The sequence below is a fragment of the Chaetodon trifascialis genome, chromosome 2 (genome assembly GCF_039877785.1).
Source record: "Chaetodon trifascialis isolate fChaTrf1 chromosome 2, fChaTrf1.hap1, whole genome shotgun sequence".
NCBI classification, from domain to species: domain Eukaryota; kingdom Metazoa; phylum Chordata; class Actinopteri; order Chaetodontiformes; family Chaetodontidae; genus Chaetodon; species Chaetodon trifascialis.
Genome location: NC_092057.1, coordinates 2363786 through 2503646, shown reverse-complemented (window position 1 = coordinate 2503646; position 139861 = coordinate 2363786). Strand labels below are relative to the sequence as shown.

General features: G+C 44.8%; 11 protein-coding genes across 13 annotated transcripts in view; 5 read left to right on the top strand and 6 right to left on the bottom strand.

Annotated features, from left to right (window-relative positions):
* The window catches only part of grin2ab (glutamate receptor, ionotropic, N-methyl D-aspartate 2A, b), an 87873-nt gene extending 72994 nt beyond the window's left edge, over positions 1 to 14879 (bottom strand). Inside the window, exons 1-2 of the mRNA XM_070973079.1 lie at positions 14116 to 14879; positions 12960 to 13166 (exon numbers count right to left, since the gene is read on the bottom strand). Of these exons, the coding sequence (XP_070829180.1) occupies positions 12960 to 13166; positions 14116 to 14133 (225 nt within the window). The 5' untranslated portion in view covers positions 14134 to 14879. The remainder of the gene's footprint in view (positions 1 to 12959; positions 13167 to 14115) is intronic.
* A 19280-nt stretch (positions 14880 to 34159) lies between these two features.
* LOC139349524 (unconventional myosin-XV-like) lies at positions 34160 to 38623 on the top strand. Its single transcript, XM_070990417.1, has 4 exons — positions 34160 to 34297; positions 34406 to 37021; positions 37404 to 38542; positions 38596 to 38623. The coding sequence occupies exons 2-4, from the start codon at positions 34463 to 34465 to the stop codon at positions 38621 to 38623; spliced, it is 3726 nt and encodes a 1241-aa protein (XP_070846518.1). The 5' UTR covers positions 34160 to 34297; positions 34406 to 34462.
* A 109-nt stretch (positions 38624 to 38732) lies between these two features.
* Positions 38733 to 77529, top strand: LOC139341238 (unconventional myosin-XV-like). The gene is made up of 73 exons (XM_070977649.1): positions 38733 to 39650; positions 39777 to 39896; positions 40039 to 40356; positions 40630 to 40827; positions 41028 to 41269; positions 42293 to 42686; positions 43023 to 43105; positions 43649 to 43712; positions 43832 to 43941; positions 44592 to 44666; positions 44931 to 45021; positions 45137 to 45142; positions 45238 to 45341; positions 46308 to 46371; positions 46702 to 46815; positions 48086 to 48247; positions 48451 to 48564; positions 48685 to 48743; positions 49082 to 49205; positions 49319 to 49414; positions 50045 to 50176; positions 50806 to 50931; positions 51514 to 51591; positions 51950 to 52101; positions 52833 to 52878; positions 52998 to 53122; positions 53686 to 53803; positions 53905 to 54080; positions 54914 to 54998; positions 55128 to 55160; positions 55285 to 55366; positions 55626 to 55756; positions 56177 to 56272; positions 56367 to 56495; positions 56600 to 56706; positions 56862 to 57040; positions 58088 to 58160; positions 58273 to 58464; positions 58913 to 58986; positions 59068 to 59141; positions 61461 to 61569; positions 61961 to 62029; positions 62117 to 62181; positions 62266 to 62664; positions 63671 to 63752; positions 63881 to 63976; positions 64176 to 64236; positions 64542 to 64635; positions 64802 to 64919; positions 66299 to 66414; positions 66497 to 66556; positions 67331 to 67406; positions 67514 to 67629; positions 67724 to 67842; positions 68879 to 69020; positions 69297 to 69408; positions 69506 to 69580; positions 70574 to 70779; positions 70889 to 71007; positions 71242 to 71311; positions 71437 to 71509; positions 71768 to 71841; positions 71995 to 72077; positions 72266 to 72396; positions 72497 to 72591; positions 73080 to 73157; positions 73252 to 73348; positions 74102 to 74262; positions 74351 to 74484; positions 75402 to 75535; positions 76422 to 76555; positions 76679 to 76819; positions 76911 to 77529. Exons 1-73 carry the CDS (start codon positions 38748 to 38750, stop codon positions 77010 to 77012), a joined length of 9390 nt encoding a protein of 3129 aa, XP_070833750.1. The 5' UTR covers positions 38733 to 38747; the 3' UTR covers positions 77013 to 77529.
* A 619-nt stretch (positions 77530 to 78148) lies between these two features.
* On the top strand, positions 78149 to 82791 carry alkbh5 (alkB homolog 5, RNA demethylase). The gene is made up of 4 exons (XM_070985731.1): positions 78149 to 79532; positions 79633 to 79713; positions 79811 to 79933; positions 81029 to 82791. The coding sequence occupies exons 1-4, from the start codon at positions 78814 to 78816 to the stop codon at positions 81186 to 81188; spliced, it is 1083 nt and encodes a 360-aa protein (XP_070841832.1). The 5' UTR covers positions 78149 to 78813; the 3' UTR covers positions 81189 to 82791.
* Positions 82792 to 83281: 490 nt separating this feature from the next.
* Positions 83282 to 90870, top strand: mief2 (mitochondrial elongation factor 2). The gene is made up of 8 exons (XM_070982930.1): positions 83282 to 83460; positions 85632 to 85791; positions 86499 to 86664; positions 86800 to 86897; positions 88176 to 88352; positions 88685 to 88848; positions 89072 to 89224; positions 89454 to 90870. The coding sequence occupies exons 2-8, from the start codon at positions 85654 to 85656 to the stop codon at positions 89962 to 89964; spliced, it is 1407 nt and encodes a 468-aa protein (XP_070839031.1). The 5' UTR covers positions 83282 to 83460; positions 85632 to 85653; the 3' UTR covers positions 89965 to 90870.
* Positions 90871 to 92872: 2002 nt separating this feature from the next.
* On the top strand, positions 92873 to 100690 carry smcr8b (Smith-Magenis syndrome chromosome region, candidate 8b). 2 transcript variants are annotated; one of them, XM_070982918.1, is made up of 6 exons: positions 92873 to 93107; positions 94367 to 94779; positions 96503 to 97248; positions 97596 to 98033; positions 98427 to 98910; positions 99323 to 100690. In XM_070982918.1, exons 1-6 carry the CDS (start codon positions 92922 to 92924, stop codon positions 99741 to 99743), a joined length of 2688 nt encoding a protein of 895 aa, XP_070839019.1. In that variant the 5' UTR covers positions 92873 to 92921; the 3' UTR covers positions 99744 to 100690. The 2 variants fall into 2 exon arrangements, with proteins under 2 accessions (XP_070839019.1, XP_070839010.1); XM_070982909.1 differs by having other exon boundaries at positions 97572 to 98033.
* Positions 100691 to 101587: 897 nt separating this feature from the next.
* On the bottom strand, positions 101588 to 107898 carry LOC139344591 (uncharacterized). 2 transcript variants are annotated; one of them, XM_070982889.1, is made up of 19 exons: positions 107838 to 107898; positions 107439 to 107545; positions 107246 to 107354; positions 107059 to 107152; positions 106627 to 106777; positions 106442 to 106532; positions 106099 to 106224; positions 105828 to 105890; positions 105332 to 105454; positions 104870 to 105025; positions 104702 to 104755; positions 103972 to 104198; positions 103811 to 103890; positions 103452 to 103541; positions 103261 to 103338; positions 103081 to 103185; positions 102823 to 102928; positions 101886 to 101958; positions 101588 to 101640 (listed from the first exon to the last, which is right to left on the bottom strand). In XM_070982889.1, the coding sequence occupies exons 1-19, from the start codon at positions 107891 to 107893 to the stop codon at positions 101622 to 101624; spliced, it is 1908 nt and encodes a 635-aa protein (XP_070838990.1). In that variant the 5' UTR covers positions 107894 to 107898; the 3' UTR covers positions 101588 to 101621. The 2 variants fall into 2 exon arrangements, with proteins under 2 accessions (XP_070838990.1, XP_070838997.1); XM_070982896.1 differs by lacking the exon at positions 104702 to 104755 and having other exon boundaries at positions 107838 to 107884.
* A 729-nt stretch (positions 107899 to 108627) lies between these two features.
* Positions 108628 to 112682, bottom strand: ptcd1 (pentatricopeptide repeat domain 1). The gene is made up of 8 exons (XM_070980622.1): positions 112062 to 112682; positions 111839 to 111979; positions 111329 to 111547; positions 111139 to 111240; positions 109937 to 110608; positions 109440 to 109556; positions 109172 to 109354; positions 108628 to 109063 (listed from the first exon to the last, which is right to left on the bottom strand). Exons 1-8 carry the CDS (start codon positions 112542 to 112544, stop codon positions 108821 to 108823), a joined length of 2160 nt encoding a protein of 719 aa, XP_070836723.1. The 5' UTR covers positions 112545 to 112682; the 3' UTR covers positions 108628 to 108820.
* Positions 112683 to 113678: 996 nt separating this feature from the next.
* Positions 113679 to 119016, bottom strand: fbxl18 (F-box and leucine-rich repeat protein 18). The gene is made up of 7 exons (XM_070982986.1): positions 118850 to 119016; positions 117821 to 118018; positions 117352 to 117701; positions 116162 to 116297; positions 114982 to 116060; positions 114230 to 114448; positions 113679 to 114148 (listed from the first exon to the last, which is right to left on the bottom strand). Exons 1-7 carry the CDS (start codon positions 118901 to 118903, stop codon positions 113992 to 113994), a joined length of 2193 nt encoding a protein of 730 aa, XP_070839087.1. The 5' UTR covers positions 118904 to 119016; the 3' UTR covers positions 113679 to 113991.
* A 1710-nt stretch (positions 119017 to 120726) lies between these two features.
* Positions 120727 to 124657, bottom strand: actb1 (actin, beta 1). Its single transcript, XM_070988816.1, has 7 exons — positions 124562 to 124657; positions 123398 to 123523; positions 123044 to 123283; positions 122252 to 122498; positions 121956 to 122147; positions 121636 to 121817; positions 120727 to 121407 (listed from the first exon to the last, which is right to left on the bottom strand). The coding sequence occupies exons 2-7, from the start codon at positions 123518 to 123520 to the stop codon at positions 121264 to 121266; spliced, it is 1128 nt and encodes a 375-aa protein (XP_070844917.1). The 5' UTR covers positions 123521 to 123523; positions 124562 to 124657; the 3' UTR covers positions 120727 to 121263.
* Positions 124658 to 127934: 3277 nt separating this feature from the next.
* LOC139337269 (mucin-3A) lies at positions 127935 to 138283 on the bottom strand. Its single transcript, XM_070971792.1, has 11 exons — positions 138143 to 138283; positions 137367 to 137750; positions 134962 to 136980; positions 134780 to 134868; positions 134603 to 134661; positions 133675 to 133838; positions 133001 to 133166; positions 132715 to 132906; positions 130649 to 130870; positions 128411 to 128570; positions 127935 to 128324 (listed from the first exon to the last, which is right to left on the bottom strand). The coding sequence occupies exons 1-11, from the start codon at positions 138183 to 138185 to the stop codon at positions 128250 to 128252; spliced, it is 3573 nt and encodes a 1190-aa protein (XP_070827893.1). The 5' UTR covers positions 138186 to 138283; the 3' UTR covers positions 127935 to 128249.
* Between the last annotated feature and the right edge of the window lie 1578 nt (positions 138284 to 139861).

The following is a 139861-nucleotide window of genomic DNA, read 5'->3' as shown; positions in this document are numbered from 1 at the left end:
GTAAAGAAACTCGAACACGTTGCAGATGGCGGTGTGACGTCTTGGAGGACATATTGGATAATGTTTTTAAAGGTGTGGAATATTTGGAAAAAACATTTTGCCATCTTTTTGTGTGGTTTTCCTCTTTGAAACTGGCAGCAGTTTGATTGGCATCCTTCAACAAACCATTTCAACAAAATCTGCTGACATCCTGTCAACTGTCAGAACAAACCGTGCTTTGCCTCCATTAGTGCGTGTTTCTAATACTTCTGCAGCGTGGAGTCTGGACACAGTGCGAGCCCAACCTGCAACATGCACGCAGACGGCGGCGAGACCATAAACGTTAATGTGTGACTGATGAGGAAACAGGCGGACCATGACATCTCCCCTCATCAAGGTGAGAAGACATGCATTCAGCGTCAGATGAGGAGGAGGAGGATTTTTCTTCATTACAGAAACTGAATTCTGGGATTTTATTAAGCATCCGTCCATGTTTATGATTTGTGATTGACTCCAAGACAACTGAATGTAACTCTGAGACTACGATGTTCACACTGAGTATGCTTGTTTGTATGTTTAGGGTTCATGATATGTACATTAAGCTTGGAACAATATTCAGTTTAGAGACAGAGGTTTTAGAGGGAAGGTCGAAAAGGCTATCAGACACACACGCACACACACCCTCACACAACATCTACATTTAATGGGTTTAAATAACGTCTCTGGTACTGACAGCCTAACATCCATCCCACTGTCATTTAGCATTTAATCACTTTTAACTGATAAAGATATGAAAAAAGTCACTATGAATATTGCACTTGCAGCTGACATGTTCATATTCTACAGCACTGAGCAGTTATGGCTCTGACACTGGGATTATTAGCATCGGTTAGAATTATCTTGTAACAATATGCATCAAGTGATTATTACGTTGTCCTTCTGGAAAATGTTGCTGTATCAATAGATACCTCTAACATCAATGTACCCACGTTATTTGAGACCACAACTGCAACTGTGTATTAGCTGTCTATGTACTGTGTATAAGAGCTGTAGTGTATGTAGAGGAATTCTAGCGTCCTTTGTATATTATTCCAGATTCATTTTACATTTTAACAAGTTTTACTACGTGTTTGAAAGCTTCATTAAGCAACATATTCTTTCCAAGCTAAAGGCACTTGACATGATGACACGACCCTGAGGTAGGTGGCTTCCTGTCTGTCCGGGGGGGACCAGCAGTAGCACACTGAGCCTCCGGCCATCACTGATGGAGCGCCACTGTCCGGGGCCTCTCATCATTTCTATTTAATACAGTATTAATGATGTGAAATCGGCCTGCTCAGCTTCTGTGTTCTTACATACAAATGAATGTCCTGGAGTTTAATAGAAAACAGAGTCAGACTCTGGATGCTGGACAATCAGGCCTTCTCTGTCCTGTCTGGATGGAACATTAGGCTCAGGGAGGACTTTGACTTGGACATCATGAAAAGAAGAGAACTTGTACTTTGCCTGTTAATTAACTACTGCATTTTCAACAACAGTGGTAGCAGCTACTGGGTTGTTTAGGTCTTCAAAAAGGTCTGTTTGTCTTCACTGACAGCTGTTCCTCTTTTTGAATTACACTGTTAACAACATGTTTGCAGTCAGGATTAAGAATGAGGCCGTCATCTTCCTCCTAAATACTCTCATGAAAAGTAATGAGAGAGATTTTTAATCAGTTACTCATTGAACGTTACTCATCTGAAAGTAACTACATTACTTGTTGTCTGGCGGTAAAAATAAAGTTATTTTACTTGTTACTTTACTTTGGTAACTCGGCACAGATCTGCTTTTAAACAGCTCCAGATCCTCCACCCGTACACATCTCATCCTCTGTTTTAACATGCTGTGGTTCAACACGCAGGCAGCGCTGCAGTTTGGAAGGATTTACTGATCCATTGTAATTTCGACTGCTGTTAATCCATGTCCTGGGCCCTTACAGAAACCTTAAAACAACAACACAGAGCAGCACAAAACAGGCTGCTTAAGTCACCCTCAGGCTTGGAGCTTGGAGTCATGCTGCCAGGTGTCAGTTGTTCCAACCTCACAGGCCCCCGCTGGAGGACCGAGCTCGTCATATTCAATGAAATATACAGCAGGAGTTTCCACGATAGTGCTCACAGCTGCTTTTACAAAGACTAGATAGTACGCCCTGATTCAATTTGGACACATTTGACTTTTATACTCACTGATATTTGAATCTTAGACACACAACTGTTGTTTTTTACATGATTTCATTTATGGATGTCTATTGGACTTTTTACCAAGTGTAACTCCTCATGCAATACGCTGATTGTTTCTTCATGTGATTCGAATTTCTATGTTTTTTTTATATTGCTCAATATCAGATATTAAACATCTGTCTGCATCTGAAGGCTGATGAACTGTGGACGCACAGGGGACAATGTCCAGGGCTTCTGTCCCCACAGTCTGATATGTTGTATTTTCTAAACGTTTGAGAGGTTTTTTTTACACCAAACCAAACCTAAAATATCTGACAGAGTCAAATGACTGCCTGCACTTTAGCAAACATTCTGCGATATCACACTAGAACAAGGTACCAATTTAGTTTAATTTGGAGGCACAACAACAGTACACTTAGACATGGTCACATGTTCACAGAAATAAATCCAACATAGTCCATGATTATTCAGAAGGCTTTTACCTCAACTTCAACTACTGACATCAAATCAAAAGAAGGTTTCAATTAATGCAATTTAAGGCGCGTCCCCTCTGAATAATATTAATACAGGTGCACTTTCATATCATATACTTAAATATGCTTTCCCCGACCTGGGAGGACCACGGTTTATATTTTCCAGTGATTGCTCTGCATTTGCTAAAGCACAGTGTGCATCATTATCCACCCACCCAGACACTGAATTGCAAAACACAAATGTTTGTTGTCTTGATTCGACAGCAGAATATGGTGGAAAGGTCTTGTTTGAAATATCACATTTTTATTTGTTTAACATTGATGCAAGTTCCCAGAGCCTTCCCAGTCGTCCTCGATAAAACCGCCCGCCTGCTGGAGACGGTCTTTCAACAGCCCAACAGCCTTTTTCCACATCAAAATTTCAGCAGTGCAGAGAAATGTGTGTATGTACATGTGTTAGGGGGACACACTTTTGGCCAATATCATCTTTTTTTGCATGCTTGGGGTATTTGTGGAACCAGGGGAACAGAAAATGTCCGCGAGAGTTCTGTCATTCATATTTCATTGGTAATAAATATGAATAAACAAGGACAATGCCAAACACCAGAAAGGACACACTCCTCGTGTGTTTTTGAAAGTGTGCTGGTGTGTGTGTCTACGTCTCTGTGTCTGTTTCACTTTGAGGGGATTTGTGTTTTTTGTGCGGCAGGATGTGAAGCGAGGGAAAGACACAACCCCTGTGGAGGAGACTAAGAGGCAAAAGGTGTGGGGGGGGCAAGAAAGGGGGAGAAAAGTCATGAAAATAAAGTTATTATGAGAACTGTGCCAAGGTGAGAAGGTGCATCGTCTTTCAGGCACGATAGTTTTGACCTTGGACAGATGGAGAGAGGCCATATTGTGAAAGAGCTGATAAATCCAATATGTTTTACATTAGAGCTTCACCTCGCTGTGTTCAGGATGTGAAGCAGGATTAATTATCAAGCATAAGGTGTGAATGTTTGAATAATAATGACATAACCTAACAACCACGTTTTAAACAAAGATCAGTTCAAATTATACTAAAATGGAAAATCACAGAATTCTTTGCACAAGTTTTGAAGATTTGTTGTCTACATGAGAAACTTCTGCAGTATTAATTAAAAACTGTACATTTAAGTGCAGTTAACTCCAACGCCGGGGTTACAAAAACACAGTAAGCTGAGCCGAGGCCAGCCTTATGAATACACAATGTGCTTTCCCTCGCTTTCAATTATTGAACGGACCTGAAACATTAAAATGACACAGGATGGTTGTAGACAATCATCAGTAAGCCTTGTTGGACAATCTGATGTAAAGATGGAAAAATCTTTCCTTTGAATTTTTAACCAAAAACGGAGTTTGCACTCATTTTAATGCATGACAAGTCTCTTGAACAATCTATTATTCATGAAACTAAAGACATTTATTAGTCCACCAAATTCCTTCCATTGCTGTTGATTAGTGAAGGAAAAAGTACTGATGTGATATTTTTCAAGCCGGACACACGTGGAATGACAAACAGCCAACACAAGCCTGATGTTGGGACGCTGTGCAACATAGAAATAAGAACAGAACGCAATCATTTACAACTGAACCGTGGCTGTATTTAGAGACGATCAGGGTGTACGTCACTTTGAACCATGATGTTAATATATGATGTAACATAGTAACATTTCAGGAAAACCAATGGAAAACTTTCTAATGGTTAAAATAGCAGACTAATGTTGCGAATTAAACTCTGACAAATATTTCAACACGCTGATGTGAAAATCAAGCAGAAGTCCAATAATGCTATAAACCAGTTCATTGATTTTCATTATTGTCCAGAAAGCCTGACACAACTCCAGATATTAAAGGAACAGATCTCATAGGGTGAATCATGATGGACACATCATTCATATATTCCACAGGCAGATATTCACTCCTACCTCACAGACAGCGGTAAAAGAAAAACTCAGAATAACCATCAGAGCAGCTGTCTCCCTGCCGAACTTTTCCACTTCAGTTCTGTGTCTAATACACTGTGAGACTGATGTGAAAACATATTAGGGGATTTACTGCTGAGTAGTGGGGGGGCAAGCTTCCCTCATGCTCACGATGGCCATTAATTACGACTTCAACAAGTTTTAAAATCCTTTGCTGATGAAGCCTGTGAGAGACCTGAAAACACTCGATCATCATCTCTTTTCTCTTGCTGTGGCGGCGCATCGTGTCTCTTTCCAAACTGGTCCCATCACGTTTAAATAAAATCACTGCGTAAAGGTAAAGGATCCACCGTGCTGTATATTTTAAAGAAAAAAAATCAGCAATTTTACACATTCAGATTGTGAAATATCAGAATAATTCAGATTGGCAGACCTGAAGCCTCCGACATGGGATCTATCCTCGTTCATACATCTCTGGTCAACATATGTTTTTTGATGTGTTGCTCATTGCTGCTAAAAACTGCACTTGGCAGGAGGCTTCGAATGTTCCCACATCACCAGATGCCCTGTCTGGATGAGACAGCACCTGTCGCGAGCGTGGAGGGGAGCATTATACCTGTGGTAATATATTTTGGATGATTTGGGGATGTTTTGGGGATATTTTTGGCCACTGCATCTTGCTGCCTGGCAGAGTTCTCAACAGGATCATGTAGAAAAAATGAATGTAAACTGACTACGCGCTGACACACTAAATCATGGAGTGATACAGGTCCTATTCATGTGGAAATCAAGTATAATTTTATTTGATGATGCCTTAAAAACTTGACTGCATTGATGGCAGGATACATCGTGGTTGCTTCGCTATGGGTTTGTTTTTAATATACCAAAGAATCAGAAGCACAGAATCGACTGCGCCGTGTTATTTGATGTTTTCATGTTTGTCATACTTCACAATCATTTCTGATCATGTTATACTTCATGGACAGTTATTGATATGCAAATATTGCAAAATATTGCAGGTTTCTTTTTTTGTTTACATATTTATCAAATCAGTGTGTGAGTCTCAAAGGTACGCAGCATAGCCTCAAAAAACTGGTGCACTAGGGTACGAGTACAACAATCTACTTAAGTTCCATTGTGCACCAATTAGACCAAGGCCTGAGCTTCATAAAACATGCAGCTGCTGTTGTACAGATGTACTGCTTGATCTACAATTACATAATTAAAGTACTAATAATCTTTATATAGTCCTTTTTAAATCACAACACACTGTGCTTCACAAACGGATAAATAACACACAAAAATCAACAGCAGAATCAATAAAAGCAGAGTCGGTGCTGCAGGAAGTCTCCCAGGTGCTGTGTTTGTACAGAAAACAGACCTTTGACTGAGGCACAAACACAGAGTCAAGCAGTCTAAGTGAGAAGAGATAAATGCACGGACAACTTTTACCAAATCACAAATGGATAAAAGCTTAATTATGATAATGTTCCTTTCTCTGTGGCAGCAATCTCAATCAAAATATCTCCTCTCAAAGTCATTTTCTCATGTCTGTGTGTGTAGAAATGTCCTTCTCTATCTATGTCGGTGGATAACTTATTTGCATTTTCCCCAATAAAACATTTTATTTTAAACCATATTTGCATTAAGCAGTAACATTACTCTCACTGCAGCGGCGTGACAGTGACAGCGAGTGACAGGCTGACAGCAGGCTACGACACTGACAGAGAACACACTGATCTGTGGCAGCAAAGCAAACCTTAGCGTGCTAGCCAGTGTGTACGAGCACGAATACGAATATTGTCTTTTATTGTCAACGTGAGTTTAAAGGGTTTACAAAGGTGTGCATGGCGCACAGCTGCACCTGACATCTGTATCTAGATGCAGTCTTGCAAAGTGTAAATGCACAAAAACACAAAGTCGGAAAACCGTTGGATTGGCTAGGCCACCTCTTCATCGCAAGTAACCATAGACGACCTCTTCCTCGGTAAAGTGAAATTAGCAGAAGCCATACAGTAACCTCGATCCCTGGAACACACCACGTTTGTGGACGAATCCGCCTGCTCCTCCTACCTGATATGCGTGATCACTGAATTCATACAACACAACATGTAAAGACTCCTAAGACACACTGCCTCAAAACACATTTTCCAAATACGCAATCATCAAGAAAGGAGCAGCAGTGCAGTCTATTTTTGATTCAAGCTGCACAGATCAAGCAGATCAAGCCAAGCAGGAAGTCTGACACAGGAAGGACATAGAATATTCGGTCATATTACAAAATAAAAGACACTGTGCAGAGTGTAAAAACAGACAGAAATCGTTTAACTGCGTGACCTACTTACCCACGGTAGAAGCACAAAAATCAAGAAAAAAATTATCAACAACAAACAACAAAATCTGACCAAGTCAACAAAATCAGGCAGGCAAAAGGCTCGGCTTCTGAAAAGCTTGAGGTACGAAGACGCAACATCATGGAGCCATGCCCGATAACCCGCAAAGCAGGCTGCAAAGACTTCATGGGAGGCAGCTTTCATGGGAACCGATGGGCTGCCATGGTGGAAAACTGCATTCAGTTTGTCCGGCTTCACAGGAAGGAAGTGGACCACGCAGCTTTGGCCAAAATTCTACACCCCTGCAGAGACTGACCTTGTTTTTAGGTGTTTATATCAACACTCGTTCAAAAAGTTTAAGAAGACTGTTTTTGAAAAATGTAATTCATGAAATGTGAGTTGGAGGAAAAACAGATCGGGTAACATAATAAAGTCATTTGACTTGTTTTAAGGCTGATTAAATTCCTTCTGGACTTAACATCATTAGCACAGTTAGTACTGAGTTTCTTTTTTGTAATGTAGCTGCTGTCTTATCAAGAGAATTACAATAACTATTCTTTTACACCCTCTGAAAACAGAACAATGGTCCTACAACAGAATGAAGCCATGCAGCTCCACAGTACCATTGTTTAAAAGAGTCCTCCTGTGCATCATCTGCTCTGCCACCATAACGTCTGATTCATTGTAAAAACACATGAACCATCGAGGAACACACTGATGTAATTGTGTCCTAACATGAAATTGAGCGGCAACCATTTTTCATGGACTCAATGAGACCTCGTCCACTCTCTGTGATCCCTGTTGGAGACAACGTGGTGAAACAGCAGTGATACATTTATGTGAATGATCTGTTCCTTATAGCCGCAGAAAACGGACTCAAATTGGATTTAAAAAGCTAAAGAATGTCGTAACTAGGACGGTGTTATATCAGTCTGAACCAAAGTCTGGTGTCTGTAAAAGCATAAAATTGGGATCTGGGTTTTAGGTGTTAAGTTGGCCATAATGACAGGGCCGAGCTGGCCCCACTCAGGCACCTCCTAAGCCTCTTTTGGAGCTTGGAAAAACCCTCAGACTGACAAAGTGTAAAAGGCATGACTTAAGGTAACCTCCCATGAACCTGCAAATGTTCTCATTCTCAAAGCCACGTGTTGAGTTTAAAGCTAATCAAGCTAATTCAAAAGCACACTATTCAAACAGGCACAGTGGGGGTTACAATCCAAAATGAAATATCCATCATCTGGAAAGCCTTAAGCTTTCAACTGACAGATGAACGCTGACATCAAAGGAGAGCACATCTGTGTGCACCTTTTTTTAACAATGTCCACTGACTATCAGCATCGAGGCCGATTATCCACTTTGGAAAGGGAACACAGAAGTTTTAAAGAAGCACTGATACATTTTTTCTGTCAGTAATGGATGAAATCGTTCGTGTATATGTGATGTTAAAGGTGATGCAGCCACAGAGAAACATCAGCCAACGCTGCAGTCCCTCTGCTCGATGGAGTGTTTTAGTGTGTGTTCCGGTTCGGTGTCTCCACTCTCATCAATATTGTTTCCAGCCACAGGCAGCTGTTTTAAGTGAGAAATATTGGGACTTACACTCATTTAGTAGCCAGGGGCACATCACGAGGTACCATGCTGCTGTTCAGACGGCCCATTATTCTGTGAAGACCTGCCCTACTCTGTCTCTGATTGACTCTGAGCCTGACATCTTTTCTAATCTGAACCATCTAACCAACCGTCTGCCCCCTTACCAAGCAGCAAACACCAGCCACGCAGAGGGACGCTGGGCAGTTCAGAATAATGGGCCATCGGTAAAATAAACAGGCAGTCCCGTCTCAAAATAAATGCTAATGTCGCTGCACGTCTGCTGAATGTGTAAATATGTTCACCTCAGCTTTATATCAATGATGTGTTTACAGCTTGCTATGCTGTCATCAAGTGGCCAAAAAATTCAATGAAGCAGCTTACAGAACACTTTATTTCCCATGATCCCTAACCTTAACCTTAACGTTTTAGTTGTCATCAATAAAGAGAACTTAATGAAGGTGTTTTATGCCTGTGTATTATGTTGCTTAGAGAACACATTTGGCTCTCCAGTCAATAATGGAAATGACCCTTCTTAATCTTTCACCTCCTCACAGATGTTCCTGTTCGATCTGTCCTCATGTTAGTTAGTTTTCACTTTTTACTGACATTTCGGTCAATCATAGATCTACCTGCCAATACCAGCCAATAAAGTCCACGTCTCTTTAACCTTTGTCACGCGTCTGTGACACCAAACAATGTTATCAATCACAGCATTCTGCTCAGGCAAAACAGCTTCGTGCGGACAAATCAAATACAACATAATAAGTTTATGACAACAGTAATTCAATGGCAATTATAAAGAATAAAAGTTCAAAAAGCCTTTTCCACCAACCATCCAGCTGGTCCATCCATCTGCACCAGAGCCGTCTGGGGTGTGTGACTGTTTGGCAGATTAAAATAGAAACATGAAATGCTGCGTTTAATTCATACTCGAGACGTAGAGTATAGGTGGCAATTTCTTGGTTACAGCTATCTTCTGCTTGTCAAGCCTCTAAATCCACCCTGAAACCACCTCTCAACTAGGATCAAGATTATCCTGATTTTCAGCATCAGGACGATCTGCCTTTGAGTCATGAAAAACACAGATACAAGTTTTTAAGATTGATAAAAAGTAGGATTTGATTTCCAATACTAAATCCTAGCCTGAGCAATGACAATTGTTATTTTCAGGTTTGAAAAACCCAATTTTTAGATTTATTCCAATCCGATTACTTAAATCCTATCAGTGAAGACTTGAAAAACTGGGCTGGAACTGGATAAGACTTATCTGGAATCTCGAGCAGACGGAAACACTTAAACACCATTAAAGACACTCTAATGCAGGTGTGTATTAGCTGTAAACATTTAGTCATAAGCCCCCTGAATGTGAAACATCTAACCAAGGCAGTGTTAGCTGTGAGCTGCAGGACTGTGAGGCTGAAACTGACATTTTTTTTAAACCTCGGTTATGAATTTGAAACCAGCATCATTAGTTTTTTTCTGCTATTTGAAAAGGTGGGAAGTTCGCTGGTGATTACAGAACAACTACGGGTTCATCTGAAGAATTGTAGCTGTAAGTACAGAACGAGACAACTTTTCAATAATCAAATTATGTGAAACAGTGAATACATGTGGTCTGAAATGGTCACATTTACAGATGTAGAGCTTCATCATCAAACATCAACGACTGCCATCTTCACTCTAAAGATATAAGTTCAAAAACCTATATTAGTCAAATCCCACTTAATCTCACTATGGCTCACTAACTCATTAAATGAGACCACCAACTGTGTTTTGATTCAATGATTAAACAGTGAACGCTCTTAAGAGGCTTTTGGGTTATTAACTTGTGTCTGAGACCGCACTATCACACATCAATATACAGAAGAGCAGCGGGGGTCAAATGACTCGTTATCATATGTCACTCAGTCCTTTTCACTGGTAATTGCTAGGAACAGGAAAATGAAAACGCTCATTTTCATCCTCTGGAGCTTCATGTGCGAGGCGTTTGACCTGTGATTGTATGTACAAAGACAGCAGCCGTGAAGGCAGGCCATCCATTTCTACATTCTTCTAACGGCAGAGAAGTGAAAGTGTTTGATTTGTTAGCCGCTGAGAGTCCGACGTAACCAAATTTTGGTGGCGGATGATGTCAGGACCAGATTATCTGATGCAACACAGTACAGGCGCAGCAGCAGGTCAAAACGACTTTAAGGAAAGCACTCAGTCAGCACTCAGATGACGGCTGAAGCAACGCCAGGCTCGGTGGCTGCACATGGTTTGGCTGTTCATGTTCCAGGCAGAACCACACCACCATGAACCTTATTTGCAAACATGCAGTTTGTCAACTTCAGTGGATTGTGGAGCTCCAGCCAAAAACACTGTGCAGATAAGGGGATTATTTGCTGTAGCTCTTATCTCAGGATATGTCAATAACTCCTTCAGGACAAATGCAGCTACAATGCAGGGCAGGAAGGTGCACACTCCACCCACAGGTTCTTTGGCTTTTCTCTTTTTTAAGCTTCTTTATAATTATTCTTCATAAGCACAAGCAATCTTGTGTGTATACTCCTACCTAAAATCCTCTGTATGCTCGTGGAAAAGGAGGAGAGGAAAAGCAGAGGATATGAGGATTCTTCGTTGGTTTTATTCTAGTGACTCAGATGTCTTTAACTGAGCTACACAACTTATGTAGCACCATAAAACAACCTGAAAGATGCCAGGGCAATTTTCTTATGGCCCAGTAATCATAGGCTATGATCAAACAGCCGATACAGCTGTATTGGTGATAAGCTATTCTTTGAGCCTTGTCACAGTAAATGCACAGTAAGAACTGCAGTACTCTCAGCAAAACTAATGGTTCAACAGAGGTAAAAATTCTATCTATCTTTCATGAAAAGAAAGAGACTTCTGCACGAATGCTCTCTGAACCTTTCCCCACTTGCAGGCATATGTAGATTTTGGACTAATTTTGTGCTCCAGCTCAAAAAAAAATGCCTGTACTAAAAACCAAAACACTGAGGCCAAGATGACACAAAGGATTGTCACCTTTTGCAGCCTTTCATCTGGAAGAAAAGTCTCTAAATGCCTTCTCTTAAAGCGCATTTTTACAAGAAAAATGCATTGAGCAGAACCACGTTTGGATCTGTGTTAGCAGCACAGGTACCAGAGCTGTTTGTGTGAATATCACCAGCTTCATTTAGGTGCCATGAAAATAATCTCAAGAGGGCCATCTAGTTAAAGGCAGCACAATAACATGTTGAGAGCAGCACGTTTAATGTGAGGGATTAAACAGCTTTAACTGCAGAGAAACAGAACAACGGTCTCACTTCTGGCTACATGGACAAGCTGCTTGGAGACAATGAATTCTGAACTACAGTACCTGCTTTGCCAACAATAGAGATGGTTCAGTGAACAGCTCAGTGAGATGCATCTTGACACATCATTTCAACACTATGTCATGCTGGAACCAAAATGGGACTCAGAATATCGCATCACTGAGGATTTTTCATTTTTATGCTCTTCCTGTTTGGCGTTGTTTCAGTAGCTGGTTAATAGCAGACTGTGAGAGATTAAACTACAACGCCCAGCTGAGCAGGAAACAACCTCTGGAGTGATGACAACACAAAGAAAGTGAAGAGAAAAGTAGGCCTATTATAAAATACAGTTAAGGTTTTAAAGGTGTTATGACATCACACCCAGAATTCATTGCAGCTTTGCACAAGATATTTATATTAATGAAGATAGCAACAGCCCTCGACATTCACTGCTCCCCACTCTATTGCGTTTATGCCCTACAGAGTTGATCTCCTTTTGTGTCATCCCACTATTCAAGAAAATAGGCTACTGCTGAGCACATCCTCAGTCTCTCTCCCCAGTGCTCTGCAACACCACCATGGATCTGCTGTGGCACGAATGATAATTTGCCCAAAATGATCGTGATAAATTCACACACATATGCATAAAATTAGGGGCACTGCTTTGCCACCAGGAGTGATTAGTCTGGTGGAGAATTATGGGATTAGGGCCTTATAGTCTGTCATGTCACACTTCTATACTCAGCCATGTCAGACTCTCATATCACCCCCCATGAAACATCTGTGTGTGTGTGTGTGTGTGTGTGTGTGTGTGTGTGTGTGTGTGTGTGTGTGTGTGTGTGTGTGTGTGTGATGGCTTCCATGTCCCTGAGAGGAGGAGAAGACACTTCGTGTGTCAGACTTGGCACGGGAAGCGGGAGGAAAACGGAAGAAAATGTGTTTCTACAACGTGACTGCATTCAAAGCCTGAAAACTGTAATTTGAGATATGAATTCATTACACGGCCTCTCATCAGTAGCCTGGGATAATGTGATGCAACAGCGCCGCTTAGCGTCGCACAGCGCCCTGTCCGAGCCGCTCTGACAGCGCTGCCCCCCCCGATCGCCGCTGCCCGCCCGGTCCTTACCTTCGGTGTCACAACGCGTGCCAGCTGCAGGTTTGCGGTCGCGGAGGTTTTGCGCCTTCTTCTTCTGAGACCGTGCGATGAATGATGACTTTTACTGCCGTGGTGTGAGGGCCCGTGCAGGCAGCCACCATGACCTGTCCGTTTACTGGCATTTTGCTTCCTTCTCACAGCGTCAGTCAATCCAGAGGAAAAGTGTTCAAACTTGATCTGAGGAAGGAGAAAATAGAAAAATAATGCTGTTGCTTGTTGCAGTGCACCCCTCAAAAGCGCAGACTTGTTGAATTTGACTCCGATCTATAAAAGGCACGCGCGCCTCCCGGCTGCTGCCTATATGAGCTATAAACATTATTACCCAGTGTCATTATACTCCTCATAAGCATCTGAGCAGTTTGAATTTAATTAAATACCAGCCCATTCCAAGCGCCCGCCTGCCCGCGTGCGTCTGCGTTTTGGCGCGTGTGAATGTGCGCGCCCGCGCGTGTGTGTGTTACGTTAGCACTGTGTCTGTGCGGGTCGGAGCACGAGGGCGCGCGTGCGTGTGCCTCCTTTGGACATGCTGAGACTCGGGCTTATTGGATGAAAAAGCTCGCGTGACGAAAACACAAGTTAAACGCAAAGGTGGAATGGTGCGCGGCGAGGAAGGCAGAGCAGCACTCTTTCTCCGTGTGTGTGTGTGTGTGTGAGAGAGAGAGAGAGAGAGAGAGAGAGAGAGAGGGAGAGAGAGAGTGAGAGTGTGTGTGTGTGTGTGTGTGTGTGTGTGTGTGTGTGTGTGTGTGTGTGTGTGTGTGTGTGTGTGTGTGTCAGAGGAGAGAGGGGGTGGGAGGGAGGGAGCGTTAAAACAGCCTGTGGCTCCTTAGCGAATATTCCCCTCACGCTCCGCTCTCCGGTTTCGGGCTCCTCTATGTAGGGCATGCAGCAGGTTGTGTGTCGGGGACTCTGCTCGGACGAACGAAGGAGCGGAGAGAGGAACACAAACCAGCCACTTCGCCACCCCGCCTCTGCTCCACTTTGAGAGGCAGAGTGAGTGTGCGGCAGATACTGAAGCACTGAAACCCAACAACTGCTGCTCAATTTCCGCGTCACCCCCATCGAGAGGAGAGTTGGTTCTAAGCTAAGAGAGAGAGCGAGAGAAAACACACTAATTAAGCTAACTCACCCCATTCCCGTGACACATCTCTCTAGGCGGCCAGGTGGAGATGACATTGCAGCCTGTTACTCCATTCGGGTGCCCTCGGCTGGAGTGGGAATCACATACGACTCTCCTCCGTCAAATTAATCCATCAATTTCTCCTCCATCCAGTCTCCCCAAAAATACACCACACGGGTAAATCCACCTGTCTGCCTCTGAAGACCTCCCCCCTCCACCACCACCTCTCCCCCGATGCACAAGGTAGCCTAGTATTCCTCTTGGTGAAGATGTCAATCACCGTCCGTTCAGCGGCGGAGACGCACTGGGAAAAGGGGGAAGAAGAGGGAAAAAGCCGTTGATGCGCGGGGATGAGTGAGACTCCAGAATCCAAAATAACCGTTGGTTTGGAATCTCCAGCGGCAGCCCCGCGCGTTCCGCAGTGAGGGCTCGTGGACAGGTCCGCGCGCCTCCTCCTCCTCCTCCTCCTCTTCCTCCTCTCCTGTCCTCCTCCTCCTCCTCGCACCGCTCGCGGATTCTTGGAGACTGAAGGGGGGATTCCGTCACAAATAACATCAAACACACGCATATATTCACACACGCATTCTCTCCCTCGCTCTTTTCTCACTCACCCTCTCCTTCTGCTTCTCCCTCACGCGCTCTCCGAACGAGCACCGCACTCCCCCCCACCCCCTCAAAAAAAACACCCTGAACAATTCGGAACAAGTTTAAGCGGGTCGAGTTATTTTTGTAGCTTTCTACGCCGCACGACAGAGGTGATGCTCCGGCAGCCGGCCGAGCGCCCGAGCGGAGAGAAATAAGGAAATATTCTCCGGCAGTCTTCTTACCCCGCAGCCCGCCCGCCCACGCTTCGCTGGCTGAAGGTACTTACACATCAGCCTAGTTAATTAAACATATGGGCAACGGGCCTGAATGAGAGAGGGATGGTGTGGTGGAGGGGAGAGGGGGGTAGTAGTGGCGGGGGGTGACTTGGGTGACTTCATCTTCCCGATATAAAATATCAAAAAGATGTGTGGCGAGTTAAGAGGGCGCGCGCTGGGGAAATGTCGCCGTGTCTATCCCTCCAAAAAAAGCGACTCCAACTTCGCAGCTCGTTAAAATTAATACGTCTCTGCCTTGTTTGTCTCTCTCGGGCTTTTCTGTCTCTCTGCGTGTCGCCTTTCCTGACACGTCTTCTCCAAAAAATGCAGACGCAACAGAGGTATGGCGCACGCCATCGGTCGTCGTTTATGGCATCACCTGGTGCCACCTCGCCAAACGAAACCGCGTGCGCAAGCACCTCTCTCCGTCTGTGTGTGTGTGTGTGTGTGTGTGTGTGTGTGTGTGTGTGTGTGTGTGCGCTGTGACGACTGTCGGCGTCAAACAAGTCGCCGCGTCGCGCCTCCGCTCCTCAGAGCATCCACTGCGCACAGATAAAACATCTCAATATCCGCTGAACTGTCGAAGGCCTGACACCATCCAGTGGTCCCCGTGCAGACAATCCGCTTTCTTCAAAATTAAAATACCGATCCCATCAAAATTAATGCACCGAAGGGTTTTCTTTTCTTTCTTTTTTTTGTCTTTGCTGATGATGTGTCATGCGCTAGAGTTTGTTAAAAAGCGACGGCTGAGATAAAGGAAAACACAGCCAATGATAGTGAATTACACAGTCTCAATTAAACATAATTAGCAGATCAAAACTGCAGCACAGGGGGTCCTCTGGGAGTGCTGACACCCCCCCCCCCCCCCCCACTCCCCCTCTCCCTCCATCCCTCTCTCTGCATCTCCCTCTGAGTGTTGCCTTGGAGTCCCATTGCAGACAGATGGTGTAGATACTGCATGGGGTCATGTTAGCAGGCCAGGGATCTACTAGGACTGGCTGTTATAAGCTGAGTAACACAAAAACAGCACAGCTTAACCAGAACCAGAGGGCTTATTATTAAGGAACGTTTCTCTACCCTCCTCTTCCTCCTCCTCCACCTCCTCCTCCTCTATCCCTAGAATAAAATTCTCCACCTGTTGAGGTCCTCTATCCTCCTCCATCAGAGCCCAAGCCTCCGAGGCTTGGAATAAAAGAAACAGACGATTGCATAACGTGGACATAAAAGAGAGGGAGACAGACCACAGGAAGAGTGGATGATGGTCTTTTCTTTTGAGGGAAAATTCCTGGGGTTCCAAATATAATAGCTCTGCCTTTCTTTCATGCCATCCCTCTTCTGGCCATCTCCTCCTGCTATTTACCCATTAGAGGCATCCTGTTGGGACAGGCCAGATCCAGGACACCCCCTTAGAAAGTGCAGAGGATGCTGTGTGATGCCATTTTCAGTGCCTTCCTTTCTTAGTTTGTTAACCCAAACTTAGTCCCAGTGGAGTATGGTTAAGCTCGTCTGATTCTATATTTAAACATTAAGCTGTTGCCAAGGAAATAAAATCATACATTCTTCCGGGCCACCATAAATAAGCCTTTAAAAGCTGTCCTTCTCTTCAGTATTATCTCATTGAAGAGTATGCATGCCTGCAGACCTCCTTATAGTAATTTTTTGGGACATGACCTTTTGCAGGATTCTGCATGCGCACAGACGCAGGATCCCTCTCTCTCTCATTTAGTATGCATTCATCCGGTGCACACCAGCACAACACTTGGACAACATAGTGAGTCAGCTCTGGCCTGTCTGTAGACAGCTGTAGGTATTTAGGCAGAAGGGGAGGAGTCCGCAGTGTTGCAATTCTCCGAACATGCGTCCCTGTTATTATAACTGATTTATAACCACAGGGCTCAGCCGTCATGCATCTTTCATAGGCCAACAGCACGGTGAGCAGAAGTTACCCAGTTACCTGCAGTCACCGTGCTGCAGAGACTGCAACAGACACACTCTCTCTCACACACACACACACACACACACACACACACACACACACACACACACACACACACACACACACACACACACACACACAGCTCAGGTTCAAATGTGGTTTTCAGCATCCAAATGCCTCAATGAGCCGGCTACCATCACCCCTTCATTTCTGCTGTCTGAGGCTTATGCTAATAGCCCATACCAGTGTGTGATTGTAAAATATTTGAAAAACAAGGGAGACCCATTATCACAGTGTAGTTCGTCAACATTGCGCTAACTGTTTTGTTATTACTCCATAATTATTCAAGTCAAAAGCTCATTCCGCTAATGTTGTTTGGCTAATAGTCAAAGCCCAGTACTCCAATATTCCTGGAATGAATCAGAGGAGAGGGAAAGAAGTCCAATTAAAGCTGCTCCGACAATGAAACCAGCAGGCATGCTCAAAAACAAACTGACAAAAAAAATAATGAAATAAATAGATGAATCAATAGATAAATAAATTACTGGGAAGAGAGAAATGATTACACAAGGCCTCTGACAAAAATGATGTGGGCAATTTTTGTATCCATGGTAACTGACTTTTCAGAGTGTCACCACTTTTGTTTTGGCAGAGCCGGAGCCCAGATACATACGGTGTATGGCTACAGAAGTCCCCATTCATAAACAACTGGCCACGCTAAGCGCTGCAGAACGCCAGCCACTCATTCACAAACTGACGTACACCAGCCCCACTGATCACACCTACCCAGCACAGGCAGCCCTCCCACAGCTCGCTCAGCGCTGATGCAACCAATATGGAAATCCTTTAAAGCGCACACTGATAATTAGCTGCATAGCGAACGGAAACCCAGGCCATAAAAGCCTGTAACTGTCAACTTTGCTTAAAAACCTTTTTAGTGAGATACGCATTGTTTCCATGACAACAAGACCTGATGGCACACTTCGGGTTGTATTTCTACTTTGTTTGTGTGCGTTTTTAAGAACAGCATGGTGATTTTTATGCTTTTTACATTTTGAGGCAGTTACACTAAGTTCTGAAAGCTGATGACCTGCTTACACGGCTCACACGGTCAGCTGTCTTGCCGCAGTTCCTGTAGCAACACGTACTCCCAAGGTTTTCAAATGGATTGGCATCTTCATACCAGCACACGCTAGGTCTTATCTGACAATCACCAAGGCTTTGATTGACAGGAAAACACAATAGAAATCCACAAAAGTATGATTCACTCTAACGTTCCTATGCAACTGGAAGTAAGCTGGTTGGTGAAGAAAGTAGGTGGGCTGCGTTCCGCCTAATGACGATGTATGATGCGCCTGCAAGACAAATTTCTGTCTTCTATGCAGCGATCTTGATTCTTCTTCATTTTTGTCTTAGACTGAGGCACTGCCATGGCAAAGACATCGCATTGTAGCTACAGTACATGGCTTTATATAGACTCAGGAAATGAATCACTACGTCAATAAATGGCAACAAAATAAACAGAAATGTATTCAAGGCTCTCTATCTGGAACAGAACGGCGTGATAGCTGGCATTTATCGAGTTATAGATATGCTCTCGCTCTAGTCTGTCTTTCTACTTCGTCTCCCTCCCTCTCTTGCACTCTCCACCCTCTCTCGCTCTCTCGCCCACAGAGAGTGGGTGACCTGGAATAAGCTCTCCTACAGACGGCACTGCTTCCTACAGCCAGACAGGGGCAGTGTGCAGCGCGTGGATCTCAGGCAGGCTTCGGTCGACTCTCAGGGGTCTATCTCGACGGTATCTTCATCACCCAATGCAAATTCATGGGCACCTTTGAGAACTACTCATCTCAAAATTTGATAGGTGATTACTTCCTGTCACAGCGCTGATCACAGTGAAAAGTTCACGAGTGCAGCAGCCAGATCAATTAGCTGGGAGTGATGCACTGCTGTGTCTTTTTCACTTGGCCACACCAGCAATTATCTCTTAGCTTGAAAAGGTCAGTCAATAATTTTATAATTAATTGCAAATAAGGATTTAGAAAGTTGTGTAGCTTTAGTGAGAACTCTCTTCATGGAACATTGTCTGTCCTCACTTTCACAACAAAGATCATTTGGGGCTGAAACAGGTGAACTAAATATGAATAAATATGAAAATGTCTTTGTTATTTTGATAAAGTGAGTGCACTTTAAATTAATGAGCACAGGTGTAGTTGAGGTATCTGAATAATGCGTATTTTGAATAGGGCCTAATGTGACAGGGTCTATATTACATGGACTGAGCTCCGCTCTCGCTGGGTGGAACTCCTCCAGCTCATGTGTTGAGCTGCAGCATTTTTAAAGCAGGTGTTCAACAAGTCATGTCTTGAAGATTCTGAATATACGTCTTCAAACAGGCGTCTTCACTGACGCCCTCTTACTAAAGAAACCAAAACCTAGATTGTATCGTTCAATCATCGGTAAGATATCGGAAAAGATTAACTCCTTTCTTAGAGAAAATGTTAGTCTGAAGGAATTTCAGTCAGGCTTCTGGCAACCTAAGACTAAATTCTGCTGAAAATACACCAAAGGGAGAAAGTTTGACATCAGTCTCACGTGTTTGAGAAGCATGACATCAGCTTTGGGGTCCATTATTATTCTCACTATACATGCTGCTACTTGGTGACATCATTAGAGAGCACAATGTGAGTTTCCATGGTTATGTGGATGACACACAACTGTACATCCCTGCTGATCCAAATGATGCTGCAGCTATAGAGTCCATTACTAACTGTCTTTTGGGCAATAAATAAATGGAAGCCTAAGCAATAATTTTAATGTGAATAAACCTGATATTACAAAAAATGTCCATGAACTGATTCATGTCTATACTTCAAGCTGACTTAGATTTAGTGTAACATGTTATTTACTGACGTCCCGCAAAAAAACAGAGACTTCAGTTCATTCAAAACTCGGCTATTAACAGCCGAACAGCAATTAACCAGAACCAAGAGGAGAGAGCACATTGGTCCCATTTTAGCTGCTCGGCACTGGCTTCCTGTAACAATTAGAATAGATGTTAAGGTCTTCCTCCTCCTTGTATACAAAGCTCTTAATGGGCGAGGACATTGCTACATTGCTAAATCCCTTGTTGACTGTTGCCTTCAAGGACGCTGCGATCTTCTGCTGCTGGTTTATTGAAGGTTATCAGCAACAGCTGAAACAAAAACGATGATGCAGCCTTTGTCAATTACGCCCAAAGCTCTGCAACACATTAACTATAGATATAAAGGAAGCCAGCTCAGTAATTATTTTTAAAAGACAGCTGAAAACGTATCGTATCCTTTAACTCGCTCTGACTTTCCTGATACAGGCCTGAATCCTTTGCGCTTTGTCTCGCCCTAATGCACAACTGCACTTCTTTTAAAATGTTGTTTATCCATTCTGTGTATTCTATCTTAACTTTATTTAATATTATAATTCAGTGGGATTTATTCTCCATCACATTTAACATTGATTTTCTATCCCTGCTCTTATTTTCATTCTGTCTTTTTTGCATTTGGTGCATGTGATTTCTTTGCTATGAAGAACTTAGAGCTGCATTTCTTGTATAAATGTGCTATACAAATGAAGTTCACTATTATTCTTATCATTAATAATAATACTTATTACAGCAACTAAACTTAGTTAACTTGACTTTACAAATGGCTACAACTTCCATGCAAAATGTCCATCCATGCAAAGGATGCAGATTCAGGTGGTTAACACAAAACTGATGAGAAATGTATTCATAAAAAGATAGTCGCAGCTGATCACGCTCATATTAAAGAAATTATCCTAAATTATGGGTAATATGTTGAGTTGCAAAAGCAAACCAACATACTTTACAAATAGTCAGGCCACAGACACTCAAGAACTGACCTGCGGGATTCATGAAGACTCAGGTCCAACAACAGTGCTGTGGAGGTCACAGACTTTGAAACGCTGCAGCATGGCATCAGGACTGTACCTGAGAAACACTGAGAAGCAGAGAGCAGAGACTCCTTAGTATGACCCACCACAAGTGGCAACATGAAACACACCAGAAATATGCACTGAGTTGATTTCGGGAGGACACATTAGACTGTGTTGGTTAATTTGCACTAAAGCACCAGGGCACACTCTGGTACCCAATTTGACAGCTCGGTAATTCACAACGCTACAGGAAATCCCATTTGTACATTCAGTGTTAAGTTCTTGGGGTGGAGTTCTACATTGGGTACTTGTGGCTAAGCGGTTGGTGCAGTAGATCATTGACATGTTGGAGGATCGAGGCAAATAAAACTAATTGGTCCAGTCCACAGAACAAATTAAAATAGCTCATCTTTCAGCTGTAACTTTTTATTTACTTCAGGCCTTTCTATTATCAGCATCGCCAGAGAGTGCATTCATTTTCTCACTGGCAATAACAGAAGCCTGACTGTGCAATGGAAGCATTGTTCCTTTTCACATTAACTGAGATCTCTTGATAAAGGGACGGACAGTATGGCCTCTAAATACAAGACTTTGGTTAAGTGTTGGTGAGGCAGCTTGTCGGTTAGCACACAGAATCATCATCAGACGCTAAGCTGGATGAACACGTAAACCTACCGCTGAAATCTGTCACTGCAACGATGTGTTTTTGGTCCTTTTTGAGCTTCTAAAAGCTATAAGTACACTTGTTTTTCGATTAACAGTAACAACTAAAAAAAGAAACACATGTAATGATTTCAATCAGCAGAGTAGTTAAAAAATGTTCTGCTGTTGATTAAACACAGATTAGATTTGCACAGACTTTATCTGGGGATAATGCCTGATTATGGGGATGAATCCAATAATCAGACAATAGTGTAAACTCCCATTTTGGCCATCAGCCAACTGCTGATCAGGTCTTTATCCTGATGGTGGTGGGGTACGCTGTGGTGGATGCCGGCATCAGCATATTGGGTTGATAAACAGCACAAAGATCACTTTCTGGCTCCTCTGTGGGTGAGAAAGGTTGTTGCTTATTCGTTTGGATGACGGGAGCCTGAGGGACTAGCCTCCTGCATTCTGAGAATCTTAGAGGGAGTAATTATTGGAAGAGAGAAGAATTAATTGAGAATTGAGTAGTCTACTGGATTGAACTTGAGGCAAGGATAGAGGGATGGATTGTACATTCAGTTGACTCTGAAATATTGTCAGTATAGTTTTCCATTCATTGAGACGTCATTAAAAAATCACCTTAGTTGATACACTGTGGGGCATATATGCTGCTTAATTATCAATGAATCAGTTAATAAGTTGATGTTTGCATGTGCACACACAGATACTGTAAATATGGCTGCATTGGTGCATGTGCATCCAAATGCATGCATGAATACAGATATCGTAAGTTTGATACATGATAACAAGATAACATGTCTGCGTTTTACTTTTTCACCCATCAGCTGAAAGGCAGAAATGATCTGCAGCTGCGTTTACAGCATGTGAGATATTCATTCAAAATATGCTTTAAGTGGCATATTCAAGTTATTTATGCATCTAACTATAAATACATTCAGGGTAAAACTGAATAAAAAAATAAGTATTTGATCATTAAAATGTTATACCGCAGGAATTGATGCTAATTATTTTTTTTAAATAAATGTTCAGTATTTATAAGGTCAGTGTGGTTTATAAAATTAGGATTATTATTCGCAACCATAACATTTTAATAATAATAACAATAATAATTTTTATTTGTGACGCACCTTATATCCAGGCAATCTCAAGGTGCTACAGAGCAAAATTTAGCATGTTTAAAATCAAGGTAGGAAGTAGGTAGGTGGTAAAAAATAAATAAATAAATATTAGTAAAACGCTTTTTAAAAAAGATATGTTTTTTAACAATGTTTAAAAAACATATCTTTGTTTTTTAACTTATGTTTTTTGATTGATATACTTTGGTTAGTTGTTTTATCCATTGATTTGCACGTCTTACTTGTTTAATTAATTATTGATTCGTCAATGAATTTCTTTGTATTGATTTGCCCATACTGAATGTGCTGGTGTGCATCTGTTTGTGTACTAGTATGTTTTATCCCAAGTGTCTGTTTGGTCATTTCGTAATCTCATGCAGTCTGGTTTTTGGGACATTTTTCTCCTGAATGGGAAACTTGTCCATCTGCTGCATCTCCTAAAGGACCATCGAGGGAGCGAGTTGGGTGGCTACATACTGCTGTCTTACACACAGACACACACAGACACAGACACACACACACAGACACACACAAACACACACACACACACACACCTTTAAAAGGTGTCGCTGTGGCATTTTTTTGGCACATATGGTCTGGTCAATGTGATCAGTGAAGGCCACATTTACATGGTTGCAGTGGGACTATTTGTCTCTCATGGAAAGCAGCATGTTTCCACATGCTGTGTAATCTTCTGTGACACTTTGTACTCCGATACCCACTAGCCAATATTATCCTCGTTACACCAGACCCACGAGAACAGCACAAACAGGCTGTTATAGACTGTCACAGTGTTAGCGTCATTATGGCTGCAATATCTCAGACGATAATGTCAGTGTGGGGATTTCACTGGTTATGATTGATAACAGTAGAGAACGAAAACCAAATTAGATGAAAAAATGCCTGTGCAGATGGTTTGTTTTTGAAAGCATGTGTCTGTATATTTAGATCATAAGCAATATCTTTGGATTAATAAACTAGATCTGTGTCCAAAATCACTCCCTTGTTCACTCATTGACAACTCCCTGTGCTGTGTGTATAATGGATACTTACTCAATAGTGAGCATTACATTGAGATTTTGGAGACTAGAGGAAATGTAGAGAACTATATAGTAAATAAGGAGTGATTTTAGACACAGTCTTGATGTCTGTCATTAAGATTAGGGCAACAGTTAATGGAGCAGTGGTCCTTGTTAAATCTCTAACAGTAATACATCTGTAGACATTCAAAAGCAGGCACTGGGAATTGAACACTTTTGTTTTAATTCCTCAAATGTGCAGTCTGTCCTTACTGTATCGATAAATAATCTTAGTAAGTGCCCTTTCAGCACATTCTTTTAAATCCAGGCATTAAAGTGCCAGGTTTAAAATAGGCATCCCCCCAAAACTGGAGAGAACTGCTACAGTTGTAATGTAATTCCTTGTCCATATACGTGTATATATATGAGAGTGTGTGTGTGTGTGTGTGTGTGTGTGTGTGTGTGTGTGTGTGTGTGTGTGTGTGTGTGTGTGTGTGTGTGTGTGTGTGTGTATAAACAGGTGTGTACAACAGTGGTTTTCAGTGTGAAAATGCTACATCTGTCCCTGAAGTCCTGCTGTCACTGCTGGTAAACATGCTGATGTACACGTACACAATATACACAGCAATTAAGTAATTAGCTGGGCTGAAAAAGCAGCACGTATGCAGCAATGTGCGTTTGTGAGTGAGTGAACAAGTGTCATGCATAAATGAGGTGAACTCACTCCAGCTGTGTCTTGACTTTATCTCTGACTTTCTCCAGCTGCTCCCGGCAACACCTAATCATTTACTCATCCCACAGAAGGGAGGGGGGGGTGCAAGAGAGGGAGGAAGAAGTGAAAGTGTAAACAGCTTTCACAAAATGTTTATGCTAATTAATCATGTGCACAGTCAGGGTTGGGTGTGAGTGGAGGGTATGCGAAATGTGCTGAAGAAATCTCTCCTCTGTACACTGATTGTGATTGTTGCTGCCTGTATATTTCTGCCAGTGGCAACAACACTCAGAGGCGTAGGTGGACTGACCATCACGAGTGGCCAACTGGGATCTGCAGGCCAGCAGTGTGCTGAGAGACCCAGGCTTTGCCCACAGAGAGAGAGAGAGAGAGAGAGATTCTTTGCTTCTCCCCTGCCAACTATTGTTTAGTTGCTGTAAATAGAAAAGAATACTGTATATGACTAATGAATATGAAACAGTTTAGAAATTCAAAGGCAGTGTGTGCAGATCAGAGGAAAAGGCCATTTCAAGCAGAAGTAAGAACAACTGCCACTAAGTGATGGATCAAATCAGCAGGTGTCATTTTGCTGAGCTGTAGCAGCCTCATTTTAAAAGGCCAGCGTGTAGAATTTGGTGGCATCTAGCAGTGAGGGCTGCACATCCAGCTCAATAACCCTCACCCCACCCCTCCCTCTGCAAACGTGTAGGAGAACGCTGGCTGTGAAATGTGCAAAAAAACTCAGTGAGGCCAGCAAGCACAACACCAGGACAGTGAAACTGAAGCAGCTCATTAATTTTATCATTCACACCTGCACGTTTCCTGTTGTGATGTCAAAATGTCTTCCATGGGAAAAAAACAAAAACAAAAAAACATGCACTAACCTCACTGTCATCAGATTCATAATTCGATAAAATGACTTTTCTTCAGTTGCAACCAAAACTAACCCAATTTTGTGTGGAACTTCAGACTTCAGTGACTTCAACCCCAGCTAGTTCTTGGACTTTTGGCTGCCTGCCTGGTCCCTTGGTTTCGTCTGCCTCAGCTGACTGCCTACCTGTTTTCGACCTACATCCTGCCTTCTTTTCTGTTCCCACTTCTACAGACTGATTCTGCTTCTGGCTTTCAGTTGTTACAGTGATGCCTGATTGTTTAGGATGCAATATTTGTTGAAATAGCGAGAGTAATGTAGTTTAGTCTAAGAATGAATTGTATATTGATTTTCATCTCAGATCTTAGACAGTGCCATTCCTCCTCCACCCTGTCCAGCAGTGGCCCACGGTGTGTTCCAGCCTTTTCCAGCCACCTGACCCTCTACCTGTCTGCATACCTTTGTACCTCACTACAACATCTGACCCACACAACAAGACAAATTTCGCCTGCACAGTAATTCTTGCCATTTTCCAGGTTTCCTCCTGCAGCCTTGTTTCCTGAATCTGATGGCTGCCTGTGTTAGTGACTTTGAACCCAGCTAGTTTTTTGGACTTCTGGCTTCCTGCCTGATCCCCTCTGGTCTTGTTTGCCTCTGTTGACTGCCTACCTGTTGTTGACCTGTATTCTGCCTTTTGACTATTCAAACCTGCTTTTGTACTACAACTCCTACCTACTGATTCTTGGTCTCACTCCAGAATTGTTACAGTGATAACCTACATTTTCAGCCTCCAAAATTCCAAAATGTGGGGGCAGAGAGCATGGAAACCATGCCAACATTATACTGATTTCCATCTATCCATTCACTGCATATCCGGGTCCAAGTCTAGGTGACAGCAGGTTCAGGTAACCCAGCCATCTGTCTCCCCTGATGTCCAGTTCCTCCGGGGAACTGATTGATTGAAACATAATTTAACCTTTTGTTGTTATACGCCTCATATGGACTACAGTATCTTTGGGCTAATACATTATTTAGTACAGTATGTCATGCATGACACCATGAAGCAAACTCTGACAAAGGATTCATTTTTGTTTGAGGTATTTTTCCACCCCAAGTTTTTCAGCTACGTGTGGTATTTGCAGCTTCTACACACTGAACAATCCTATAAAGAGCACTGGAGGATAATATTATATCCTTGCTGTTTTACTGCAGGCTGTTAAGGTTAAACACAAAATAATCCAAACTTGCCCAAATGTTACATTTCACATTAAAATTCACCACCCATTAGGGTTATTAAAATGCCAAGTTTATTTCTAGCATTCTATTTAAACATAGATTATGCGATGTCTTTGTGGACCACATGAATACTTATTTCCACAGCGTGAGCGGCAGCGTGTGGAGTTACTGCAGCTCTGTCGAAGTCAGCTCCTCTGAATGTAAATTTGTAGAACTTTCCTGCTCACAATGCATCAGTATGCAGAGAGCAAGACTGCAATTAGATACCTTACAGCCGTACATCTTCCACATATTATGTATATTATGAATAAATGTCTCAAATTGCAGCACAATTAGTCAAACAGCCAATTCTGCCAAGTCCGAGGCCACAGGTGTCCCCTCTGCTTTGTGTCTAAATATGAAAATATCAACTATGGGTAGAATGCCCACTTTCCTCTATTCAAAAAGATCTTAAATTATAATTTGGCTTAATCTAATACGGTTATGAAATGCTTTAGTTTTCATATATTTTCCATTTCTGTGGTTTTGAGTGCCAAGACAGGTGTTATCTCCATTCCACAGCACCATCGCAACATGAAAGCACGATCTCAGAACCAAGTGGTTCCCGATGATCAAATAATCACCTGCTGTGCAGAAAACAACATGATAATTTCGTCTCTGTTGCACCTTTGCTCTCACATACTCGAGAGTGGAGTAGATCTAAAGCAGCGCTAAATGAAATCCTCGGTCTGTTATGTTTTCAAAACACCCAGGAGGAAGAGAGACGATCCTTAAGCTGTGTCATTATGTTTAACAGCCATTTAGAGAAATGCTCGCACATCTTGGTAGATCTGCTCTGATGAATGTTTTGAATGTGGATAAATACCACAGATTTGTTTTACGTAAAATCCCATTTCTGAAACCTGGAGAGAAGGCAAACGTTGCCACTTAGCATTACTTGCATTTCTGTATGTTTATATTTGTACACTATGATCAATCAATCAAATATCATCCAGTAATAGGAGGTTGTCATTCCATAAAAAACAAGGCCGAGTTGTTACAGAAATATAAATTAATGTCGCTGTAAAGCTACTGGACCTTTCCCACGTCTACTGTATTCTCGCCTTGCCTCTGAGGGTTCCTGATGCTCAATGTCAAAACAAAATGACTCAGAATTTCATTTGTTCCCCGGAGCCTACTGCACTTTAATAAGCGACTGGTGTGAACTAAAAGCCTGATAGAGTGTGCACGGATTTTTAAAAAGTACATTTAGTATGAGCTGATAATGGTGATGATTGCATCTTGCTTTGTTTTAAACAATCTGCTCATGTGTATTGCACAATAGGAGATGTGCATTATTATTATTATTATTTACTCAATTCACAGCGACTGGCGCAGAGTATACAGATATCTTCCACTGATCCATGTGTGGTGATCATGTTTCTTTTTTTCAATTAGTCATGTAACAGAAGTTGGTTTTGCTTTCTTAGTATTTGGATTAATGCACCGTGTTGCTCTTGACAGCACTTTGAGGTTTTGTGCGACTTTCCATGACACTAATATTTTTCTGTCCTGTATGGCTCCAACAATTCATCATGCAAGTCCATAAATACAATCTGCTGCTATACATTCCTCTCCACAAATGCAGCTTCTTATCCTATTTAAGACTATTTGTCATTGTCAGCTCAACCTTACCTCCTCACACATGCAAGCACAAAACAAAGAAACAAACAGTGACACACACCTTTACTGCATCCATCCCTGTGTGGGAAAGGTGGCTGTGGATTCTGCAGGTTGGGGCCTTGCTCGTTGCTGAACTGTCTGGTTGACATAATCTGGACTGTGGATAAAAGACATGAGCGCAAAATGAGCACGTTTGTGAGAAACAGGAACAAATTGACTGTAGTTTAGAGTGCAACAGCAGTCAGGTGTGTCTCTGTACAGGCAGGGCTTCAACATGTGACTCAAGGACACTTCAGCAGCAGCAGGGATTATCTGAAACTGATGGACACACAGCAGGATCCTCGCTGCTCCAGCAGCTTCGCTATATCGGCCTATGTAGGTGGAGCCTCCATGAAGGGGATGTGGATGGATGGACCCTGCTGCTTTTTGTCTCTCCCTAAATATCTACCCACCTATCTTGCATGCATCTGTATATTTTCTCTCTCGCTTTCTGAAACACAGAGACGCAGTCATGCATGCACGGGTCTCTGTGTCCCGGCGGGAGCTTTCTACAGTCACCCTCCGACCCGCCGCAGAGGCCGTGCGTCTCCGAGCAGCTGCTCCAGCTCCAGACTCAGCCGACTCCTCCAGGAGGAAAACTAATGTTGTTGATCCGCTCGCTGATCTGTTGCCTGTGGTCCGACCAGCAGAGCCTGTTAGAGGGAAAGCTCACGGCTGCATCATTTCAAAATCACAAGAAACGAGATGGAGATGCTTTTCATCTGTTTTCACCTCATTAGCATTTGCATTTTTGCTTTTCATCCATTTAATTTAAAATTTAAAAATTTAGGATACTTACATTCTTACATGTTGAACTCTTCCCTCTTACAGTATATATATATGCACACACACACACACACACACACACACACACACACACACATATATATCTTACATTACATTCACTCTCTGATATTTCTTTTCTCTAGCTTGACTTTTTTCTTAGCAACATTTCATTTTTCCTGCAGAAACTTCACCACAACCCTGAAACAAGGTTTCACTGTGTTATTCAAGAAAAAGTAGCTTGTGCCTTGTGCCTGCAGGATGAAGCCATTACTTTCGTTGAATGATTCACAGAGCTCAGAGCGAGACAGGGGCCCTGGAACATGCCAAGGATTATAGATATTTCCTCTTTCAGGGCCCTAAGCGAGCTGTTTTGAGGGAGTAGCAACTTCCAGCAGCAACTCTTGGTTGCAAGTGCAACACTGCCTTCAAAATAATGTAAATCATAAAAGGTAAGATTTGCTTCCACAAAGAATAAAAGAAGAAGCTGCGTAAAAGCACAGCAGAACCACACAGAAAGACAGAGTGCGATTCCCTCTCAAGCTCTTAAAATGACGCCTTGCTGCCGCTAATCAAAGGTTGCTTATCTACCAGCTGTGACCAGTTCAACCATTAAAGGGAGATTTTTTTCATTTTTTTGATTAAATATTTTTACAGGGCAGAAGCAAAATGATTATCAGGTTGAAGTAAAAAATATTCAAGGTAAAATCATTCATTTACAAGAGATAAAAAAAAAAAATAATTGGAAGAAAATAGGTGTCTGAGCGGAAACATGTTCTTCCTGCTTTGCTGGAAGTCTTGACTCCCAGACTGGGAACCACTTCTCACTTATAGCAGGGCTATAATTAGTCTCATTGTCGATTGATCAATTAATTGTTTATTATAAAATCTATAAAATTTCATAAAGTGGTGAAAAATGTCAATCAGTGTTTGCCAAAGCCTGAGATGACGTCCTCAAATGTCTCATTTTGTCCACAACTCAAGGTATTCAGTTAGAAAATATCCACATTTAAGACACTTGATTCAAAGAATTTTACTGATTAATTGATTTTATCAGAATCATTGGGGATTTCATTTACACTGACAGCTTACATGCATATTAGTAATTGCATTTTCCAAACATTGGTTTAAGTAGACCAGTAATTGATTACATTGCCGTTAGTGGGCGAGAAATAATAGTGATGGCCTGGTTTGGGTTGGAGAAGCAGCGGGCAGGCTGGAGAGATGCCCGCACTGACCGAGATGTTGGCTGCCAGCTGCAGAACATCAACAGTGTCTGAAATGTTTTACCTAAAAACGACGCAAATTGGCCCATTGGTTTCAGTTTGTGGAAACCAGTTGTCAGTTTCAGGAGCAGCTCTAAAAATAGCTCAAACGTGCCAAAAGGCTTGCTTTCCTGAAATAAAAAAAGAAGGAAAACAGCGAGGTCTTGCATCGTGTCTCTCCACAGTTGGTTCAATATCAAAGCCAAAAGCTGTTTTGATGCGGGCGGCCAGCCGGTCATGTGGGGGAGACGGCAAGGTCGTCTGGGTTATGGAGTGAATCCAGCGGAGATGCAGCAGTTTGCGGCTCTGTGCTGTTTGTTTGCTGTCGGGCGGGTCCATCTGGCGGGCGACAGAAGGATTGCTCGTGCGGAGACGTTGACTGTACATTTTCTTGCTGGAGCTCTCACCTTCATCTGTTATGCTCCATTTACCCCGTGAGCCATCTCATGACACACTTTCCCACCGTGTTCAGTCCGGGTGAGAGGAAATGTTAAACACCCAAAGCCCTGTACGCCAAACCTCCGGATAACAGCCAGGAAATGGAGGGAAAACCAACTTTTCTCCCCACTTCACGCTAAATAACACTCTCTCCTCTAACTTTGCTAGCTAACAAATTAAGCTAGGCTATATCACATAACCGTTAGGCAAAAAATGGCACTTTAAAGGCAAATTAAGATGCTAATATTTACATTTAAATAATAATTTAATTTGACTGAGGCTTACCCACCTTGTTTATTTACCGCTGCGAGTGTGTATCACCGTGTGAGACCGACACTGCCGACTCGCGGTGCTCATCAGTTCTCGCCGGACTGTGTGGAACTCAAGCCCGGCAGGTCACCGGAGAGTAGCGGTCGTTAAAATTTAATCCTCCGGTCCCGGTGGCACACTTCCTCTCCACTGACTGACCCCTGGTTCTCCGCCAGAGCACCAGTTCATGCGAGGAAGTGTGTGAGTGGTTAAGTTTAAGGAAATGTAAACGGGATTTGTTGTAGTTTTTGTTGTTTTTATTTATTTTTTTCTTTAGTTTTTTTTTTTGGACCGGTTAGAGGATGGGGAAACGTGGCTACGGAGCTCCAGTGACGTGAGCAGCCCCGGTGCAGGGTGTGTCGGAGGAAAGGTAGGTTTTTGGGTGTACCTACACCTCCTCCATCCTCTGTAGTCCTGCATACGTGGACTGTGCAGTCTTTTCGTTTGCCTGCACACTTTGGTTGATCTAATTCGCTGTCATCCTGGAGTTAGACTTCTTCATTTACCACTCATGATTAGATTTTTTAATTCATGGAAAACAATGCATAATGATGAGGTGTTTGCTCTGTATCAGGCAAACCTTACACTTGCTGAAGGCCTGTAAACTTACCTGATCCAACCAACTTCAGTCTAGTACAAGTGCTGCAGGTGTAATGCTGGTCCACTAGATAGCAGCAGATTACTGTGTGTGTGTGTGTGTGTGTGTGTGTGTGTGTGTGTGTGTGTGTGTGTGTGTGTGTGTGTGTGTGTGTGTGTGTGTGTGTGACAAAGATGATCTGCTGCTCCCCTCAGGACCTGAATGCTTTTGATGAGCCTCATCAAGTCCACCTCTGTCTGCTTTTCTCTCCCGGGCATGCATCCCAGTTTCTGTGTTTTGTCTCTTCTCTACAAATTCTATCAAAAGATGGAGGACCACCTGCCAGCAGCGATTGCTTTGGGAAGAGGGAGACTGGCTGCAACTCAGAGCTTTTCACGTTTGATAGGGTCTTTTCATTCTGCATCAAAGGCAGATGTGCTGTTAGAGACAAACCGTGGGAAATCCAGGAAAAAATACTCTTTCATCACGCTTTCCGTCTTTTTAATGCACATGTGCACCCACTCAAAGACGTAACTCTGAATAAACGCACTGTGCGCACATGCACTCACACACACACACACACACACACACACACACTGCATGTCCTCGTTGCTGGTTGGTAATGATCAGATAGACTTACACACCAAGACCCAAAGATCAGGATCTGGCAACCCAATACCTATACTCTGTAAAAGGACAGATCTGGCAATCCGACCCCTTCCCTCTGCAAGAGGAATAATTTGGTTGATGGCACTAATAATCACAGCCCTGTTACCGATCCTTTACTGACTCTGTGTGTGTGTGCATGTGTGTGTGTGTGTGTGTTTGAGAGAGTCATTCCTCTTGTTATTGATACCTAGAGTGAAGACGTCACATATCTAGCAGGTGGGTGTTTCTCTTCCCTCTGCTCCTTCTCCTGCTGTTACGTATGTGGAAGTAGGCTGGTGGCTGCCTGCGTGTCTCATACTGATGCTGCTTAAATTTAATGTTTCTCAGATGATCCATCACTTGCCTTCACTCTCACACACACACAGACACACACCTGACAGTATATGATACTCTGGGAAAAGATGAGGTGTTTAAGGTGAGTTTGTCTATGTGACTTCTCACGTTCATAAGTGCACATACAACACATTAATGACACAGAAAGTAGAGGTTGTTAATTATTGGATATTTGTGGATTTGATGACATCTTACTGCCAATCAGGCTTATCTTCTGCATCCCATGTCTGTCTCTCTTTCTCTCTCTCTCTCTCTCTCTCTCTCTCTCTCTCTCTCTCTCTCTCTCTTTCTCTCTCTCTCTCTCGACCTTTTGTATTATTTATGCCCCGCCCCCTCAGTCGCCTGGAGCTCTCAAGTTTCACCTGTAGAGCCAGATGACAAATTAAGACTCCTACGACCCGCCACAAGGAACTCCTCAAATGCACGCAAACACATACACATTCAGTATACGCACTTGCAAACGCACACACATACACACAAACAGGCAACCCATCTTCCCTTCTCTCTTTCTCCCTCACACACACACACTCACTCACTCACACACACACACACTGGCTGTCACACACTCTGAGGAGGGCAATGTGAGCAGTGTGCTGTGTTGAGTGAGGGAATGTGTTGTAGTGAGCAACAGAGGACGGAGTAGGTCAAAGGAAGAAGCTGAGGGTGACCTAAAGACGTTGTCCTGGAGTTTTTGGATTTTTCTCTTTTTAAGCGCTACAGAAGAGCCCCCCCCACCCCCTGCAAGGACACAGCAAAACTGAAGACTGCCAAGACTCTGGCGACCACCACGCTTCCTCTGTGCTGTCTGTCATTGAATGTTGAGGTGATAATGATGAAGCGCTGTCTTCATGACTTTGTGTGGTGACACTGCCACAAGAGTTTGTCTTTTACTACGACTCTACGAGGGTGGAGTTTGAGTAACAGCTGCATGCTTTGTTTGTGTGTTTTTAATGTTTGTATGCAGTTTGACAGGATGCAAATGCCGCAGGGATCACACTGTGTGGAAATTAGTAAAACCAACGCAGTTGAAATCTCTTTTGTAAGAGTTTGCAGTGAGTTTAAGGCTATACATACTAAAGCAGAATTAGATTTAAAGAAGGTGTCTAAGAGAAACAAAGGCTGTGACACATTGAACCCTTTGACCTTAAGGCCTACAGCAAAGCTGGAAGTTGATGAGTAGAGATAGATAGAAATTTTGTACCTCTATGTTGGGGTCTGAGCTCTCTCAGATTAGTGATTTCTATGTTGAAATTGGACATATTGTACACAAATGGAAGACAGAGAATAAAGGGTTTACAGTTGAGGAACTCCAAATCACTATCCAGAGTGGGGGTTTGGTCAGGGTTGGAGATTCCTGGAAAGGCCATGTAGATCGTTTGGCAGCAAGATGAGAAGGAGTTTGCGACATCACTCAAGTGTATAAAACAGTTTGTGGTGCTAAGAAATTAGAACTGACTTAATTATCTTGGTAAGTGAATTTTAACACAGTTCCTGAATGGGGCAGTGATATGATGATCACATTTTACTTAACTACTTTGTTTCATTGTGTGTATGCTAGTGTTTGTCTATTTATATATGTGCCTGTGTGTAGAGAGGGGCTGTAATTTAGGTATGTATGTTTGGACAGGAGCCTTCATGGGGACCAGGTTTGGGCGGTGTACAGCTGCTTTGGCCAGATGGACCTGTCCTCACACAGATACTGAACCTGCATATAGTGCTGGCACAACGTCCACTAGGCATATCTAAACCAAGGAATCTTTTAAAGGTCAGACTCCAGGTCATGTTTTCTCAAATGATTACTTCATATTTTTTCACGTTGAGCTTAAAATACAATACTAACTTTCCCACATTGTGCATGTGCATGTGCATGAAGGTTTACAGCATTGCTTCGTGAAGAGAGGGCATGGTGTGCACCTAGCTACTTGTCAAAATGCCTGGCAAGAAAGACCCCAAGAAGGACACGAAGAAGGGTGGAAAACCTGAACCAGAGAAAAAGAAAGAAGAGGAAAAGAAAGGGAAGGATGACAAAAAGGGAGGAAAAGATGATAAGAAACAGAGCAAGGATGATAAGAAAGGTGGAAAGGATGATAAGAAAGGGGGCAAGGATGACAAGAAAGGGGGCAAGAAGGGAAAGGAGGTGCAACCTAAGGGGAAAGATGACGGAAAGAAAGGAAAAGACAAAGGGAAAGGTAAGAAAGTTGAGTCCGAAGAGGAAGAGGAGGAGCTCCTTAGTGATGAAGAAGAGGATGAAGAACTAAGTGAAGAGGAGTATGATGAGGAGGAAGATTCAGAGGATGACAGGAGAGGTAAGGGACGAAGAGGTAAAGGGGCTAAGGGAAAGAGAGGGGGGAAGTCTAGACATGGGGAATACTCAGAAGAAGATGACGAGGAGGATGAAGACCTAGAAGAGGAGGATGAGGAGTATGACGAGGATTATGGCAAATCCAAAAAGAAATCTAAAGATGACCGCCACCACAAAGGTGGGAAATCTGATGCTGATGCAAGGAAGAAGAAAGGCAAAAAGAAAGAGGAGGCTCCGCAGCTTCCAATAAAGGAAATCCCAAAGAAAGGTCTAAAGAACATGTCCCGAATGTTCATGAAGTTTTCTGGCTTCAAGAGGCGCAGGAACAGCAGGAAGAAGCTGAAAAGTACATCACGTTTGTTCCTGGGTTTGGGGAAGAGAAAGTTCCGCCTTGCTAAGAAGAAACGCCGCAAGTCCATGCTCAAGAACACCTCTCGTTTCATGATGAGGTTTAAGGCCAGCAAAAAGAGGAAAAAGGAGAAAGAGGCTAAAGAGAAGGCGGCAGCAAATGGCGGGAAGAAGCCAACCTATATGCTGCTTCGTCTGGGAGGAGGGAAAGAATCAATTGAAAAGAAGGGGGGCTTCTTCAAGGGCTTATTTAGAAAAAAGGATGGTGATGAGCCTGGTGACGACTTCAAGAACAGAAGTATGTTGCTGGGTAAGGTTGCAGCAGCAACTAACTGGCTAACCAAACGCTTCCTGTCCACTAAAATGCGCGGAAATGCAGGAAAATATGGCTGGGGCAAACAGAGAGGGCATAGTAGACAAGCCAGCTCCAGAGGTTATCTCCGTGGTTACCATAATAATGGTTATGAGCATGAGGAGGAGGCTTATGGATACAACCAGCGACATTCAGTCCGCCACAAAGGTTATGGAGGCTATGATGATGGTTATGAGGGTTATGAAGATGAGGTAGCTGCAGCATATGGAAACCAGGGTCAGTTTGGTTACTATGACAATGGAGCAGGGGCAGCAGACTATCAAGACCTCGGTTACTATGAGGAAGAAGGACTCTATGACCCAAATGCTGAATATTATGAAGGTGGTCTTTATGATGAGGGCATGGGGGACTACTATAACCCTTATTCCTCTGCCCAAGGCTACTATAACAACCAGGAAGCTGATTACTATGGGTACCAGGAACAACAGGCAATATATAATGATGAGGATCTGGACTACTATGCACTAATGGGTGAAGGCTATATGTATGGAGGTGATATAGATGGATTCCTTGACCCTCAGTCTCAGGGTTATTATGATGAAAATGGTCAAGGAGTTTACTACGGTGATGGACAAGGGACTTACTATGATAACGGACAGGCAGGTTTTTATGGGAACCCTTATGCAGCAGCTATGGAAATGCCAGGGGGGCTTCCACCAGAATTTCAACTTAGTTACAGTGATGCTGGCATGCCCTACCAAGACTACAGCTCTCAGCAGGCCATTGGATTTGCACCAGGAGGTGGGCAGGCCTTTGGCTTTGGAGGGCAAGGGATGCATCAGGTACGAGGCCTGTATGGGGACCAGTATACAGACCAGTTGGATCAACTTAGGGATGATACTGGTGGAGTTCAGGGAGGGGAGATGACATTTAGAGTTCCTAGACCTCAAGTGCGCCTATTTGGGAAAGAGCGTCTAGATGTGCCCCTGCCCCCTCCACCTACCTTGCCACCTGATCCAGAATTTGAAGACATGTCAGACATCCAGTATGAAGATCAGATTCCTCTTGCACCAGGTCCACTTGGTGACACGTCATTACAACAACAAATGATGATGTTGCCTCAAGAACAAATGTTTTCTCAACAACAAGCTGTGTTTCCCCCACAAGAACAAATGGTGATGCCCCCACAGGTAATGTCACCACAGCAACAGATGATGTCACCACAGCAGCAGATGATGTCACCACAGCAGCAGATGATGTCAGCACAGCAGCAGATGATGTTACAACAAGAACAGAGTATGTCTGCCCAAATGATGACATCACAGAGTCTGTCACCACAGCAACAAATGATATTACCACAGCAGCCGCTGATGCCCCAGCAAATGATGTCACCACAGCAGCAGATGATGCCACAACAAATGATGTCACCACAGCAGCAGATGATGCCACAACAAATGATGTCACCACAAGAGCAGATGATGTTGCCACAGCAGCAGATGATGTCTCCACAAGTGATTTCACCTCAGGTATTTCTAACTCTGTTGTGTCACTGATTTTAAATAATTAATATTGCTTGAGGGTCACAGATTTTTGTGAATTTCAACCTGATTCCGACTGTAATTTGGAGTGAACATGTGAAAACAATTCAACTGTATTCTAGAAAGCACCCCTACATTGCCCCTCCAAGCAAACATCAACACAGCCTGTAATTCCTTCATTTTACTAATCCCACCCCAGTGGGAGAGACAAAGCATCTTAAACGACCAAGAAAATGCTCCACCATATTGTTAGCTTTTGTTGTAAAAGCTGAAAATTTTGCTCAAGACAATTTCTGTAAAACATTTTCTCCTTTCTGTTTCTCATCCTCATTTTATTCTACACATATTTTTTGTTGTGTTTTTCCTGCAGCAGATGATGACAGACCCCATGATAATGTCACAGCAACAGGGTTATGGCCAAGTTTCAATCCCCACTCCAACTGCAATGATTATTAAGCAAGCAAGTATGTCCCCTCTTCCAGCACGGCACATTCAGCCCTCTCCGACTCCATCCCGCCGCTCTGTCATCATGCCCTCCCCACAGGTGCAACGCCATCCCTCTGCCATGGCTTCCCCAATACCTTCTCCTATGCTTCCACAGAGACGCATCCCATCCCCACAACCATCCATGAGGAGTGGGTTCATTAATGCTCAAAGACCCCCCTCTGCTATGTCAAGACGAATCTCGCCTCCTTCCTCCCCTATGGCATCCCCCTTTGCCCATCACAGGATGCAACCTCAGAGATCACCGTCTCCCCTGGCTCGAAGACCCTCACCCCCTCACTCTCCCCGTGCCTCCATGATCCGTCGAAGTCCTCCACCCTCACCAAGAGCATCAATGAGACAAGGTTCCCCACCTTCCTCACCTCGTGCTTCCATGAGGAGGCGAAGTCCCCCACCCTCTGTCACTCCAGCCCATAGCTTGTTTGGATCAAGAAAAATGCGAGGGCCAGCCTCCCCTCCCCTCTCCCCTGGTCATGCATCTCCCCTTCTTTCTCCACAGCTCAGTAGAAGACCATCACCGTCTCCCTCCCCATCTCATCGCAGCGTATCCCCTGCAGGGCCCCGGCCTGCCCCATCTTCTCCTACCCTTTCTCGCCGCTCAACTCGGCTGCTCAGGGACCCCACACCGTTGGCCCGGCCTAGGATGGGGGGAAATGTTCCATTAGGTGCTGTCAGACCCTCGCCTATGGGTCTCAGAGGGCGTCCAGTTCCCCCACCCACCCAGAATGTGCGTCCATTCCGTGCCTCCTCCATAAGAAGCAATAGATCTTCTGTTCTCACAGTAGACTCCCTCCACTCCTCCCCTTTTCATTCCCCTCACATGGTCCACCATGCTCCCTTAGGTAAGAGACAGTCTGGCCGATTTCCTCCTCGCCCTGTGGCTCGAGGACGTCCCCTCATGGCCCAACAGTCTATAAGAAGGATGCCTCCTGCCTCTCCACAGCCCTCCCTGAAACACATGTCACATCCTGCATCCCCACATTTCCCTCCTCGACTTTCTCATCAGTCTTCCCCACTCCTGCCCCCTCGAGCTGCCCGTTCGTCCACTTATGCACCAGAAACGTATGTGCCTGGCACCTATGCTGATCCTTATACTGAGCAGTCACATCAGTTTGTTGCTCCCTCTTCTCCCATGTTATCTGGTGCTTTGCAGAATCAAGCTATTCGACAGGCCTCTTTTGCTTCCCCCCTTGGCCCACAGCCAGCCCAGATGGTGGGCACAGGTGAGATGGCAACAGAATATATAGGGCCTTATGCCCCCTTATCCCCTTCAGTTTCTGGTGCAATACAAAACCAGGCCATTCGGAGTGCGTCCTACACTTCCCCCCTGCAGAGGCCAACATCCCCATATGAACAGCCCATGCCCCCTTCTTCTCCCATGCTGTCTGGCGCTCTGCAGAATCAAGCCATACGTGATGCATCTTATGATTCTCCTTTACAAAGGCCAATGTCCCCTTATGAACAGCCTGTGCCCCCTTCTTCCCCAATGCTGTCTGGAGCTCTGCAAAACCAGGCAGTGAGACAAGCCTCCTATTCATCTCCTCTTCAAAGGCCTCAGTCCCCATATGCTCCATCTGTACCTTCATCTCCAATGCTCTCTGGAGCCATGAGACATGGTCAGGCACTAAGAGGTGTGGCTTCTTATCAGATTCCACAGCTCCATTCGCCATATGGACCAACTGTTGTCACTCCATATGATTATATCTCTGAGCCTGGCCCAGCACCACTGCTTCATGATGCTCTACAGAACCGGTCTGGTCTGCAGAATGTCTCATCTTTGAGATCCCCTATGATGCAACGCCATAATCCTTATGCACCAGCCGGACCTCAGCTCCACAGTGCGCTTCACCAGAACCCAAACATCCGTCAAGCAACTTATCAGACACCTATGCAACTCAGACGGTCCCCATATGGACCCACACCAGCATCCTCACCAATGTTGGGAAGTGCCTTACAAAACCCGCAGCTAATGCAGGCATCGTACCAGCTGCCGGATGGAACCTTGGTGTCACCATATGCAGATTCACGTTCGTCCCCATTGCTAGGCCATGCCTTGCAAAATCAACAGCTCCGTGGAGCCTCATACACCTTGCCTGATGGCTCAATAATCAAGGTAGGTATAAAAGGAACATGTCAAAATAACTGTACAAACTGAAATGTGTTGTTTGTATACATATGGTCAACTATTGTTTTATTACATTTCTACTCTCCTATTTCACTCACCACCCCCACAACACAGGACCCACGTGTGCCCCAGAAGCCGATGTCCCCCAACCTTTCCAGAGCTCTTCAGAACCAGAGTGTCAAGACTGCCTCATATACTCTCCCTGATGGCACCATTATAGACCCCAGACAGCAAGTAACCCATGACTCATGAGTCTTTATGTGAATTTAGTTTAGTTTACTTCTTATTGTTATGTATTTTTTTCTCTCTCCCTGGTGTTGTTAACCATTTACTTAAAGTTAATAAATATTTTTCTCTGTTTTCTCTGTTCATTTAGCAACCAATTTCCCCAAACCTGGCTATGGCCCTCAATAACCCAGCTCTGCGGGAAGCCTCCTATTCTTTGCCTGATGGTACCATTGTGATTGATGGCAAGAAAGAAAAGTCCCCAAACCTTGCAGTGGCACTTCAGAACCCTTACCTGAAAAGTGCATCTTACACCCTGCCTGATGGCACTATCATCATTGATCCACGGAAACCTGCCTCTCCAAACCTCTCCAACGCCCTTCAAAATTCTGCCCTGCGGAATGCCTCCTTCACACTACCGGAGGGGGTTCATGACCCCAATACACCCATTTCACCAAACCTGGCAAAGGTTAGCTATGGATACAAGTTATTAGTTTTTTATGTATCCCCTTGCTTTCACGCCACCTGTAACTCTGTGTTTGTGTTCATCTCTTTCTTCCCTCCTCATCTGTATCATCTGTACTATAAGTTGACTTGTGTAAAAGGGCACAAGCGTATGGATTTGAAATTGGGTAATCAAATGTGCTAAGCTGCTGGTTTTACTCTACTGACACTTAATTGCTTTGTGCTCATTTAACCTCTCAGACTTACCTTAACTGAAAACAGCTGTTGTAATACTTAGGCCCTCAGTAACCCTGCTTTGAAAGGAGCATCATACACCCTCCCAGATGGAACTATTATTGTTGACCCAAGAAAACCAAAGAGCCCCAACCTGGCAGCCGCCCTGCAGAATCCCTATCTGAAGGGCGTGTCCTACACCTTGCCTGATGGAACCATCATCATCGATCCACGGAAACCAGTTGCCCCCGACCTGTTAAAAGTATGTACATTTACTTGCACTACCTGTTTGTTTTATTGGCTCTTTTTTCTCAAACCTCGTCCCTGTGTTTGTTTGAAAGTCAAACATAGCATTTTAGCCATTACAGACTTTTGAATTACATGGTTTGATAACGTGAATTTGCACAATTTAGTAAATTGTGAGTAAAGCCTTGATTAATGACCTGGTGTCTTGTGCTGCAGTCTCTTACGAATGAGAGCCTTCGTAACGCGTCATACCAGCTCCCTGATGGTTCCCTGATTATCCCTGGCCAGAAGCCCTCCACTCCCAACCTTGCAGCTGCTCTGAGGCAAAACCAGGCAATGCGGTCCACAGGTCTCTATCATCTGTCGGAGAACTCTGTACTGTCAGGCGCACCCAAACCCACCATTCCCAACCTTGCCTCTGTGCTGCAGAATGAGGAACTCCACGGTGTCCGTTACAGGTAGAGATCTAGACTATAAATGGAAACTGGGACAGAGAATGACCTGATAGGCTTATCCAGGTGTTGCACAGAATTGCCTGTTGAGAAATCAAGCTGCAAGCTAGGCATTAACTTTTTACCAATGGAGAATGAAACATTAGCATTGATTGCCCAAAGGGTTGCAGGGACTTTGGGACCAAAGGAATTAAAATCAGAAAGTAATCTTTGAATTAGAAGTCCCCCTTTGTCCCTTATATTTGTGTTGGTGTTTCTATTACCACGACTATTAAGGCAAATAAGATCAATGATGGATTAAAATCTCATTTTCACACCTAAAGAAACAACAACATAGAGTTGTCCTGTCGTTATTTACTGATGTAGACATGCAGAGGAGGAAAATGAGACCAAATCTCTCAGATCATCATAGTAGAAAATCTGCCGTGTGTTTGGTGGCTATTTATTTCTGCCATTGATCAGAACCACCATTAAACTGTCTGCAGTGCAAATAGATTTATTTCTTGTTCACTCCACCTCTCTCTCTCTCTCTCTCTCTCTCTCATTAATTCCCTACCTCTCTCTACCACAGCTCTGTCTCTCGTTCAGTTTTTCAGGCTTTAACTCTTTCTCTCTTTATCTCGCTCTTTTTTAAACTTATTGAAAAGGCAACAGCAAAGCCTAATATTGCTTTTAACATTATTAAACACTGCAGGTGTCTGATGTTCATCCTAATATTGATACTAGATGTTTGACAGGCCTTGTTCTGTCAATGAAACAGCACACAAGCTGCTGAGGAGTTTGTCAATCAGCAATATTTGGCCAGTAATTCCTCTGGTTGAAACACAGGTTTCGTCCCTGAGTTCCTTAAAAGTTCCTTAGCCCCCAGATAAAGTTCCTGTGGTGGAAACACCCTAAATGCAGAAAGCAGCATGAATTGCTAAGTGTATCATGATGACAGTTTTCCACAAAAACAATTTCAGCATTTGTCAGTGTTGCACAACCCTGTGTCACATGTTCTGAATTCAAGAACCATTCATTGTTCCACAGGCTGCCAGATAACTCTCTTCTCACACGTCGGTTCCACAACCCAAGCCTGTCTGAGGCCGTCCAAAACCAGCATCTTCGCTACGCCTCATACAGGGTGCCAACAGGCCTGCAGGGTGAGGATAATCGCTATGCTGTGGTTCCTCCCTATGGGCCACGCTCAGGACACTGGGCCAGGAACGCAAAAGGAGGAGGGGAAGCAGGGGAAGATGTCTGGGCAGCTGAGAGGGTTTTGCCACATGGGACAGTCCAGAATCTGTCGAAGTGGTCCATGTACAGAGAAGATGGGGTGTTAGGAGGATATTCACCCACTCCTCGGTTTGTGGACGGACAGCCTCAGGACACAGACTGGACTCCTGACAGAGACAGAGTCCCTGGCCAAAGCTGGTATGACAAGGTAGCTAAATTTATGAATTCATGTCTTTATTCATATGTGTCTCTCAAGGCAACATTTAGTCATTTTTAGGAGGATTCGTTTTTAGTTTCGTATGATCTCTAATAGTATGTGCAATAAGTAGGGATGGAAATGAATGAGGTAAACACATTATTCAAGAGCAAATCTCACAACATGTGACACAGCTGGAAGGCCCGCAAAAACATTTTGAAGAGAATATTTATCTTTCTGCATGTTTTATATCAGCTCTGCATGAAGTGACGTCAACGTCCCTTAAGCTTTGTCAGTGTTGTGTGACAAAATGATGCTAATTACAGACCACTATGTGTTTGTGTCCAGATCTACTGTATCCTAAGCATGCCCACAACAAGTAGCCGGGGGAAACGCTGGGCGGAGGGCATGGAGGACATGACACAGCTGCCGTAAGCAGAATCACAACTCATTCATTCTCGTCACACACTTACAAGCATTTTGTCGCTCCAGCGCAGAGCAGGACAGCTCATTTCTATGCATATCCTTTCAGTTTCTTTAAGCATCAATTTACAGTGTGTGTGCGTTTCCCAGTGTGCCTGTAGGCTTTGAAAATCCTTGAAAACGTGTACAGTTCAGAAAGAAATCCCTGGTATTAAGTGTGTTAAGTATATAAGTATTTATTAAAATGCAACAACCAAGTAGATCTCTGTCAAACGATCATCACTTCACATCCTGAGGAATCTCCTGCGTTAGATATTTGTGTTATTTCAGCAGCAGTTTGAAAGAAATTAATCCGCCGTCATTTCATGTGACAACTCTCTCTGATGTCTGATTTTGAAATCACATAATTCTTCCAGTTTTCACAGAGAGAGATCTTGAGTGTCTTTGAAATGTAATTAACGCTGGATGTCAGAGTGAGTGTGGGAATCCTGCTCCGGTGTGACAGTATGTGCTCTGCACATGTGTGTTCATTTTCCTCTGTTTGATTTCAGTGAGCTGAATGAGACCACAGTTCTGATGAACCTGAAGAAGCGCTTCGACCAGGAACTTGTATATGTATGCTTAATGTCTAATATGCAAACTGAATAACTCATATCATCAAATGTCACTGCCTACTCCATCCACTCATCCACTGTCCTCCCTGTCCTGTCGCTCTCTCTTTGTCTTCCACACAGACCTACATAGGCAGCATCCTTGTGTCTGTAAATCCCTACAAGCTGCTCAACATTTATGGAACAGACATGGTGCTTCAGTACGGGGGCTGCGGCCTGAGTGACAACCCTCCGTAAGACCTGGGAGAGTGTGTGTGTGTGTGTGTGTGTGTGTGTGTATGTGTGTGTGTTAGACCGGTGCAACTAGCTTTAAAATTTGTCTGCTCATTTCTATAAGACCTGATGGAAAGGTAGGCCATTGGCCAAAGAGTGAGTCATTAATTTTTGTTTTAGAGAGAGGACCCCTTCAAACGATTTCAACATCGCAATATATATCGCAATATATTGCTTAGCAAAATAACATTTAGGTGATTGTTGATTGTGCAGCCTGGATGGAGGTTTGATGGCGAGTCCTGTCCAGTTTTGAACAGAACACAGAAACAAAACTTTCCGACCTTTAGCTGGAACCTTTGCGTCGGTGTTTTCCTTCCTTGTGTCTGGTGTGTGTGACTGTCCTGTTGTACTACATCTGTCTACATGCGTCGTAAGCTGTGCTCTCCGATACAGTTTGGTGGTAAATAGAGGCGTAAATGCCAGCACTCTCAGGTGTTAGTAAGAGGCTCCTGTTACACTGCTGTTGGTTGGTTGCCAAGGGAGAGTTTGGTTATGGATTTCACTACCACTTCACATCAACACATGTAGTCACACACACAGACACACTCTGACACAACTAATGAACATACAGTTGTGCTTTGTTGTCTAAAAATGCTTTGTTGTGTTGCAGTCATCTATTTGCCATTGCTAATATCTCATATACCACCATGATGGATGCCAAAAAGGACCAGTGTATTGTGATCAGGTATGAAATTGTGCTTTGAGTAAAGCCTTGAATTTGCCTTGAACTACAACAAACCTCTTAAACCTAAAGCTTTTAAACACTACAAGAGTATTTGAGAATTTAAATACTAAAGGTCAATTTTTTTTTTTAAACACCCATTTTTGATCCGTTTTCATTACCGTGTCCAGAATATGTAACGTCCTCTTTATGATAATGATAATAATAAACAAACAAAGAAAAAGAAGTGCTGTGAAATAATCCTATTAACTGTTTTTGCTATCACAGCGGAGAGAGTGGATCAGGAAAGACTGAAGCTACTAAACTGATCCTGCGTTACCTGACAGCCATACATCACAAGTGCAACGTCACACAACAGGTAAACATACTTATATACATGCACACACACACAGCGTCCATTCTGTGGTCATTAAAACTAACACTGCTGTCGCTTTCCTTTCTCCTCTGATCTCGTCTCTGCCGTCTCCCATCAGATAGAGGTAAAGTATTCTTCGCGTTGTTTTTGCTCCCTTGACGACCGCCATCCCAGCTGAAGGTGGCCATAGTAACATTTGTGTCTGTGGTGATTGGTCAGATCCTAGAGGCCACACCCCTGCTGGAGTCTTTCGGGAATGCCAAAACAGTGCGCAATGACAACTCTTCACGCTTTGGCAAATACACGCAGATCTACATGGAGGAGTGAGTAATGACAACGTCTACCAATAGAGTTAAGAACTCAGTGAACATCAGCAGCAGCGTTCAGTTTTCAGCGTTTCTGAATCCAGAAAACCAAAGAAACTAGATTATCTACAAATAAGGAATTTCCCTAATTTCTACATAATTAGAATCACATATTTCACTAGTTTTAAAACCAAACAGAGTCAGAAGAAAGTCTCACTGACCTTGATCTTGCTGCCTGAAGGGGCTTATTGCAGCCAAGCACTGCTGCATTGTATTAATAAATTGATTTTCTGAAGAGACATTAGTCTGTGTGTTGCACCAATTCTGGGGCAATTGAGGATTTTCCTCCTACCAGCAGTGTTTTAAAACTTTTGGAGCTCATTACAGCTTTCATAATAAAAAAAAAATCAGCATAGACCTCAAAACTTTTATTTTGTTTTTTATTCAGAAAATGTGTGATGTAACTGCAAAGAAGATGTAATTGTATTTTCACGTTTTCTTAATCACGATCCGAGACTACAATTGATTGTTGCTATCGTAATGTGTTACCATAGTTCCTGTAAACCATGGCTCAGAATTACACTGTATTTCCATTCAGATCAGACATTCGTCTGCAAGTACAGGCTGGCTGTAGTTTCTATGGGGTAAAGCCCATAGAACAAGCAGCCTGTACGTTATCTTAACTACACTACACGTTATCATAACAATTCACACACACGTACACACACACATACACACACACACACACACACACACGTACACACATATTGGCATTAGTGGAGGATATGCCAACATGTCCCAGTAACACAGTTAGATGAGTCCCTGATCTTGTTCTAGAACTGTGACACAGACGAGCCGAGCACATTACACATGCATGACCTGTTACTTAACTCAGACTTACTGTGTGTGTCTGTGGGTGTGTGTGTGTGTGCCTGTGCATGCATGTGTGTGCGTGTGTGTACCTGCCCATGTGTCCATTACAAGGGGTGTAATCAGCGGTGCCATAACGTCTCAGTACCTGTTGGAGAAGTCCCGCATTGTCTTTCAGGTGAAAAACTCAAGCACACACACACACACACACGCAGCAGGTCAGGTTGGAGTCTTCTTACCACTGAGTCATGGTGAGAAAGAGGAGAGTGTAGAGGCAGACAGCATGAGAGGTGTCAAACATGCTGCGCTCTGTCTTTACACAGCCATCCGTCATCCATCCAGTTATCCTGTTTATCCATTACGCTGTCTTTTCTACACTTCTGTTTCCATTTCAGTAGACCCACCACCACAGATCTAAGTCACAGAGCGTTTTTAATTATCTATCCAAACGTGTGCATGTTCATTTATGTATGTCACGACGGCGTGCGTGTGCGTTTTTCATCCACAGGCCAAATCGGAGAGGAACTATCACATCTTCTACGAGATGCTGGCGGGTCTCCCTCCTAATGAGAAGCGCTCGCTCTATCTGCAGGAAGCTGAGACTTACTACTATCTGAATCAGGTGCCGCGAGGAATATGACATGCACTCCCCTCCACACACACACACACACACACGGAGAGAGAGCACGGATAAGGAGTGGTCACTGTAATCAATTTCATAGTCACATTAACAAATGAGATGTCAATTTTTTGAAAATGTGATATTTATTCACCAAAGTGATTAATGGCACAAACACAAAACTCATTGTGGTGCCCAGACACAGAGTAAAGGGCCTTTGCAGCCTGGAGCCTTTGTATCTGAGTGATATTGAGTGATTAATGTGATTTCCTGATGTCTTTCCAAAACTGATATTGATTGATTCATGAATATGAATTGATGATTGATCTTTGAATCGCCCTTCAGCGGTGCACGCAAACCATTTTGGCCGTCGTTGTATGCTGCGTTTGTCTCTGAGTTGTGTGTCGTTTAGCCAGAGAGATTTTGTCATTGTTTAATTTGAGTAATTTTCTGAGGGCTGAAGAGCTAAAACAGCATTTCACAAATAACAAAAGAATAGAATATTGTCAGGAAAAAACAGTTTTATGCTGCAGTGTGACTCCAAAGATGGCAGAGTTTTTTAGCCTGTTGTTTGGTTGGCGGGGCCAGACTGAAATGTCTCCACAGCCATTAAATTACCATGAAAGTTTGTACAGATGTTTATATCCAGCAGACTTTTGTAATCTCTGACTTTCTCTCTAGTTCCACCATGACTTTTGTTTTTTTTTTTTGCTTTTCACAGAAATGTCTGTACAGCTATTGAATGAATTTCCATGAAAATGCTCATTGTGAGCACGTTATCATGCTGATGTTACCATTTAAGGTGCAGTGCCACCACAGCCGCTCAGACTGATCGTGCATCGTCTTGCATTGAGGACCTCCGGGTGTGTTTGTTTCTTTGTACCACTTCAGGAAATGTAATGAAAGCATCAGCAGCATTGTTTCAGATCTTTGACTGTTTATGTTGTTACTGGTGCGTGAGTTTATGGGTACTGTTACGAGCACTCGTGCTAACCTTTTTAATAGTAATATAACACCTGTAACCACACCCAGCAGTGATGTCATAGTGTACTGACACGCCCTGACGCATGCGTCCACATCACTGCATCAAGGTGAGGAGTTGAACCCCTGGAGGTCATCAGAAACAAGACTTTGAGCCGCTGATAATTTGCTCTTTAATTACAGCTGTGATTAAACAGGCTGAGGGTAAGTGTGTCGTTGTTGATAACAGCGTATGTGTGTGTGTGTGTGTGTGTGTGTGTGTGTGTGATGTGTGTGATGTGTGTGAGTGCAGGGAGGGGATTGTACCATAGAGGGGAAGGACGATGGGGAGGACTTCAGGCGTCTGCTGAATGCCATGGACATTCTGTGTTTCACTCCAGAGGAGCAAGACGGCATCTACAGACTGCTGTCCTCTGTCCTTCATCTGGGAAACGTCTACTTCCAGCCACACCAGGTCTCCCTGTCTCACACACACACACACACACACACACACACAATACAAATAGGCTATAAAAATGCGTTTAGTTTCACGGCTGAATGGTAATGATGATGTTGATAGATGATGGTAATAACGAATGTCTTTGCCTGTGTGTGTGTGTGTGTGTGTGTGTGTGTGTGTGTGTGTGTGTGTATGTGTGTGGGCGCGCCTCCCTGCAGGCTGAGGGTCAGGAGGTTGCGTCGGTGGTGAGCACACAGGAGATCAGGGTGGTCGCTGAGCTGCTGCAGGTCTCACCTGACGGCCTGCAGAAGTCCGTCACCTTCAAAATGACAGTGAGCAGAACGCACTCTGCATGAATAATCACGGCCTCGCACACACAGCACAGGTCGAAGGACTTTTATCAGAACAGCTGAAGTGATGTTGTTAGATAACAGATGCGCTTTGCCCTCCAGGATACGGGAAGGGAGAAGATCTTCACTGCGCTCACGGTGGAGAGTGCTGTGGATGCCAGGTGAGCGAGTGAATAACAGTCTGACTGTGGTGTCTGTTAAATTAAATACTCTGCGCCTACTTTTGCTTGGAATAACCTGAAATAAAAACCTCTCTGACAGTCTTGTTTGAGGATTTTTTTTTTTAATGTCCTCATTTTTTTACCTCCTGTTTCTAAAATCATACCAGGAGACTACTGAGAGGGAGCGAAGACTCTTTGATATTCCCTTCCAATCTTTGGTAGAGGCATGTGAGGACAAAGGATGTCAGGGCTGGGGGAGAGATTTTTCAGAGGTCCTCTGTTTCCATAGGAACCGGGTTTTCTGTTTCCATAGAAACCTTATTGTGTGTTTTTCATAGAGATGCCGTTGCCAAGATCCTGTACTCGCTGCTGTTTAGTTGGCTGACAGAGCGCATCAACGGACGGGTCTACCCTCGCAGCGAAGCCCTTTCCATCTCCATACTGGACATATATGGATTTGAGGTCAAGCTAAAGCTAAAGCTAACGCTTAATAATTTTACAGCGCTGATGCGTCTGTCCTGACCTGTCTTCACTAACTCCCTCACTCTCCAATGTCTCCTGTCTTTACTGTCCAGGAGCTACAGGTGAACAGTTTTGAGCAGCTGTGCATCAACTACGCCAATGAAACTTTGCAGTTCTTCTTTAATAGGGTCATCTTCCAGGAGGAGCAGGTCAGGGACGCATGCTTCCTTTTCCCTGTGATAATGCGCGTCAAAAGTAGCAACGATTACTCAATTAATAAATTAATTGATCAAAAGAAAATTAATCGTCCACTATTTTGATAATTGTTTCAGTCATTTTTTAAGCAAAAATGTCCAATGTTTGCTGGTTCCAGCCTCTTAAATGTAAGGATTTGCTGCTTTTCTTGGTTATTTGTGGTAGTAAATGAAGAGTCTTTAGCTTTTTTTCTGTTGGTCAGACGAAAGAAGCAAGTTGAAGATGTCACTTTGGGCTCTGGGAAACTGTGACATATGGGTTAAAGCAGCTGAGATATAGCTCCTCAACTAAATTTAACATAATCTTACCAATTTGTCTGGATCTTTTGACTTGCACTGCACCAAATTATGGCTCATTGGGTTAGCACGTGTGGGACTGGACCTTCAAATCTGAGAGATCTGAACCCAACAGAAAGACTCAGTAGCATTAAAGATAAACAGCATTAGGATAAACAGCCCTGTTTGTAACCTGACTCTCATGCATTTTAGAGAACTACAGCAGACGCAGCAATGCTTCAGCAGTGGAGTTAGAAGAGTTTTACATGCACAAACCTGATGAGCCTTCGTGCTGTGCGGTGTGTGTAGGAGGAGTACATGCGGGAGCAGATCCAGTGGCAGCAGCAGCCCTTCAGCCACAACCAGGCCTGCCTTGATCTCATCGCCGCTAAGCCTCATGGGATACTGCGCATCCTGGACGACCAGTGTGGTTTCCCTCAGGTACATCCACACCTGTTGAACCAAACTCTTTATTTCCAAAGTTACGGGCACTAACTCAGACTTCATGATAAACACAGCTGATACTGAATGAACCAAAAATCAGATTGATGAATACAAACTGCTTTAAAGGAACAGTGTTAGTTCATCACTCCATCAAAGATCCAATCAAGAGAGACAGACTCCTGTGTTGAGGCTGCACACTTAATATGAACTTAGTTTAGATGACAAGAAACGTTCAAGTCTGATATTATTGTGTATACAGTGAAAAAAAGCAAAAGCTGACGATAACGGAGAATTCTAATATTTCGTCTCTCGGCTTTGAAATGTAGTTACAGAAAAGTCATCTCACTTATTGGATTCTTCATAAACCAGGATACTGAAGTGTATTATAGCCCGGTCTGATCAATACAAAGTTCTCCCACATGCTCACTCAATTGCCAACCTGCTGTGGTCATTATTCCCCGGCTCGTAACGTGAGAGGCCGGCCGAGCTCGTGTTGATATAAACGTATTATGAAGTGAAATATGAACACGGTGTTACACGAGGAACTGACTGAGGAAACGTGTTTGTGCTGTAGAGATTTAGTTTCCATGGCTCGCCAACCATTAACCGTCTCCAATCATTGCTAGGCAACAGACCACACCTTCCTTCAGAAGTGCCACTATCACCATGGAAACAACCCGTTATATGCCAGGCCAAAGATGCCCCTGCCAGAGTTCACCTTGAAGCACTACGCCGGGAAGGTCGCTTACCAGGTACCTTTCTTTCTTTCTTTCTTTCTTTCTTTCTTTCTTTCTTTCTTTCTTTCTTTCTTTCTTTCTTTCCTATTTGTTTTTTGTCTTTCTTGCTTTCTGTCTCTCTTTCTTTGTTTTATCATTCTCTCTCTCGTTTTTGTTTGTTTGCAGTTTCCTCTTTTCTTTCTTTTGTATTTGGTTATCTCCCTGTCTGTTTTTGTTTGTTTCCTCTCTTTTTTTCTGTTCCATGTCAGTATGTCGGTTTCTTTTGCTTTCATTCTCTCCTTCTTCCTTGTTTGTTTGTTGTTCCTTCTTTTCTTTTTTGTTTGTTGTTGCCTCCTTTCTGTTTTAGTTTGTTTTCTTTCTTTCTTGTCCAAAAGCTACACCGTATGTATAAAACTTTTCCTTTTGTCTTTTGCGAGTTAAGAAATATATTCTCCTAAAACTTGTTATTCTTCTCACATGAGTTCATTAATGCTCTCATATTTTCCACCTTGGATCAATGTGCTCAGAGCTGTTGTACTTGTATTTGTCCACTGTTGAATGTGAAATCTTGTTGAATCTAATGTTGTTCAAACTCCTTTCTAATAATTTGTGGTGCAGGTGCACAAATTCCTGGATAAGAACTTCGACATGGTCCGCCAGGATGTTTTAGACCTCTTCATCCAGAGCAAGAACAGAGTGAGACATGCAAATACACGCTTTTCTTTTGACTCTCATATCGTTCCAACATGTACAGTATTCCCCGCTCTTTATTCCCCATGTAAGCAGAAGCAATCTTCTTCACTTACATTTAAATATCATGGCTGTTAGTCATCAACTTGTTTTCTGGTGTTGTGGCACAATACGATCGTGTTTCTGTTGAGAAAAACACTAGTACCCATTTAGTAATTATTCTTTTGAGCCTGTTATCAGGGTTGACTTTTCACACGTTGGCTTACCTCTTTGTCTTCTGTGTTTTCTGTGTGTGTGTGTGTGTGTGTGTGTGTGTGTGTGTGTGTGTGTGTGTGTGTGTGTGTGTGTGTGTGTGTGTGTACAGATGGTATCCAGTCTCTTCTTAAAGCACTCAGAGTCTGCTTCTCAGCAGCGGTCTAATGTGCGCCGCAGCAGCGTGGCTCGTCGTTATCAGGCCAACACAGTCAGTGCAAAGTTCCAGAGCAGCCTGCAGGAGCTGCTGGAGAAGATGGAAAGGTCTGCGTAAAACAGCACTCATTTAACCCTCTGACACACCTTTAAACAGCAGCGAAGCGTTATGAAACTCATTTGAGTGTAAATTTTCTGCATTATGTGGTGTCCTTTTCCCACTAACTGTATGCTTTGCTCCTGACAAGACAGACATCTAAATAAAACTTATGTGACATTGAACCTGTCAGTGTTGACGCATCATAATGATGAGTCACTCTGTAATTTACTGTGTAGGTGTCCGAAATCTAATGTGAGATGCTGCAGGATATAGAGAGCGAGCACAATGTGAGGACTGAGGGATGAGTGAAAAGAGAGAGTGACACATACTGTATTATGGCCTTGTGCCTAAATAGACATTTAGTTCTGAACCGCTGGTTTTGTCTTGGTGTGCCATTAGTCTGAAGTGATTAGGGATCAGTTCTAACAACCCTATAAGCCTCAAATGTCAGCGTTCGAAGGAGCCATTCATCTTGGGGAGATGAATTTCATTTGCTTAATTTTTAGCTCAGTCATGTCTCTTACAGATGAAGACTGAGGCCTCTGGAGATCTTTCAGTAGAAAACCGTTAATGTGTAGCTTCGACTGTGAAACTACGCCGCGCTCTGCAGATTTCTACTCAGAGAGTTGTTTCTCCTTAGTTTCCTTTCAGTTGGAAAGTTGGCCTCCTTGAACAGGACGAATATACTTCATCAAATCATGCATTCATCCATCCATTCGTTCTCGTCTATCTGTGACAGGTGTAACCCTTATTTTGTGCGATGCATCAAGCCAAACCATCATAAGGTATATTTGCAAGTTGGGTGGCGTGTGAAGGCTTGCAGTGGGTTTTTTTATTTTATTTTAATTGATGTGTAATAAACTGATCGTGTGTATTATGCTGATTCATCTGTTTGCATGTGAAGGAGCCAGGAGTGTTTGACATGGAGCTGGTCAGCGCTCAGCTTCATTACTCTGGAATCATGGAGACCATCCATATCAGGAAGGAGGGTTATCCAATCAGGCTGCACTTTCACAGCTTCCTGTCGAGGTCGGTCACTTAACAATCCTCACTGAAGCGTATTTGAAGAGAAATGTAAGCTCTATTTGAACCATGCAAGCTAAAATATAGTACAGAGTATCTCATCCGCCCGTCATCTCCGCATTCAGCTTGTCAGAATTGCCGGAATTATTGGCTTTTCTGGCGAGAGTACAATTCACACACCAATTTCTTCATGCTGAAATAGCCATCTGGCACTTGCCAGCTCCTGCAGTTGGAAAGCTGCTGAAGCCAATTGATCTCACAGCACCTCTGACCACTGGCTGCCAAAGTAGTCTGACTTACAGAAAAAACAGTTTCAGAGTCATTCAGTCAATTAGATTCACACGAAAACCACTAAATACAAGCAAATGCTTAAGTAGCAAAACTGAATACTCCAATTAGCTTTGCACAAGGTCTCAGATTCACAGCCAAGACTCAGACTTTCATTCACACAGAGTTAAGACACGTGTTGCAGCTTTGGGTTTCACTGATCCTTTTCACATTTACTTCAGAACTCATGTTGGATTGTCATTTTAACTTTGTGTGTGGGCATGTAATGTGTGTGCGCGCAGGTATAAAGCCCTGCTGTGCCTGAGGGATCCTCCACCTGCTGACGGAGAGAACTGTGTCAGCATGCTGCACAAGCTCGGCCCGGTCAAGAGTGGCTCGTATCAGCTGGGAGTCAGTAAGGTGGGCTCTCTCAGCAGCACACACGTGGTCAAAGTCAAGTCAAATGAAAAGAAAAGAGTCACTTCAGCGTAGATGTGTGTGTTTTTGTGTGTGTGTGTCAGATTTTCCTGAAGGAAGAGCTGTATCAGGTGTTAGAGGGGAAGCGTGACCGTGTGCTGAACCTCGCTGCCCTGACACTGCAGAGATACACCCGCGTGTGTTTTGTCCGAAAGAACTTTACAAAGTTCAGGCGGCGTGTGATCCTGTTGGAGGCTCGCTGCAGAGGCTACCTGGCCAGGTAACGTTCAGCTGAGGTCAGCGACTTGGATTCATTTTTGGCCCTTGAATTTAATGGCTCATGACTTGTTTGAATAAAGCCAAATAAGATCGTGGGATGCTTCCACACGACATACAGAGAGATGAGCAGCTCAGCTGAAGGGTTTTTCTTATCAGGCTGTTCAATGTGATCATCACTGCACACTGAAAAACTGGAACTGATGTCTGTTTTTCCCCAAAACAGTCAGAAAATGTAGGAAAAAACTTTTTTTTTTCACTCTATAGTGTTTTAACTGTATTTAATGGGCAGGAAACTGTCTTGAGTCTGGAGCTTCAGTCCTCATCTTGGCAGTTTAGGCTTCAGTATTTGGTTTGACAGTCAAACGGGTCAAAGCTAATCACAGACAGTCTGCTCCTTTTGTCCTTGATGTGAGGAGACGAGGCCAGAGGACTCAGGCCGTGCTCATCCATCAAAGGTGAAAGATTTCTCACTCACAGCCAGCCTCACAGAACCTGCAGATGCAAATTTGCATTTTATTTGAACGTATTACTGGTTTAATGAGGACACTAGAAATGGCAATAAACTCAAGGTCAAACATTTTGAATCTGTAATGATATTTCACAGATCGTTGGTCTCTCTTTGATGAATTTAGGGAAATGAGCCATCATGTACTGAAACTACAATATAACTAACTCTATAAGTGTGATTAACACACATCTTGCTGCACCAAGCGTGCTGCCTGTTCTAATGGCAGCGATTGACATTTAAGTGTCTGCATCTCTCATGAGGAATGTTTCTTAATTTTTCTCTGCTCTCTGACTGTATGTGTGAACAATCCATCTTTTCCTGAGCAGAAAAAAGTTCGCTCTGAGGAGAAAGTACCTCATCAGGTTCCGCTCCGCCGTGCTGCTCATCATCAACCGCCAGCGCTACATGAGGGTATGCACGGTGTGTTTGTGTCTGTGTGAACGGGGGAAACTTCGGGGGACGTCTGCAGTGGTTGTGTTGGAAAAAATGAATAAAATATGAACAAATGTGTGAAGTGTGATACTGTTGTCTTTCTGTCAGACAGTGGTGGAGCCTGCAAGGAAGGCAGAGGAGGTGAGGGACGGATGGAATAAAGTCAGAGTGTCTGAGACGGAGGAGAGACTCATTTTGAGAAAGAGATGAAGATGTAGCATCAGTGTGTAATGTAAGCGTCTGTGTGTGTCTGAAATGTGTGTAGGATCGCATCAATAGAGAAGTGGTGAATGTGACAACACTGCCTATCCCTGCTGAGCTGGCAGCCTTGCTACAGGCGGCCTCAGGTGCGTGCGCGCGCGCACACACACACACACACACACACACACACACACACACACACGTATAAAGTACAACACACTGATCTGCAGTCAGTCAGTGCTATAAATACATTTCCATCATGGGATGTGTTCCACCTTGTTTGCAGGTTGCTTCAACAATATTTACTGTCATATGTCTGTGATGGCACGTGGTCTGCTGTGCTGTGTGTGTGTGTGTGTGTGTGTGTGTGTGTGTGTGTGTGTGTGTGTGTGTGTGTGTGTGCAGGTGGTGAAGAGCTGCATTCTGACTGCTTGGCTGTGGTCCAGGCTCCAAAGGTTCAGGTTGACCCCCAGCTGACCCTGCCCCTGGATATCAACAACTACCTCATGACACACTACGTCCAGGCCATGCTTAGGGTGAACACACACACACACATACACACACACACACACAGTGTTTACAGGTGACACACAACTTCATTGCATCCAGGACAGTGTTGTTGCAGTGCTCCAAATACATAAACAGTCACTGTGAATAATCAGTTGTGGGGACATAAATCTGTTTACAAAGTCACTTTGTGGGGACTCGCCTCCCTTATGGGGACAAAATATGAGTCCCCAGAGTGTAAATCATTAAATTTTAGAGTGAGGACTGAGCTTACTGTTCGGGTAAGGTTAGGTTTAGGTTATGTTTAGGTTAGGCTTAGAGTTAGTCTTGGGCAAGTGGTGGTTATGGTTGGGCTTATGGCAAGACACCAGGAAATTAACTTAAGTCTATGGAATGTCCCCGTGTGTGTGTGTGTGTGTGTGTGTGTGTGTGTGTGTGTGTGTGTGTAGGAGCCGTTGTTCGGGATGCTGACAGCCCCGTTGGAGAGTTCTCTGATTCGAATGGATGAGGAGCTAAAACAAGGAGCCGTGAACATATTCATCCTGGTACGTGTTGCATTTACAGACTGCTGGGAAACTCCAGCTGCAGGAAAGCTTGTGAAGTCACAGCATGTGTTGTAAATATCTTTGCTTTTAATAGATTCTGAGATTTATGGGTGATCCTAACCTGAATGGTGCTCAGGAGAATCTGTTTGGAAACTACATCATCCAGAGGGGACTTGCCAATCCCGACCTCCGAGACGAGATACTGGCTCAGGTAGCCAATCAGGTGAGCTCCTTTTTCTAGCCAGTGTGACAGAGATAAAAGCCTAAATCGTTCACTATTATTACACATAATCTCTTTACCTCCATCTTCTCCTCCTCCTCCATTAGGTGTGGAGAAACCCCAACATTTTGAATTCAGAGCGTGGTTGGCTCCTGCTGTCCTCCTGCCTCTCTACCTTCCTGCCCTCTCAAAGGCTGGCCAAGAACTTGCTGAAGTAAGAAACAGTGGAAAGTACTGTACATGGAAATAAAGACTAATGACAGCGTCTCTATATTTAATTGAACAGCATATTTCTTCCCTGCCTCTCCATGCATGCATGTGATCTGTGTGCAGGGTTTCGGTAGTTCACTCTTTGTGCTTTGGTCGCAGGTTTGTGTCTGACTATGGGCCAGAGGGCTATGACTGTGTGTGTCAGCACCGTCTGCTTCAAGCTCTGCAGAGGTTGAACGTCGGGCCGGAGTATGTCCGAACGTACCCACCCTGTCTGCTAGAGTGGACTGCCAATCGCAAGAGAGCTCACACTGTTCTGCACATACACTGCTTCGATGGTGAGAACACACACACACACAATACATGTATTTAAGAGGTGAAAGGGGGCATTTTAACTGATTTTCTGGATCAGAGAGAGGACTGTTTTTTAATTGCATTTGCTTTTGTATTGTATTTGTCTGAAGAAGTCTCTTTTTCTTGAGTACATTCGTGTTATGATTGATCTCACAAGCTTCAACTCTGAACAGTGCTGAAGTATTCAGAAAACATTATGAACACAGAAGAGCGATATGTGAAAGTAATGTGTGTAATAACTTAGCCCATTTATTTTGACCCTCTTTGAATTTCACTCGCTCTCACTGACTTGACTTCATCTTTCTGTTCATATAACTCTACAACAGCAACGATTCTGGCCGTAACTCAAGAATTCATAAAATAATTCAGACAAGATTTCACACATATGTCTAATAAGATAAAATGATGAAGGGATGGCAACTACGCTGTGACATCATAATGCTTTGCAAAGACACTTTATGGCCGTTTTTCAATGCCCTAACTGAGAAACAGAAGGCGAGATTATCACCATATTTCATTTATCAGATAATCTTTGGTGTCCACCTGGAAACTGTCTTCAGTAGATATAATATGAGTCTGGACACATATGGATGTAAACTGCGCCTTGACTGCTCGGTGGAGGTGTAAAACCAGGAGGTGCTAATTCTCATTTTTGTTTTTGTTTTTTTACCCTAGCACAGACAATGTGTGCACTTTTCAGCACTGAAGACTTATCAGTCTCTCTCTCATTTCCTCCTCTCATCCAGCTAATCTGTCCTCTGGCCTTTTGGCAAGTCTACTGAGGATTAGACACAACACCTGATACTCGCTCCGGTTCACTGCTTGTGCTTGTGTCTGTCTGTGGGTGCTGATGTCTGCGTAAATCCTCATAGACAGACAGTCGGGTCGCAAGGAACGATTTCATGACCTCATCGAAATGACTCTCAGCACATTATAGAAAACACAGCCGTCATTTACCGCTGAGTTCTTGTTGAGTAAATAATGAATGTGAGAAGCTATTTTCATGTCTACAGTGTGTCTTTTCTCTTCAGGTGTGTCCTTCCTGTGTCCTCTGCACTCCTGGACGACAGGAGAAGAAATGGCCAAAGATATCTTACAACACAGGTATCATCTCACTGGAAAGCATGAGCTCTAAAATATATGGACGGGATTACGAGGAAAATTTGAAAAAGGGGTAACCCTGGATTTGTGTGTGCGTGTGTGTGCATGTGCGTAGGGGTGTGGTGGAGGGCCGTCGAGGCTGGTCGGTGCTGCTGAAGGAGCCGGCTCAGTGGGTGGAGCTGGAGGGATCAGACTACGTTCTGGATCTGATGTCGGACTTGGAGCTTCCTGCTGACTTCCCCAAACACACCAGCTACTTCATCATCTCTGCACAGGAACCAACCAGAGTGCGGCCCAATGCCAGCATGTGAGACACACACACACACACACACACACACACACACACACACACACGCGCACACACACACACACACACTTACATCTCTGATATCTCATGAACCCGTCCAGCAGTCGGAAAGACGAGGCCGTCTGTCAGGGTTCAAGTGGTGGTGTTGTACCATCTAACTGTATTTAAACAGTTAAAAATAGCTCCACTTCCACCAGATACAACATTGTAAATGTTACTGAGGCATTAGTGCTTTAATATGAACAATTTAATAATGTAATACATGATCATGTCGGGGGGGCCAAGTACTTTTACTTTTCATTCTTTAATTACATTTTGCTGACATGCTCATGATATGATTTTCTTCTGCACATTTACTGAAGTACAGGCTTTGAATATTTTCTCCACCACTGCTAAATGTAAGCGATGATAACGAGGCTGTGATCGGTCTTTTCTTACTGTTTTGCAGAAGCCTTTTGGGTGGTGGGTTTGACATGACTAACGATGTCATATCTTCATCCATACCTGGCTCTGATGGACAAGGTAGACATTTAAGCACACGTGCGAACGCTCACACATAATGTTTCGGATCACAGTAGACAATGAAGTGCTGTCCTCTCGCAGACCTGGAGCCTCAGAGAGGGATGGATCGTTATCTCGACAGCCTGTTTGACCCTGTACTGTCTGACGGATCCGGAGTAAGTTACATAATTCACTCACACTGACACACCTGACCACCTGAGAAGGGACTCCTCTGTCAACCATTCACTGCTGGAAACTGTAAAGCTCGTTTTTCCTGGAGCCGCTTTAACACTCAGTGTACATTCATTGAATAGAATATGCAGCATATGCCTGGTTTGCTAGTCCCGCATGTAAACACAAATATAAACTATACAACAGCTTCTCTTTAGTTCAGGAGGTTCCTCACTGTATATGCAGCACAAGGCAGAGATGCAGTGTTTGTTGTGAGCGCTGCTTGACTTGCTGATAGTACAACCCCAATTCTAAAAAAGCTGGGACTCAGTGTTAAACATAAATAAAACAGCATGGATGGAGAGAGCCTCACTCCTTTGTGAGACACATGATTGTATGAAGGATATTACTACATGGGCTCAGGAAAACTCAGCAAAACCGATGTCAGTGCACACAGTTTGACTGCAAATGATTAAATTCTGTTTTTATTTTGGTTTTACACAGCGTCTCAACTTTTTTGCCATGGAAGTTGTACTTCGATCTCTGCCCTCTGCTGCTCTGTCAGCTCATTTATGATGCAACACCTCCACCACAAACGCTGTCCTTCACCACTGTTAGAAATTACAGTTGTAGAAAGCTGATGGCGATGGATTCGGTTAAATCTGTACGTATTAGTCAGCGCAATGGTGCACCGAGTGCTGGCCATGTTGGATCTATCAGTCTTCAGCTGGGACGGCCATGTGGTGAATGTTAGCCGTGCTATCGGATGCGGCTGACAGGAATTAGCATGTATCAGATGTGTTCTACAGACCTCTCCCGCCCAGCAACCTATTACGTTACCCTGTTACCGTAACTGTCACAGCCACTAGATCGCCACGGTGATTTCCCACCCAGGCAACGCGGGGATCTGCTTACGAGGAACTGACACTCTGGCAAATGAAGGGCTTACTATTTAATGAGACATGGCCCACAAACACACACACTCCTGCGGATTTATGGGTCAGTGGCTGATTTCTGATGGAACGGCTGCACATTATAGAGGGTTTCTTCTGATCCCACAGCCAAACTTTGCCCTGATTACTCAAATATCAGGATGTTCTTCATCTCTCTGTATGTCTCTTCAGCACTCCTCACACTCACAAATGCAGCGATTAAAAAAATCTATCTGAAATATGAATGAAATACTTCACCTGCTGACTCAAACAGCAGCTCTGGCAGCAGTTGGAGTCATCTTGGATTCCCACCAGTTACAGTGGATTACAATGGCGGACCAGAGTCAATGCACAAAGAACAGTCATGTCAAAATGCACCAAAATATCCAGCGAAACTTCTCAAACCACTTTTGATATGATACCTGTTTCAGTACTGATACCAAAATAATCCTTTTTTGATAGCTTGAAGAAAGATGCATGTTTTTCCTACAAAATCCCTTTTTTCATTTAACATAAAAAGATGTGCAGGCGGCACGGTGGCACAGCAGGTAGTGCGCATGCCAGCAAGAAGTTCGCCGGTTCGATCCCCAGGTCGGGCGAGGCCTTTCTGTATGAAGTTTGCATGTTCTTCCCGTGCATGCGTGGGTTCTCTCCGGCTTCCTCCCACAGACCAAAAACATGCTCATTAGGTTGATTGGTGACTCTAAATTGTGTGTGAGTGTGAGCGTGAATGGCTGTGTGTCTCTGTGTGTTGCCCTGCGATCGACTGGCAACCGGTTCAGGGTGTACCCCGCCTCTCGCCCGTTGACAGCTGGGATAGGCTCCAGCCCCCCCCCCCGCAACCCCAAAAGGGATAGCCGGGTATAAACAATGGATGGATGGATAAAAAGATGTACAATGAATTTTCATTTAAATCAGGATCTGATCAAACACACATCTGATCAAACAATATGGCCAGACACTTGCCAGCAACTGATACTGGACTTCTGAGGCTACTGATATTAATATGTGAGAGTTTCAAATTTCAGATAAAGATATATAATATTTTGAAACATGGCCAAGATACGTACTGAGCAGGATATCTTTTATATGTTAAAAAGTTTGTAATACCATCACTGTTTCACGTGTCTTTGGCATCTCTGTACTGCTCATATGAGCTAAAACTGACAGATCAGCCACATACTGATATATTGGATTGATATCATAATCTCCTTTCAAGCCTGCATGTAGTGAGTATTTGATACTCTAAAGATAGATTTTTGGTTGAGCGTCACTTTAGCTGCCTTTGTGTTTTCAAATGCACTGATGTTCAGTCTCCTAACGTCTGTCTGTCTGTCTGTCTGTCTGTCTGTCTGTCTGTCTGTCTGTCTGTCTGTCTGTCTGTCCTCACAGGACATAGAATCAGCTGCAGGGCTGTCCAGCAGGATGAAGGGGGCTGGGGGAGTTGGAGGGGGGAGGAAACAGGAGGGGCAGTCGACCGGCCCCCCACTTCCACCCGGAGGTCAGTCAAATCACTCCCTTCTTCACTCTTGCTATTTACTGTTGAATCAACACTCGATAGTTTACTGCTTAGTGAATTTAGTAAATCACATCATTTTGCTTTATAGCTGTCACTCATTTGATATTTCCATCATGAAAATCCAACACTGTGCTGTGGCACTGTTTGCAGAAAGTATTATACCTGCTTTTCTGTTCCGCTGTGTGAAACTTTGAGGTTTTCTACATACTGTACATTTTCCACTCAGTTCAGGTGCTATGCAGTCGCTGTGGACGGAGCCATAGACACTCACACACTGCAAGAACCTGAATGACTCCATACATTGTTAGCACAAACATAAATAAAACAAATGTACTTCAAATCTGACAGTTTTGACGTGTGTTTGTGTCCGCAGCTGTGAGGGTTCTTCCTGTGGGAGGCGTGATGTCGCCTCCCGTTGCTGCGGTGGCACCTGTAACACCTGGTTTGTATCGAGTGTGAAGAGAAACATGAGGGAAATATCATTCGTGTCCCTCCATCCTGTTTACTGTGTTGCTTCTCTCTCCTCCAGCTGCCCAGCAGACTGCTTTGGCCCAGCAGCAGCAGACGATTGTGAACCAGCAGGCCATCATCATGGTAACCCTGAGCCTGGCTTTACATCTGTTTACTGTTTACTGCGCTCTTGTTTGGGAATTATTGCGTCATCTTTTGTTTTCTCAGGCCCAGCAGATGACGATGCAGGCCATGGCCATGGTCAGCAGCCCGGTGACGAGTCCCCCCACCTCCCCGATCACAAGCCCTCCCATGAGCCCTCTGCTCCACCACCCTCCCAGCCCGTTCGCGCCCACTAGCCCCTACGCTGTCATACCCCCAAGTCCATACGCTAACATCCCTCCCAGCCCCTACGCTAACTTCAGTCCCACTCCCTACGCTACAGCGAACATCCCGCCCAGCCCCTACCCTCCGACTGCTCAACATGAACAAACTCCATCGCACCCTCAGGCCCAGCCTCCCTCTGAGCCCGCAGCTCAGCCTCGAGCCCCCCGCCCAGACCCCAACCCTCAGCCGAGCTCCATCAAAACTGAGCCCGGGCAGCCTAAAGCCGGCACTGCTGAACAGGTCAGTAACTCTGAGACGTGTGAGGTGGTAGTCCAGAATGACATGTTAGATAATGATTTAGTACTTTTTGATTCATGAAAGATGTTATAGTTGTAAACTCCTTTCTCTCGTCCTCCTCCTCCTCCTCCTCCTCCTCCTCCTCCAAACGGCTTTCCATTTCCTTTTATGGAAAGAGCGAGTGATGTGCTCACAGTAAAAATACAAACTGTTCTCAAGATGAGGACCAAAAGCTGGTTGAGCCAAACGCACGAAATTCTGTCACTCTGCAGAAAGCAAGTGCATGTTTAACCTTCATTTAATCAGGAAGTCTCACTGAGATCAAGATCAAGAGAGACCTGAGAAAAGAAGAAGAAAAGCAAACACAGTCAGACAACAAAACCACATCCAGCACCAGCGACACAAACAGTGAAAACAAATCAACTCATGGTTTTGAAGTTAAAAGCTCCAAACAGCCACAGACGTAAAGCAGGACTGAGGGGTGACGCAGACGCGGCGGCTGCTGCTGAGCCTGCTTCAGCTTGTCTTTGTCGAGGTGGTTCGTCAGTGTCTGCAGTCTGCAGTGATAGATGTCATCTGGTCTGGTGATGTAATTGCCCTTTTTAATTCAATGGTTTTCAGTCATATGATTCATGGTGTGATGTTGCAGTTTAGATGCACAATCAAGATTTTTTGATTCGGTGACGCAGGAGCACTTCATTCAAAGCATTTTTTATTTGAGCCACTTTAAGTTTTTCCAGTTTTGAGAAAACATTGCGATGCAGTTCAGTGCAACATGAAATGAATTTGTCTCCTGAACCTCACGGAAACATACAAAACACTGTAACAATACACTGTCTGCAATCTGTACCAGAAGAAATGAGCTGCAATCACAAAATACAGTACAATGTCCTTTTTCTTCCCTTTTCTTTGCCCTGACTTTGTCCTGAATACAACCAAATCACAAGAGACAAAATGTCTGCACAGCCAGGAGTGCAAACTCTCTGTCCTCTCTGTGTGGCTTTTTCAGGTTCAGTCAGGTAAGGACAGCCTCCCCCGGAGGAAGGCTCCAGGCGTCCCTGTAAACAAGGACACACCAGTCAGGAATTTTGGTAAGAGAGAGAGGAAACACGAGGGGCTGAGCAAGCAAGAACCAGAGAGAAACTCTTATTTACGAGAGCTTTACACACGAGAGCACAATCCCTGATGGCTGTGTTTTCATGTTTGTTGTGTGTTTTAGCTCCAGCGGCGACGTCTCTTCTGCCCCCTGCTGGAGAGGTGGTGAAGTACTCAGCCCGGTCCTCAGACCACATCGTCCCCAGTCAAGATGTCCAAGGTCTCTGAGTTCAAAAGCTGCAAAATGTTGATGTCATGATTCATTGAACAGGTTTATACACGACTGAATGATGATCGATCATGTCGTAGGTTAAGTTATTTATTTCTTGATTTCTAGCAGACACATTAGTTCACATTAGGATTTGAAACGCTGAAAATGTGCAATCTGCATAATTCTTACATGGTTCATATTTTCCAAGAAATCATCAGAAGATACAACTCCCCACCTCCACCACCAGACGTGCTGCCACCTGGCAAGAGGTGAGTCTCACACACACAAACACACAGACTGCCTGACAGGGGCTGAGGATCGAGCGCAGTAATCATAGTTTTAAATTGATGGATTTTTGCTTGTAAATAAGCACAGCACTCGGTGCTATCTTCAGAATTAACTGTGCATGCTGTAAAGCCTGGGCTGCAACAAACCAACCGTCAACAGATACAGACTGTACAGAGACATTGCACCAGAATGATTGTATTTCTGCACGATGAGCACAAACCTGCAGACTCTGTGGTTCACTGCATATGTGCTTGAAAAATCCTGCAAACTGTGTGGACGTATTTAGGAGACCGGAGGGGAAGTTTAAGAAGAAGCAAACCCCTCGTGATGAAGCTTTACAGATCCTCAAACCCCAGATGGACAATCCTCCTGCACCACAGGTACACACACGCACGCACACGCACGCACACACACACACACACACACACACACACACACACACACGAGCCTGCAAAATGCTAAGCTACACAGTCACATAATGCAAGCAGTACATAGAGACATGCATGTTAGGTAATACTCATGTGGAAGACTGTTGTGTCTGTGTAGCCCAAACGTCCTGTTGCCCCCTCACCATCTACGTCTGCGATGAAGGAGGCAGGATTTAAACCCACCAAGAGCACGAAGATGAGAGCACCTGATCGTCCTCCCCCCTTACCTCCTCCAGGTACTCACACCCACTTTATACACTCATCAACATGTTCTAATACAGACAAAACTCACTCTGCTTGTGCTTTGTTCATTAAGCTTTTTGCTTCATGAAGATATCAACAAGACCATTTCAAAATATCAAACTTGCTAGCTGCCTAACCTTCTACTGTGACAGGATGTGTTGTTAGCTTGCTAATGGACGTACAGCCAAACAAACACCTTGCTTTGATATGAAGGATGTTGCACGTGATTTGCACTATAGCACAGGGACCCAATACAGTATGATTATCCTTAAAGCAGCTATGAACACAATCTTCACCTCATACAGAATTACTGGGGCAGTAACTCAGGAGAAGTCCACTGCTGAATGAAGCAGTGAGTGTGAGCATAGAGGGAGACCTTTCACCTGTGTAAAGCTCAACTGCACTGTTTCATCCACCCATGTCTGCTTTCTCCCTGCAGTATGCCACTCGAAAATGATTATTTTCGGAATAAATAACAACTGAACATCAGTTTCACTGCCGACATCCTATTTAATGAATACACCATCAGGCTTCGCTATAAAACAAACAGCAACCAGTGCAGATTAGAGATAAGAAACAGGCTAATTTCCATCAAAAGAAACCTCTGTGCAACAAGAGGATTCTGTTAACATATCAGAATTAATCCAGTGATCATCTAACTCAGATGTTTATACAGTGTAGACTGAATCATTTTAATATGCCATTGATGGAAAGTGGAAGTGTTTCTGTGAAAGGGCGATGCTGTGTCGTGTGCACTTACTGGATTTTAGTGACATTAATCTCACAAAACTCTAAAATAGTCTGTCTGCCAAATCATTATCATGAAAACTACCACAATCTGTGTATCTCTGGCTGCTTCGGTATTGCAGATCCAGTGCACCTACGGCTGAGCGTCCGCTAGCTCAGGGTTTGCCAACACTGCAGGTTTCTATTTTAACCAAAAACTGCACTGACTGAGTGGCTTTCTGTCGAGCAGAGAGAGAACTGAGAGTGACGGTTCAGCTCGTTTACTCACTCAGATCAAATCACCACTGACAAAAATATCAACGTCTTTACCAACAATTAGCGTGTTCCAGACGATGTCCTGGATAGATAAGGGTTAAACGCACACAGCAGGTAGGTGGCGACGTGCCGTGTGAAAGCACATCTGTCCTGTCATCTTTTGGGCACTTGACCTCAAGGCATTTCTGGAAACAAGATTACAACCAATTAGAGCAATAAAACATGCTTCCTCTCTTTGGAGTAACAGTGGAGCAAAGCTGTGAAAGAGCACGGCAGCAGTCGCTCGTTAACGTGCTCAGTGAACGCAGTTTTATTAAGAAAAAATTAAATAAAGGTGAAACCAAAACGTCATGTGACCCGCCTGGTGCAGTTTCTCGAGAGCTTCCTGTGGAGAAGGAGACCATCCAGACGCAGCTTCATCAGAGCACCAATGAAGAGCACTACACCTACACCAACGTGCCCTGGAGACTGTACCTGAGGAAGGAGGTGCGCACACACACAACGCTCACACACACTGTGAGAAAGTGTGTATTCTACTCTACTGTGAGTGTTTTTACTTCTTTTACAGGTGTTTTATCCCAGAGACAGCTTCAACAATCCTCTGGTGCTGGACCTCATTTTCAAACAGGTAAAGTCAGTGGCTCCCAACCAAGATGTTCAATTAACCCAAACTGAATGCAGGAAGTACAGGATGTTTGTGTCAAACCAGCGAATTTTAATCCGATTATTTCCTGTGAATATGGCATCAGAGGTATTTTTTAGGTCTACAGTGTGTGACAGTCATACACGCTCCATCGGGCTCTTTTTGACAGATTGAGTGTTTCCTCCTCCGTGACGGTTGCCCTTTGTGCTTTTAGCTTTTTTCCTTTGGTTGTTTTTGCTGTTTTAACTTTTCCGCAGCAGGACGAGGCTGCTGAGCACAGAGTGACGGCTCTGTGAATCTGTCCTGTCTTCAGGTCTGACAATCAAAACTTTAAAAACAACAATTTGATTTAGCTGTCTTCACAGCAGTGAACGAAATGCTGACATATAGGTCTGCTGGAAATTCTTTCAAAAGTTTTCTCGCGCCCTTTGAAACCTCCCGAGCCCCCGTGACGCTTTGGCAACACCTAGTGGTGGTCGAGACCCACAGATTGGGAACGAGTGACTTCAGAGATAGTTGAAGTAATGCAGGATGAAAGGATGGATGGATAAAATGTCAGCAGATTAATGCACTGTGTTTAATATCCACGCAGTCGTTTTTTTAAATGAAATAATTAATTTAACAGAAATAATAAAAATGAAACTCATTCACCTTTTTTTACCTCTCACTAGTTGTATTTTTCCCGACAACAGAAAAATCACGGACGGATCAAACAAAATGATTTCTAACAGCAGCTCTCCTCTCTCTGCTCTCCTGCAGATCGTGAACGACACTCTGTCAGAGGCGTGCGTTCGCATCACCCGGGATGAAAGGCAGAGAATGAAGGCTCTTTTCGGTAGTCTGTCTGTTCTTCCTGCAGACACTTTTTTAGACCGTGTGCTCTAATGCAAACACGTCCCTTTGACATTCATGAGATCCTGTGCCTGTTTGTGTGAATGACAGCCAAACATGGGGTTGAACAGAACATGGATCCAGTGGAGGAGCACGTGAAGAAGACCGTCGTCACGGCAGCCAGAGAAACGTGGGAAATCTACTTCTCCCGTCTGTTCCCTGCATCGGTGAGGACGCTCAATCCTCAGAAGATATTCATCACTGTCTGCTATTTTTATTTTTCTTAAACCTCAGTCTTTCTATGTGTGTGTGTGTGTGTAGGGCAGCGTAGGAACAGGTGTGCAGGTGTTGTCAGTGTCCCACAGCGGTATTAAGCTGTTGAAGACCGTCAAAAGCAGCGCTGCAGCTCCAGACTACTTCAGAGTCCTGCGGCCCTACACGTATGTGCTGCTCTTTTCCAGGATGTCTTTTACTTTGCTTGGAGTTCCACGTGTGTGTATTTTGTGATTCGAAGTCGCTGTCGGGTGAGTTTTAAATCGCAGACAGATGAACCTAATTGTGTTTGATTGTCTTTGCTTTCCTCTCCTCATTTTTTGGATTATTCTGGAGGAGATTGATTTGTTTTGTTTCCTGACCAGAACCGCATTTTTAGGGCTAATAAGCTCTATTTCAAGATGTGCGTTTCTGTTTATAATATCAGCCGATTTGTTCTGTAGATCAAAACATAGGCAGTCAAAAAATCCCCGTCTGGACAACAGTCCTGCTGTTATGGTCAAACCACACGTTACTGTGACGTCTTTACAAACCAATCATCACCATTAAAGGAATTTAGTGTCAATTATTATATTATTTGCTTTCATGACAATTTGTTACATCAGAAATGTAGGACAACCCAGAAAAGTTGGTTTGCTGTGTAAAACATAAATAAAAACAGAATGCCAAAAAAAAAAAAAAACGTGTTTACAGCTTAAAAGTTCATGAGCTCATGTAGTATTTATCCAATCATGTGCTCACAAAGTGGTGAACTCGCTCTATGAACGACTGAGCCTTCCCAGGACGCTCCTTTCATACCCACTCGTGATCCTCTCACCTGTTTCCAATCAGCCTGTTTACCTGTGGAACGATCCAAACAGGTGTTTCTGGAGCGTTTCCACATCTTCAGTCTGTGAAACATGTTGCTGCATCAGATTCACAATAAGCAGATATTTACAAAGATCAATGAGGCTGATGAGGAGAAACATTAAATATATTGTCTTTGTGCTGTTTTCAGTTGAGTTCACGTCAAAAAGGATTTACAAGTTATCGCATTATTTTATTTATGTTTTACAGCGTGCCAACTTCTGTGGAATGGGGCTTGTATGTTTAGCATGTCGCTCGTATTTGTACTTGTATTCTCAGATTTTGTATTGTATTTGTACTGTTGACAGTACGTGTCACTCTGCAGAGTCATTCTCTGTGTGCTCTGTGTTTTTCCAGCTATGCAGACATCCTGTTTGTGACCGTCCCCTCTGAGAACATGCTGGAGTTCAATCTCACCAATGAGAAACTGATCCTGTTCTCAGCCAAGGCACAGCAAGTCAAACATCTCATCGACACCTTCATCAATGAGATCAAGAAGGTACAGACACGCGCACGCACACACGCACACACGCACACACACACACACACAAAGGGACAGTAGTCATCTCTGTACTGTAGCTGATGAGGTGATATTTTACTTATGGCTCTTCCTCTTACGCCTTTCATCTGCACACACTGAACGTAGCATTTCATCAGTTTTATGGCTGCTTAATAACTGAAGCAGCATCAGATGAGTCAAGTTGAGAGTAAACTTCAGTCCAAATACTACACATACAAACAGTGTGAAAGAAAGTTATTTCATTCTTCCTTGCAGGACTCAGATTATGTGATTGCAGAGCGAAACTTTGTGACGGACGACCGCGCGATGCTCAGCTTTCACAAAGGTGACATCATCAGGCTGCAGGTCATGGACGGGCTGGAGAAGGGTGAGACGCTGCGGCACGTTTAGTGGAAGTCCTCTTACCTTATGAATGAGGCTATGATCCAAGCGTGTGTGTGTGTGTTTGTGTGTTTGACCTCCAGGTCACAACTACGGCTGTGTGGTGAGGAAGAAGGTGGTGTTTTTGGAGGAGCTGAAAAGAGACACTCCTGACTTTGGTGGGTGTTGATTGAATCCCTTCATTTCAATCTGAAACTAAATCTATAAAGCACCTTTTTGCATGTGGTAACCAGATGTTAGCGTCATGGCCGAGGCCCAAAAATGAAGAAGGTCAATTCAAACTGGAAGCTTTGAGCGATTTGCTAACCTCACTGTGTCTGTGTATCCTGGAGGTGATAGAGAGATAGGTACCGTGATGTGGACAGAGCCCACAGCACTCTTTAAATACAACATGGCATCAGAAAATTATTTTTCAGATGGAAGACGGCGATGCAATTTGAAAAATATTGATTCATGTTATTTCTTGAGGACACAACAGATGAGAGGTCACGTCATTCCACAGATTCAGTGCGTGCTTCCACACACACTTCAGCAATTTACTGACGTGTTTATTTTTCTTTTAACTCACCTCTGAGCAGCTGTCATTGAATGCACCTCACATAACACACACACCGTGCTCAGGTTTTCAGGGACTCACCGCCTACTTTCCCACAGCCCGAGATGACGTCTTCAAATTTCTTGCTTTGTTTATAGCTAAAAAATATTCTTCTTACTGACACAGAGGAGTAAAGAACAAGAAAAAAATCACATTTAAGAAGCTGGAATAAGAGAATTTTTTCACTAATTAATTAATGTTGCAGCTCTACATGATTGGGTGAAGGTTAGGACAAAGGTCCCTGTGGTTTGGCTCAACGTTAGGGAAACCCTGCAGGCCAGAAATATGTGCATAGTATCTCTAATTAGACCAGAGGCGGTATTAAGGGCCAGGTTATCAGCATAGCTGCGGGGGAGAGTTACGTCTTGTAAATGAGAGAGAAAAGCGTGCAGATAAGATCCGACTCGTTTCAATGAAAAGCTGACCTGCCGTGAGAGGAAAGGCCGATAGGGATCAGGCCTTAGAGCAGAGGTGAGGCCCGTCAAAGCCACACAGAACTCAGGTGTGTTTGCTTTTGTCTGACTGGACGCTGTAATCCCCCTCGCATGTGTGCCAGGCTGGAAGTTTGGTGCTGTGTTCAGCCGCTCTGGTGCGTTCCCGGCCGAGTGCGTCCGTCCGATCGCCGCTCCTGACTTCCTGTCGCTGCCGCTGGACCGCAAGTCAGAGCCTCGAGGAGGAGCGGGACAGTTCGCCGTGTCATCAGCCGTCGCTGTCGCCGTGGCATCCACCATGGCTGCACATGAGATAGATCAAACAATCGAGGTGCGTGCACACACACACACACACACGCACACACCTACATGCAGTGTTTTCTTTTTCTGTCTGTCAAAGTGTGTCACATTGTTTTTCACTGTCCATCTTTGATTTTCAGCGCGTTTCCCTTGACGGCTTTCCGGATGGAGATCTGGATGAGAGGGCGCTGCTGGACAGTAAATATGACATGCTGGAGTTCGCCAAGAAGTTCTTCAGACAGGGAAGCAAAGGGAAAGGGTAAACAAAGAAATGTGCACGTTCAGAGAAAATCACTGCAACATTTAAAGTATTGTTTCCTTTAATAAAAGTAAAACACTGACAGACACCAATCTGCACTATGAGTATGTTTAAATGCATTTTATTGTTTTATTGAATTCAGTTTTGAATACAGTACTTTTACCTGTAATGGAGTATTTTTAGTGTGGTATTGCTACTTTTACTTAAGTAAATGAGCTGAATATTTCATCTCAGAGACTCCCTGAAGAGCAAAAGCAAGAACAGAGACTCCAGAGAGCCCGCCGACATGATCAAGTTCTCCAAGGTGCCTTTCCTCCAGCGATAACTCAACACATCTGAGCGCTCTTATCTTCTCATGTTTCTGTTTGGCTTTTGAACGTGTTGAATTGTTTGTCTTGTACTTTTCTGGGATGATTTTGGCCTTTGCAGACTCCTCTGACTGAATCTCTGATAGAGTTTACGGATCCAGCCATGAACAGAGTGGCAGCTGATCTCTTCCTGTGTAAGCTCTCACCTTCACTCGTCTGTGCTCTAATTACATCATCTTATTACATTACTCTCATTACACCTGAGCCCCGATTCATCCTCCATTAAAACGATACGTTCTCGTCTCAGATTTTAACTGCTCAAGTGCCAGATTTCTCCTCAAAATCTGATATTCAAGATTTAAATATTATTGACCTGTGTGTGTGTGTGTGTGTGTGTGTGTGTGTGTGTGTGTGTGTGTGTGTGTGTGTGTGTGTGTGTGTAATTTGCACAGCGGTGATGCGTTTCATGGGTGATTCTCCATCAAGAGGGTCGACAGAGCACGAAGTGGTCAGCATGTTTCTAAAGGTAAATACACAGTTTTTTTTCTTAGGCTACCGTTTGGTGTGACAGTTTACTAATCTGTGTGTGTGTGTGTGTGTGTGTGTGTGTGTGTGTGTGTGTGTGTGTGTGTGTGTGTGTGTGTGTGTGTGTGTGTGTGTGTGTGTGTCCTCCCCTCAGCTCATAGGAGAGTTCACCTTGATGAGGGATGAAGCTTACTGCCAACTCCTAAAACAGCTTACAGCTAACACCAGCTCCAAACCGTAAGTCTGCTTCAACACATTAACAAACGTACACACCACAAACCAACACACACTACACTCCTCTTTCTTCCCCGCACTTGTAATCCTGAGTGTGTGTGTGTGTGTGTGTGTGTGTGTGTGTGTGTGTGTGTGTGTGTGTGTGTGTGTGTGTGTGTGTGTGTGTGTGTGTACACTCTTGTGTTGTACAGAGATAGTTGCCAGCGTGGCTGGAGGCTGCTGTACATCCTGACTGCTTTCCACCGCTGCTCTGAGGTCCTCAAGCCCTTCCTGCTGAAATACCTGCAGCAGGCCTCTCGCAGCGCCGGGGCGCAGTATCAGGGTAAAAACACACACACACACACACACACACACACACCCCCCGTGTAAATCTGCTGTACACTTTACCAAAGCCACCAGCATTTCATGGTTTCTTTAAACAGGCATTGCTAAGGCGTGTGAGCAGAACCTGAAGAAGACCTTCCAGCATGGGGGTCGCATTGTTTCACCCAACAGCATGGAGCTGAAGGCTATAATGGTCAGTGCCTCGTTTTATTTACCTGCAGGGGTGGAAGAAGTGTTTAGGCGCATTGAGGCACTGGCTTCATTACAGTGAATATGAGCACGTCAGCCTGAAATAGTATCGTATAAAATATCCCCTGTTTGACAAAAATGACAAATCAGTTTTAGGAAACAGCTTAAAAATGAAAGTATAGACAAACGTCTTGAGGCTGAGACAGACAGGTGGAGAAAGAGGGAATGATAATGAGAGATAAACACTTTGTTGGTTGACCATAAGAAAACTGTAAGTCATCACCATGCTTATCCTCTAAGTAGTTTATATTTTTGTGTACTTAAATCTCTAACAATGAATCATCTTTTCTAAACTAATAATGTATTTTGTGTGGAAAGCAGCGAAGGACATCAGAGCTGTACTTAAATATTTGTACTCAGTTACTCTCCAGCACTACAAAGATCAGCCATAGACCAGCACGTTCACTGTAGTGTGTGCTTGTTCTTCCTCAGGCGGGACGTAGTTCAAAGCGTCAGCTGTTTCTCTTTCCTGGAGGCATTGAACGTCACGTGAAAATCAAAACGTGCTCTGTAAGTTCATCACCTCTGATGTCTACGAGGAGACAGCTGTGATCTATATGCTTATATGTGTGTGTGTGTGTGTGTGTGTGTGTGTGTGTTTCAGGTTGCCCTGGAGGTGATTGAGGAGCTGTGTTATGAGATGGGTTTGCACAGACTGGAGGCCATGGAGGAATACGCCATATTTTTAGTCACCAATAGAGGTGTGCTCACAGACGTCTGTTTCTTTATCTCTCACACTCAAACACACGTTAAATGATGTATTAGCGCATGAAGTCAATCTTCCTGTCGTCGTCAGCGGAGCAGATCCGCTCACAGATCACGTATCAGACCGCTCTCTGGTTTCTAGCTGTGGGAGAAAGTCACTCATGTTCGTGAGTCTGATACGGCTGTCAGGGCGAAATAATGAGAGATGGCTCGATATCGCTTTTTCATTTCCGATACTATGACAACACTGAGTGTCTGCCAGGAACGACCCAGCATGCATTATTCCTCTTTTTTATCTACAGAGATGTTCATGAGCCTGTCATTTGCACAGTGTATCTACAACATATATGGATGTATTTACATAACAAAATGATGCTCCACTTGTCAAACAGTTACATCCCATAAGTTCATAAATACGTAGTCATAACGTGACATGACAGGAAGTTGCTTGTTCGCCTTGATTTTTCTGATAAAATCTAGAGGGAGCTTTTGTTTTTGGTGCTTATTGTTTGTACAACTTTATTCTTTTCAAGTTTTCAAAGCTGAAAGCTCCAACGCTGATTTTGTCCCTTGAAGTACTCACACAGGACTCATGTTTCGGGGTATTTGTGTCATTTGTATTGGATTTTTGGAGGTCAGATACTGATACTGCGTATTGGATGAAGAGTCCTTCATAATAGAAAATATTAAGTATTGTAGTGGGTGTTTTGCAGTTTTGCATTGTTCTGCGTGTGTGTGTGTGCGTGCAGGTCAGAATGTGCGTCCGCTGAACAAGCACGAGTACATCCTGGATGTTGCAACAGAGGCCGAGTTAGTCGACACCAACTACAGCTTCTGGTTCAGACGAGTCATCTGGACTCAGCCCCTCAAGTTTGACAACGAGCTCTGTGTCGCTATGCACTACAACCAGGTACGACAGGTGACGCTCCACGCACACTCAGCGTGTGTGACCTACGTACAGCACGAGAACGCGTAACTGTGTTTGTGTGCATATTTAGATCCTGCCAGACTACCGTAAAGGCCTGCTAAACGTCCTCCCACATGGAAAAGTAAGCGACCAGCAGTTCCACCAGATCTCCAAACTGGCAGCGCTGCAGCACCGAGCCAAAGACGTCATCTTCATCCCCAGCATGTGAGAAAACAGTCCGTCCAAAGGGTCGAGACGCTCTTTGTTCTCAAAGAAAAACAGCCTCTGGTTTCACTGGTCAAATGATAATATATAAAGTGAATAAGTAAAGAAAAACTGTCCTTAATACAGAGAAGCACAGAGAGCATTTCCATGAAACAAGAAAAACAGGCTGCTTCAAATATGTGAAGCACACACACACACACACACACACACACACACACACACACACACACACACACATGTATATATACACACATATATTCAAACATCACCCACCAAACTTCATCCGTTCCCTCGAATATTTTAATTTACACAGCAGAGCCACTCAGCCCGTCACGCTTTAATACAGCCAACACTCCTCTCTCTGTCTTCTTTTGGCTCCCTTTGGTCTCCAGAGTCTGATAATAACATTTAAAGCTGTTCTTTGTTTGCTAAGTAAACATTCATACTTATTTCAGGATGCATTTGACCTTTACTGCTTCTGTATTAACACCTGTCACCCCTGAAACATCAGAGACTTTATGGGCCTGTGCTTTTGTTAAATGTTGTTTATTTTATTATTAATGTGTATGTTTTTATATATATATTTAAAACAGACAACATGTAGAGTTAATGCACAGCAGCACTGAAGCTACAGTGGATGCTCTTCTGGATTTTCCATTTATTCACTGATGCTCAACAACTGCACTGGAAGAAACTCTTTGCTGAAGAGACCAGAAAGCAGTTCTGTCAATAGTTTCTGTGTTTAGAGTGCGTGACCCTTCGTTTTTCTCAGCTGTAAAAACTCTTACTGGTGTTATCAGCGTCTCCTCTGCCCACACGGAGCCGACGGCAGACCGGAGCTCGCTGAGGAAAGTCATTCTGAGGAATCACTGAGGCAGGCTCGTGTTTATCTCCGTTTCTCGTCCTCTCTCCTCCAGACATGAATTATCGGAGTACATCGCCACACCTCTGTTCAAAAAGCAGCCACCCCAGCAGTGGGTTACCATGGTGACGCAGCACATGCAGCAAGTGCAGAGCCTGAACCCACACCAGGCCAGAGCTCAGTTTCTGGGTGAGATCCACATTCACGCTACAGGGAGGCACTGCAGGGAAAAACTGTGATACTGGCCAACTGGACAGTTTTTGGCCTGTGGTAGATAATTAGATCAGATAAAGAATGTGCATGTTGATAAATTCAAGACAGAAGACAGAAAGAAACAGCGGTGTGTAATTTCTAAATCATTCTGATGTGTGATTTCCTAAAACTCGTTCTTCACGAGGTCGTCGCCGAAGTTCTTGTTGTTCCCTTTAACAAAAGAAGTCCGTCTGTCCAAAGCAACACAAGCTGCACGTCCTTTTGTCCACGTTCCCATATAAGATGTGATATTATGAAGTTGAGAAAAAAATCACCTCTAAGTCCACTGATTTACTTGCTCTGGAGCTCTCCAGCACATTACATGGTCCTCATGTATTTAGATGTGGTCTATTAACAACAAGAAATCTGCTGAAAATGTGTAAATTTGCACTTTTTAAAGGATATTGTCAGAATGTGTTTGTGTCTTAAAGAGGAGATCCAGTTTCTTTGATGCTCTGCCATAATGTTAAGAGGCAGATTAAACACAGAACGGCCAAACCTGAAGCAGCAGAAGCCAAGATTTCTTGACCTTTAGTCTCTGGTGTCGGTCACACCTCCTACATTTCCCATTATGCAACTGGTCCGTGTGTTCATTTAGACCCTGTGCCCCCAGTTTTTAATGCAGGTTTTATATTTAAAACCTGCAAACCTCCTAGGACTCCTAATGATGACTAAACTGATCATGACGTACTGTATACAATCTGTGAGGTGCTCCTTTCATAAAGCCAGATTGTCCAGCTCCACTCCTGGTGCCTCCTCGAAGAATAAAAAACGTGACCATCTGTGCTCGCTCTTGTTAAATTTCATGTGTTTGTGCCTGCAGGGCTGGTCAGTGCGTTCCCCATGTTCGGCTCCTCGTTCTTCTACATCCACAGCAGCAGCTCCACCACCTTCTACGCCCCCTGTATTGTTGCTGTCAGTCAACACGGTCTCCACTTCCTGCACAAAAATACACATGTAAGGCAGCACACGCACATTCAGTGTCATCAGGCGCTCATATGATTCATCTCATCGTGACTGAAACATGAGCCCAGAAGCAGAGTGGAGTAGGTTCAGTAAGGTTTGCGCTCTGTGACGCAGGAGCTGATGGCAGCGGTCCCCCTGGTGGAGGTGCAGTCCAGCCGCACCCAGAGGCCCACTGCTGGAACGAGTTACCCATACGTAGACCTCACTCTGGGGGACGTGAACACACAGCGGGTCGTTCAGCTGCAGCTGGAGCAGGTATGACGCAAACAGGGAGAAGGACGCTGTTCAGAGGCCACACGTGTTCGTTGTCAGCGGAGTCGTCACGCTGCCGTCTCTTTGTCCGCAGGGCCTGGAGTTGTGTCGAGTCATCGCCATGCAGGTGGAAAACATGATGTCTGTGCGGGAGAAGAGACTCACCCTGCCACCCAGCGAAATCACCATGTTATAACACACGCTCAGGCTCCATTGTACGCACACACGCCCTTACATTACACAAAACCCTCATAAATAGCCTACCTCTTCTTGCCTTCAGGTGTTTTTTGTGTGTCACGCACACACATTAATATGATGTGTGAATGCATGATTGTACCCTGAAGTCAGTCTCACTTTTACTTGATGATTTTACTACATTAACTGAACAAAATGCATCTGGGAAACAGTGAAATTAGCTCACATTAGGTCACGTTTCTTTCAGGTCAACACCTTCAGAATTGCACTCACTACAGTAGCTTTAACTGATTAAACATGAAAGACGTTTTATCTGTACAGAATCTGTTCATGAACCCTGAGGAAGCGTCATTTTATAACTGATATGTAACATGTTTTTTATTTTTTTATTGATACCGTTTCCTGTAAAACTTGTTGTTCATGTAAACAGTTATTCAATCAATGATAATGCATCAACTTTCTTGTTTTGTAAAGAATATTTTATCAAAATAAAGTGATTGAAATGATTAAACAACGGTAAAAAAAAAACAAGTATTTGATATGAAGATGCATCAGTATAAAACAGCACAATTAAATGTTTTGATGTGTCAGCATCAAAATTAAAATGAACAAAGCCCCTAAAATATTTATTTTACTGAACAGTGTCCCAGGCAGGCCTGCGAGTAACTGTTTTCATTTTTGATCACTTTTTCATTTAACAACTAATCACTTGATCTATAAAATCGATTATTTGCTCAAAAAGAAACTAATTTGTTTTTTTTTCTGTCCTGTCACATCTAAATGTGAATAGTGATATGTAGTACATTATGTGTACAGATATGAAAAAACACAGTACAGCAGTTACTGGGTTGTTATGGACAGAAAACAGTGTAAATAATATTGACATGAGTTACTTCTATGCAACTATATTTTTTAATATTTATTATAGTTGCTATTATTATAAAATCAATAACAATATAATGAAGACAAATCAGAGACCTTTAAAAGAACAGATTGAACTTTCTGGAAGTAAATGAGGGGTCAGTGGGCCAAAATTAGAAGTGGTCTTAAGTGCCCCCTCAAAGCTCCCAAAATGGATTTATGTGTCTTCCGTTCAGCCCACGTGATCGTCCCTCCCCAAACTGGCAGGTGACGACTGAGCATGCGCGGACCTCGAGCAGGTTACACGAGTTTATTTTCAGCCTTTCTCTTGAAGACGCGTTGCGATGGTGTAAACTGACCGTGGTCAGGCATTGTGCGGATATAACAATGTTTTTCCTGGACGCCTGAGTTAAAACCTGAGCAGAACTTCTCCGGAGCACCAAGATTTGGAATTTAGCGGCGACATGTGAAATGTCGCTGCGTGGGTTGTCGGTATTTCCAGGCGGCAACGGACAGACCAAGCCAGGCTAGCTTAGCCGACTAGCAATGCACCTCGGCTAGCTATCGTTAGCCTCTCCGCTGGCTAACGTGTTGTAACGTCGACGCAGCGTTTATCGCAGCTCCGCTTGTTTGTAAGCGCCCAGAAAAATCATCTACAGAGAGCCAAGTTTTAAACCAGACTGCCGTTTCGATGCACAGACGGAGCGGCCCAGCAACTTAGCTAATGTTAGCTGCCTGTGTCCGCTGGACACCGCTGTGAGTGAGAGTGAGCGGTCAGTCCCGTAAGCTAGCGCTGTCCATCGTCAGAGACTGCTTTTGACATCTGCTCCGTTCAACTTAACCACAGGCAGTTAAATAGTGCTGAAATGCAGCGCTGATTAAAGCTATCTGTTTGCTAGGAGCTCACGTCGCACTACACCAGTCGTACTGTTTTGGCTGACATGGCAGCCAGCGGATACTCTGACCTGAGGGAGAAGCTGAAATCCATGACTCCGCACAGAGAGGAGGAAAAAAGTAAATACGTGGACGGGACGAGTAATGGCAGCGGAAAAGGTAGAAAACGCAAGTTCCGAGAGTCCGACGACGATGAATACGAGCACAGCGATGACAGCGCGGAGCTCCGGGAGCAGGAGGCCCGCCGGGTGAGGAGCAGCATCCTGCAGAAGAGAATCTTCACCCCGGAGGAATGCGCCCTCATCGAGGAGAAGATCGACGACGTGGTTGCCCAAGGAGAGGCTGGACTCTACCGTGAGCATACCGTGGACAGGGCACCGCTCCGCAACAAGTACTTCTTCGGGGAGGGGTACACGTATGGATCCCAGCTGGAGAAGCGTGGACCGGGCCAGGAGAGGCTGTACCGTAAAGGAGAAGTGGATGAGATCCCGAGCTGGGTGCACGAGCTGGTGATCAAGCGCCTGGTGTCCGGTGGAGTGATCCCGGAAGGCTTTGTCAACAGCGCAGTCATCAATGATTACCAGCCGGGTGGCTGCATTGTGTCGCATGTAGATCCTCTGCACATCTTTGCGCGGCCCATTGTCTCAGTGTCCTTCTTCAGCGACAGCGCGCTCTGCTTCGGCTGCCGCTTCCAGTTCAAGCCCATCCGGGTGTCGGAGCCTGTGTTTGTCCTGCCTGTGAGGAGAGGAAGTGTCACAGTACTCAGGTGATTATGGCTGTGTTTGCTGTCATGCACTGATTGAACTGCTGCCTTTGTGTGGCTGCCCAGGGCTGAAGTTGTCACTGAAAGCATTTTTCTTTCTCAGTGGTTACGCTGCTGATGACATCACCCACTGCATCAGACCCCAAGACATAAAGGAGCGGCGTGCTGTTATCATCCTCAGAAAGTGAGTCAACATGCTATCATTTAAAAAGTAATTATCATGCACAAACTGTTGCTCTGATCCCCGTGTTTCCTCTCATGCACCCTCCTCTGTTTGCCAGGACCAGACCTGATGCTCCTCGACTCGACTCCGACAGCCCTTTAAGGTCTTCTCCTGCAGAGAGACCCGCTCCTCTGAAAGCCAAACGCTCTCATCGCAAAGCAGACCCAGATGCTGCTCACAGGTATAACTCCACGCTTACAGACACAGTGCAGGTCTTCATGGGTCCAGTCGAAACAGACCTGTGGAGAACCTGCCGGGCTGGCGTAAATCTGAAAAACAGGCCTGAGAGTAGTTGATGCCTGATATAAAGAGCCAGTTCACTAACGTCAGAGGAATTTTTTACATTTTTACAAGGTGTAATTTTACCCTTATTATCCTTCAGGGAAACCTGGAAATAGAGACATAACACGCACCCACACTGCCATCAATATGATGCACAGCCGCTTAACAGGCAGTCGTGATCAAAAGGCTACCAATACATCTCAGCTTTTCTTGTGGAATTCACAGCCCACTCTCTCACCTCAAAAACACACGCCTCATGAGATGATGATGATGAAGTTGAGCTGACTTGGATCCACTTGGGTATTCAGCCGTGTTCAGACTGACTGGTGTGTCTCTATCTGCCCTATAATGGATTTATTTCAATCATCACCTCATATGCACACCATCATTTAACAAAATAGACTATGAAACATTGTGGAAAAGCCCGTCTTAAGTTATTGAGGAAATTGCTCTGCTCACATCAGATCATTTTAAAAGCAGCCTTTATTATAATCTGACCAGAACACTTTGCTTATTGTCAGTTCTCATTTGTACTGCATGGATGAATAAATGTCTGTCCAGCGAATCTTTTTGAATACAGCATATGAGCTAATAGGAATTTAACAAGAGTCCCAACTTAATATCCTGCTCCTCAATGCCTGTCCACTGCTGGACTTCATAAAACAGGCAGCACAATTCACTCGGTGATTTATCAGGAGTCATTGCGAGAAGCCGGAGCTCACACTCACTGTTGTCATTAAGACATCAAAGGCAAAACAGTTTCAGATGTGTGTGGCAGAACAATTTAACAGCTGGATGTAGCCAGTGATGCTACTTATTGCATGTCTGAAAAGGGTTGAAGACGCACTTGTGCAAAGGGGATACAGTAGCTGAGCTGTTCCTCTTGAGCAGGTGTCATGTAAATCGCAATAATGAAGCAACGTTACAGTCAGTTAGGAAGTGAAAAACGATGATCCAAATCTGACCCGGCACCTCGATGTTTCCCCCCCTCCAGGCCGAGAGTTCTAGAGATGGACAAAGAGGAGAACAGACATCCGTCAGTGTCCCGTCACCGTCGTCACAGCATCAGCTCAGAGAACTACTGGAAGCGTGGCCAAGACTCTGACAAACACCGGGAGAGTTCAGGACGCAAAGTCAAAATGAGACGCCACTGAGCTCGTCCCTGTCTCTCACACACACACATGTACCCGCTCTTTTATGTACTTCAGTATTGTAACTTTCTTTGATCAGTCGCCATTTTCTTGCTCCACTTTTAGGCACAAGGAGCACAAAAATCATAGTCTGCATTTGATTTGAGTCTGGATGAGTTTGAGTGTACATTTGTTTCTGGCAGACCTTGACTTAGTTACTGCAGTTGGGCTTTGATGCTAACTGTCCGATTCTTGTTTCTGTGTCCATAGATACTTCAAAATGGCATGTATTTTTTGTAACCAAGATGTACAGACTGCAAGAGCTACAAGAAAGATGTATGTATGGACTTGTACAAAAGAAAACCTGAGCTGTAATCTAACTTGTTAAAATGTATAATACATTTGTATAGTCTTTGATTTGGGGAACTTTTATGCAGAAAGAAATCTTTGTTTTTTTCGCACCGACGTTTCTGATCCTGTGCTGTGCCATGCCAGACCTTTGCTGTTTGTTCACTTCAGCCTCCCTGTTGCAGTTTAAGTTGAAACAACTGGCAGATGTGCAGCCGTGCTGTCTGTGTCATGATTTCATTCAGCTGTGTGGCTCATCGTGGTGGAGATCACAATACTGTGCATCAACCGAACTGAAGCTTTATGGAGTGATGAAGAACTCAGGCCTTGTTTTACACTCCTGTTTCAGTCTGAAGTTGCTTTACCTTATGTGGTGACGGGCCATGCTGTTATGTTCTGGATTAAATCTAATTTTTCCTCATTTAAAGTGGGTGGTATGTGGGTTAGTCAGAGCTGAATTTGAGCAAAACCAACCCTATTACGTGTTGTTTAACTGGTGTCTAAACATTCAGGCAAGAAGTACATTTCCAGATGTATTTGTCCTTGCGGTTTGCTGTGTAAGCACAGATTGCTTGCTCCCAGTCAGCCATATTTGGCAGCGCTACTTATTAGCTGACTGCTAGGTTAGTCTGGAGTTACACATGAGCAAAAATAACCTTGGTTCAGAAATGGCTTTCTAAAAACAGGCTGAGTTGTCTTCATGGTTTTCTGAAGCCCTTCAACCTGAAGTTAAACAGGAAGCAAATACTGGAGTCCTTCAGAGAATGGGACACTAACTTTGTGGACGCAGTGGTGGCACACACGGTGGTTTCATGGGTTGGTCACATTTCTGGCGACAAAGGTGCAGGCTGAAAGAAATAAAGCTGGAATTGTCTCCACAGAGTTGGTCTGCCATTCATTAAAGTCAGGTTGTCCCTCAGCCAAGTGTTCAAGCACCAGGCCAGAGAGCAACAAGCTGGAGAGTCTCCTGCTGCCCGGAGCAGTGCTTACTAACATTATTAGGCATTTAGAAGGAGGGACGGGTTAGTGGAGACGGGCTGCCATCCTGAAATCTAACAGTTTCTAGCACTGGGACTGCTGCGTTACTGATTAATGTTAATTTAAGTTTCTAGGATCACATCAGTTAAGTGAAGATTTTCAGTCGAGATTAAAGTTTAGACCTTTGCAATTACTTTTCTGTGTTCTAACAATTCCTTAATTTGTATTTAGTTTGTAAATGATGCATCCTTGATATTTCAAGAAAGTTATTTATAATTCAATAAAGAAAAGACGTAAAATGTATCTGCCTTTAAATATTTCCAGTTGCGCAATCAATGGCAACATAGACTCCATCAAGGGAGCAAAATCAAAAAAACACTACAAACTAATAACAAAATAAGGACAGGGGAAGGAGGATAGCTTCATGTTCACTTTCCTTTAGGACATTTTTATTTGGTCAAGTCTTGATATAGATTTGGCTTTAGCTGTGGCACTATCATAATAACTTGAAGAAAGGAAAAAACTGATGCTGTCATGTTTGGAAAAGAGTTTCTGAGATGGAGGTTCGGAGTTCAGTCGTGACTTTGGAAAAGCTCTTTGAGTTTGTCCAAAAGTCTGCTTACATTCTGTCTGCTGATGAAGACCATGTGATGGGATCAAAAGCACTAAAACAGTTACTAAATAACCCTTGTGCGGAGATTACTTTCTTCGTTCATATGTACTCAGTAGGTGGTCCGGAGTTTCTCCTGGGGGCGCTATTGAACCTTCACATTGATTACCAACTACAATTTAAAAGGAGAAGAAGAAGAGGCAAACAGCTGTTAGCTAGTTGGTTGAGCTATAATTAGTCTATGTCCGTCAACGATAGACAGTAATTTTACGTTTTGTTATTGAAGAGCTTCGAAATATGTATTTTATCAAACGCTGATGGTTTGGAGCCAGTCTGTTATATTTCTCTCCGCACTGAGTGGTGAGTATATCATCGTTAGTGGAGGGGAGAGGTTAGCCGTCACCGACTGCTAACCTAGCTAACTAAGCTAACCAACCGGGCAAGCTAGCTGTATGAACTGACGTTTGCGTCCAGCTGTGTTTGGCAGCCGTTTGCTGCTGGTCTTCATTCTGACAACATTAAAATAACAAACACGAGTCGATTGATTGGTGATGAAGGCGAGTAGGATTAGCATTTGTCGTGTTATGATCATGTTGCTAATCTCTGGCGTCACATTCGTACACTGGAGAAATAGTCAGCGGGTGAGTTATAGGGAATAGTTATGTGTTAAGATGAACATGTCAGCAGTACATCCAGAAGGATGACATGTAATTATTGTGCAAGACAAGTTTTAAAAGTCACTTTGTTGGAGAAGTCAGTGCTCTTTTTCTGCGGTGTCATTATGCAATAAGTCGTAGTTGTTGCAGTGCTGCCACCTTTGGCTGCAGCGTCCCACAAACAAAAGAAAACACTACAAACAAAGTACTTTTATTCATACCATTACTGCGTCACTGTCCCACGTACAGAGGATGCTGGTCCCTTCAGTTAACAGCAGCAACCTGAAAGATGTATGATGCTGCTAATACTATACGTTTGTCACTGTATTACTAAAATAATAAGTATTTTTTATGCTAAAATTGCTCAGAAACATAATTTTGGAGGTGGCGGTGTGGTGCAGCAGCACATTGGTTAATCATATTATGACTGAGTGGTCCTTGTGTTTGTCAGGTGCACCGTTTGTTTGCAGCAGTAATCAGCTCAGCCAGTGTTGGGTAATGTCTGTCAGCATCAGGAGTCCTTTGCTTGGCCTGATGGTGAAGTGACATCACACGGAGAAGCCGGGTGTCTGCATTGTGTTCTCATGTTGAACGTGTCGCCTCAGTGCTGAACGTGCAGCAGACATGTTGGGCTGTAACTTGACCAGGAAGGTTGTCACATATTCGACCGGCATGACTCAGGCATGTATTTGGTCTATAAATAGAGCTTGTCTCCATTCTTGGCCTCCTGCGCCTTTGGCAAGGAGACACACTTGGTTGAAATTGTCAAGCGTGCACACCCTCAGTTTTGTATAGACTGTATATCATAGTAACATGTGTCCACTCACAGAGGACATTTTGACATGTCACACAGGGGAAATCAGGTGTAATTAATAACATTATTGGTAGCTGTAAGGGAAATTCTCCGTGTTACTTGTTGAGAGTTGCTAATTCTCTGAAGAATTACAGACTTGGTGTGATGAATCAGGTCTCTTTAATACATGCAGCATGGAGGGAAGACTCATGCAGAGTGTTCTCTGCAGATCTCCACAATGTCTTTTATACTTGACAACAAATGGTTGTCACAGACATCTGGTAATGATAAATCTTTCCTTCAAAAACAATGACCATTTGGGGAAGTTCACTCATCCTGTTTCCCAGGGTTCATACTATACCATAAACTCCTCAGGTACAGTGAATCGCACCTTAACCTTCCCCCTCTATCCTGTGTCCCTCACTCAGTTGTCCTTTGATCCTCTTTCTCCCCTCAGTGACAAAGGGCCATAAAGAATTTTACAATTCATAGACTGATTCCCAGGATTAGTAAGTCATCTAATTCCTACATAGCTTAAATCCATTTGGCTCTCTGGAACTGCTTAATGAGCCACTACAATAAAAAGAGCCGTTGTTAATGTTATTAATTACACCTGTGATCTTCCTCCTGTGGCGAGAGTCACCTGTGAAGGAAGCCAATCAACAACTCCTCTGACACAGGCGCAGCCATGGAAACAAACCAGCAACATGGTTCCCAAGCCTCTTTTTCTTTTATGTTGAATGCTCGTCTGATTATTCTGTGAGCTTCCTGTTTTTAAAAACTACGTTCATCTTGGTCGTTTAAGGCCTAAAATATGAGTGCAGATGTGCTGTGTTTAAGGCCGGTGGGAGATTGCAGCAGAGGTCAGTCTCTCAAAACTTAAGTTGTCAGCAGTCGTGAATGATGGCAAATTTGTATTTATTAATGAATCAACACTGTTTCGATGATGACGCTCCCACAGCAAAACCAAAGCTATGAAAGATGCTGCTGCAGTTCAGTGCCGTTCTTCCTCCCTCCACCTGATCGTTGAGTCTTGTCTTATTTTTCTGCCCGCTTGAACTCTTGCCTTCCCTCTTCCCAAGGCTAACCACTAAAAAGGAAGCAATGAACTTCCACAGCAGTCGGAGGCGAGGAGAGGATGGCATTGCCGTGGTGATTGACTTCCTGCTGTCGAATGCCCGGCTGGTTCTTGGAGTGGGCGGGGCTGCCGTGCTGGGAATCGCTACACTGGCGGTGAAGCGGGTGAGCGTCTGTGGTTGTTAGTTATACGCCAGTGCGTCGTACATGTGGCTTCTCTGTGAATCTGAAACGTGAACTCACTGCATAACAAGTGCTCCTTCAACCAGGCAGCTAGAAAATAACCAGCGACCCCTCCCACTCAGCCCACCACAGTGGAAGCCGCTGCAGGTCCAAAGTAACCAATGACAGTCAGTTAAAAAACAGATTTCCTACACTTGCAGCCTTTGCTACAAGGTCCTGTAAACCGGCCTGAATGCTCTGTGTGCAGTGGACTGAGCTCAGGCTGGGCGTGTTTGCACTGGCACATCAGTCATTGTACTTTTGACCTGATATGCAGGCGAGCTGAACTTTGCAGTCATACATATTCTCTGTACTTCTTCTTACATTCATGCATGTGTGTGTGTGTGTGTGTGTGTGTGTGTGTGTGTGTGTGTGTGTGTGTGTGTGTGTGTGTGTGTGTGTGTGTGTGTGTGTGTGTGTGTGTGTGTGTGTGTGTGTGTGTGTGTGTGTGTGTGTGTGTGTGTGTGTGTGAATGGTTTATGGGGCCTGTTTGCTTGTTTTTCTCTCTTTCTTTCTGCACTGGAACTGAGCCGCGGTGCTGTTCCAAACATTTACCACCAGCACTGTTACCTGCAGGTTATGGCAGCGTATTAGCATTCATGCAGTGCACACATGGCTCCGTGTTTGTGACGTTGGGTGTTTGTGTTTAGCTCATAGAGCGTGCGGGCCGTGCGGCCGACGATGAAAAGGTGGAGCAGAAGATGGCTGAGAGCTGGGAGGAGCTGAGTTTGGTGTCTGCTTCCCCCACACTGATCAAGAAGGGCATAGAGGGTGTGGTGATGAAGCATGTTGCCAAGGCAGCCAGACAGCAGAAAGGTATTGACAACATCCCAGCAACCAAAAACGCTCACACACACAATAATATCACAAATATGCAGGAGGTAAATCATATTCTCATCATCATTGCAGCCCGTATTACCTGACAACTGTTTGAATCTCTTTCTCAATCAGCTGACTTGTGCCAGCAACCTCAGCTGTCCTCTCTGGAGGTGCAGACTAAACCTGAGCCAACGTCCAAGAGGCTCCAGCTGTGCGTCCTCACTTTGCAGGTACGCTCTGACATTTCACCTCTGAGCTGTTGGAGGCAGAGGTCATGTTTTCAGTCCAAGCAGCTGCTGTGCGAGCTCTGCTCAGTGTTGGCTCATTCATTTATGCATGTGTAACATGTTCTGTAAAGCACAGTGCTGAGGGGATACACATTGTTATGCACTGGTTCGGCTGCGCAGAGCCCCAAGAGTCCCTCACAATCAAAACACTGCGTGTGCTCGTGCACTGACTGTATAAAAGAAGTCAAACAAGCATGAAACCGCTTTGAGTTAATGTGCAGAACATCCACATAAGCAGCAGTGTTTGCGGATGTGTTCTGTGTTTGCTACATGAAATCATTTGTTCAGTAAATGTTAGTGGAGCAAACGCATGAGTGGACGTAAGAGAGGATTTGAAACGACGAAATTTGCATTTAAAGGAAGCTTATGCAAATGAGATCTTTTCTGAATTGCTGCACATTGTACATTTTTATTCTGCACCTCTGGATGTTGCCGTCTCAGTGAATACTGGGTCGAGTTTTTTTTCTTGTGTATTTCTTGTCATTTAAATTACTTTGTTTCTGTAAGAACAGATCATTAATAGGATTAGCCCAATGTTGACAGTAGAACCAGCGTCCACTGTTACCTCCGTCCAGGAGTTTCTGTTTTTGCTTCGATTTGTTTGTTCGTGTGTTTGTCAGCAGCATTCGACCTGATTTTTGAAACTCAAAAATCAAATTTTGGAGCTGATTTGAATCATAGGGCAGATGCTTGAATTACTTTTCACAGTCTTTAAGATTGTGACATATATTTGGCCTTGGTAGAATAAATGTCATACACCTTAACATCCAGCAGATGGTAGTAAAGTTCAGTAGTGTGAAAACACAGCCAGGTGTGGAAATACCAGAACTCCTTATCACAATCCACCATCATGGGTACCAGTAATACTCTGGGGCAGCTGCTCAAACACTCGTGGTTTCATGGGAGAAGCGCTACAGTTCTACTTGTAAACAATGCTTTCTCAGGTGTGGCTATGGAAATGTAGATGTGCACATACACCGTGCAGCTTATAGTCTTTTTCAAAATGTGAAATTTATCCAGACATATGTAGCGGCAGCTCTTGCACATTTGCATGTCACAGAAGAGGGACTAATGGTCCTCATGGAAGTCTAGTTTCAGATGCTTCCTGGGTCGTGCTTTGCCACGGGTTGGGCTTTAATACTCTTGCTGCTCATATAAAACAGTTAATGCAGAAACTACACGTGCTGTGCATCATTGGAAATGTGTCTGCAATATGTTTAGGAGCGCCTGCAGCAGTACTATCACACCAGGGTGGCACTGGCTGAACACGAGGTCCAGAGGGCTCAGTCTTTAGCTCTGGACATCTGCATGGAGATCCAGGCCTTTCTGCACAGCCGTCATCCTGACATGCCCCTGGGAGAAATGAGCCTCGGAGGTTCTCTACTGGATGACCTGCAGGTACACACACACACACACGCACACACACACACACACACACACACACGCAATATGTATTGTTTTTGTTGCTGATAAAACACTTCTACACAACTTTTCTACCCCTCAGTAATGTCATACAGTCAGATGTTGATGAATGCCACCTGGGTTTATTTATTTGTGTGTGTGTGTGTGTGTGTGTGTGTGTGTGTGTGTGTGTGTGTGTGTGTGTGTGTGTGTGTGTGTGTGTGTGTGTGTGTGTGTGTGTGTGTGTGTGTGTGTGTGTGTGTGTGTGTGTGTGTGTGTGTGTGTGTGTGTGTGTGTGTGTGTGTGTGTGTGTGTGTGTGTGTGTGTAGGTGGTCAGTGCAGACCACGCATGTCTGCTGGTGCCTCTGCAGCTGGAGGCCTCTCTGTGGCGTCTCGTCCCAGGAGAGGAAACACTGCTCACACACCCGCTGCACTGGATGGTCCGACGAGTCAATCTGGAATATTTTCCTCGAGGACGCAGCTACTGGGACAGGTGAACACACCCAGATAAAGATAAAAAATAAAAATGACGGGGAGAATCTCTAAAAAAAAAAAGGCTTAATCAGTTTTAGATCAATGCTGAATCAAATGGGTACGTTTAACACGCTGTGAGTGTAGAGGATGACGTCTCTCCCTCTGCAAGCCTTTTACATCAGCAGCACTAATAAACTTGCTTGAGCCATTCACTGACACCAGTCTGTCCTTGTGTCCTGCAGGTACCTGGTTGGTGGTTACCTGTCGTCAGAAGCTGTTGTGAACATGTTCAGCAAGGCGATCATGGAAACTATAAACTGGCCATCCATCAGCAGCACGATGGACTGTCTCGTCAGGCCTGTACTGGGAGGACCAGACCTCAGGCTGGAGATTGGGTACGTGTCTATTCTTGTTTTCAGTGTTGAGATTCTAATTATAAATGAAGCGCTCAGTTCTCACGAGTTAGCACCACAGCTGCCGCTCTGTTAAATGCTGCAATTTGTAGTTTAGAAAGAAGTGACGACGCCATTGTTTAACAGTTGGTGATGCATCGATTATGTAAAGTGTGTGATGTTCGAAACTTGGCTCTCTCTAATGGATGTCTCTCCTAATGTACTCTTTCAGGCCTGGAAACGAACGAGAAGGCCCGCAGATCAGTGATCAGCCCCTCTTCATCTCCATGCTGCCTCTGCTGAGGGAGGGGGACGTGGTTCTGACCGCCCAGCCCGAGCTCACCTCTCCCTGGGTCAACGCCTGGCACCTCTCTCTCTACCCGTGGGAGACTCAGCGCCTGGCTGAGCTCGACGCCGCTGACGATGGATGCCGCAGACAGACGCTTAAAATCCTCAAGGCGGCGTGCAGACTGAACCCCGCCCTGCGACCGCTCGAAGCCGCCCCGCTGGCCAATCTCATCCTGCACCTCAGCGACAGTGAGGGCGACTGGTCCCAGATCAGCCTGGATGCGAGATTCCAGCAGTGTATTGTAGAGCTGATTGGCTACCTAGAACAAGGGGCGTTGCACAGTTACTTCAAGCCAGCTGTCAATCTGCTCAGCGGCTTGTCAGAGGACCAGGTGGATCAGATGGGATTCATGCTGTACTGCGCCGTGTCAGAGCCTGAAATCCTGCTCATGTAACTGTCTGCACATGCAACTGAAGCGCTGACACACCTGAGATCTAAGGAGTAATCTGTTATCATCCAAGATGTTTGGTTCGAGGCAAAGATATATTCTTCCCACTGCCTGCCCTCGTTGTTTAGCTCCTCCACAAACTGGCAGACGCCATGGACGAACATCTACGCTGCAGGAGGAGAAGCTACAGGGAGACTTCAGGTGAAAAAGTGATAATCAAGCTCGATAAATCAGTGCAAGGAAAGGAGACGTACCAAGGAAAGGAGCTGAGGAAGAGTATATCTGAAACGAGGCCTCAGCATGTGCCTGATCAGACCTGCCCACACACATGCACGCACACACACACACACACACACACACAGCCAAGTCGTTTGAGTGTGTGTGATCGTTAGTTTTCACGGGGTGTCAGTGATGGTCTGCATGGCCACGTACGCTTCACCACATCCATTCACAGCAGCAGACGAGTGCGGTTTATTGCTTCAGTGCACACGTTCTTTCTGTCTTTGAACTGATGGCGTGCGCTCTGCATCATTTTCCTGAAAATCCATCACTGTATTTCAACTATGCAGAAAAATAATGACCTGCTGATTTCCACCAGGTTTTGTGCACTTATTAAACTATTCGGTCTGTCTGAGTTGGACTTATTTAACTCAGCATGTATATTTTATTATACTGGGGGTGGAAGTGTGCAGTATTTTGTTCGTCATGTTTGGTGTTCAGTCCGTTGCCAATCTTATTTTGGTAAACTAACCCTTTTCAGTGAAGGCTTAAGTTTCCTAATAATTTTAATGCACTTGCTTTTACGTACAGTATGAATGTTGTGGACACTTCTTAATTTGTTTCTTGCTGAGTGAAAGAAAATTGATTGTTGAAACTGCAAATAAAGAATTGAAGGGTTTGTTTAGATTCTCGCTGAGTTGTCCCTTGTTTTTTCTCTCCTGCCTTTAAGTAAAATCACTTGTCGCAAAGATCAGTCTCAGGCTGGTGATGCACGGGAAACTTTTTCAAGCAGCTGATGAACAGCTGCAGTGTTGAACATCCCCTGCCATTAACTGAGGAGGGTTATGCAACTTTATCAAATCAGAAACTAAACTTAAACTTAACCAACTGTAAACATATTTAAACACTGGTTTCATGCAAAATTGTGTAATGGTAGCTGACAATAGTTACTATCTGCTGACAGCCTGAGAAGCAGAGATGGATGGCCAACATGTGAAAAGGACTTCTGCATGCAGTTGTTTGAGGTATGTCTTAACACCGATGTGCCCACATGTATACTGAAAGAGTTACTGATTGCAGCGCCAGAGGAGGCCCATAGTGGTCCTAAGGCTCAAATCAGTCGTCCAACCTGGGGATAGGGCCGAAAGGCTAATCGAGCAATCTGGTAGCTGGGTCCCTTCAAAATTTCCCTCAGGACAGCTGGCACTGTGAGTACTGCAGTTTTATCTGGTAAAGCAATGTTCAGTGATTAGAGGTCTTGGGGCTAAAACGACCTCAACCTGTTCCAAATCTTTAAATGGCAAGACGCCCAGCGCTGGAGCTGGCCTGGAGCTGGGCCTGGAATGTGAGCCCTACAGTGGCCCGCTTTTGGTGAGCAGAACTGACTCTGAAGAAAGAACCGAATGATGGAAGCTGGAAAGTGAACAACTCACTGCTTTATAAGAATGTGACTAGTTAATCAGAAGTATTACTGGCTCATTGGTTTTACTGGTTTACACAAGTTTCACTATTTTCCCAAAATGAAATTCCTGAAAGTAATCCACTAATATAGCTCTGTACTGAATTCTGAGTTTTTGATGATTCTTTAAAAATATTACTTTCTAAGAAGTTTCCCTGGTTTATAATAGGTTTCAGTACAAGGTTTTAGTGGTCTATCAGGATCTACTGGTTACAGCACATTTCATTGTTTTTTTTTTATATGAGGATTCTCTGGTTTATTAGAAGTTTTACTGGTTGATAAGTGTTTGCGCTGGTGTATAACAGCTTTCACTGGTCTACCCCAGCTATGAAATTCCCCTCCTGTGGAACTTTCTTTGACTTTTGGTTGGGAGGCAGATACCCCCTCTGCATTTAAGAGTATTAAGAGTACTAAGAGTACTCCAATCGATATCACTACTTTTTATGAAGGAAAGAACGACATTATGCTTTCAGAGCTTTAGACTATGAGGTCGCTCCCCCCTTATTGTACAATGGATGTACAAATATAAGTTTGCAACAAAAGATTTATCTAACAAAGTTTTGACATTGTGTTGGATTTAATACATTAGATTGCAGAGTCTTGCAGTAAATCCCATGGAGGTAGGATTTACTGCAACACTTAGCTTTAATTTGGTGCATGCTGTCTCGAAAACGGATGTATTTCCAGCGGATGTTTAAAAAAAAACCATTTTACTTTGAAAGGTATGAGCGGAAATCCTGATTGTTGTGTCTGACTTGACTCCGGACCTCTAGTCTCCTTTTCCATGAAGCGTCGCTTTCGCAACAGAAATGAGCGGCACTGGCGCGACACCGGCGTCTGTCACAGGTCTAAATACGGGTGTAGAGGGCTCAGTTTGCCGGGCAAATACGTGACAGCGAGGCACATGATTCAGACTGAAAGTTGGCTTACTCATTCCGGAAAAGGGGAACACAAATCCCGGGACAAATGTTCGCCAGCCGTGTGACTGCAGCCCGCAGGGAACTTTCGTTTCCCCGTTAAGTTTTCGCTCATGTCAGTTCGTGAAGACGCCGCTTGTTTACGTGACTGCTGTCGCTCACAGGACGCGGGTAGGACAGTCCTTGAAGCTTTGATTCGGTGCTGCTTCAGTATCTGTCGCTTCATGACTGTAGAAAACTGCGCAACAAGTTTTTAACGTCCAGTGTGAACAGCTGACTCAGAGACCGAAGGCCGGCGGCACCGGGGCGGTCAGCGCCGGGCTCGACGCTGATCCCTCCTCCATGGGTTGACCCCTCACCGCCTCAACATGATCGGGTCACCGGACCTGCTGGCCTTCACCGGCACTGAGGGGTTTGGGGAAGGAGAAGAGGACCAGGAGGCTCAGGCTCTACCTGAAGAGTTGTCTGTCCCCCTTTTACCTCCATCCCACCCCTGGACCACCTCGGCCCAGTTTCACAGAGACTTCATATTGGTGGCTGAATTCTCAGAGCAGGTGTGTGCTTTTGGTTTGGATAGATACTTATATTTAATGAAAAACTAGGAGTTATCAGTCAAGATAAGACGTTATTGATCTCCGGGGGGAATTAGAGCAACACAGAAACAGAGCAGATGACACCAAAAAAGGACCAGGAGAGAGAGACGAGATTAAAGATTAAATCAGCACAGGAGAGTAAATATTAAGCATCAGAAGAAAAAAAAATACTGTCAATTCAAATAAGAGTAAAGTGAACAATATAATACTACATGATAAAGATTAAAGGACACAAGGTGCAGAATACTGCAGTGATAAGAGATGCACTGATATCGGTCCGATACTGACTCAGTTAGCTTGACTGTATCGCAGACAATAGGCTGTTCTGGTATCAGATACAATTCCTTTAGTAAGGATTCAGTACATTTTTATGTATTTATTTGTTGCATTTTGTTGTTCAAACTAAACATAAAGAAAGACTCCAGTCTCTATCACACAGAGAGGCACACGGGTATCAGATAGGTGCTTGGTATGAGCCGATACTCAAAGCTCAGGTAACATTATCGGCCTGAAAAGTCTCATCGGTGCATCCCTCGCAGTGATGATGATAGATGATCAAGTTTTTTATGAATCCTAATGGGTCAGAGCAGCTGAAACACACAACAAACAACATGAAGAAAACTGAACTGAAACTAAAAGCTGGGACTGAAACTCGTAGTATGTACAACAACAGTGCCTGAGAGTCTTCTGTACATGTTAGTGCACGTCTCGTACATCCTGTATGTTGATTGTTAAAAATGCACAAGCGGTAAAATGACAGAAAAATTAGAACATGCTGCTGCTGAAGTGTCAGATTGATCAGTTGATTAGCTTAACTCGTCAGGTCCTGAGGTGACGTCTCCAAATCATGATTTTTTTTTTTTATCAACACTTCAAAGGTACTTTATATCTAAAAATATACAGCAGAATAACCCAGACATCTAAGAAAGTGGGTTCATGTCCTCTCATCTCTGTTTCATTAGATTTCTTTATTGATTACGTCAGTGTTTCCTCGGTTAATTGATCAAACCCTGCAGCCAGAGAACCTTTGGTGTGTATGTGGACAGTCAGTTATCAGAGTAACTTTGTGTCGAACGGCTTCTTGTTTCTGACATCAGACCTGCTGAGTGATAAAACTGTTAAAGGAACTTTCTAATATTTTCTTACGTTTCATATAAAATAATGAAAGTGAATGTTTAGATCACGCTGCGTCTCTTCACACCTCTGCTGTTTGTGTGCAGGTGGGACCCACACCTGTGCTGACGATACCGGACGACCCCAGAGTCGTCGGGTCATTTGACCTTAATCACTTCTCCGTTCGCATCATGTCAGTGGACTACCAGGCGTCCGGCCCCGGCCACGCCCCTCCCGCATCCCCCGGCCCCCGCCTCAACTTCAGCGAGGACTCCAGAGTGATTCTGGGAGATTCAGCGGAAGATGCGTTTGCATACGTTCACCACATGACCCTGTATGACCTGCAGGCTCGCGGCATGGTGCGACCTTTCTGCATGGCGTACGTGTGCTCGGACCAGGCGAAGCTGATGGAGAACTTCTCTGAACTGTCGACGTGCTTCTCTCAGGCCTCTGACAGCCTCAAGACGGGAAACAGACAGGCCTTTTCTATGGAGCTGCAGAGAAAATTACAAGAGCTCGAGTAAGACCCAGACAGGCTTTGATGAAATACACACAGGTCGTTTGCTCATGATGTCACGTCACTCTTTTGTTGTGTGAAATGCAGGCAGGGCAGGAATTGATTTTCTGCATAGAAAGCACTATAACACGCTTAAAATCCCGTTTTTTTTGTATCATTTACGGTGACTCAGATCGATCAAACCAAGAAATCATGAGGAGTTTTTATTGAGCACCAAAAGTTTTTCATAAGAGTGAAAAATGCCAGAAATTGACCGAAAAACGCTGGAAAAAATGGCTCATTAAGTGTCTGCAGTGGGGAGGAGCCGAGTCAGATGATGGTGGAAATGGTGTAATATTAACTATTACTACTACTAAAGCTACAAGCTACAACACTTACACTCGTTAAATCAATGCTAACAGTTTCACTTAAGACAGCTGGACCTAAATAAGGCGTCCTGTCTTGTTTCGAGACAGTCTGCGTCTTTAGTGGCGTCTCGCCTTTGTGAGTGGTTAACCAAACAAACAACCACAACGTAAACATCAACATTCAGCAGCGCGATGCTGAAAGTTTGTTGCTCAAGAGGACAAAGGAAATCTTTTCATCACGCTTCGATCCTGCGAATATTTTCTCCTTTTCACTTCTGTGGAGGCCCGTGTGACAGGAAACACATGAGTTAGCATGAGTTTCCTGTCACAGAACAGTTTGAAGCTTTGTTCATGACATTAACATTCAGATTCTATACCAACGTTTGAATGCTGTGCAGCCTTTTTTGCAGCTTCTGTTTAAACTCAGTACTTCCACACGGTCGCAGATAAAGATCAGACGCCACTCAGGTTATTAGCATCATTCTGTTGGTAGAATTAGTTTGTTGACTGTTGTAAAGTCCAAAAGTCAAAAACGATTGAGGAACAATAGATGTTCATTAAAAACAGTGTGACAGCAGACATTCAGAGCTTCATTGCAGAACCTCGGTAGCTTTGAATGTAATAAAATGACCTTCATTACAGTCCTGGTTCCCTGTTTTGGTGCTTCCATATCCGCCTGCAGACATGCAGCTCAGAGTTCACCACAGTTTAACTTCGACTGGGCAGAAGTACCCGGTCAGCCAATAGAAACACTGTTTGGAAATGCAGAAATTATTACTCTGACTTCTTTCATCACAGTATTTACTGATGCTCACACTGCAAACTGCAAAGATGGAACCCTGAAGAGACTTCAGCAGAGGTCTGATTAGCACAGTTAAGCCAAACATCTGAGCTGTACATGGAACATGTTGACATTCGACTAGTTGACTGATGTTTTCATCACTGATCCCGTTAAAATAAGACCCTGATATGATGGTATGTTAATGCCACATGCAGTCATGCATTTTGGACATCTGCATGGGCCCTTGTAGATACGAACAGGTGACGAGATCGAGGTGGGACCCCTGCAAACATGTGGAAAGTGTAGATTTTGCTTAAAGCCTAACTTAACACGCCTTAGAAATCCTGTCCGACCTCCAGTGGTTGAACCTCTCACCTTGCTGTAGTGACATACAGGTGTGCTCGGTGACATCACTTTTGGATGTTCTTCTAGATGCCACAGAGCACATTTGTGACCCATCAGTGATGCTGGATGTGATCAGAGGTGGAGCAGACTTGAACCTCTGAACCGGAGAGGGCAGTGAAACATTGATTTTCAGCCTGGTTGCAGATTCCTCCTTCGTCTGCTGACTGAACTTAACTCTCTTTGACTGTTTCAGGTACACACGGTTGACTCTGCTGAAGGAACACGGGTTCACAGACGTTGGAGAAAAAGTGGATGAGCTTGAAGCTGTGGAGCGATCGATCTTAACTCATAGAGACCTCCTCCGTCAGGTCACGTCTTACCCAAACAGGAAGCTGAAACAGCCTGACTTCCTGCCCTACGACCCAGCAGACTCCCTCACTGATCCAGCTGCGTTACTGCCTCCTGAGCCCTGTCCCTCCACCTCCACCTCCACCTCCACCTCCACCACCTCCAGGTCTGAGCATCGTCTGAAGCCTCTGCAGGAGCTTTGCAACAGCTACTTCCTGTCACTGATGAAGGAGCAGCTGGCTGACACAGAGCGCCGCCTGCGTGGTGACAGGAGTGTACTGCGAACTGCTCGCGTCATACATTCGCTGTCCAGGAGACTCACCCTCGTCAACTTCCTGTTTGAGCTGTGGAGCCCGGAGGACGGAGACGAGGAGGAGAGAGAGAGCGCCGAGGCGGAGCCGCCGAGGGCGACCGGGAGTAAGAGCGGCGTCGAGGCGCTTCAGTCGGAACCAGTGAGCCTGGAGTTATTCTGCTCCTGCGTGGAGGAGATCCCCATCAAACTGGAAGCAGGAGAAGCTGGGACAGTGACCCCTGACCCCAGCGTTGCCATAGAGATGACAGGGAGCGTGAGCAGCGGCGACAGCATTGAAGTGCTCGGGACTGAGAAGTCTTACCGGACGCAGCACGTCGTCAGCGGACCTGACAGCAGAGGTATGAAACTGTAGTTCATCATTTTAACCGAATATCTGTTTGTTAGCGTTTGTTAGCTAAAGACAGTAAAGTCGATCGGTTTGTCGATCAATAGATGGACAGAAAGGTGGCCAACAGTTTTGATCATTGATTGATCATTTAAGTCATTTACGGAAATCTGCAGATGGTTTCTCTGATGTTAGTTTTCTTTTTGTGTTTCACGTCGTTGTAAACTTTTTGCTTTTGTTGAACAAAAGTAACAGTTTGAAGAAAATCTCCTCGGGCTCAGGGAGAATATGTGCGAGAATATTAAGTATGTGCCCTCAAACAAGCCTCTGTCGCAGCTCACAGTTCGCTCTGTCGAACAGAAACACCCGCTGGGACGGCGGACGCCTCTTCCAGGCGAGCCGCAGTGGATGTGGGCGTCCGGCGTGTGCGAGCATACGCCAGGCGAGCCAACAGCGAGGACAGCATCGAGGTGCTCAGCACCACCGAGTCCATCTTTCCCGACGACCTCACGGCCATCACAGAAGAAGAAGCCGAGCATCAGCTGCTGAGCAACGGCTTCGACAGCGAGGAAGAGAAACTGACAGCACGCAGATGTGAGGAGAAGATGCTGAACGCAGCTCTGTTAGTGAATGAAGATGAGAGTGAGCGGTGCCTTGTGGAAGAGGACGGTCAGGCTGACAGAGACGAGTCCTTAAAGCCAGTAACTGTCTGTGGTGAGGTTATAATGAAGGAGGAGTGGTTGAAGATCAGTCGAGTCCATGGAGACAAACCTGAGAAGACGTCCAAACTCCTGCAAGGTAACACACCTGCTACAGTATTCATGTCTAAAGTCCATTTAAACACGATTTAAGACCACGTCCTCTCTTATTTTGAAGACTGTCTACATGTGAAAACAATGCAGATCCACATTTACTGCAGGCTGCGTTAGTAAAGATCTCATCATGCTTAAGACTTTCCCACCGGAGTCGTCCTGTTGAGAGGAGACAGTAGTCGTTCATCTGTTCTTTAACGAGCAGAACGATCGGAGAGGGAAAAGATGCTTTTTCAAACGTAGAATTTCAGATCATTTAAGAGCACACAGAACAATAATAACAACAATAGGAAACTCTTGTACTGCATTGTCAGGGCTAACAGGAAGTCAGGCTGTCATAAAGCAGACATCTGTTAACGTGTGTTATGGCTGTTGTCAGTGGAAGAAGCAGTGGAGTCGACGCCTCGGCGGTCTGACGTCCATCAGTCTGAGCCTGACCTCCACGTGAACTCGCCGCCTCCTGTCGTCCTGGCCGACGTCGACCCGTGGTCTCCGCCCTGCGTTCCTCTCAGGCTGCTGAGCATCGACGAGGCGTCCGACTGCGCCAGCTTCACCGGCTCCTCAGACCTGCCGCCTGTCCACAGCAGCGCCCGCCAAGCTCAGAAGAGGAGAAGGAAGGCTGGACTCAGAGCGCTCAGGTTCCTCAAGCAGAACTCGTTCTCCCAGCATGCCGTGTTTTGCCTCCTGAGCGGCCGTCCGCTAGTCGTCATCGGACGGGAGGAGAGTTTGGTCAGAAAGCTGGTGGACGCTCTGAGTCTCTTCCTGCCCGCTCCCGGTCCTGATGGAAGTGCGGTGATGCCGTGTTTGACCACGCCGCTTCAACTGACCGACCTGCTCACCTGGAGACTGATAGGAATACACAGGTACTCCACAAGAGCAACTGCTGATCACCTGTCTTTATTTTAGGTGTTATGTCTTATTTGTTCCATTAGAAAATGAGCTCTGATCATCATTGTTTCCGGCCGCCTGCTGAACTTTAGTGTTTAGCTGCTAAAGAGTCAGATCTTTCCTTCAGGAGTTGGTGGTGGAGACCAGAACAGAGCACCCTAAACCAGCCGTTTGCTAACCTGCATCAGCTTTATAATGTGACAGTATGTCAGTGTTGTGTTTAATCACTTGCTCCTTTAAATGTTTTATTCTGTTAAGACATAATTATGCATAAGGAAGTGACCCCTCTCCAACAAGTCCCAAAACGCCCCATCGCTCAGTAGTTTTAATGCTTAATGCAGAGACATGTGTGATGTTTCGAGACTCTTGTCCTTTCTCTTTGACCAGATCGTCCTCCAGCTCCTCGGCCACCATCCTTCACTCTCTGACGCGCTACAGTCGTTATTTGGCGCTGTTAGACCTGGACCAGAGGACGCTGCAGTCTCCGTCCTACTCCGGCTCTCTCGTCGGCAGACTGGCCAACCCGCACGCCGCCATCAGCCGAGGCGTCACCTACCTGCTGCACCTGGAGAGCTGCCTGACTGCGCTGGCCAACCAGGCTCTGCTGCACACGTTCAGTCCTGCTTCACAACGTCCAGAGGAAGAGGGCTTCCTGTTCAGGAGCGGATTCTGCAGCAGTGAGAACGATTTGAGGGTGATGCACTTCCTGTCTGACCTCATCAAACGGCGCCACGCAGGATGTGGACCACCGGTTTTAAGCTTCTCTTACTGCTTGCTGCACCTGCACAGAAATACCAATGCAGCATAAACACTGGACGGACAGAAGCAGCCGACTCGTGCACTGATTTCTCTATAATCCTGACTGATATCATCTGACACTGTGAACATGTGGAGTTTTTATCTGCTGTGTTAAATTTGAGTGTGTCTGCATGATTTTTACTCCGTGGTGTATCTCTGGATTGCTGGACACAAATGCACTAGTGCCTCACGAGCACCCGCTGGCAGCTTCTGCAGCTGAATACTGGACTTTTTATGAAGTATGATGGTTTTAAAATGAACTTATTACTGAATCACATGCAGATTTTAAGATGACTTAGCCACACATGAACGCTGCATAGTTTAAGAAGGAAATGACTGTAAAGCCGCTGTAGTACTGCTGATTGTAGTTGGTGGATCTCGGCGGTCCAGAACGACGCTGACTGATAACAAACCCTCGACTGCGACTGTCTGTCAGGCCTGTTGCTCTGTCACTTAACATTCAACCAGTTCAGCTGCACTTTGAAATGGGTTGACTGGTGACCCCTCAGCCTGCTTCCTGTATCACAGCTACATGAAAACTGACTGAATCAGAGGCTCCAGCTGCACGTGACGGAGCAGCAGCCTGAATGTTTTACACTGTACTTTTGTTCCTTTGTTGATGCAAATATGAGCCGATTTACTCTGAAAATAAAGTCGTGTTTTACATTAGGATTCTAAATTAAGGAATCAAAGCGGTAAAATAACCCGTCTCTCATGTATTTACTGACATTACATAATTGTTTCTCATGAGGATTTAGAACAGAAGTGAACGTCCAAAAGCTTTTCCAGACAGCAACATTAAGTGTTTTGTGATCAAATATTTATTGAAAATGATATTCAGTATTTACATTAACAGCAAATGTAACATTAAATAACATGAACGCCTTTCAGTTTAAATAAAAAAAGATCCCACAATGCAGAGTTTAGTCTGCCTGCTGATCAAACGCTGATGAAGTCATGAAAAGGATGAAGCAGCATAACGTGTTCCTATAATGTTATTAAATAAAGAGGATGTGTTTTAAGTCTCTTCGCTGGTGTCCCACATTCACCTGTCACTCACAGCTCTCCACGGTGCTCGACCTGAGAGGAGGGAGGGCTGGGCCTTCAGCGTCTGCAGGAACATCAGCATGGAATCAGGTCCAGCTGCGACCAACAACAACAAAAAAAATAAAAAAAATCAACCTGTGCGAGCTGCTGCTGAGAAGGAGGCTTTTTATCAATGTTTCAGATCAACTTAATGCACATCTGAGAGGCAACACGTATCGTTTGGTGTCCTTTGTGCATTAATGAGAGAGGATCAGCCCTGAGGGGTGAAAACACACTAATGACACGTCCACACAGCAGCTCTGATAAATCAATGAAGTCAATTAAGTTCAAAAGGAAAACCCGTTGTGCCTTCTTACATTTGTGAAGCGATGACTGAACAGGCTGGATGTGACCCGATGTCATTAAACGACTCCACTGAGCGCCACATGTGATGATGATCTCAATCACTTCCTCTCTCACACACACACACACACACACACACACACACACACACACACACACACACACACACACACACACACACACACACACACACACACACACACACACACACACACACACACACACACACACACACACACACACACACACACACACACACAGAGGTGTGGGGCCAGTGCTCCATAAGCACCAATAATCATTCATTTTGGTTTTAGAATTAGTGTCAGACACAGTGAATGTCTGTTTAAAGAGGATGGGAATGCATTCAGCATACGTGTCAGGCTCGAGGCTTCACATGATGTGTTTAATGACAGTGAGTGTAAACCACTGTTAAGACTGGTCATCGGGTGGTGGTGGGGGGACTTACAGCTGACACTGCGACGGGAGGGAGGAGCAGAGTTCAACAGCCGCTGCACTGCCTGCATGAGGAACAGATGCAGACGGTTAAATTAACCCTGAGACGATGAAGACAGTGAAGAATCACCACGTGTGACAGAGCGACTTACAGTAGGTGCTGATCACCGGCAGGTCAGGAGAGGTCATGGAAAACAAGGCGACAGGTCAGACCCACGGCCTCTGACTAACTTTACAATCCAGAACTAAGAGGAAACTAATCTGCAGCTCAAAGGCTTGTAAATTAAGTTATAAAATAAATATGACTCACTGGTCCCACTTCTCTGCGGCAGAAGACTGAGTGCGTACAAGGGCGTGAAGAAAGGGGAACAAACGACCTCCATCTGACAGACACACAGACACAGAGCAGCTTCATCATCAGTCACAGACAGAGAAGAGTTTCTGACCACTAGCAGCACAGCAGGAGTGTTTTCAAGAGCTTATCTGTGCAATAACCTGGGCAATAATCTGTGCAATATTTCAGTACATAAAAGCCTGTAATCTGTGCAATATTTTTTTCTGTAAACTGTGCAATAGTTTAGGTTTGTAAATACTATTCCCGGTACACCCTTTTGTATATACTTTGTGTTAACTGCATGCACTTTGTCTTTTAATATTCTATTCTGTTATTGATGCTGCTGTGAAATTCAGAATTTCCCCTCGAGGGACGAATAAAGGAATATTGAATTGAATTGAATTGAATTGAATTGAATTGAATTGAATTGAATTATCCTCGTCCTCCACTTCCTACATGTTGCCACTAGAGGTCACTAAAGGATGGCATTTAGAAAGAAAGAATCCACCTGAAACAACTTGTCTTGAAATACACTCAGCGGCCACTTAATTAGGAACATCTGTACGACCTAATTTGCCATCAAATCTTCATTTATGAGGTTTGTTTCTGTTGATGAGACTGAAACGTGTAAATTTAATTATAGGTTTGTTACCGAGGTCATAGCTAAAGGTGATATTGTACTGAACTCCATTATACTTTTACTTTATAGTGTAGTATTAGTACTTTTACTTAATTAAAAGTTTCAGAAACCTTGAATGCTCCTTCCACCACTTAATAACTGATGATTCAAGCCCCAGATAAGGATGGACACACACACGCACGCACGCACGCACGCACGCACGCACGCACGCACGCACGCACGCACGCACGCACGCACGCACGCACGCACACACGCACACACACACACACACACCTGTTGTGTTTTCCACCTCTTTCAGGGCCGCCTGCAGGAAGACGCTGAGGTGTTCTGCGCCGGAGGACAAACTGTCCCGCAGCCACTCGAGAGCCCACACATTCTCCTGAGGGACAGAAAGCTCACTGGATAAAATCTTTACATCCTCATCAGCTCCACGGCTCCTCCAGACAGCACAGCAGGAGGCGATGAGGAGACCGCGGGCTTAATGTCCACAAACAGGATGTGACGTCTAAGGAGGCGGGGACAGGACTTTACCTTAAACGTGTTGAGCACAGGGAGGGCCGGACTCAGAGCGGAGTCAAGGATTCTTAAACCTAACGCTCCTGTTACCAACAGCAACAAGGCCTGATCTGGGTACACCTGTAAACACAAACGCTCATGTATTCAGTCTGCCACGTCAGTGGGTTTGAGGCGTGCAGCTCATGACATTCGTACCTCGTGAAAGAATCGCAGGCTCTGGATGTTTGACCAGCGCTCGTCCAGCAGAATCACGTTCACAACATCTTTTGCTTCCTGGAGTCCAGACACCAAAGACAGGAAGTACAGAATGAAAACAACTACCACAAACAAACAACGGATGATTGGATGTTTAAAAAAAGAGCTGTTAACAAATAAGAAATGCATACGTGTAGAAACTGTGGGCTCGGTGCCGGTAGAGCAGCGGATGGACCGCAGGATGTGTTGACGATGGTGAGTAAACTGGTCCAGCACTGAGACTGGATCACAAAGACGTGCAGTCACACACTGGAGCATGCTGTGTTTACAGAGCACGGTGCTTTAAATATGGAGAGGATTACAAAAAAGGCCACTCAGGTCTGGACAGCTCTGAGCAGATCCCACGTCCGCCGTGCATGTACGAGGTTAGTGAACGCTTCAAAACCCTGAAAGCATTTCACCACCGAACACGTGTCTGTTCATAACACGGGGTTGTGTACGCAGTACAAACACACAAACTGATCACCTGTGATGATCACTCTACACTTACATCATCGTAGACAGCAGAGCAGCATCTCTGCACCCTGAGGGCAAACTTCACCAGCACATCGCGTCCCAGCGGCGCAGCGCCTGGAGAGCAGAGAGCCAGACTCCTCAGAGGAACGTCAGGAGGTGTTAGAAGTGAAAGCCCGTCACCTGTCCGAGTCTGACCTTTAATCGGCTCCCACGCTGCGTCGGGACTGCAGAGCTGCTCCGGCTGACTGACCACCAGCTTCGGTGCTGCTGCCGTTTTAAACAGGCTGAGGTAAAAGAGGAAGAGCTGTGGCGTGAAGCGGCAGGCGGAGGCTTTCGCTGCGCTGAGCAAACTGTTCAGGGCGGAGTTAAAGTCGCCCTCCATGCACATGAAGAAAGGGATGAGGTCCTGCAGCTGCTGGAGGCTGCTGGAGACACAGGTCAAAGGTCGACAATGTGATGTCACCAGTCAGAAGTATTATTATCATTATTACTGAAGAGATTTTGTGTTACATTATAATTAAAAACAGGGCCTGGACCGTCTTGTGCTTTGCTTTCATATGAGTGTAAATATGTCATGAGTCATTTTAACAGGTTTCAGCAGCACATATTCAGATTTGGAAATACTGTAAAACTTCTTCAGACACAAACAAAACTCTGTTAACCAAAAATGTAGATTAATTATTAAAAGAGCTCCCCTTGACAAAAACATGGCTGATCACAGGAAGTGTTTTAAATGACGAAACAACAATGGAGGATTTTTTTTCCTCCTTTTTGGGGAAATTTTTACAAAATGTTTTTGATGTTTTTCAAAGACGCGCTTCTTGTCAAATACTGGCTAAAATTCAATGTAACCACACTTAAGCTTAATCCTGGAGGTCAGAGGTCAGCTCAGGGGGTCAAATATCTGCAGTCATTGAACACTCACGGTTTGGCATCATCAGTCTGGACGACTCGCAGGTAACGACACAATTCTCTGTACCTGCACACAGCGAAACACAGCCAGGTTGGTTTTATGAGCGCGCGCCTGTGTGTGTGTGTGTGTGTGTTATATATACACAAGTGTAAAAGAGCGTGTGTGTGTACCGTTTTGTACCTGTGCCGTCGCTGTAGTACTTCTGTTCTCAGCAGAACTACAGACATCTGCTCAATCAGGACGTCCTTCTTGCCTTTGTCTTTGCGGACGCCCGACACATTCTGTCCCCTCAGCACAGACACCAGCAGGACATCGTGCCAAGGACGGACACACAGGCTGAGGGCACACACACACGCGCACACACACAAAAAAATGCTTTAATATGCAACCTTGGAGATGAGAAAGGAAAACACACATAAGCTCATATGAACTTCTGGCTCGTAGGCACAATTGAACTCACACACACATGCACACATGCACTCAAGCGCGCGCGCACACGCACACACACACACACACACACACACACACACACACACACACACACACACACACACACACACACACACACACACACACACACACACACACACACACACACACACACACACACACACACACACACACACACACACACACACACACCTGTTCCTCAGGCTCCTCAGCTCAGCAGGGAAACAGAATCTCTTGTAAAAGTCCTGCAGCTTGCAGGTGAACTCAGGGGTAAAATTATCCATCACCATCTGTCTCTGCAGGGAGGAAATAACCCTGGAAAAGCCCAAACACACGGAGGGAAGAAGAAGGTAAATATCTAAATCAATTAGCCGCAGACAGCACACAAGATAGGTTCTGTATCTCTGACGCCGTTTGACTTCAAGGACACTGCCACTGTCTGCTGCTGGTTTGCTGCAGCCTTTGTCAATCACGCTCCAAAGCTCCGCCCCACGCTACCAATGGACATCAAGCTCGCTCATTTTGTCTTTTTTTTAATGTATTTTTTTTCTTGTAAAGCACTTTGAGCTGCATTTGTGTATGAAAGGTGCTACACAAATGAAGCTCATTATGATGACTGTTATTGTGTGTGTGTGTGTGTGTGTGTGTGTGTGTGTGTGTGTGTGTGTGTGTGTGTGTGTGTGTGTACCTCTGTAGTAACAGCACTTTGGCCTCAGCAGCATTCGCCAGGGGAGACTTCGAGATGAAGGTCCTGTTGAGAATCACATCAACTGAGGACAGTTAATACACAGCTTAACGCTTAACTGTGAAGACAACCGCTGGTCTAAAATGTAGAGTTGCAGCAGTTTTCATGACCGTGGTAAGAAAATCGATGGTTATCGTACACGTGCATTTACTTAACTACGGTATTGAAACATTTCAAGTTCATGTCAAGATTCATGTGTTAGTTGTGTGTGTACCCTGTGGCTTGACAGTGTCCAATGAAGTCCTCAGCAGCTCCCAGTCTCATGATGGCAGCAGCTCTGCCGTCCAGTTTATCTGCCTTGTTCAAGAACGATGACACAAGCTCGTACACAGGCGTGTAACTAGGAAAACAAACAAACAAAACACACAAAAATGTCACTTAGCAGTAGTTAATAATGTCCAACACATTGGATGGACATTTGGTTCAAATATTTATGGATGGGGATGAATCCTAATGACTTTCATGCACTGGAAAAACAACAACACATATATTTAAAACATAAATGGAGTAAGACGATGTGAAGGGTGAACAGTGTTCAGATCTGCTCCGTCACTCACTCGTAGACGAGGCCGTGCTGGTTCAGATTTCCCTTCAGGAAGGAGGAGAACTGCGCGGCGAGCTCTTGTTTGAAGCTCTGCAGCATCGTCTCTGAACGACAGGACGACAAGCAAATGTGAGGACAGTCCAACAGCACGTGGGTCAGTCTGAGGATTTCCAAATGCGAGCGTGCAAGAGCGAGTACCTGCGTGTCGGAGGTGGGCGTCGACTTCAGACAGCGTGAGGTTGAAAGTCCTCAGGCCTCCGAGCAGCGTGCTGTTTCTGAGCTTGTTCCAGAAGTCGCTCCTCTTGTGGCTGTTGCAGTGAGACATGCCGCTGTGACACCACATTACACACTGAACACACACACACACACACACACACACACACACACACACACACACACACACACACACACACACACACACACACACACACACACACACACACACCAGACAACATTAATGCAGCTGTTACAACTCTGCAGACAACAGAAGAAACGTGCTGAAATTCCTCCAGTGGCCTGTGAGAGTTTACACATCACGCACTTAGTTTTGATGTGTCTGTGTTTGTGTGTATTATTCCAGGTAAATCAGTGTGGCCGTGTGTGCAGTTGACAGACTACATCAACACATACTGATGAGGCCGGCTTGTCGCAGATGTAGCAGAAGCACTGATCGCACATGAGCTGGTTGAAGTCCACAGGAGCGCTGATCACACCATGTGTAGAGCTGAAGGACAGAAGAGAAGGAGGGTGATCATCCCGAATGGAGGAGCATGAAGTATTGATCCGTGTTTCACAAGGTGTGTGGCATTCAACGCACGTGAAAGGGTGTATGGGACAGTCATACCGCGCGTGAGGCAGCACCTCAGCGCGGCGGGAAAAGGTAACGACCAGGTCTTCATCAGGAGCGCCGGGAGTTAAAGCACAGTCTGAAAGACAGAGGAAGAGCAGCTGTGGAGAACATCATCCACCGACACATACAGGCTGGTGTGTGAAGCAAACACAGCTGTTACCGCTCTTCTTCACGTCCTCCACAATGAGCACTGAGGGTTCACAGTCATCATCATCATCACTGAGGATGATTATTTCTCCATTGTTCGTTGTACACATCAGAAAAATCCTGCTCAAAAAAACAGAGAGAGCAAACCCTTCATGGTCACAGGTTGGTCTGGTTTGTTGGGACCGAGTCTCCGCCGCGTTATTCTTTAGCTAACTTTGACGTTATCTTACTTTGAAGAAGCTAACATGACTTTCCTCAAGACAGGAAGCACAAAGTTAAACTGCGCGTAAACACAGCCGGCAATGATGTCAGCAGTAGGCGTCAGCTCTCTGTTCCGTTTCACTTTAAATATAAACGTTTAAAATATATTTCGATAGCTGTTTTAGTTTTCTGAGAGACAGAATAATCTCACCTTCGCTGCCCGTTTAAACCAGTTGTTTTCTGCGCGCCGTGCTCAGACGTCACCATCACCGGATGTGACGTCAATTTTTCTTCTTTGCTGGCTTTATTGGTGGCGGTTTAATCCAGTAGGTATTACCGCCACCTACTGGAGGGCAGTGAGGAGCGGCGTTTCTTTCAGCTATTTCAGGTTATTTCTCATCTTCTCATTACAACAGATTAACGGGAGGACACACAAAAGACATGAACACATACACAAACAACATAAAATATATATACGTTTTTCTTTTTAAAGCGCTCTACTATGCTACAGTGCGGAGCAGCACGAGCAATTTCATAAAAATAAATGCTTTTTTTTTAATTTAATTGTATGTATGACATAAAGGTTCTCTCAAGGAACTTCATGAACAGGTTTTGTCATTAATGTGCTGCTGTTATCCTCTTGAGGTAAACGGATCTCTTAAACTTTTGACATTAGCTCTTTAGTAGCTCTTAATTGAATTTCCTTCTGCACAACTAAGTCATTTGATGATTATTTAATTGATAACATAACACCAGCTAATGCCCCATCAATAAACATACATACCTGATCCATCTACAGCTGAAAGATGGAACCTCTCACTGCCTTATTTCCTTCCTCATTACACACATCTATTTTCACACATCTTCTTTAGTTATCATACAAAAATTTGATTTCTGAGTAGATTCAGAATTTTATCTAGAATTTTTTGCATAATCTCCTGTTCTGCTGCACTCAAGAAAAGTCTTCCAAATGTAACAAAGACGGTCGAGGAACGAACACTGTCTTGAGGATCAGGTACTGAAACTTACATTTTATTTCCATTGAAATATAACTTACAATGACATTGATCTTTTGAGAAAAATAAATGTGCAATAAGTTAACTAACAGAAGGTCCACAGTCCATCCAGTGTTACACAACTGAATGCAAACAGGCCAACAGAAGATCAAGGAGACAGATATTTTCAGGAGAGCCGTCACAGAGCAGCGCTGCTCTTCTCGTCCTTCTTACGAGAATTAAATCTCCTTTCTGCTCTCTGGCTCCTCTGGACCTCTGTCACTGCATCAGCAGCTTCTGTTTTCAGCGCTGCAGAGCTCGCCTTCGACTGCAGCTCTGCCTTCTCGTCCTCAGCGCTCTGAGCAGGCATGTCTCTCAGCCACTGCTGGTAGTAACCACGGAAACCATCGATTTGGACCAGGTAGTTGTTCCTGGACTTGTACTGCAATTAATGGAAGGGAGGAAAGATAAGGGGGTGAGTGGCTTTGTACTGAGCGGCTGCTTGACACCAGGTGAAACTCTTGTGCCCTCACACTGTACGGACGCTCACCTGGTTATAGCTGGGAGGATACTGTGAGGCGAACTCCAGCTGTTTGATGATGACCTCATTAGGCCACACCTCCATGCTCCTCATGCTTTTGAGCATTGCTGTCAGGTAGGCGTAATCCAGTCTTCGCATTGCTCGGCCAATTAGAGCAGAGAACACCTGGACATTTGGCTTAAGTCCCGCCTCCTGCGGAAAAACAACTAGTCATGATATTGGTACTCTACTACTACGACTACTCTTTACACGATTACTGCTGAGCGCGTTTCCTCACCTCCATGTCTTTCAGCAGCTGCAGGCCGTCGTTCCGTCGCTCACAGCCTAACGCGAGGCAGCCGAACGTCTGCACATTCATGTTTACGTTGCGCTGTCGCATCACACTCAACACAGCCTGGAAAGAGAAAAAACGTTTGGTCTCTGGCTTTCACATCACTGTAGAATAAAATAGAAAAATAAACAGAAACACATCTTTCCAGAGTCCCTCATTGTTGCAGGTGGACACCCAGGTTTCATAGGGACTATTTCTTGGGTGTAAAGTATTTCGGGTTTCACAAGTTAACAAGAGTAGCAGCGACACTGACTCATGTGCTGGGGTGGGGGCAGAAACCTGGTCACATACAGCCAAAACTACCTGCAGGGCTGGATACTGCTGAAGGGAAGAAAATGGTTTTTTTTTTTAATTTTAAATGGGTGAACTGACCCTTTAATGGCAAAAAAAGAACTCTGTGTGTGTGTGTGTGTGTGTGTGTGTGTGTGTGTGTGTGTATGTACCTTTGCCCCCTCTTGGTCACCAGCTTTGGCTGCTCTGCGGATGGCAGAGTTAAAGAAGGCGACGTCCAGCTTCACTTTATGCTGTCTTGCGACCTTCAGCAGCACCTGCAGAGACTCGTGGCTCGGCTCCATCACGTCGGCCAGCAGGGTCAGAGTTTTGAGGTCTGGACTGAGCCTGCTGGCTTCCATCTTCTCCAGGAAACCTGTAGCTCCTCCGATGAGGGCGAGCCTGTCTGACGCTCCGTCCACAGTGCCGAGGGAGATCACACCCCCCCTCTTACCCTCAAAAAGGTCCAGTAAGTTAGGGGCTGTGCAACCACCTGCTAAGTCAACAGGCAGCGAGACAGTTTGACGGACTGGTATCAAATGGGTGGAGTCTTGTCTGCTGTTGGACTTGTCCTCACGGTCTCTCTCATCCTGCTGACGGTCACTGACTGGATCAGGTTGGATGAACAGCTGCTGCTCCAGAAGGTCAATGCTTATTAAGTCCTTGCATCCAGACTCTGACTTGTCGTGTGACACACGTCCGGCCCCGTACTTCTCGACAGGCCTCAGCAGCAGGTCAGTGGCCAGGGCAGGATCGCCAATCCCACAATCCCTTGCAGTTCTCAAGAGCAGGTTATAGTTATTTGAGTCTGGATGAAGGCCGGACCTCAGCATCTGGCGCCAAACCTGACACAAAAACAAAAACGGCGCAAATAAGGTTGACTGTATGCTTCACTTTGTGAGTCTAATCAATGTCTGAGTGCAAAATATCAGTTCTGGTTAGCAATTTTACTGCTGTGTAAAGTAAATGTCAGTTTAAGTTTTGGCCAAAGCACTGAACCAAAAAACAAGAGCAGGAGGAGATGGTGAACATGGCTGCAGACAGAAGAAAAGAGGGCAACGTGGAAATCCTGTTCTGCAAAGTCAGCTTGAATAAGTTGAAGTGGATTGAAGTGTTGGATTGTAAACGAGGGTCACAGCAACAAGTCACACTGAGGGATTCTGGACTGTAAGACCACAGTTTCTGATTGACAACAAGAGCCGACAACAACAGCTCTACTCCTTCATGTTTAAGAGACATCGCTGAAGGCCAATCAAAACTCCAATATTCAGACTGTACTGATGAGCACATATTTCAGCATGTTCCTCTCGCGTGTGACAGCCTCTGCTCTCAAACCCCTTTCAGACCAGTGCACTTTGTTTCCTCGTGTATCTACCTGTAAAGCCAGTCTGAATCCTGTTTCTTTGTCCTTCAAACAGCCCATCAGCAGGTAGTGAAACGTCTCCTGAGTTACAGTATGACCGTTCTGCAGCATCTCCTACAGACAAAGACAAACTCAGGTAAAAAAAACACATTTAACCCAGTTCAGCAGCAAAACCGTCCACACAGCCGCGCTCATGCCGTACCCTGAGGGTGTGAATGCAGGCTTGGAGGTGGTTGGTGATGGCGTGTGTCTTGAGAAGGGCGTGGTAGGTGATGGTGCTGAGCGGGTGGTTTTTACGGCGGAGTTCTTGCTCCAGCTTCAGTGCCTGCTGCAGACCGGTTTGTTTGGATGGCGACTCGGCGCAGGCGTTGAACAGCGCGGTGTAGGTCGCATCTGTAGCATCCAGACCTCGCTTCTTCATCTGCAAGACACAAACACATGTTTACACACATTATTACTGAACCTGAGGAGTAAATATGAAGCTCCTCATTGGAGGCTGAAAGCAGACTATTCATTTACTTACACAGACGACAAAGAAAAGCAGCACATCCTGATATTTAAGTAGCTGGAACCAGCAAATGTTTGACAAATCACTTAACCGATTGTCAAAATAGCTGTCAAATAATTTGTAAACGTTGTTTATTATACACCACTTTAAGGTCTGGAGTAACATGTTAATGACGATGCTGAGGGAGCGCACAAACATCCTCACATCATTGTAGAGTCTGAAGGCCTTCTTGAGGTGCCCAGCTCGGCCGCAGCCTCCGATCAGGACCGTGTAGTTGTACTCCTCCGGCTGCAGCCTCTCCCCCTGCAGCATGTCTCTGCTGAACATGTCCAAAGCCTCCTGCAGCTGTCAGAGGAGAAATGGGCTTTAAACACAGAGGGAGGTGGGAGACGCAAGAAGACAGATGGAACAGCTCACATGGACCGACCTTGCCCTCTTTGATCAGCTTCTTGCACTGTAAGAAGTACCAGTACGTCGTGTTTCTCCTCCCGGGCCTCCGACGAGATTCCACCGGGTCTTCCTCCTCGTCGTCCTCCTCTCGGTGCCGCAGATCCTGGATGTCAGAGCTGCTTTTCCTGAAAAACCTTCTGGAGGATATGTCGGTGGAGAGGGAGCCGAATGTGTCCTGGTCCAGTGGCTCGCTTTCGGCTGGGACTGACGGGGAGCCCAGAGGGTCCGTACCCCCATTGGAAGAGGACGACAGGGGCACAGATCTGGCGGTCAGTGCCCTTTGCAGTTGCCAGAGAGTCGGTGTGAGGAGCCTCGATGACCGATGTCGTGATAAATCTTGCACCCCCAGAATAAGGCTTCTGGGTGGGTTCCTAACAGTTGACAACGAGGACAACTTAGAAACAGGGACCGAGACTTTCCTCCCGTTCCGCAAACACGAACAAGCGGCGGACGTTAACATATTTACTGATTTTGTCGAGCAAACTACAAACTAATTAACACGTCTTTAAACGGGTTATCAAACTTCAGTTGACAGTTAGAGGGTAACTTAGCCCCGTAGCTCCTAGCATGCTGTGCTCGCCATGATGTTTCACAAACTAAACAAGACCTGAATAGTAGATACCGAACGCACATTTTAAAGCATCCTTTCTGGTGCTTTGGCGCCGGGAAAGACTTACTGAGAACACTAATTGGGCTTTTGAATATCACTGTTTATCACTGAGCTACATAGATTATTGAACAAGCTTAATCTATTGTGGATACCACCGATCGACTGCATCGGTGATACATTAGCATGCCTGTGCGCTTGATTGAAGACGTCCATCGTTGATTGGAAGTCTAACGTTACGACAGGGCCCTCACCTGGTCACAAAGGTCATTTTTGCCTCCTCTCCTGGGCGAACAGAAGAGTTTTGGGATGATATCTTGAACGACGATCAGACAAAACGTACTGTGCGATGGAAACAGAATAAATGTGGCACAAATGCACAGATAATCGAAAACATTATCACTCAGTCTCCTCATACACTTTTTAACGGTTAAGACATGTTTTGAGTGGCAGGCTAAAAAGTCAGCACTGAGTATGTCTACAAAAACATTAGAATCCTACTTTTGAGTCTCGCCTTGGTTTTCATATTCAGGACATGTTCAGTTATAAAGAACACTGCACAGCCATGTTATTCATCTCCCACTCTGATAATATCCAGGTTTCTGTCTTTTGACTCCCACACATTTGCAGATGAGCCCAGTTTGGTGCTCGGCTGTCCGTCTACTGCAGCAGGCTGCTGGATTTGGCTTCATTTGATCAGCACTAATTAAGGTCGACAGCAACAGTCTATCCTCTGCGGTAAAGGTATCACTAATTTTCATTTCAGGGAACAGATGGTGTTTTTAGTTTTACTGTCTCGTAACGAGCTGAACCTGGATAAGGGGTTTACAGGCCACAGTATCTCAGTTTCTTCTCCAGCGAGCATATCAGGGCCTGGATAAGGGCTTTGTAACACCACTGGATTACTGGTGTGTATCTGTTGTGATAATTAAAAAAAAAAAAAGACAAGTTTGACAAAAAGACAAATGGTACACTGACAAGAAAATAATTAAATAAAAATAATGAATATGTAGTTTATTACAACATCATTTCATTCAGGTCCTCTGTACAAGGTTTCTGAACAAATACATCTTTAATTTACATTTGTTTTCAAAGGTCGCAGAGAAACGTCGTAACAGATGATTTTCGACTCAGAAGCCACAGTTAAGGCCCCGATGGCACCAAATGTGAAATGTCCTGGAACAATTACACAAAGCTCCCTACCAGCCTCAGAAAGCAAATTATTATTTCCCGCTGAGCGAGAAACAGTCTGAGCACCTCAGCTGTTGAGCACCAATCACACTGAAGCTTTCTGGTGATGTCACAAAGGTGATAAATGTGGCGGTTGGGCCACGTGGCTCTGGAACAAAGTTATCCGATCCAGCAGCGTAAGGGGGATGTCTCTGATGACTGACGACAGGTCTTCATGCTGTAATGGATAGATGACCACGCTCAGGGCTGCACGATCCACTGAAAACCTGAAAGAGGGAAGAAAAGGTGGGATTTCTTTCAGCACTTCATGTTCAATGCACAGCGTGTCCTCACACACAAGCACTGACCTGTCCAGCAGAGCTTTCTGCAGCGTGCGACAAGCCACCAAGGTGCCGCCCATGAACACATGGCACATGATGACATGGCGGCATCGCTCCATGAAGGTTTCTGCGGCCGAAGGGTCAAAGGTGCCGCTGCGCGATATAAGGCAGAGACGCTGCAGGCGAGAGCAAGAAGACAGAGCCTCGAAGAACGACGCGTTGGCATTCAGGTAGGGCTGCTCTAACCTGAACACAAAGACACACAGTGTTCCATGAATGGCAGCAACAAGCCGGGCAAAGATGTGAACTCGCTCCGTGGAATTTAAGCAGAATATCTGGTGTATGGCCCCGTATTCGGTGGTGAATATAAGGCATGAACGACAACGAAAACACTACAGACGACAAGGTAAATCTGAATGAATGGTTTGCACAATCAAGAGTTCTTATAATCAGAATCAGGCTGCTGATTCTAAATAACAGGTTTACTAAAACAGATTTACAACAAAAACAAAAACAGCAGAGAGGTAAAGGTGAAAAGTTTTCATGTTATTACAAGCACTGAATGGTTCTTAACGCCCTCTGAGAAAAAAAAACAGGATGACATTGTTAGTTCAAATAAATAAATTAGATATTTGAATTAATGATTAATGTCTTTCATGAGAAAGAGGGAACGTCTGTTAACTAAGGGAGCATATAATAATAATATGAGTGCACCTTCTGTCTGACGGTTAGTGTTCTGTATTACAGCAAATGAAGGGCACACAAAGGCATCTTCTAACCTGAGTTCCTGTAGCTGTGTGCACTGTTTAAGTGTGTCCAGCAAGGCAGGCGTGTAGTTCATGGTTTTCAGTGATCCAATGTTGGCCAGGGATAACACCTGTAGGTCTTTGCACTTCCTAGCCAGCTGTATCAGCCCCGTCCCCCTAAGGACCCCGGGAAGCCCAGCCAGAGTCAGGCGACGTAACCGTGGCAAAGCCTCGAGTGCAGCTAAGTGTGCGTCGCAGACCCCCCGTGCCCACGCGCACATACCACGAGGCTCCACGCTGGCACGACTGCAAGGCTCAAGCCGAGGCAGCACGGAGACAAAACCTGGACCAATGAGCTCTAAGGTCTCTAAAAGAGGGCAGCCAGCTAAGAGCTGAGCGAGGCCCGAGGTGCTGTCTCCGGACAGAGAAGACTCGGAGTCAGGCTTGTAATTCTGGAGCCCCACACGCGGCGTCTTCTTTAACCCCAGGAACAACGCAGAGGGAGAAGTTTTGTTTGCCGAGATCTGATGTGTGTTTAAGCCATCCGACAGAGCGCAGGCAGGCAGAGTGAGAGAGCGCAGGTGTCCGAATTTGGCCAAGCTGGCACACAGGTGTGTTTCTCCACCTTGTCCAGGTGAGTTTTCATGATGATAGTGCGTGTGCATCAGGTTCAGGTGTTTAACGCTGCAACAGCCCACTGCCAAGCGGCTCATTGTGCCAGGGACCAGCTGATCTTCCACACTCCTGCACTCTGAGTAAAGGACCTGGTTGATCCCACTGAGGTTCAGGCTGATCAGCTGTGTGGCGTCTTTGACTCCTCCCTCCAGCAACGACTGGAATATCTGCGGCCACAACGACGGGCAGCGGCTGAAGCTGAGGTGCTTCGGGCTGTTTCCCTCCAGGGCTCGCTTCAGGGACAAGGAATCCAGCCAGGACCGAGGGAGCTGCAGGGCCTCCAGGTCACCTCGCTGACCCAAGCTCTGGGCCAGTGACGAAGCGGCAGGCCAGTGAGCAGGGTTTGGGCCAGGAATCGACACGAGGAAAACTCTGAGACGCTTTGGAACGTGAACGCTGAACACTGCCAAGTACAGCAGGAGCAAGGTCTGGTTTACCTAAGAGCATCAACACACAGATACACGAATTACTCAGCACCACAGTGCACACTGCAGGTATGTGAGGACATATTACATGTGCATGCGCACTAAACACTCACCTCTCCTGGAGCCAGTCTGGCTGTGAACTCCTCTAGCTGCTGGTAATGTGGCACGCTGCTCTGACCCACCATTAACTGACAGCAAACACCGACACCCTCTCTGGTCACATCTGGGATGTCAAATTGCAGCATCAGCCTGCAGCGCAGAGATGCACAGAAACACAGACACACACATTCAGAGCTGTAGCAGCAAAACAATTCTGCATCCTTTCACAGCAAGAACGTGAATGCGCAGATCTAAGATGAGCCGTGCCATCAGTGCACTGTTAACAAAGTGCCAAATGCATTGAAGCTGCAGCAGGTAAGATGGAGAAGAGAGCAGACGTCACTCCCCCTCCCTCTGCTGCACTCCTGCCCCGCCTCCAAGCCCCTCCTTCCCGCGTTATCTGCGCGGCTGCCGTGACAACCAGTAACGTTAGCCTTAGCATCGGAAACAAGCTAACTCTGCCCAGCCGCTACATCACAGTCGCTAACATACCGTACGAGTGTTACTGTAACAATCACCATATTAGCTTCATGGTTATTTGTTGTCTTAGCCGTACATGCTGCTGTTGACGGCGGCGGTATGGGCAGTTTCTGCTTTGTGATTGGCTGTTGCTCCACCATAGCTTTCACTAGCCTCCTGGCGCCACTCACAGAGCTGTTTGACTGAGCAGAAGGAGGGGGCGGTTCGCAGTGTGTGTGAGCAGTGATTGACAGATGTCAGACACTCCCTTGGATGCTCCTCTGGCTCTGATTGGTTGTTTTGTGTCAGGCACGGTGGATTCTTGCAAATCGAAGTAGGAGCAGTAGGTGGGACCAGTGGAGGTGTTTTTTTACACAGATTACATGTTTCATGTACTGCTGTCTGGGCACAGGGACAGTTTTAGCAAATATGACAAAAAATGACTTTTATACAAGTTACCTACGTCAGCTTTAAAGGTCCAGTGTAGCCCAGAAGGGACAAACCAGACACTGGCTGTAGAGAGCGTCTTTTTGTGAGCGTACCCCCTTTGAGGGGTACTCACTTGCAACCTGCATCTTCATCGCTAGATTCCACTAAATCCTACACACACTAAATCCACTTTACTGTGGGAATTTGGAATTTCTTTGGACACTACGTGGTACTTAAATCCTACAGCTGGTGTGACAGACAGGGTGGTTCTGGAAAAAGGTCTCACTGTGAAATCATAGTAATCACAGATTCTTACTTGCGTAGTTGGGCGCAACATGGCACCACACCGTAACTCGGTGTCAGAAGTGTCTGCCTGAGCTCCGACAGGCGGCTGAGCGAATCTACCGCCTCTGAACTGAGCATTGCAGAGTTGAAGCCTGCCGTCACATCAAAAGCAAGTGATCTGAGCAGAGAGAGGGAGGAGAGGAGACGGGAGAGACGAAGGGAGGAGAGGTGGCATCCGGTGACATCCAGGTGCGTCACTCCTCTGCAGCGGGCGAGAAGCTCCACAGTAGATCCAGACAGCCAGTAGCAACCGTTCAGGCTCAGAGACTGCACGTGACTGGCCAGCTGCTTCAGTATGTACCGAACCAACAGGTCGTCAGCCTGGAGGGGCAAAAAGACAAATTTCATTCAATATTTCCATCAGTTAAAATGCAACCACAAAGTATTCCACAAGAAATCGTGATAGAAATCTTCACACGATGATTTAAAAAAGCTTTTACCAGATACTCCTCAGACAGGCTGACGTTTGAGAGCAGGGTCTTGTCATGGCACAGTGTGTGCAGCTTCCGGCAGACGTTTGCCACGTTCAGCACCAGGTCGCACACCGGAACGTGGCGGAGGATGCACAGCAGGATCTCATCGGACAAATCTGACATTCCCACCGAGGGAGAAGACATTGTGTCCTCGTCACATACAGCCTGAGACAGACGGATGGACGGACGGACGGACAGACAGACAGACAGACAGACAGACAGACAGCAGCACAGTTAGGTGCTTTTAAACCCTCTGTGTTCAGGGAAGAATGACCAAGATGGCTAAAATGATACACATCTTTTCTGATGTCTTATTAATTCTTGGTGTTTTGTTATTGTTATTAAGAGACTTGTTGAAATTCACACCTTGAGATGAATTTCCTGCCTTGTCATTTATACTGCTACTGTCGGCCATGCTGTGCGATGAGTTGGACTGCTGTACCGCATTACTAGATCTTTACGGATGTTTTACACTTTCCTTTCTGGTTATTTTATGCATGTACCTTTTCTCTGCTGATTTTGAGAACACGTGAAAAGATAATACGGGTTTTACAATATGAAATGACACATACGGTGGTAGACGGCTCTTATTCTACATACTGCTTCATTATCAACTAATGCTACAGCCGAAGCATTAATAAGTGGAAACACATGTGAAAGTACATTTTCTTAACAGGAGGCGACACATAACTACGCTACACCAGCTGATTAGAAGACAATGTACAAAGCATATAACCGTATTAATGTCAGTATCACCACCAGCTAAAGTGTTTCTGTCTGTCTGACTCTTTTTGTCCTTTTGGGAAGTGGAAACACCAAAAGACGTCCTTCTGCCGCAGCGTCTCTGCGCATTCACCAAACTTGGTTGACAAAGTTACAGAAATTTGAGTGAAGCCTGCTCGAGCCGAACTTAGCGTTAACGTTAGCTACATCAGCTGGTTCGCTCTGCGTTACCGGTAACGTAACTATCAACGCTGTCGCGGTTTGTCAGCCCACCTGTACAATCTGTCGATCCATGTCCTGTGAAATCCCCCTCCAGGTCCCGCTCATGATTACAAGGAGTTCAGATTTTCATCCAGGCAGCGATTCATGTTTCGATGAAGCCGCTTAACACTGAAGCGCAGACGGCTGAACTGCAGCCGTTGACAGGGCGGATTATGTTTGCTGCTGCACAGTGACGGAAGTCTGTCAGTGACGGACATACTTCCTGCTGGAGCATCCGTTAAAACTGTCTATCAAATAAATAAAAGATAACATAAAATAATTTTAAAAAGCACAGAAAAGAATACCAGGGATTAAAGACAGAGTTTGCAGCACTTAACTCAACTACAAAAACTTATAATTTAGAAGTAATTTTTAAAAGGGAGACACTGATATTCATAAATTATAACAACCCTAAGGAGATGGAGGAACTGTTGTGCTCATGTTCATGTCACAAAATTTCTCATGGCTGCAGAATTTCTATGGTTTTATCAATAATGTAAAAAGTATTTAAACATTAACTTATAGCGAGCATTACGTCAGATAAAATTACTCCACTTCAAGCAAAAGTCTTGCATTCAAAATCTTACTTAAATTGAGATACAGTATCAAAAGTCAAAGTACTCATTAGGCAGCATAATGTCAGTGTGATATTATATTAATAGATTATTACAGCACTCATGCATTACTGTGTAAGTAGCATTTTATGTTATAGCTGGTCAAATTAAGCTATTTTAGCCAGTCGTGATAGTTTAACGAATTTATGATGTATTGTGCCTTAGAAACTGAGCATATTTTGTGTTCAGATCCTTGATATTCAAAGCAACTACTAACTGTAGGTGTTAGATAAATGTAGTAAAAAAGTATTTGCCTGTGAAAGAGTAGAAGTATAAAGGAGCATAAAATGGAAATACTCAAGTAATCTGATCTTCCATTGTGAAACTGAGCCGTCCTTCTCAGGGCAATATTATTTTTATACTCTTCTGTATATAATGTATATATATACTATAGTTGTTTTTTTTCCGTATTCTTTTTATTGTCTCTTTATTGTCTCACAAAACCTGTGATGGATATTTATTATTGGGAAATAAAACACAGTACAAACCTCTCAAACGTCTCCTGCAGCAGAATCCTGTACAGTATTTAGTAAATGTTCCAAATAATCACATGAAAAATCATCAAGTTAGTTGAAGTTAAAATAAATTAACAATTAGTACACATGGCTCAAACCATGAAATTATAACAAATGTGAAGTTTTAATTAAATCAAGTTAGTAAGATTGATCATGTTTTCAATCTTCTAAACATAAATGACTTGTTACTACAAACTTATTGATACTAATTAATATATCTGATTAATGATTACGTCTCATATTAATGTAGTTGTCCACATGATGGCACTATAATGAAAGGTTTCAGGGTGAAATGACAGTCCAGCCAAACTCTATCTTTAGACACCACCCTTCACCCCTGGCCTGTGGACTTCACAGGTGGCTGTAAAAAGTTTTTAAATTTGCTCTTTTAAGAACAATTAAGATGGACTAATGTAAATTGATGGATCCAGTGTTGATCACACTTTGTTGAGAGGGCATACGTTAACAACAACAACAACAACAATAATAATAATAATGATAGCTTTGCTCTCCTAAAGTGTCCCAGTGAGACATGAGTGTTACAATACCAGGACCCCAAAACTGAAGCAGCTAAATGGAATTCAGCCAAGCCATCAGTAATTTTATTAATCTATTATTTTTCACCTGTGCTTTCTACTTGGACATGTCTAACTTTCATTAAGATTTAAATATGCAGTCAATACAGTTTAATCATCCAAAGACTGATATAGTTTCTTTTCATATTTGTGAGCTAAGATGAATTAAGACCAAGTACACAGACTGGATTCTCAGACATGTGCGCTTTATTGGGTTGTTGTGTACACCAGAGGCTTGAGGCCCCATGCACAAACCTTCATCCACCCCCATACAAGGTAGAAGCTTTGTCTTTTGCATAATGACAAAAACAAACTGGACCAAGTATCGTTTAAGGCTGAAAGTACAAAAACAAAACAAGTTTCAGATTACATAATTTACATATTAAGCAATACTACAGGTCTGTTGGGCAGTGGGCCCACCAGAGAATAAACCTTCATAGAGGCAAATAAGGTGGTGAACAAACACATCTGGAATGACCTACACAAACACGACAATGGACATCATGTTCCTCACACATTCACACCGCCTGGGACGCGCTCTGTACTTCCTGCAGAGTTTCTCCCCATCAGGGGGCATGGTGCCATAGCCATAGTGATGAGGGAAATGGGAAGAGGTGTTGTGGACTCAGCATACACCAGTGTGTTGGTGTAGGCATGTATGCAGAGCCAGTCGTTTGGGTTTGTAGCAGTGTGTGTTTTGGGGGAGGGGACTGACAGTCTGTTTAGAAGCACTTCCTGTGGACAATGCTGGGGCCGGACTCATCGTACTCCTGCTTGCTGATCCACATCTGCTGGAAGGTGGACAGGGAAGCCAGGATGGAGCCTCCGATCCATACAGAGTACTTCCTCTCTGGAGGAGCAATGATCTGCAGGGAGCAAGGTGAAAAGGTGTTAAATGTTGGAGTCAGTCCACATCTGTCGGCAAATGCACCTGCATCTTATTAGTATTTAAGTCTACAGGTAAATGCAGATGGAACACTGCATTAACCATGTTTGTCCACTGAGTGGCAGCAGAGGTAAAGAGCTTTCTGGAACATTTCTTGCATCCTTTCCTCAGGGAGGATGTGAGTCTGAGTGATGCACATGAGTTTTACCTTGATCTTCATGGTGGTGGGTGCCAGGGCAGTGATTTCCTTCTGCATACGGTCAGCGATGCCAGGGTACATGGTGGTACCTCCAGACAGCACGGTGTTGGCGTACAGGTCCTTACGGATGTCCACATCACACTTCATGATGCTGTTGAAGGTAGTTTCATGGATACCACAGGACTCCATACCTGTTAAGAAGAGAGTATTTAGTAAAATGGTTAAAAGCTTATGTTCCATATGCTTTGATCACATTTTCTTAGCTGCTACAACGCCCGATAATTAATCTCCCTCTACGTATTTATCAAAGTTTTCCTAATTTAACTCACCCAGGAAAGAGGGCTGGAAGAGGGCCTCGGGGCAACGGAACCTCTCATTTCCGATGGTGATGACCTGTCCGTCAGGCAGCTCGTAGCTCTTCTCCAGGGATGAAGAGGAAGCAGCAGTGCCCATTTCCTGCTCGAAGTCCAGTGCAACGTAACACAGCTTCTCCTTAATGTCACGCACGATCTCACGCTCAGCTGTATGACAAGAAAAGAGCTTTTTAAGTCTCTGTTTTTTTGTCTGCTGCCTCAATTTTAATCATTTCACAGGCTTCAAATATCAGCACTGTTTGTGTGCTGACCTGTGGTGGTGAAGCTGTAGCCCCTCTCAGTCAGGATCTTCATGAGGTAGTCTGTGAGGTCCCTGCCAGCCAGGTCCAACCTGAGGATGGCGTGGGGCAGGGCGTAGCCTTCATAGATGGGCACTGTGTGGGTCACACCATCACCAGAGTCCATGACAATACCAGTGGTACGACCAGAGGCGTACAGGGACAGCACAGCCTGGATGGCCACATACATGGCAGGGGTGTTGAAGGTCTCGAACATGATCTGGAGGAGAGAGGAGATGAGAGATGAGTCATTGAATCGATGAGTCAACCTACCCTGAAGTCAGCTAGTACGGGTTAGTACAGTCAGATCAAGAGAAGCACAGCACACTGGCCTGTTCTGCTTTGAGTATGAACATATCAAACAGTCATTACAAGAACCTGTACTTTTAGTTTGGTCATTTTGACTGTACAAGATGAGTGCAGCTCTACCATCTGTTGCGTCATGCAGTCACCAGTGTCGTTAGATGCTCGTCATCGACTTTAGCAAATCTAAAACAAGCCTAATCTGAAAACAGCAGTGACCATGCTGCAAGAAGTCATTCCTGATGCATCACAGTGCAGAGACATAGAGACCTGAAGCATCCGCAGAGACGAAAAGATCAGCACAGGACAGAGGAACCCTGGAGATCGAAGGAGCAGGAGGAAATGGACAGATTGAGCAGAAGAAAGGCCTGAGTGGCAACACATTTCCCTGTTGCAGGGCCCTGCAGGTGAGCTGAGTGGGTTTACTGATTGAGAGGAAATGTCAGTGTCAGCCCCTCTTACCTGGGTCATCTTTTCCCTGTTGGCCTTGGGGTTCAGGGGGGCCTCAGTCAGCAGGACTGGGTGCTCCTCGGGGGCAACTCTCAGCTCATTGTAAAAAGTGTGATGCCAGATCTTCTCCATGTCGTCCCAGTTGGTGACGATACCGTGCTCAATGGGGTACTTCAGGGTCAGGATTCCCCTTTTGCTCTGTGCCTCATCACCAACATAGCTGTCTTTCTGGCCCATACCAACCATCACACCCTTGAAAGAAAACAGGAAAACAAGTTAAAATCAATCAACAGAAACATAAAATATATTTAAAAAGCATAGTTATTCATATTTCATGACTTGAATAGTATGATGGAGAAACTGTACCTGATGCCTGGGACGTCCAACGATGGAAGGGAACACAGCACGTGGAGCATCGTCTCCTGCAAAGCCAGCTTTGCACATACCGGATCCGTTGTCAACAACGAGGGCGGCAATTTCGTCTTCCATTTTCTGGACGGAGGGGGAGAGGGGGGAGGAAAAGGGGGAGAATGGTTAAAACAGAAAGCTCTGTGACAGTCATGCGTTACATCTGGCAAGCATCAAGCGTGTCCAAGCCTTGTCATTCCACAGACTGGACGCTGGATGTCGCAGTGGCGCAGGTTCCAGTCCCAAATCCAGAGCTTGAGAAACAAAGGCAGTTTCTCCCTCGTCTGGCCATGGCCATATAAGGCAAAAGTGAGAGCAGCTTAGAGACGGCGGCCCGGCCCGGGAAGCCGCCCCGTGTGTCGTTAAACCTCAAATGACACCGACAGCCGGCCACTCCCTTCACTGGGATCACCATAACCGAATGAACCATCCACACATCCCCAACGCACACTTCAAGACAGCCGTCTGAATTTAAAGCTGAGATGAATGAACTTCCATCCCCTGTCATGGAAGTCATCAGGTGTGTAGTTATGTCGTGACCGTCACAGTTACAAGGTTATGTGCACGACGGTTACCTGTAATCTCACAGCAACCTTTCATTATTTCTGCACGCCTACCTGCAATTTCAGATAAGTCTTTTAAACTGAATCCGTCTAATCTGCCATCATCTGTCTGTGTGTGAAATCGGAGACACCAGACCGGGGGACCGTGCCAAAGCAGATGCTTACATGTAAGCGAGAAGGTCAAGCTATTTAGCGCAGTCTGATTTGTTAAACCGGCGAAGTGATGACAGCATGGAGCAGCCGGGTTATTTCACACGATCTGTTCATTCTCACCGACAGGATGCCAACACATATCTCCACTTCACAGTTAACGGTACTGGAAGCAACCGTCAAAACTGTACCCTGTAACGGTCCGGTGCCTAATTAGAAAAAAAATGTACGGCTGACAGCTACGTGACCGAGCGGATGTAAGCTAGCACTTTAAACGGCTGCTTCAACTTTAAGTCACACAGAAGACATCACACAACTTCACAGCATATTACGTCCATTCATACTGACGAAAATAATTTGAAAAAATCCTAAAAATGAGAGTGAAATTGTCATTCCGCGGTTGCCTTACCTGTGTGAGGGAGGGTTCTCGGTGTATGAGGACTGTGACTGAGCGCTACGCTCCGCTAGAGTTTGGTGTCCGGACTTGACTGCAACCGAGGCCAATAAATTGCAGGGTTTTATCAGAGCTCGCGCTGCAGCCCCTTTCCATAAAAGGAGAACTTTCCGCACGGCGCGCTGTGATTGGTTCTGCCGCATCCACTGGGTGTGGCGCATGCAGATAACGATTCTGCGCCCTGACAAGACAGCGGGGACAGGCAACAGGAAAACTACCCTATGCACTATCAATGTGATCAATCTGGGGCCGGTCCGTGCTCAATAAAACACTTTTTTATATCTTTATTCATCATTATGATCGCAGTGGGGATGATATACACGTGTGATACACGAGAAGGCAACAAATCAGAGTTCTTGCTCCAAAACACAGCATAGTGTTTGATAATGAAAAACTGAAACGTGCTCTTGTGTATTCTCTTATTTTCTCTGAGCACATTTGTAATCCAGTCCATACTGTTGTGTTATAAACCCTGACATCATCCACATCGGGAAGGGGCCTGCATATCCTGGCCACATAAACTCTTAACCACATTTGATTAATTTCCCCCTGTCTTCTGTCTGTGTGCGCTGGAGGAGTATCTTTGTGCAGAACACAAACAGATCCATGATTCATCTGATTTAAGTGACGGACATGGGGGAATGCAGCAGAACTGAAATGCACTAAAGACTGAGCTAAATCTCTCACTCCTGGCAGATACTCGTGGATGTTAGTGCCAGGACATGGGGTGGTTACAATCTCAGGGTCGTTGACAGCACTGTTATCACCCTGACCTACACGTCAGGCAGCCCTGGCATACCAGCGTCTCACATGCGCCGCACACACACACACACACACACACACGCAGAGCGGAGTGACAGGGATACATGTGGCTAAGCTGAGGTATGTTTACAGCAAACACTCAAGAAGTTATAAATCTCTTATCTCTCATCACTTGCTCAGTCATGTTTAAGAGAGAGGCGGGCGCAGATTAACCTCGCTTGTCTCAATGACATGTGATAGACAGGTGTGCAACTTCCACAACATACCTATATTTGGTGTCAAGTTGCAATTACAAGGCCTATGATGTAGTTATTATTCAGGTGTGGAACTCAGTTTCAGATGCGGTTACACACCTGCCCATGCACACACCCAAATATGCCAAACAAAGAAATGCCTTGTGTGACAGTTACCTGACATACTTGTCTAGATGTCCTATTTGTTTTATGTTAACACACCTTGAAATCTGTGTGCAATGCTCCTCTTATGAGTTGACCAGAGACTCAGTGGGTGGGTCAGGGTGCTGTTTTAACTCAATAAGGGCACCGGACAAAGACTCATAAACTTACACTAGGAATTCTCACTGGCTCTATGTGTTCCTAATAAGGATATATGGGAGCTGGCTCACCAGAAGAGACAGGAAGTAGGTTTCACAATGTATCACTTCTGCAGATGCATGCAGGAAGTGACCACACAGACCTGCAAACACACACTAACGCCCATATGTCATCAGGTATGGAGCAGCTAAGGACAACATGGAGAGGAGTGAATGAGCGGATCAGGGAATTGGCTTCTCAGACAGTCATCACCCTGCTGTAGAAACACACACGCACAAACACACACATGCACACACACACACACCAAGTATAGACCCAGTGCAGGACAACCATCCCTTTAAGAGTTCCTTTGGATGACGTCCATATAAGGAGATATTGGAGCAAGTCACATGGGGGGAAGAATGCACTGCTGAGGTCATGTGACCAGTCCGAGGAAATGAATGAATCTCCTTTTTTAAGGCTGTGTATGTGTGTGTGTGTTGCTTCAGGTTTGCCACTTTTCACCTTCGTTTGTGTATCCTTCAGCAGCACCAGGATATTTCTATTTGGAAAGAGAGACAGCAGCAACATTTTTCTGTTTTAAACTTTGTACTCTCTGACTTCTCCCTGACACAATTTCTCAATGTTTCCTCTGACACTCATGCTTTTCTTCAAGCCATTTCAAAACTCGATGGCGTGCGTGACTCATGCATGCATTACAACACACACACACACACACACACACTCACACACACACTCACTCCCTGCATTGCTCACTCACACAGTCAGAGAAATTCACAGGCTTGGCTCTCGGCTCTGACTCAGACCGTATATGGAAGAAGCTAGCAGGTAGCTTCTGTCCACTTTTCACTCATCCCTCTCCCTATCTCTGTCGCGCTCTCTCCCTCAAACATACACTCTTCCTTTATTCGCCACATTTCCTCCCTCCCTGAATCAATCACTCCCTTATTCCCGTTCCCAGGATAGGGACAATTATAGGAGTGTGACATAAGGTCGGTGCACATATTTCACCCTTTACTAGTCTTTCCCAGTCATTTATGGCATCGCATTCCAGCTGAGTTTCATACACAGCATTGAGAGGAGGTGTGGCTTGTGTGTGCATATTTGAGTGAACAATACAGAGTAAGGAGGATTGTGAAATACTCTTTGTAACGTAATATAAGATAGGCAATATGTAATATTTCTGCAACCTGACAACGGTAAGGAAAAATGAACACATCACACCAACTGTCAGGTGTCTGCAGTGGCCTCCAGCGTGGCACAGAATAGAGCTGAAATGACTATTCAATTACCATTTGTCTATAAATCTCTCAGTGGTTAAGACCCCCAAACACTTCTGACTGTTTTTAACCACATGTGGCCTTTCAGGTAATCTGCTGTCTGTTAACCATTCCCAGAGAATAAACATGGAGAAGCAACAATTCATTACTATGCACCACAGAGCTTGAACCATGGCCAGATTAAGGGGCCCAGGGGCTGGAAACCTGTTTTTGGGTTCAATAAACTTTACATGATATTGTACTCTGCTATGCAAACTTACAAAACAATTTTGTAAGTAATAGAATTACATACAAGCAACAACCTGGGGCTTTTGGGGTCCCTGCAGGTCCGGGGTCCCATCTGGTAATCCAGCTTTGCCCACAACAAACTTCCAATCCCACTGGCAAATAAAAACATAAAAATTGACTTTCTCTCTGATCTTCTTCTTAAATGTTGTTGCGTCTCAGTGCTGTTAGTTAATATAGTTTGACATTTCAGGGAATATGCTTTTTTTTGCTTTCTTGCCAAAAGCTATATGAGAGGATTGTTTGATCTCTCTCATGCCTTTAAGGTAAATCTGAAGATACAGTCAGCAGTACTCTTCTACATTAATTTGCATTTTAATGATTTATGCTGTACATCCTGTAAAATGTTTAATTGAATTATGTAGAGCACCGCTTTTGTGTCGTGCCCCTCAAATAAACATTCCTTGCTGAGTTTAAATGCACAGAAAATACTGCATATTTATTCTTGCCCTGAGTAGGATTGATGTTTATTAAAGCATTATATAAGACCCTGCTCCATAGACATTTAGACAGCATTTGTTTTTTATCTGTACAGTATATACTACACCCTTATCTGAGTGAGCATATAAGAAACAGACTGAAGGCTCAAACTGGACGATGTAGCAACAATTTAACAAAAATATACACTCATATACAGTTATGTACATTTACACTTATTGTTTTATGCTTTCTTTATCGACAAACCAGACAAGTGAGGCCTAGAATGCAAAAATTAGCTGCAGATACCAGTTTCAGAAAGGACTTGATTCTTCTTCGTGTGTGTCAAGCAGTCCAGCTCTTCCCCAGGTCTACCAGCTCCATGCCTTCACAGTAAGACCGTGGCCTTGACATCCTCACCTGGTGTCACAGGGGAACAACACATAATCACATGATGAAACCAGACATACTGTACATCACTCTCACACACCCAGTCAAACACTCACTGTCGGTGTCCTGTGGGAAGCCAGTTGCTGCAGAAGAGGGAAGGGAGTCCACTGAATGGGCTCCACCGGCCAGCTACAGACAGAGAGGTCACTGGCCTTCCCCGAGTCCAACACGCCATCCCCCATGCTCAGCTCGCTCCCCCTCCAACCATACTGAGAGCTACAGATACAGAGAGCTGGGATTATTCACACAGACACTGTCTATAAGATTAGGAAAGGGGCAGAGCAAATGTCAATTTATTAAATGATATTGGGTTTTAATGATAATTTTAATTTTATACTGTGTTTTAGACATTTATTCTGTTTTATTTCGGAGAATGATTACGGTAAATATTCTAACAATTAACTCAGTTTAAAGGTCCAGCGTGTAGGATTTAGTGGCATCTACTGGTAAGGTTGTAGACTGCAGCCAACTAAACACCCCTGGCCTCAGCCTCCTCTGTGGTGGGTGCTAAAAATGGCAAAAACGTGAAAGGCGCTCTCTGGAGTCAGTGTTGTCCATTGTGCAGAAACATGGCGGACACCGCTCCCTGTAGTAACTAAAGTGAATGAAACGCCGTGATTCTTATTTCCATGTGATTGTGCACAGATAAAAACATACTGACTAATGTTATATTCAATTTCTGCCACATTCTGCCGACAGATCTGCCTAAATCTTACCCAGTGGATCTTTAATGTCAGGAATTCTGTTTTAATAAATACATAATAATATAATATATTAATAATTTAATAAATAAATAAATAAATAATTTTATAAAAACAGCATTCAGTCATTTAAGTACTTTTCCACCATTAAAGCTTCTATAATAAACATCACCCCCACATCCACAGAGAATTATCATCCAGCTCAGCTCTTCAGGCCATTTTAACATCTTTCAGCTTATTGTCTTGGTGTTATGGCCACCACATAGGTAAACAGAAGGCCGTGGAGAGCTAAAGGAAGAACGAACATTTGATTTGCATCTGTCACTTGGCCAGACATGACTTCTAATGCATTTTAACGTTGCTCCACGTCTGCTGGACGTGTAAATCAGCAGCTTGTTTGCGAACCCATTTGCCAATAACTGTGTTTACAAGTTGTTATGCTGCAGGTTTAAAGTAAGGCCTGTTGAAATTTTTAGAGGTTCGGGTTCAGGTTGCTTAATGTATATAAAGGTAAACCTTTGTATGCCATTTGAACTGAACATAGATTCATGAGACCCAGTGGTGAAGGACAGCATGGCTTTCTTGTCCTTGAAGACACCCAGGCTGTATCGCTTCTCTTGTGAGAATGCACAGCTGAGAGTGAGCACCCGGTCAATCCAGCCCTTCAAGATCGCAGGAACAGTGAACCAGTACATGAGGAAGTGAAAGATAATGAGGTCTGCCTCAGTGAGTTTGCACTGTTCTACAGTGATACCAGCAGACAGTTTGCCTGCCTCCTGTGCCACTTTGGTCTCCTCTGCATAACAGAAATGATCAACATTTCTGACTTCCCAGTGATATATAATTAAAAGTGTTCAAGCGACTTTAGAGCATTATCAGTTTTTCTGTTTGAGTGACTGCAGAGTGTGTCTCTCTGTTGGGACTGTAGAACTAATTTCTGCTTGGTTGTCAACAGATCTGTTGGCTTCGCATTTCCTTGGAAGTGTACTCGCATTCTGAACAGAGAGAACAGAAAACAGAGCTGCTGTGAGCTGTAGTCACGGTGCTGTATCGTGAAGCCAGGCCAGCACGCTGCTGGGTACGTGTGCAGCAGGGAGGGCTCTACGAAGGACAGATCTCTTCAAATCCAGCTTGTTTAGACAGAAATCTTGTTCTGTTTACCGTGCAACTTAGATTGATGGCTGGACTGGGCTTTTTGTATGGAAGTTCCAGGCATCAGGCTGCATGCGTTTAACTGGCTTGTTTCTGTCTTGACTTACTTCCTTAATTAGTTATTACTTCAGTCCGGTGTTGCTTTATATGGTGTCTCTTTGTCAGCACAGTACAGGCACACGTGTGTTATATCATATATTTAATGTTATTTTATGCTGATTTGTGAATTTCACCTGATTTTTCTTTTAAGCAGACAGAAGGAGGACAGACAGTCATTTGGCCCCTGCAGGATCAACAACTACAGCATTCTGATACTGTCGAGCACATTAACCATCCATGTGTAACACTGGTGTGTGTGTGTGTGTGTGTGTGTGTGTGTGTGTGTGTGTGTGTGTGTGTGTGTGTGTGTGTGTGTGTGTGTGTGTGTGTGTGTGTGTGTACCTATGGGGGTAGATCGTATTGATGCGTGTTCCATGGCTGGGGCAGGTGGAAGCCAGCGATAGCGTGTCGTCGTGGTAACAGCAGGGGCGGTCGAGCGCCCGCAGGTGCAGTAACTCATCGGAGCGTGTAAAGGCAGGATTATCTAGCGAGTCTGCTGATCCTGCCCACGAACGCAACCAGAACCGTCCTGACAGCTCATCAAAATGGTTGAACCTGCGATAGCTGCACACACAACAAATCCTAATGTGAGGCGAAATGTTCACAGGATACAGTTTTTATTGGACCTGCTTCAATCTAATCAAGGTTTAAATGTTTCCCTTATGTACAGTTCTCAGGAATCAAGGGAGATCCATTTCCTGATGACATGCCATGTAAAATGTCTTCAGGACACTACGCTCTCCTCTTCACTGAGCCTGCAGAGAAAGTGAGGCACCCAGTCCAACTCCGTCTGGACAGAGCACTCACTCCCAACTGCTGAGGAGACACTGTGGATTTAAGGCTTAACTTCAGACTTATCGCTTCCTGTCTGAACTCTGTCTGTCTGTGTCCAAGTTAATCTCACCAAGAGGATGAAACTACAGAGTCTCACTTCAAGTGGATAAACTCTTCCATCTTGCAGCCGCACTCTGTGACAAATGTCTTGGTAAAAATCTGGACAGCTTTAAGAGGCTGAATCCCAATGTCCACACGTCGGTGCGCTGGTCAAGGGCTGTCCACATTCACAATTTATCAAGTTCATTAGTAGTATTATTGTTATAAATGGTTTGGAAAAATAGTGAATCATCATGGAGGTGAGTGAGGTCTGCAGCCATGTGTAATAACACGTTTTATGCTCTTGTGGTCCAGCACCCTAACAGACTTGATGTGACGACAGTGAACGTGTCATGGTACATACTGTGTGACTAAAGTTTGCAAACACTGTCTGCAAGTCCAGACTCTCTCAACGTTTTCCAAGAGTCCTCAGCACAGCCGTCATCGTCAGTTTGTGGTCCTGCAGCCAGACTGTGACCCCCAGTGGACATCACTGTAATTACAATTCCTCTATGCACAGTTGTGCCCACCTCAGTGTCCAGTTTTCTCTTTCCAAATAGCAACACATGACCTCCCCCAAGGTCTCTACTGAGGTATATTGTCAGGAGCCATGAAAAGTTACATGTATTATTATGTTTACCATATGTGTGTGTATTTGTGTGTGTGTGTGTTATCATGTGTGTTTCCTGTGCTATGTTAAGCCCATGGGACTGTTCGCCACACACTGTTGCACAAACACAGTTAACCATTTCATTAATTTTCAACATGTTTCTTTAACTCGATCATCCTCTAAACATGAAATTGTGTTTAAACATCATGCCTCATGTACAGGATATCTGTAGGTTTTGTAAAGTCTAAAAAAGAATTAAATTTAGTTTTTCCTCCAAAAAAGCTTAAATTTGAATGACCAAAGTCTCTTGCCATTTTTGCCTTTGGTAGTAGTTAGTAATAAAATGTTTTTGTATCAGATTGTGGGCTGCTGGGGGACAGTATGTGCTTAGAAACTGAAATTAGGATTGTTGCATACATGCATCAGTGGATTGTGCTGCAGGAGGCTGCTCAGTCCTTTTCTGCAGAGTTTCAGTTGGTACCATCAGACAAGTAGCAAACACTGTCACTGCTGCCACCTACAGTAGCTCAGAGGCTGAAAAGACTCAAACTTAAATGAAATAATCATTTCTAATTGGTTCAGTCATCCACCTATTTTCCATTTTATGAACTTATCCTGGTCCAGGTCACATTAATTTATCAGTTATATCATTAGGTGGGGAGGTACTGAAAAATAATGATATAATAAGAAGAAATTTCAGGCCTTATCACCCCGACAGGTCTTCCATCACATCATGCTTTGGCCTGTTCGATAGTGAAACAGGCATTAAATGATTTTCTATGTGATATAAAAACAACAGTTATGTTCCAACCAGGTGAACCCTGCAGAAACACAGCATTAATATTAGTGTGCACTGTGTGTGTTAATCTTTGTATTGCATGTTGTGAGCTATAACTTGTGTGTGGATCACTGAGTCGGTGTCTACCTGCTCCGGGTCTGATCTACTTTGGCCTGGATCAGAATGGCTCGGTAGCGTCTCACTGCCACAAAGGCCAAAACGCCAATCACTGTCACCATGATGAGTAAGATGGCGAGACATGCGCCCACGAGCCGCGCTCGAGTCATCCTCACGTCACACTTGTGACCCATGTACCAGAAGTCCTCTCCTACAAGGCAGCTAATGCACAAACAAAAAGACACTTAGACGCACACAATGCTGGACGGACAGAGAGATGCAAAGTAAGTGTGCCGGCATGCAGGAGTGTTCCTACCGGCAAACTGGAAGCTGTCCTGGATGGTGTGTGCAGATGCCATGGTGGTGGCAGTAGTCAAAGTGGCAAACGGAAGAGCAGCTATAGTTTGAAGAGCCAGGCTGGGACACACACTTGTAGCCTGCTTGGCACTGCAGTAACCAGTCACACACACCACCCTGCAGACCTGCAGGGAAGACAAACAAAGGATGAAGCTGGTGTGCCTTTGACCACCAAATTTTATGTTCATTCCTGAGTCCAAGCAAACTCAAATTTGAGGAAATTCCCTCAAGGTGTGTGAATCTGTGTAGATGGCAAACACTGAAAGTGAAAGGAGGACGATTACATGCTATAGTAACAAGCTGAATATCTGAGTAAGGCAGACACTTAATCTGATTTCTCCTAACTGGATTTTGAGCTTAACTGAGTCAATCTAGTTATGATGTTTACACGCATCTGTCTGCAATAAGATTAATTAAGTAAGTAGGTTAAGAAAGGAATTCCCTCTCAGGTAAATATAGCCACTGCAGCTGACCACTAACCCGGCAGAGATGACAGGAAATGAGGTGGAGAGAGACGTGTGGTAACGACCCCTGACAGGACTCGCTTTAAACCCCTAGCTTTAAAATCAGTGCTTCAAAGGACACCAGTCTTTATTTAACTGCCTTCAGGTGGACATCTCATCCCGGGCTTACCTCCCACTGTGATGTTGGTGATATTGGACGATCTGAAGCTTCTCCCCTCGCGTACAGCTTGAGCTAGTCCTGTTCGTTCCAACAGCGAAGTGCGTCCAGTCATGCTGATCCACGGCAGAGCGCCGCTGGTTTTAAACTCCACCAGACTCTGCACTGCATGGCCGCTGGAACAACAGCAGAGCAGGACAGTGACCTTCGACACCTCTCTTCAGACGGCCCTCTGTAGTCTAGCCTCTCAGATTGTGCCTCTCATGTCACAGTACCTGGTTGTATTGCTTATATACTTATTGCTGTTCTGAAAGTATATCCAAAACCCAAAGGACTCCTCAAACCATCTGGACAAAAATAAAATATTCCATCTACTGGATGATGGAAGACTTTTAGCTTGTTCCCAAGTTGTGGCTCTTTTTCCGATTCCAAAAATGGTAGCTTGAAATGACATATGTCCTTGCTTAAAGTGTAGACTTAAAAAAGGCAAATGGGCCCCCAAAGTCATCAGGCACCATGCATATCTGTACCAAATTTCATAGCAATCCATCCAGTATTTATTGAGATGTTTCTTGACCAAAGCGGTGGAGCAATGACCTGCAATTGCCACCCTTAGAGTCATGCACGGTTTAGCATGGCTAAAAAGAGCGAGGACATGCAGGACACCATTTCCTGTTACCTGGATTGGGAAAACACGGTTGCAGATTCAGAAACAGCTTTACAGCCTTTTTCCTATCATCCAGCAGATTTAATAATTTTTCACTGAGATGGTTAATGAGTCATTGAAGATTCTGGAAATATTCAGAAGAGTAGCAGTAAGTTTTGTTGAGGGACTTCCTGCCTTTTTCAAGATCACCAGGTATTAATCAGCTCTGTGACTTGAATTAAATGATAATACATTAGAGGCTCATATGTACACATGTGCTCTCTAAGAACTCACCTGCTCCAGACTCCCAGCAGCCTGCTGAACCCCGGCGCTCTCTGCAGGTACGGCTCCACCTGAATGAAACAGGGAGTGAGAGCTACTAAACACAACTCTAAAGCTACTGAATATCACATTTTAACTAGTGTGTTTCTGTCTGTGACCATGTGTGTGTGTGTATAAATCATCTCTCACCCAGGCAGTGGTGTCCTCCTCCAAGCCAGGAGTTAAAGCCGATCTGGATTCTTCTACAATGATCTGCAGCAGCAGCTGAATTGACTCCACTGGACAGAACAAGACAATACTTCCTTTACAACAGGCCATGGCGCCCCGAACTATTATCTAGTTACACAACAACAATACAAACGCGTACATACCTCTGATGGCTGCAGGCTGGTCTGGCACAATGTAGAACTTGGGTGTCTGACTCGTTGCGGAGCTCCAGGTGTGTACAGAGGTTAAAACAGAGGGTGTGAGTGCTGTATGGTTCTCCTGGCTGGGATGTAGGGTTGCCCAGGATGGAGTTCGCCGTGGAGGTCCGGCGGTGGGAGTTTGTGTGATGGTGCTGAACCACTGCCAAAACTCATCCTTCTGGTCTTCCTTTGCCTCTTTATCTTCATGACCATAATCTGGTGTTGCAGTTGTGAGTGAGGGCAGAAAAGTTTGTGCGGTAGTAACGTAATCATGGGAGTGTTTCGGTGTAGCTGGGACGTTCGTGGAAGCTGGCGACGGCAGGTGGTTTCGTGTATGAGGTGTGTGTGAAGATGTAGAATTGATTGTTGATGTTGGCGAGGGTGTGGACGTGGTTTTGTGGTCGACGAGGAGTGTGTGTACAGTAGATTCAGTGGTAGTGGAGGGCAAAGATGGTGGTGTGTGGGTAAAATGTGAGCTACCAGGAAGTGCAGCGTGTGTCTGGAGTGTGTATGAAGGCGCAGAGGATGTACTGGATGACAAATGAGGAACAACAGTCGGTGTGTTTGCAGGTGAGCGGTCATGTGAGACTGTGTAGGTGGGACGCGGTGTGTCAGTTTCAGTGTCAGCAGTGGTCTCTGTGGCAGCCGAGCTCCGGACTACATCTCCCAATGTCAGTGCCCTGGGTGTGGAAGAAGAACCTGTGAATGTCCAGTCATCGACTCTGGTAATGTCAGGCGAGGAGGAGATGGTAGTAATGTGTGTATCAGCAGCATTTCTGTGTGTACTTTGTGTTGCTGTTCGAGTCTCCTCTTTGCTTGTCTGTGGGAATATGGAGGACGTGTATGGAGGTGGTGTGTGTGTGACGCTGTCTGTGCTTTGTGGAGAGTGTGGATGACTCGTGGAGGAAGTGAAAGTGTGAACCTTCTCTGGGAATTTGAATTTGTCAGAGGACTCAAATGCAGAAGTTTGACTGGTAACATCTGATGCGGCAGATGCAAATCCAGTTCCACTGATGTTTGGATGAAATGAAGCAGCCTCCACAGGACCATCAGCAGCAGCGCCAGGCCCTGTGGTGTGGCTGGTGGATGAATGAACCCTGCCGGGGTCCTGTGAGGATGATGATGTGGGTTCAGAATCAGTGTGTGCACTGCTTGAGCCCTCCTGCTTTGGTTCGGTCTGCGATTTTAAAGGGTCAGAGGTGACGGCTGCAGTCAGATCAGAGTTAAGTCTGTCTGTGCTTCGCTGGCTCCTCCAGAAAAGGGCTTGTTTTTCTCCCGGTGCCCGACTAACAGCTCCACCACGTGGGCTCAGGATGGTACCGCTCTCCCAGGTCGTCCAGGAAGGTAGCTTAGGGGGAGACGAGGTGAGAGGTGGGACACTGGTGCTGGACAGAGCTGGCTGAGCTTGTGTGGTGATAGATAGTTTAGATGTCTGAGTGACAGCATATTTGTGTATATCAGCGCCGAGCATGGTGCTGGAGCTGCTGGCTGTAGCATGCGTCAGCGCCATCTGGGTTTGAGGGAGCTGGTTGTGAGAGTTTGTTTTTGTGTTGGCTGAACGTGATGTGTGAAACAGTACGTCTGTGCTGACTGTATGCTGAAAATAGGGGTGTGTTCCCTCTCTGGCAGACATGGGACCCTCAGTGAGGTGAGCAGCTCCAGATGTATCCGCTCTATTGTTTTCCTCTTCCTCAGGAAGAGGGAGAGTTTCCCTATCGGCTCTCCCAGCCGCAGTGTGTCCCTGCAGGGGTGAGGTGGGGTGCAGCAGCCCCTGATCCTGAGAGGAGGGAGGAGACACAGAGCCGGGCCCAGAACTCCCCTCCAGACCTTCGTAGACGTGACCTCTGCCCCCTTCTGTCCCTCTCGCCGCCTCTTGACCAACAGGAGCTGTGCTGGTAAAGCTGGTTCCTGTCTGAGACTGACGAACAAGGTCTGAATGTGGACTGGCGTGGTCCTCCAAGGAATTCCTCTCATCTTCCTGGACTGGATGACGAGGAACAAACACAAAAACAGAGAGGGACAGGGTGAGGAGAGACAGAGTGGAAATCACAACAACATAACATCTCTCTGACTCTCATACCACAGCGAGTGTGAGAAGAACTTTCCAGTGGACAGATTTACCGCTCAAAGCACAGTTTGAACAATACGTTTCCACAGCATGTTCCCACAGTTACACACCATACAGCCAAAAGAGTAACCATAACATTCTTCTTCTACCGTCAGCAAAAAAAATACTTTTCATGTAGTCATTGAGGCAACAACAACTTAACATTGTTAGATCGAACTCTTGTGATCAGGCTGCAAGTGCAAACAAGTGGGCCATGCTGACTCAATAAACTAAACTGGATAATTGAGTAACAGCTTCTCACCATTATAGGACAGCTGAAGCGCACTTGAGGAGTGTCCTGCTCCTGTCCAAGAGAGGGTGGCTTTGTTCCTGTCACAGCCGGAGAGCAGAGCCGTGGCCCCTATCTCCAGGACCTGATCTTCCTCGTTCCAAAGACAGCGCAGCGACACGCTCGACCCGCTTCCCGACCATACTAACTTTAAAAGTACCGTCCGATCCAGAGGGAGACCAATCATCCAAGTGCAAACTGAAACTGGTAGGGTTTCATCAGACTGGTGGTTCATGGGGTCGAGTCTGCTGGTGTCAGTAAAATGTCCAGGTAAAGTGAGATTGATGTGACCAGCAGGCTCTCGGTCCAGGCTGACATTTCCACCGCAGAGGTGTTGCGACAAGGATAATGTTTTATCTGAGGAAAGACAACAAGATGCTGGTAAAAGAGGGACTCTGCCACAAAGCTACTGGACTCTGTTTAGTCATTTAAACATTTATGTTGTGTGCAGTTCAGCCAAAGGGGTAGGTGTCATTTGAATGGCAAGAAAAGGTGAAAAATCAGTTATTTCATAAGACATAATAAGATAAAAACAAGCTGTTGTGCAGCCTCTCACATATCTTCTGATGCATTCAGGTTTAAATGCATGTACAGAAAGCTGGCTACATATCAACCTTTAACAGAGCAGCTCTACTGTGACCAACCTTAAAATGAGCAGATATGAAATACCAGTTTCAGCTACAGAAATGTGTCCAGTGAGCAGCTCAGTGATTATAAAGGGGAGACAGAGTCCTGGCAGATCTCCTTACCTGTTGTGATAATAAAAAGCAACAGACAGGCGTGGAGCTGCATTTCCAATCCTGAGACATTTCAGTGTCGGAGACCCTTTTAATCCTAAATCCATACAGATGTTTCAGATGCGCGGTATCTGTGCGTTAAGATGAGGACGAGCAAAGCGCGCAGAGCGAAAAAGGATCTCCAGTTTTCCTGCGGACAGTCCCAACAAAACGTCAGAAACTTTCCTTCTCCATCATTTCCTCCTAACGGAAAGCGCTGTGCTGTCAGGGGCGCAGCGGCGCACAGTCACCTAAATGAGATACACGTGTGTTCGACGGCGCGTCCTGCGCGGTGGGACGGACGGAGAGGCGGAGTGTGGGGGGTGGGGGGGGGTGCTTACACAGCCCAGAGCTATTCTGTGCGGTCGTTTGAAGGATCCAAAGATGAGAGGAAAGAATCCAGAGGTGGCAGCAGGGGATGGGTTTTACACAGTGTATAAACGCTGCACAGGAAGCCTTTGACCACAGGAGGCATGAAGGCACGAGGGCGGGGGCAGTTCATTAGCGCTTTTACACTGACGCCCCCACTGTGCGTCAGACAGCCAGTGTTGGAAAGCACTAGCCCGAGCTGGATGTCTGCGTTTGTGTTTCTGCTGTCATCTGCCAGTTTGAGATCATTTCTTAGGCCTGCAGCTAACGATTATTTTCACTGCCCGCTTACCTGTCAGCTGCTTTCCAGATGAATCGATCAGTTGTTTGGGCTATAAAATGTCCTCTAAGCCCAGGATGATGTCCTAAAATGTCTTGTTTTGGTCCACAACCCAAATATTCAGTTTGCTGTCACGGAGGAGTGAAGAAATGGGAAAATATCCACATAAGAAGCTGGAATCAGATAATTTTGACGTTTTTCTTCTTTCTTAAAAAATGACCAAAACCCATGAATCGATCATCAGAATAGTTGGTGATTAATTTAATATTAGTCAGATAGTTGGTTAATAGTTGCAACGATAAGTTATAGAGCTGTATTAATCATTTTTTGGCCACTTTACCCCAAAACATGCTGACTGCTGAGCTATGAGCAGCTGAGAAACTCACACTGTCGCCTGTTTGCCCTTTCAGGAGATGTGGAGAAGAAACACTAACATCAGGGTTCTGAAGGCCTGTTAGCAAGATCTGCCATTAGTATTTTTGTCCTCTTGATGTCAGCAGAAACAAGCTTATTCATCTCTCTTTCTGGCAGAGGGGTAGCTAGATGACAATATTACCTCCATCGTGTTTTATGGCTTCAGCCTGCAGACGGCTTGCTCAGCTTATTTTCAGAGATGGGAGTCACAGGTGTTTTTATTGAGTCATTTGGCTCAGCTCAGCAACAAGAGCCAACTCTTTCAGCTCGAAGAATTCCTTTATTCGTCACGTTTTTACATACAACATGCAGAGTTGAGGGGGAAACTGTACACGCCATGCATCTGTGAAACTCTTTCCCGCTTTTGACCCACCCATGGTCAGTCCTTCCTCCACGGCAGACCAGGAGCGGTGGGCTGCCAGTCGACCAGCGCCCGGGGACCCAACTCTCATTTGTCACCATTGGTCAGGTGGTGGTCTTCTTGCATGTTTTTAGTGGGGGTATTTTTATGGAGGATACCCCAGGTGAACACGGGGAGAACATGCAAACTCCACACAGAAAGGCTCCTTATTTTTTCCTCGAGCAGCAGGCACCAAAGGCATGGTGGAGGACACGCCCAGCACCCACAG

Excerpts from the sequence above, each read along its gene's own strand:
- LOC139349524 (XM_070990417.1), top strand. The coding sequence starts at position 34,463 with ATGCCTGGCAAGAAAGACCCCAAGAAGGACACGAAGAAGGGTGGAAAA. Across the intron at positions 37,022-37,403 it reads CACAAGTGATTTCACCTCAG|CAGATGATGACAGACCCCAT; the intron begins GTATTTCTAACT and ends TTTTTCCTGCAG. Across the intron at positions 38,543-38,595 it reads CCTCCTCGACTTTCTCATCA|AAACGTATGTGCCTGGCACC; the intron begins GTCTTCCCCACT and ends CTTATGCACCAG.
- LOC139341238 (XM_070977649.1), top strand. The coding sequence starts at position 38,748 with ATGGTGGGCACAGGTGAGATGGCAACAGAATATATAGGGCCTTATGCC. Across the intron at positions 52,102-52,832 it reads CTGCTGGAGAAGATGGAAAG|GTGTAACCCTTATTTTGTGC; the intron begins GTCTGCGTAAAA and ends TATCTGTGACAG. Across the intron at positions 72,078-72,265 it reads GCTAACACCAGCTCCAAACC|AGATAGTTGCCAGCGTGGCT; the intron begins GTAAGTCTGCTT and ends TGTGTTGTACAG.
- alkbh5 (XM_070985731.1), top strand. The coding sequence starts at position 78,814 with ATGGCAGCCAGCGGATACTCTGACCTGAGGGAGAAGCTGAAATCCATG. Across the intron at positions 79,714-79,810 it reads GCTGTTATCATCCTCAGAAA|GACCAGACCTGATGCTCCTC; the intron begins GTGAGTCAACAT and ends TCTGTTTGCCAG. Across the intron at positions 79,934-81,028 it reads GACCCAGATGCTGCTCACAG|GCCGAGAGTTCTAGAGATGG; the intron begins GTATAACTCCAC and ends CCCCCCCTCCAG.
- mief2 (XM_070982930.1), top strand. The coding sequence starts at position 85,654 with ATGAACTTCCACAGCAGTCGGAGGCGAGGAGAGGATGGCATTGCCGTG. Across the intron at positions 85,792-86,498 it reads CTACACTGGCGGTGAAGCGG|CTCATAGAGCGTGCGGGCCG; the intron begins GTGAGCGTCTGT and ends GTTTGTGTTTAG. Across the intron at positions 86,665-86,799 it reads GGCAGCCAGACAGCAGAAAG|CTGACTTGTGCCAGCAACCT; the intron begins GTATTGACAACA and ends TTTCTCAATCAG.
- smcr8b (XM_070982909.1), top strand. The coding sequence starts at position 92,922 with ATGATCGGGTCACCGGACCTGCTGGCCTTCACCGGCACTGAGGGGTTT. Across the intron at positions 93,108-94,366 it reads TGGCTGAATTCTCAGAGCAG|GTGGGACCCACACCTGTGCT; the intron begins GTGTGTGCTTTT and ends GTTTGTGTGCAG. Across the intron at positions 97,249-97,571 it reads CAGCGGACCTGACAGCAGAG|CTCACAGTTCGCTCTGTCGA; the intron begins GTATGAAACTGT and ends CCTCTGTCGCAG.
- LOC139344591 (XM_070982889.1), bottom strand. The coding sequence starts at position 107,893 with ATGGTGACGTCTGAGCACGGCGCGCAGAAAACAACTGGTTTAAACGGG. Across the intron at positions 103,542-103,810 it reads GCTCTGCTGTCTACGATGAT|TCTCAGTGCTGGACCAGTTT; the intron begins GTAAGTGTAGAG and ends TTTGTGATCCAG. Across the intron at positions 103,186-103,260 it reads GCCTGCGATTCTTTCACGAG|GTGTACCCAGATCAGGCCTT; the intron begins GTACGAATGTCA and ends TTGTGTTTACAG.
- ptcd1 (XM_070980622.1), bottom strand. The coding sequence starts at position 112,544 with ATGTTAACGTCCGCCGCTTGTTCGTGTTTGCGGAACGGGAGGAAAGTC. Across the intron at positions 110,609-111,138 it reads GATTCAGACTGGCTTTACAG|GTTTGGCGCCAGATGCTGAG; the intron begins GTAGATACACGA and ends TTTTTGTGTCAG. Across the intron at positions 109,064-109,171 it reads ATCCTCCCAGCTATAACCAG|TACAAGTCCAGGAACAACTA; the intron begins GTGAGCGTCCGT and ends CATTAATTGCAG.
- fbxl18 (XM_070982986.1), bottom strand. The coding sequence starts at position 118,903 with ATGAGCGGGACCTGGAGGGGGATTTCACAGGACATGGATCGACAGATT. Across the intron at positions 116,298-117,351 it reads TGTTGCGCCCAACTACGCAA|GCTGATGCTGCAATTTGACA; the intron begins GTAAGAATCTGT and ends TCTGCGCTGCAG. Across the intron at positions 114,149-114,229 it reads CAGAAAGCTCTGCTGGACAG|GTTTTCAGTGGATCGTGCAG; the intron begins GTCAGTGCTTGT and ends TCCCTCTTTCAG.
- actb1 (XM_070988816.1), bottom strand. The coding sequence starts at position 123,520 with ATGGAAGACGAAATTGCCGCCCTCGTTGTTGACAACGGATCCGGTATG. Across the intron at positions 122,499-123,043 it reads ACAGGGAAAAGATGACCCAG|ATCATGTTCGAGACCTTCAA; the intron begins GTAAGAGGGGCT and ends TCTCTCCTCCAG. Across the intron at positions 121,408-121,635 it reads CCACCACCATGAAGATCAAG|ATCATTGCTCCTCCAGAGAG; the intron begins GTAAAACTCATG and ends TGCTCCCTGCAG.
- LOC139337269 (XM_070971792.1), bottom strand. The coding sequence starts at position 138,185 with ATGCAGCTCCACGCCTGTCTGTTGCTTTTTATTATCACAACAG. Across the intron at positions 133,167-133,674 it reads CACCAACATCACAGTGGGAG|GTCTGCAGGGTGGTGTGTGT; the intron begins GTAAGCCCGGGA and ends TCTTCCCTGCAG. Across the intron at positions 132,907-133,000 it reads GGACAGCTTCCAGTTTGCCG|CTGCCTTGTAGGAGAGGACT; the intron begins GTAGGAACACTC and ends TTTGTGCATTAG.